Source organism: Crotalus tigris, unplaced genomic scaffold (genome assembly GCF_016545835.1).
Source record: "Crotalus tigris isolate CLP2741 ecotype Arizona unplaced genomic scaffold, ASM1654583v1 scf7180000024376.1991246, whole genome shotgun sequence".
NCBI lineage: Eukaryota > Metazoa > Chordata > Lepidosauria > Squamata > Viperidae > Crotalus > Crotalus tigris.
Window position 1 is genome coordinate 486,072 of NW_024100546.1, and position 125,395 is coordinate 611,466.

The 125,395-nt window shown below is 39.1% G+C and overlaps 1 protein-coding gene across 2 annotated transcripts; it reads left to right on the top strand.

The window, feature by feature from the left end:
- The first annotated feature begins 54,497 nt into the window (after positions 1-54,497).
- Positions 54,498-121,595, top strand: PKP4 (plakophilin 4). Of its 2 annotated transcripts, XM_039328376.1 has the most exons (18): positions 54,498-54,617; positions 54,726-54,916; positions 56,747-57,065; positions 74,746-74,937; positions 83,544-83,760; positions 84,027-84,159; positions 86,622-86,835; positions 94,256-94,439; positions 100,659-100,776; positions 101,688-101,879; positions 102,063-102,236; positions 105,712-105,862; positions 111,742-111,937; positions 116,087-116,171; positions 116,300-116,417; positions 118,304-118,435; positions 118,743-118,816; positions 120,496-121,595. In XM_039328376.1, exons 2-18 carry the CDS (start codon positions 54,758-54,760, stop codon positions 120,742-120,744), a joined length of 2,907 nt encoding a protein of 968 aa, XP_039184310.1. In that variant the 5' UTR covers positions 54,498-54,617; positions 54,726-54,757; the 3' UTR covers positions 120,745-121,595. The 2 variants fall into 2 exon arrangements, with proteins under 2 accessions (XP_039184310.1, XP_039184311.1); XM_039328377.1 differs by lacking the exons at positions 111,742-111,937; positions 116,087-116,171; positions 116,300-116,417; ... (1 more) ...; positions 118,743-118,816; positions 120,496-121,595 and adding an exon at positions 109,947-111,714 and having other exon boundaries at positions 56,510-57,065.
- The last annotated feature ends 3,800 nt before the right edge of the window (positions 121,596-125,395 follow it).

Here is a 125,395-nt window from a genome sequence, read left to right on the forward strand (position 1 = left end):
CATTTAACCAATCAAACATATAGTAGTTCTCTCTGATGGTAGAATGGGCAGATACCCTTGGGAAGAGACAGGCATAAGGAAGAAATGTGGTAGTAACAAGCAACCTTGACTTGTATCTAGAAAGAAACTGCAAGCCAGTGTAACTCATATAGCAATAGTGTAACATGAACAATCTACAATATGTGAAATCCAAAGTTGCTCATCCAGTCATTTTTTGGACAAAATAAAATTTCTGGATGGTCTTAAGAGTTGCCCCACATGGATCATACTGAAATAATCTAATAATCGCATTCCTCCAAAATAAGAAGCCACTTCACTAATACAGTTCACTTAACTGTCTGGTTCACATGTCTGGCTAGTGTTATATATGCAGGCATACTTGCTTCTAATCACTACTTGCCAGATACTTACTACAATATAGTCCTAAAGAAAAGGAAGATCACTCTGGAAAGTGGTATTAGGATGCTTGCTGCAATAGTTCAATACAACTCAAGTAAATTTCTGCAATACAGTTTAGTGATGCTTTATTATCTCTTATCTCTACTGTCTCTGTTTAATATTTCAAATATATTTTTCAGTGAGATCATTAATGCTCTCATTCTAATATCTGGCAAAATTAATATTCTTTAGAATAGCAATAGCACTTAGATTTATATACTGCCTCATAGTCTTTACAGCCCTCTCTAAGCGGTTTACATAGTCAGTATATTGCAACCAACAATCTGAGTCCTTATTTTAGTGACTTCAGGAGGATGAAGGCTGAGTCAGTTTTGAACTGGTAAAGATCAAAACCTTTGCAGTGAGCAGAGTTTAGCCTGTAATATTGCATTCTAACCAATGCAGCACCACTACTTAATTCCTACCACTGCTTTTTTTTCTAACATTTACTAACATTTTTACTAACATTTTCATGCTTTCCCATTATAGAATAAGAATAAACCAATTATATTTTTTTAAAAAAATAATAACTTGAATCATTTTTTTCTCAAAATTTCTCTTAATAGGTCACTTTTTACATTTTAATAAATGAAGGCTAACTTCGCTAGGCTTTATTTCTATGATGAATAGAATAAAATAATTTCTAATTAAAATTAAAATTGGGATTAGTAGGATGCTACATTTGTTGAATACAATGACAGTTCATTTCAGGCCATATTGGTGATGTCTTAGATATCATTCCTAGTACAACTGGTTAATGCTTCAAATATGTTTCTTAGTATTGAAGCTCTTGATGTGGAATCTGGCAGGGTTAATATTTGAAGTTATTACAGGTTATTCAGCTTTTTTTTAAAAAAAATCAAATCATTCCAAAAATGATGCAAAGCTAGGCATTTTCATATTTTCCCATTTTAGGGTATGGAAAATATGTGTAAAGTTTGTTGGTTTGTATATGTCTCTATGTGTGTGCTTTCACATTAAATCTTAATTATTTCAATAGCATGAATCAAATCCATTGGTCCTCAAATTCTAATCAGCAAACTTAAAGAGAATCATGGCCTCTTAATATCTCAGATTTTTAGTTAAAACTAAATGAGAAATAATTTGACTGGGCTTTTCTTCTACATTGAAAACTCACCCAAACATTTTCATCACTTCAAAATCAATGTTGAATTTCCTAGAGCAGTGGTTCTCAACCTTTCTAATGCCGTGACCCCATAATACAGTTCCCCATGTTGTGATGACCCCCAAGTGGGTGTGGCCACCAATAAGAGGGAGTAGGACAGCTAGGGAAAAGGGAAAAAAATGGCGGACAGCGTGGTTTGGCGACCCCCGTGAAATGGTCATTCAACCCCAAATGGGGTCCCGACCCACAGGTTGAGAACCACTGTCCTAGAGCTTTAAACAAATGCTCTTTAATATAGAGAAATAATTATAGGAGAGTTAGGTTCATATTTTATAACTTTTTCTCTTAATGAGTTGCTCCCTGTTGTTTAGCTCTGGTCTAAAAATAATTATGTAATATTTGGGGAAATATATGAACACCAACAATCCAGCACTGGAGGCCAAAATGGAGAAAACCTTGACAGCCACCATGTATTTGCCTTTGGTGCTCAGGTAGGATGGAACAAAGGAGAGCCATACACTGCAGAAGATCAGCATGCTGAATGTGAGACATTTAGCTTCGTTGAAACTACTGGGGAGTTTCCTAGAGAGAAACGCTACTGTAAAACTGGCAGATGCCAGGAAGCCCATGTAGCCCAGGACACAGTAGAACATTGTAGCTGAGCCTTCATTGCATTGCAGTATGATTTCCTCAATTTCTGAATATGTGTCAATGTCAGGGAAAGAGGGAAACGTGAATAGCCACACTGTACAGATGCCTACTTGAATCAGGGAACCAGAAAGAACAATGGAGGTGGCTAGTCCTCTTCCCATCCAATTCCTCATCCTGGATCCTGGCTTGGTGGCCATGAAAGCCAGAACCACAGTGATGGTTTTTGCCAGCACAGAAGACACAGCCACTGAGAAGATGATGCCAAAACTAATTTGTCGCAGGAGACATATTATATCGCATGGTGCAACAAGAAACTGCAGTGAGCAAAGGAAACACAGGAGGAGGGAGATGAGTAGAACATAGGTGAGGTTTCGGTTATTAGCCTTGACGATGGGAGTATGATGATATTTTAAAAATGTTGCCAGCACTACAGTTGTGCAGAGAGAAAAGAATAGTGCCAAAATGACTAAACTTATTCCCATTGGTTCCTCATAGGATAAGAATGATACTCTTTTGGGAAGACATGAATCATGGTCCTTATTTGGATATTGATTTTCTGGGCATTTGGAACAGTCATCCATAACTGAAATTTAAATATATATGTATTGAATATATACACATGCATATGTATCCAAATTTAAATTTTCATTTGAGTTTTATGATTATTCTATGAATATTATTATGTCACATTTCTTTGATTTGCTTTTCTTCAGATCAAGATTGGCACTGATGTTGTCAATCTGATTTTTTAGTGTTTGGATTTTAACATGGCAATAATTCTCCATTCAGGATTTCTATTTAGTATTTGTAATTTCTTACTGTTCAATTATGTGCATTTTACTATATTTCTCTGGTTTAAGAGTTGCACTGTGGGAAAGCAGTCATCAACACTTTCCCATCTATTCATTGGCACAGATATTATGGGATATAGAATTGTACATAGAAATGAGAAGTTTACGCCAATGTAAGAAAAATTGGGACTTTTAATATTTTAATCAATTGGGTATTATTATTATTGGGTATTATTATTATTGGGTGTTGTTATTATTATTATTATTACTATTATTATTATTATTATTATTTGGTCAAAGCAGAGCTGATTTTAAATTCTTAATTCTTTGTCTGAAGTCTTCCAATTTATTTATTTATTTATGAGACTTATATACCGCTTTAAGTGCAAGCACTCTCTAAGCAGTGTACACCAGTAAGCAATGTATATATATATATTACATTGCCCCCAACAATCTGGGTCCTCATTTTACCTACCTCGGAAGGATGGAAGGCTGAGTCAACCTTGAGCCGGTGAGATTTAAACCGCTGACCTGCTGAACACAGTCAGCTAAAGTGGCCTGCAGTACTGCACTCTAACTGCTGCGCCACCTCGGCTCATTGGAAAAGGAATCCTTCTTTTTGGGAGAGCACAATCTGCCAAGAATGAAACTGCAACAAATACAACTCAGCTTCCTGTAGAGCCATAATGTAACTTGATTCATGAAGCTTCTTACCTTTTTGGCTTGACATTTTGTCTTTCGGACAAGGATGACAATCATAACAGCAAAATGGATTTCTCTCCTGCTTTCTTTTGAAATATCCAGGGAAGCAGCTCTCAGTACATACTGAAATAGGTAGCATCTACCCAATAAATGAAATAAAAAGAAAAATGTTAGTATTCTCTCAGGAAAAAAGATTGAAAAATCATGGCATTTTAATATTTGGTAAATAATGAATGCTAATTGTACCTTCACTTATTTTTTCTTTATCATATCATCACAAAAATCAATCTTTAGTATTTTTTTATTTTATTGATTACATAAATTGTTTCTTCTAAACTGGGAAATATTTTAGGCTCGTAGTATGTTCCAGTGCTGAATTATTTACATGGTACTCAGCTTAATTGAAGTCTTCCTTCTGGACACATAATCATTCACAGTTAGACAATTCGATATTTTAAATACAAGTAATCCTCGACTTACTAAAGGTCACTTAGCATCCATACTATTTTTAAACAAATTAGTAGTGTACATGGACAGATTACTTATCTGGAGTCTATAATCTGTGTCTTCAAATAGAAATTAGATGTCCAACTTAGCCATTCTGCTCTATCAGCCCCTCTACCACAAAGATCCTGCAGGAGAAAGGCAGTATGGACAACCATACTGCAGGATGAGGGCTGTGAACCATAAACACAAAGCTTTTGCTGTGTCCCTGCATAAAAGGTACAGTGCCTTTGCTGACCTTAATAGGGATACTAAGGTGGCAGATCAAGGTAGTTGTAATGATGATAACTCAAATAAGCAGGGGACCATGGTCTGAGACAAAAACTTGTTTTAGGTAGGGGAAAGTGTGAATCAGGTATTACATACCAGTCATGCAAGAAGAACAAGGCATCCAAAAAAGAGAAGCCACCTTCTGGTTGGTGATTCAGTTACAGTAAGGGAAGTAAATTTAGGAAAAGATATGGAGGTTTTGAAAGAGGTCAGGTGCTACTGCCAGCAGAGACAAAAAGTGTATTTTTAAGATAGTCTAGAATGCTGGTAAGGACAGTGACATTGATGCTATTGTACATCTTGGCACAAAGGATGTGTCCCCAAAAGATGTACTCTCTGTGTAGAATAATTTCCACAGCTAGGGGCAAGAACTTAGCAGGATAGGCTATAGGCTTACTTTTTTAGAGGTATTACCAGTATATAAAGAACAAAAAGGAAAAGGCCAACATATAGCGGAGTTCAATATGTGACTAAAGGAGTGGTGTAAAGCTTTGTGTATATTAGTCACAATGTCTGCAACTGGTCCAATGAAAAACTTTACAAAAGAGATGGTCTGCATCCATCAAAGAAAGGGACTGAGTTACTTTGTATTAAATTCACAGACTTTCTGGAGAAAAATTTAAACTGAACAATGGGGGCAATGAGTTAATTATCCCCAGCAATCTAAAACTAATAGGGTTATCAGTGCATATAACATAGATATGTGTGAGTAAGAATATCAACCTTTCTGTCAAGCAAAATCAAGCTTACAATAGTGAGTGCCATATCAAAATTAATCAAACAAGTGATAAGGAAATAAGGGAACTCAGGCACCACAAAGGTTATGTATAAAGTAAATACAGGGTCAGTCAAAAAAGACTCAAATGTCTATACAACAATGCACAGAAAATGAGCAATAAACAGGGTGAATTAGAAATTCAAATAAATGAAGGTAGATATGATATTGTTGCCATTATGGAAACTTGGTGGGATGAAACCCACAAATGGAACATATAGCTAGAGAGGTTTAAATTATTTAAAAGAAACAGACAAATAAAAGAGGAAATGGAGTTGCACTATATATAAGAAATAACTACATCTCTACAGAAATAAAGCACAATTTTGTGCCCCCCCCCCAGTGGCCCGATCTGGGCTCCAGAGGCTTGGAAAAGGCCTCTGGAGCCTGGATCAGGCTGCTGGGGGGCCACAAAATCATTCCACGGCCATAGATCTGGGCTCTGGAGGTCTTTTCCAGGCCTCCGAGCCCAGATCAGGTGGCTGGGGGCGGGGGCACAAAATCATTCTGCGGCCATAGATGTGGGATCCGGTGGCTTTGAAAAGGCATCTGGAGCCTGGATCAGGCCACAGGGAGGCCGCAAAATTACTCCATGGCCATAGATATGGGCTCTGGAGGTCTTTTCCAGGTCTCTGGAGCCCTGATTGGGCTGCTGGAAGGCTGCAGAATTGCTCTGAGGCCATGGATCCGGGCTCCGGAGGCTTGGAAAAGGCCTCCAGAGCCCAGATCGGGCCACAGGGGGGCCACAAAATCACTCCACAGCCATCCATTCTGGGAAGCAGAAGTGTTTTCCAGGCCTCTGGAGCCTGGATTGGGACACAGGGGGCGGGCTGTGGACATGTCCCCTGGTCCTCAGATTGGAGAAGCAGCAGGAATGTGGCAGGTGAGTGATCTATGCCTTGGAAACTCCCTAAAGCGATTTCTTCTCTCCCTCCTCCCAACTCTGTAAAGGTCTTTTGACTGGAGCCGAAGCTGTGCATGAGTTCCTGCATCTTTTTTTTTTTTTTTTTTTTTTTTTTTACAAAAAAGTACTGCCTAGATGAGTTCAAATTATCAGGACCAGATGGATTACATCCCACGATTCTGAAAGAACTGGCAGATGTGATCTCAGAACCACTGAACTATATCTTTCAAAGATCACCAGAGAACCACCACAGGGCTGGAAAAGAGTTGATATGTAATAGTAATAGTAGTAAAGTTGGAAGGGACCTTGGAGGTCATCTAGCCCAACCCCCTGCTCGGGCAGGAAACCCTACACCATTTCGGACAAATGGCTGTCCAGTCTCTTCTTAAAAACTTCCAGTGTTGGAGCATTTACTGCTTCTGGAGCAGGCTGTTCCACTGATTAATTGTTCTCACTGTCAGGAAGTTTCTCCTTAGTTCTAGGTTGCTTCTCTCCTTGATTAGTTTCCACCCGTTGCTTCTTGTCCTGCCTTCAGGTGCTTTGGAAAATAGCTTAATTCCCTCTTCTTTATGGCAGCCCCTGAGATATCGGAATACTGCTATCATGTCCCCCCTTGTCCTTCTCTTCGTTAAACTAGACATACCCAATTCTAGCAACCGTTCCTTATATGTTTTAGCCTCCAGTCCCCTAATCATCTTTGTTGCTCTTCTATGTACTCTTTCTAGAGTCTCAACATCTTTTTTACATCGTGGTGACCAAAACTGGATGCAGTATTCCAAGTGTGGCCTTACCAAGGAATTGAAGAGTGGTATTAATACTTCACGTGATCTTGATTCTATCCCTCTGTTAATGCAGCCTAGCACTGTGTTGGCTTTTTTGGCAGCTGCAGCACACGTTGGCTCATATTTAAATGATTATCCACTAGGACTCTGAGATCCCTCTCACAGTTACTACTATTGAGCAAGGTACCCCCTATACTATACCTGTACATTTGGTTTTTCTTGCCTAAATGTAGAATCTTACTTTTTTCACCAATGAATTTCATTTTGTTAGATAGCGTCCAGTGTTCAAGTCTGTTCAGATCCTTCTGTATCTGAAGCCTGTCTTCTGGAGTGTTGGCTATTCCTGCCAGCTTGGTGTCGTCTGCAAATCTGATGAGTTCCCCATCTATCCCTTCATCCAAATATAGTTCCCATTTTCAAAGAATGGAAAAAAAGTAGATCCAGGAAAATACTGACCTATCAGAATGACCTCAATACCTGGGAAGCTTCTGGAAAACAAAGTCATAACCAAAAGCCAACATGAGTTTTTCAAAAACAGATCATGCCAGACAAATATTACTGCATTCTTTGTCAAGGTGACAAAATTAGCGGACCAGAGGAGTGCTGTGGATATAATTTACTTGGACTTCAGTAAGACATTTGATAAACTAGACTACAAGTAGACTACTACTTGATAAGATAGAAAAATGTGGGTTAGACAGCATCACTACCAGGTGGATTTGTAGCTGGCTGACCAACTGCACTCAACATTTAGTCCTCCCTGAAACTGCATCTACCTGAAGGGAACTAATGCATTGGGTTACCCAAGGCTCTGTTTTAGGCCCAGTGCTCTTCAACATCTTCATTAATGATTTGGATGAGGAGATAGATGGGGAACTCATCAAATTTGCAGATGGCACAGAGCAGACAGGAATAGCCAACACTCCAGGCAATAGGGTTAAGATACAGAAGGATCTTGACAGATTTGAACATTGGGTACTGTTTAACAAAATGAAATGTATATTCACCTTCATTCATAATAAAAAAAAATCTTGTCCTTAGTAGTTCTCCAAATTAGGTACAACCTCAGATAAATAACAAAACATGATATATTACACTATGTCATAATTTATTTTACAAAAAGAGGAAAGACATCAGCAATGGTCTTAGAGAAGCTATTATTGCTACCCATCAATCTGGGAAGAGATATAAGGCCATTTCCAAACAATTTAAAGTCCACCATTCCACAGTGAGGAAGATTATTCACAAGTAGAAAACACTGAATACAGTTGCCAACCTTCCCAGGAGTGGACATCCCAGCAAATTCACCCCAAAGTCAGATTATGCAATGCTCAGAAAAATTGCAAAAAATCCAACCTCCCTCAGGCTCATGAAAAAACTTTTACTTCAGGAAAATATTACTGGCTCTTTGGGGCACTTCTGGATCCAGAAAAGCAGATACTAGTTATTCAAAAAGACATTGTGATAGTAGATAAGGTCCAAAAGACAGCAATAGCAATAGATGTAACAGTGCCAAGCAAAAACAATATCACAAAGGAGTATGAGAAGCTAGAACGTTATCAGGCCTGAAGTAGGAACTGGATAAGATGTGGAAAGGCCAAAGTCATTCCAGTGGTGATAGGTGTGGGGTCTACCACCACCTGGGTATCACTCTCTGGGAAATTCAGAACTGAAATATTGAAGAAGAAGAAGAAGAAGAAGAAGAAGAAGAAGAAGAAGAAGAAGAAGAAGAAGAAGAAGAAGAAGAAGAAGAAGAAGAAGAAGAAGAAGCAGAAGAAGAAGAAGAAGAAGAAGAAGAAGAAGAAGAAGAAGAAGAAGAAGAAGAAGAAGAAGAAGAAGAAGAAGAAGAAGAAGAAGAAGAAGAAGAAGAAGAAGAAGAAGAAGAAGAAGTTGGAAGGGACCTCCAAGGTCTTCTAGTCCAACCTCATTCAAGCATGAGACCCTATATCATTTCAGACAAATGGTTGTCCAGTCTCTTCTTTAAAACTTCCAGTGTTGGAGCATTCACAACTTCTGGAGACAAGATGTTCCACTAATTAATTGTCAGGAAATTTTTCCTTAGTTCTAGGCTGCTTCTCTCCTTGATTAGTTCTCATGTGTTGCTTCTTGTCCTGCCTTCAGGTGCTTTGGGAATAGCTTGACTCCCTCTTCTTTGTGGTAGCCCCTGGGATATTGGAACACTGCTATCATGTCACCCCAGGTCTTTCTCTTCATTAAACTAGACATACCCAATTCCAGCAACCATCCTTTATATGTTTTAGCCTCCAGTCCCCTAATCATCTTTGTTGCTCTTTTCTGTACTCTTTCTAGAGTCTCAACATCTTTTTTACATAGTGGTGGCCAAAACTGAATGCAGTATTCCAAGTGTGGCCTTACCAAGGCATTGTAAAGTGGTATTAACTCTTCACATGATCTTGATTCTATCCCTCTGTTAATGCAGCCTGGCACTGTCTTGGCTTTTTTGGCAGCTGCAGCACACTGCTGGCTCATATTTAAGAGATTGCCACTAGGACTCCGAGATCCCTCTCACAGTTACTACTATTGAGCAAGTACCCCCTATACCAGTGGTGGCGAACTTATGGCATGGGTGCCAGAGGTGGTACTCGGAACCCTCTCTGTGGGCACATGTGCTGTTGCCCCAGGCTCACCTCCCCCATGGCTCCCTCCTCTCCAGCAGCCTCCCTGAAGGAGAGTGACCCCTGAGTGTGGCTCACGCAGAGCAGCACAGCCAAGGACATGGCAGCCAGGCGGTGTAGACAAGACTCTTCCCTCACACCCCATCATGCACAGTTGACTGCCATAGCGCTGCTGGGCTGCCTGGATGATCTGCGGAGGGCCCTGGAGGCATTGAGTGGCCCTGCGGGCAGGTGGGGTGGGGGATGAGGGCAGAGTGTGGGTGGGGCAGAGGGTAGATCGGGGGTGTGGCCAGTGGGCGTTCAGTCTGTAAAAAGTTTGCCATCACTGCTCTATATTATACCTGTACATATTTGCTTTTTCTTGCCTAAATATAGAAACCTTACTTTTTTCACCATTGAATTTCATTTTATTAGATAGCACCCAGTGTTCAGGTCTGTCCAGATCCTCCTGTATCTTAAGCCTGTCTTCTGGAGTGCTGGAGTATTCATGCCAGCTTTGTGTCGTCTGCAAATTTGATGGAGTTCCCCATCTATCCCCTTGTCCAAATTGTTGATGAAGTTGTTGAAGAGCACTGGGCCCAGAACAGAGCCCTGGGGCACCCACTGCACACTGCTTCCCTCCATGTAGATGCGGTTCCATTGAGGACTACACGCTGAGTACAGCAGTCAGCCAACTATGGATCCATCTGGTGATGATGCTGTCTAACCCACATTTTTCTATCTTATCGAGTAGTAGGTTGTGGTCTACTTTATCAAATGCCTGACTGAAGTCCAAGTAAATTATATTTGCAACATTCCTCTGGTCCACTAATTTTGTCACCTGGTCAAAGAATACAATAAGATTTGTCTGGCATGATTTGTTTTTGACAAACCCATGTTGGCTTTTAGTAATGACTTTGTTTGCCTCTAGGTGTTCTCTGATTCATTGCTTGATTATCTTTTTCAAGATATTCCCAGGTATTGAGGTCAGGCTGATAGGTCTGTAATTTCCTGGATCCATTTTTTCCCTTTTTTGAAGATGGGAACTACATCTGCTCTTTTCCAGTCCTCTGATAGTTCCCCAGTGCTCCAGGATCTTTCAAAAATATAGTTCAGTGGTTCTGAGATTATATCTGCCAGTACCTTGAGAACCTTGGGGTGTAATCCATCTGGTCCTGGTGATTTGAACTTGTCTAGGCTGGACAGGTGCTCATTTACCATTTTCTTGCCTATCTTAATTTGTGTTTCTAATCTGTTTCTTATGGTACTGTTTTTTGTTAGGATGGACTGTTTTTTCCCTTTGTGTAAAGATAGATGCAAAAAATGAGTTAAATAGTTCTGCTTTCTCCCTGTTGCTTGTCACCTTCTTGTCACTTTCCCCCACTAATGGACCAATCGTTTCTTTAACTTTTTTCTTGTTTATTACATGTTGAAAGAAGCTTTTTTTTTGTTTGTTATTTTTGACTTTGGTCGCAAGCCTTAATTTATTATGAGCCTTAGCTTTACTCTTCATCTTTGCAGGCTCGGTCTATTTGTTGATATTCTGATTTAGTTATGTGCCCCTCTTTCCACTTTCTATACTTGTCCTTTTTATCTTTCAATTTATCAGAGAGTTCTTTATGCAGCCAAGCTGGTTTCTTTTGAGAGCTGTTATTTTTCCTCTTTGTTGGTATTGTGCTAGACTGTGCTTTTATTATCTCATTTTTCAAAATTTCCCAAGCTTCTTGAGTTGTTTTCCCCTTGAAGATTCTCATCCACGGAATCCTTCCCAAGCCCTCTCTAAGTTTATTGAAATTAGCTCTCTTAATGTCCAACACTCTAGTTTGACTGTGTTCTATTGCTTGTGCTTCCATAATCTTGAGTTCTAATATTGCATGATCACTTCCTCCCAAGATTCCTGGCTTCAACACCTTCTATCATTTCATCTCTGTTAGTGAGGATTAGATCGAATATGGCTAATCCCCTAGTTCCTTTCTCTACTTTTTGGGAGACAAAGTTGTCTGCTAGGTTTGTCAGGAATCTGTTGATCTTCCACTTGGTGCAGAGTTTGTCTCCCAGTTGATGTCAGGGTAATTAAAGTCCCCCATTACTATTGTGATTTGCTTCCCACCTACCTTAGTTAGCTAACTAGCAAAAAGTTCATCTATTTCCTCTGTTTTGTTGGGTTGCCTATAGTATACACCTATGGCAATGTTAAAACAGTTTTCATCATTGTTGTGCTCTATTTCTGTAGAAATGTAGTTATTTCTTATATCGAGAGCAACTCCACCTCCTCTTTTATTTGGTCTGTTTCTTTTAAATAATTTAAATCCCTCAAGCTGTGTGTTCCTTTTGTGGGTTTCATCCCACTACGTTTCCATAATAGCAACAATATCATATCTGCCCTCATTTACCTGAATTTCTAGTGCACCCTGTTTACTGTTCATACTCTGTGCATTGGTGTATAGACATTTGAGTCTTTTATGACTTGTTATCTCATGTTCTGTCCTAACTTTAGCACCATAAATATTGAACATTATTACTGCTTGTAATAAATATCTGTCAGCTAAAGTGACTCTGAGGGGGTTCACAGAGATAAATTAGGCTCAGAAAGGACAATGAGTAAAAAAATTAAAAAATTGAATAATGAATGTACTAGAATAATGTATGAATAAATGCTTTCTCTATATCACCAATGACTTTTAAATTTTACTGCAACATATGCATGGAAACTCAATAATATTTTGTGTAATGGATTTGATACTACTGTTTTAAGAAACCTCTAATTCTTATACTGCTCATAATTCTTCCCAGTTCTAGACAGATCTATTTCAAGTGAAATAATAAGGGTTTTTTTTCTTCTTTCTATGTTAAAAGATATAGAGGTGTCATTTAGATACAGATCCTCACTTACTGATCACTTTTTCAGTGCCTGTTTAAAGTTACAGTGTTGCTGAAAAAAAGATTTATGACTGGTCTTCAAAGTTTGTGGATGTCACAGTGTCTGCACAGTCATATGGTCACCATTTGTGACTTCAAACTGACTTCTGACAAGCAAAGTCAGTAAGGAATCTAGCAGGAAGTCTCATATTGTGATTATGCAACATCCTACTTAATGACCAAAGGTGATTTGCTAATAATGGCAGCTGGATCTGATGCTGCAAAGCAATATATCAGATAATGTTTCACTTTATGACTGTATCTCTTTACTATAGTAAAGAGTTGCCAGTTTCAATTATGGTTTGCAAGTGAGGATTACACATATCATATAGTAGTCATTCAAACAAATTACCTACATTCAAAACCTACTTGATTGAAAGAGCTGGGCCAAGTGATGGCTTCCTCATAAATCGTGAACATTTGATCGTTAGCAACCCAAGGATCCAACTTCCCAACTTTCACTCGACGAATTGACTGGTTGGGAAATGTGACCCAGTTCTCAATATCCAGTCCTGTAACAAATTCTCCATTCTCATGAAAAGAAATTTCATTCCCAACACTGTTGTTAAACGCAATTCTTCTCAGAAAAAAGTGAAGCTGAATTGAGAAATAATTCAATATATTTGTGAAAAGAAAAAAACAGACTTATCATAGTTAAGATATAGAATTATGTGACAGCTCAAAACCGTTTACACATTAAGAAATGACTTGTCAAACCATAGCTTGTAATTATCACTGTTACTGTCTCAAGGATGCACATTATTATAGTTACATGCTGGTGGAGCTTTTGAGTAAGGAAATTATAATTCTCCAAGAGTACATCAGGAGACACAGCAGATGTCAGTACAGACTGATTTGTAATAGTTTTTGGTATGTCTATCTTGAATGAAGCATTTTAACTGGAGCTAGATTGAGAAGCGATTGCTACCCTCTAAGCATAAATTCTAGGGTCTTGGCATAAGATAATAGGTCTCTAGAGACTATTACGTACTCATAGCTTTCATTCTGGAGCCAGAAATATAGTTAAATTCAGCTGGATAGTCACTTTCAAGGACACGATTTAAAATGTGGAGGTTTAGCCAGATGACTATTTGAGGCAGCAAAACCCTGCAAAGTTTGAACAAGGTGAAGTAGTATCCTTCAGCCTCAGGATTGGGAAGGGGTCATTTGTGTTGTGTATAGAATGTGTGATCACTGTAGTGCCATGTAGCATTGAAGTCCCCTCACAGAACTACAAATATATTGGAATAGTATAAGGACAGCAGCATAATTTTCTAGTTCATCCCACAATTATCTGATCTGGGGTTTCTGCTTCATTGGGGACATAGAAACATTTATTACCAACAGCAAATGGTGACTGAATTGATTAATACAGTCATGGCATATTATCTGAATGGAGATATTGTTTTGGCATGTAGAATAATTAAGACTAAGACCCCAGGCCGCTTTTCAGTCTTCAGTGCCCCAATGGGAAATGAATGGAATTCATTAAATAGCATTTCATATTTCCTGGATCAATGTGATGTCATGGTGAATGAGGAGGTCAGTAAAATAGGGATCTCTTGCAAATGCAAACTAAATTTCCAGGTTAGAAGGGTGACTTTATCCTGGTCACCTGGATATCAAGCAATTTCCCTTCAAACCAGAGCCTGGGAATTTTTGCAGAGGTGGTAGCTTCCTATGATTGGGATGTTTGTAATTATGGGTCACTTTGTGAGGAAGAAGGTGGAGTATCAGGGTATTATTAGCAACCAAAGGAAAACAGTGAGTAGAATGGATAGGTATGTAGCAGCTATTTGTTCTAATTTGTAGTTTATAAGTGACTGAGCAGCACTGGACACTTCGACTCTATAATAAAATCAAATGAAGGTGTTGAGACGTTTCCTATGTAAGATTTCTAATAATCTATTTAATTCTGAGACTGTACTAAGGACACTGTAAATGTTTGTCCATATCCACTGGTAAGGCTTTCTTGGCTAACTTTGCCCATCGCAGGAAGGGAAGGAATAGGCAAAACTAAACCTCAGGTAGCTGCAGCCTATCTGAAAGTTAGATAACAGGTAACTTTGGAAGATTAAAGCAGGAAGAGAATACCTTCAAGATTAGAAATCCTACAAGAAAAAAGGATAAAGAAAAAACACATAAGAAATTCCTAACTTTCTATTTGCACCCCACTGACCCTTCTGATCTGCAATTCATGTCTCATTTCCAACAAGCTATTATAAAAATTCTTATTTTATGGTCACAGACCAAAATACAAGTGCAACAAAAGAAAACACAAGAAAAATATCATTTCCAACATATTTGACTACTAAGGAGATTACCTGCCATGGCTGTACATCCTGAAGATTAGGTTTCCTGTCACCCTTATTTGCTTGTTGAGCCACCTGTATGGCATGTAAAGCATGTGCCACAGCATACACTGCATTATATATAGTGTAACTGTGACTTGTCATCCTCATTTCAAAAACAGCCCCAGGAAGGCTTTCCAGATTCTCCTTCCCAGTGCAGATACCCTCAGTTTCCTCATTCACAGATTGGTCTGGAAATTCGCAGCCAAATGCTTGCTCCCACGTATCTTTTATAAAGCCATCTTGATGGGAGAATAAGAAATGCTTTCTTGTCTGAAGAAAATGCTGGAATCCTTCAACTTCATTTGAATAAGCTGCAAAGGACAGTCCACCATGTAGGACTTGGATATCCCAGCTTTTCTGATAAAAGAATGATGCAAGAGTCATTTGGGAAACCATGATCCACACCTTGCCTTTTGGCTTTATAGAAACCATTTCCATTTCAGGTAGATATAACAACCATCTCAAATGCAAAACATATTTATCATTGATTATTACAACATTAGCTTTGCTGTAAGTAAAAAGATGAAATGTTTCCACAAACCATTTCAGGCCATCATCCACATTGTTGATATAAATTGTTCTGAGCTGCTCTAAGAAGGCAATACAGATACCATGGAGAGTAAACCATGAAAAAATCAGTTGTTCAAATTTTGCTCCACCATATCCTTTCACAAGTATGCCAACCCAGGTCCACTTAAAGTGCAGAAGTAGCTGAAGAGTCCCCCTGAAATGGAATTCTTCATCTGGAACCATATGGTAATAGAAGGGGATTTCAGTTTTACCATGATTGCTTGGAGGAGTGCCGTATAGGAACTATAGAAAAAAACAACAACAGGAAAGTCATTGACAAAAACAATATGTATCTTCTGCAAATATAGAATTCTAAAATGTCTCAGAATATGCTCTCAAACTACAGTATTTATGTGCATGAAATATTTGTGGGACACGATAATACATGATTGTTGTTTTGTATTCCAAAACTGCAGAGTTGTATGACTCTTTGAATTTTCATCCTCTTTGTCTTTAACTTAATTAACTACATCCTCTTTCTACTTCATTTATATATTCTTGCTGTTTCTTCATCAATAAAAATAATTTTGTCTATGAAGGTGATTCATACTACACAGTATGATGAAAAAAGCATCCAACCTCTGTTCTGAAATATATCTCAATGTTATGCTTTCAGATTCTTCCTTTGGATAAGTTATTTATGAATCTGTGGTTCTGAATTTTGTGTTGGATACCAATATATAGCACACTTATAACCTCTCTTTTCTTGTTATAGACAGTATGGTTCTAATTTAAGAACCATATTTTCTCAGAATTTTAATTGCACCACTGAGTATTTCCTTACAAAATGTTATGTATCCTGATGACATATAATTTTTTTTGTATACTATCTCCATTAAAAATCTGCTTCCATAAAGTCCTTGACATTTAAGATGCAGCTTTGGCTACATCATTCTTTAACTAGTTAGCTAGATACATAGTCACAATATTTTAGTTTCCCAGTCACAGTGGATTCTGAGCAACATAAAATACAGAATAAAAATAATAGATTAGTACATATGGCAACAAGGAAAGGGAGGGAGGGAGGGAGGGAGGGAGGGAGAAAGGAAGGAAGGAAGGAAGGAAGGAAGGAAGGAAGGAAGGAAGGAAGGAAGGAAGAAAGAAAGAAAGAAAGAAAGAAAGAAAGAAAGAAAGAAAGAAAGAAAGAAGCGGTTATGAAGAAGATGAAATGTGGGAAGAACTTGTGGACATCCAAAGGAACTAACAACTAGTAGTTGAAGAGAAATATAGGAAGAGAAAGCACTTCAACACCTGAATGGAAGACAGCGTATAAATCTAACAAAGAAATACAAAATATATAAATAAAATCCAGAAACTGTATATTATTTATTGCTCATCATTATATCAACTTGCATGGGAGGACTACAGAAGGCCAAAGCTTTTGCCCAATAGGAAATTTATTATTGGTTATTTTTTGAATCTTACCTAACATATCAAATTTTGAAAATGAATTATTATTGCTTTATGCTTTAATAAATACATTTTCTTAAATATACTTTATAAATAAATATATATGAATTTAAAATATTTTAATGAATTACAATTTCCTCCGCCTGAAAATACAAAGCAAAGTGTGAAGATCTTATCATTAAGAAATCTTACCTGTGGAACCTTGTAAATGCTTAAAATATCTGCCATATCAAAAGAAATTGCAGGATCAAGAGTCCCAACAACTGATACGAGGTTGTTCAGGATGCCACATTTGTAGTTGGGAATGAATAGGTTCTGACTGGAGAAAAGTTCCATTGTGGCATGATAGGTGTACTCTCCACCATAAGTATCATATAGCCTAAAGCCTAAAGTGATATTAGGTAAGACTTGGAGGTCTTCATTGATCTTTTTCACAGCAAATATCAAGCTCAAAATATGTTGGTAATACTTGATCAGGATTCTGCAATGGGAATTAGATGTTACATCAAATGAAATTTTCTATCTAAAAAGGGCAGTGAAATTGAACTCCATAAAATTATGTTAATTGATTAATTGGTAACCATTCAGTTTTCAGTGAAATCATTGCTAGTATTTCTTAAAAGTGCTTGTTAAAACAAATTTCATTATATTAAAGTTATAGTTCTTTACATTAACTTGATAAGCAATTCAAAAATCCCAATGCCAAAACCAATTTAATCTTAAGCAGGATTTAAGGTTCTTCTATCCTAAGAACAATAGTAGCAAAAGTTTGCATTAATGCCTTCATTATTTTAGCTATAAAAACTTAATATATTAGTAAAGCAATCTTTTTAAATTAAATTAAATTAAAAGTAGAATAAGACTTTTACTAATTAAATCACCCTGAGGACATGTATTTCTTTTCTCCCTGCTCCAAAAAGTTTCAGCATCTCAACACAGAGACACATTTATTTATTGGTGTTTTATTTATTGAGGTAAAGTATACTGCATTTCTGACTTAATAGTATTATTTATATGGTTAAATACAACTGACCTTTCATTTGAGAAGCAGTTTTAGAAGCTGATGCTATAATCCCCAATGTTGTATAGAATCTTAGAATAACAAAAGACTAAATAGTTATTTTTATTTTTCCCCTTTCTGTAAGGAATATAGAATCTCACTATTGGTTTTCTTTAGAAAGCATAATGAAAACATATATAAATTGAAAAATATTACTTTAGTTTTATATTTAGATTTTAAAATTTGTATGTGCAATGTTGGAATAAACTATGACTCATCGAATAAATAGATTTGTCTAGATTGTCTAGATTGATGCAATGCTACCAATAAAGAAAATAATATCTTACTGAGATTCACCAACATCAGAATGCTTGGGAACTTCCTCAAAGTTTTCTACATTTCTACTTATGAAGACAAAGGATGTAATGCCACCAACAATGAAGTCACCTGCTTGAAAATATTTGTGAAAAATTTGGATGGGATCTTGAATCATGCAGGTCATTGGTTGAGCATTACTAGACATATATAGCAATAATAGAAAAAGAATCAATATCATCATGACCCAGCTGTCAAGGTTTCTATCATTCCATGTAATCCTTATGAGTCTCCAAGTATAGTCAAGATTGGAATAAATACTCTCTGTTCCTCCCATTTTGTTCTGAACTTTAAAATAAAAAATCATTCTGAGATGTCACTCCTCTAATGATCTTACCTGTTCATAAACTTTAAGAACAGGTTTGGCAAAACATATGAAGGATTTAAACTGACCATCAGCAATTATTGCTCATTCTTCCAAGTAAACATAAATTGTTCATAAGGGCTTTGAGAAACAGCAAAATTAATAACAATCTTTTTGATAATTATAAAGGAGGGGGAAAGAAAAGTGCAATCTTTAATTTTCCATTTCTCTGTGGAACTAAGGATATGCTTCTCAATTCTGAACAGTATTAGCAATAACATGAATGGAATGATAAGGCTGAAAAGAGATAATCATCATTAAATATTGAAGGATACATTTTTGAGATGAAAAGTGAGGCGTAGAAAATAGTAATGAGTCTGTGCTGGATCCTAAAATCAAAGCAAACTTGTAACTTTCACCTTCATTTTAAAAATACTTTTTTTTCTTGAGGGTGACTTCAAAAAGTAATAACAATTACTAGTATTAGTTCATTTCTATAGCAAACTACTGTAACTAAAGAGCCCTAGTCACACAGTAGTTACAAAGCAGTACTGCAGGCTACTTCTGCTGACTGCTGGCTGCCAACAGTTTGGCAGTTCGAGTCTCACTGGCTTAAGATTGACTCAGCCTTCCATCCTTCCAAGGTCAGTAAAATGAATTGGGGGCAATATGTTGACTCTGTAAACTGTTTAGAGAGGGCTGTGAAGCAGTATATAACTCTAAGTACTATTGCTAAAAGTTTCAGGGTAGTTTGCAGGATAATTTTGAAATCTTAAGAGCATGAAACAAGGCCCCTTGTTTCAAAAAAGAGTGCAACTATCACACCATATGGAGCAAAGTAAAACTCCCCCATTTTGGCCACAGGAGCCACCTATTCTTTGAGCAGGAGTTGTGAATCCAAAATGACCTCTTGTTTGCACATCCTCATCTGACAGTATGAATAGAAAGTCCTCAGACCCAGGATGAAGTGGAGTTCCAATATATATAAACATGAGTCACAGCCTCATTAGTCTTGAGTTTGAGTTGGTTCTTTCCCAGCCAAGCCCACTCAGCCTCCAGGCATTTAAACAGGACCTCAACAGCCTCACTTGGCCAATAGAAGTTCAAACTTGTACAATATTGATGATTTATGATACAAAACCCCAAACTGGTAAATTAACTCCAGTGATTCATGTGATTGTTAAACAGTGGAGGAGACTGAGTCAAACCCTGTAGCATCTCACATAACAGGGCTTAGGTGATGAATTAACTTCCCTTCACTAACTGGAAGAGAGCATAAAGAAAAGACAAGAACCACCATAAATGCTGACCTCAATTCCAAAGTCCTACTGCCAATTCAGAAGGATACTATGGTTGGCAGTATCAAAGGCCAATGAGAGATCAAGGACCAATATGACAGATACATCCTCTGCATTCCAGCTCTATCACAGATCATGAACAAGTGGAACCAAGATATTCCCAAAGAGGAGACTGTTGTTCACTCCCTTCTTAAGAAGCCATTGCTGAATTCTACCCTAATTGATAATTTGTTGCCTGGCTTCAACCTTCGCTTTTTGGAGAAGGTTCTTGAGAAAGTGGTCACATTGCAGTTTCAGGGGATCTTAGATAAAATGGAACATTTTGTGCAAATTGAGCAAAACAGCAACAAAACAAAGAAAGATGGTGATAATCAGCAAACTTGATTTGCACAAGGAAAGAAATGCAAATCTGTCCAGCTCACACAGTAACTATATAATATAAGCAAAACATGTGATACTCAAAGTTGTTCATGCTGCCATATTTTGGACCAGTTGAAATATTTGGATGGTCTCCAAGGGCTGCCCCATATAGTGCATGGTTGAGATAATCTAGAGTCACCCAAACAACAAGATTGGCAGTATATTAATTAATTAGATAGACAGACAGACAGACAGACAGACAGATAATCTAATATTGTCATTCTCCCAAAAATAAAAAGTCACAATAGAGTTCCACTTAATTTCCTAGATCACATGCCTGGAGGGACAGCTGGGTTTTAAGAGCCTTATAACTGGCGAATGGAGTTCATCCTAAATGGGTATCATGGAGTTTCTAATAGGCAAGAAAAAAAGAGTAAAACAAAGTGATCAAAAATTAGAGAATGTTTATTTAATTTGTTATATAACTATATTTTTTTCAATAATGAAGCAAGATGAGGAGGAGAAAAGAGAGGAGGAGAGTGAAATAAATAAACAGATAGCTAGATAAAGGCTAGTGTCACATGTGCAGCTATTTGTGCACCTAATAACTATTTTCCAGATCCTTACTATAGCACAGTCTTAAAAAAAAGGAGGATCACTCCAGAAAAGCAAGAACTATTAGAATGCTTGCTGCAATATTTCAATGCAAATCAAATTAATTTCTCCAATGCAGTCTAGTGATGTTGTATTATCCCGCTTGCCTGCTATCTGTAAGGACCCACCCCACTTTGCATCTTAAGAAGACAGAACTCTTGGAATAGCTCTTCCAACAGGAATCCTTTATTAAGAGAAAATGGTTGCAGGCATGCTAGACAGGACTTGGGGTTCAAGCTCTTCCATTCAAGGTTTTAAGGGGTTTCCCAGTAGTCCCACCCAATCAACCCCCCGTCCAGGGATAGTTTCAAGTATCACAATTCCATCCCCTTTCCTTCTTCGTCTGGTGATGAGACTTCATATAACTACATGAAAGGCAATACTCTTCTTGATATGTTAAAGCTTAGATGCCACAATAAACTCACTTCAGTCATTGAAGTGTCTGAAGGAATTGAGGCCATAAAAGGCCCCTTTGCTCTCCACCCTTGTTCTCCCTCTTATGGCAGAATCCATAGAAGGCAGAATTGGTATTTCTATGTTTGATAATTACAGATGAAAAAAAAATTAATAATTGGATTCTGACAGATCCCCCCTCTTAAACAATAAGAGAGATCCACCTGGAAAGAAACACAAGAAAAAATTTAGTTTGCCTTTTAGGAACTCTGTGTGAACTTCTTCGATAGGCTTGCGGGGCTCTGACGTGACGTTTATGGACCCACTCATTTTGTGAGGCAGGGAGGTGTTTCCAGGCAACTAGGTACTGATTTGTTCCACGATATCTCCTAGAGTCAAGGATCTCTTTTATTTCGAAGTGTTGTTCCCCCTCCACCATGATTGGAGGTGGTGGGGGGGGGATTTTTGGCCGTAGAGGTGACTGATGCTCTCTTTTCAGCAAGCTGCAATGAAAAAGTGGGTGTATTTGCCTGAGGTTTTTGGGTAATTCTAATTCTACTGTTACTGGATTTATGATCCTTTTAATTGGAAAAGGTCCTATATATTTTGGTCCAAGTTTTTTACAGGCTGTAGGGACTTTAGGTATTTTGTAGATAAGTACACCATTTCTCCTATAATGAATGGTGTAGGCTCAACCCTTTTTTTATCGGCTTGTGCTTTGTATGCCCGCCTAGCTTCATCTAGTGATTTTCTGACTATTGGCCAGGTGGTTTGTAGGCTTTCCATCCATTCTTTCAGTGAAGGGATCGTTGGTTCTTTTGGGGTTAACTCTGGCATAGGGTTGAAACTTTGACCGTTGGCTATTTGAAAAAGAGTGTAGCCTGTGCTGGAGTGGACTGCATTATTGTAGGCAACTTCTGCAAAAGGAAGTAAGTCCGTCCAATCACTCTGTTGGAAATTTAAAAAACATCTCAAATCTTGCTCAAGTACCGACTGGCAGCGTTCCGCTTGTCCATCTCCTTGAGGGTGGTGGCTAGATGTCAATCCCTGAGTGGTCCCTAAGAGGGATAAAAATTCCTTCCAAAATGCAGACGTAAATTGCACTCCCCTATCAGAGATGATGCGTTGGGGTGCCCCGTGCAATCTGTAAATGTGCTGGATAAAAAGTTTTGCTAAGGCCTTTGCAGTGGGAATTTTTTGGCAAGGGATAAAGTGCCCCTGTTTGGAAAATAGGTCCGTGACTGTCCAGATAACAGTATTCCCATTGCTTTCAGGCAATTCCACTATAAAATCCATGGCTATTTCCCTCCAGGGGGCTGAGGGACTTGCCACTGGTTGTAACAGCCCTGGCGATTTCCCTTTCAACCTCTTTGCTGATGCACAGGTTGGGCAGCTGGCAACATAACTTTCTATGTCCTTTTTTATTGATGGCCACCAAAATTGCCGTTTAATTAAGTGTAAAGTTTTTACAAATCCAAAATGCCCTGCTGATTTTGTGTCATGGCAAAGTTGCATGAAAGTTAGTCTTTGAGTTGTTGGTATATATAACTTTTCCCCTACCCAAGGCAATCCCGTCTCTCATTGTGCACACATGTTTGTTTTTCTGGAACCAATCATCTGTTTCCAAACTTTTTCTGAATTCAATCCCAGTTTGGCTGTCCAGTTGTGGTTTTATTTTGGCTTGGGTTCTTGTGGTTACTGGTGCTGCCAGTTGTGACTCTGCCATTATTGGTCTAGAGTCTGTGGTTAGTGCGCTGTTATATTGGGGCATGCGAGATAGAGCATCTGCCAGGAAGTTCTTTCTTCCTGGTAAATGTTTGAGCTTAAATTGGAATTGGTGAAAATGCTGGGACCAGCGGGCTTGTTTGGGATTGAGTTTCCTGGAAGTTTTCAGGGCTTCTAAATTTTTGTGATCAGTCCATACCTGGAAGTGGATTTTGTTGCCTTCCAGGAACTGTCGCCACGTGAGTAATGCCCAACGTATCCCATAAGCCTCCTTCTCCCATACGGGCCAGCGCTGTTCTGTTTCCGTGAGTTTCTTAGATGTATAGGCACAGGGTTGCAATACTGCATCATCATTTTCTTGTAATAGCACAGCCCCCACTGCCACATCACTTGCATCTGCCTTTATTATGAAGGGCTTGTCCATATCTGGGTGCCTTAGTACTGGTTCGGCAGAAAAAAGTCTCTTTAGTCTCTCAAACGCTGCTTGGCACTCCATTGTCCATGTTAGTGGCTGGCTAGGTTTTACTGAGGATGTTCCCTTCGTTTTTAGTAAGTTGGTGAGGGGCAAGGCTATCTGTGCCAATGAGGGGATGAATTGGCGGTAAAAATTTGCAAAGCCCAGGAAACTTTGTAGTTGCTTTCTGGTGCTGGTGGGTGCCCATTCTAATACGTGCTCTGACCTTCTCTGGGTCCTTTCAATGCCCCCGTGGGGATATGCATAGCCTAGGTAGTCTATCCTTTCCTGGTGGAATTCGCATTTTGAGAGTTTGGCATATAGGTGAGGCGGCTCGCAGCTTCTTTAAACCGCTCTGACAAGTTTGACGTGTTCTTCTTTTGTTTCAGTAAAGATAAGAATGTCGTCCAAGTAAACAAGGACCCCCTTAAACAGGTGCTCCCTTAGAACGTCATTGATTAATTGCATAAAGACTGCAGGGCCCCTTGTAATCCAAATGGCAAGACTTTGAATTGATAGCACCCCATGGGGCAGTTAAATGCAGTCTTCCATTCGTCCCCTTCCTTGATTCTCACGCGATAGTAAGCTTCCCTTAAGTCTAGTTTAGAAAAAATTTTCCCTTTCGATAGGTGTGACAGCATGTCTTTCATGAGGGGCAGCGGGTATAGGTTGCTTTCACTGATTGTGTTCAGGGCCCTATAATCCACGCATAAACGTAAAGAGCCATCCTTCTTCTCTCTAAAAAGGACCGGGGCAGCCACTTTAGGCTTAGCTGGTTCAATGAAACCTCTCTCCAGGTTTTTTTTTATAAATCTTTCCATTTCCTCCTTCTCCTTTGGGCTCATGGAGTATAATCTGGGTTTCGGGAGTTTTGCCCCAGGCTTGAATTCAATGGTACAGTCTGTGGGTCGGTGGGGGGGAAGCTCATTCGCCCTCTCCTCACTGAAGACTTCAGCAAGGTCCCTATATTCCTCTGGTATTTCTGTTAATCTTTTTTCCTCTCCTATGGATGCTTTTTCTATTCTTGATTCTGGTAGCCTCTCTTGGGGTTTTAAGTCCATAGGGTCCCCCTTCGGGAATTTGATTTCTGTCGTCCTCCAATTTACCCAGGGTTCCATTTTTTCAACCATTCCATCCCTAGAATCATTGGGCATTCCATACCTGGGGTCACCACAAACGTTAAGTCCTCTTCATGGTTGCCCAGGGAGAGGTGTATTGGCAGAGTGGCTAGGGTAGCTGGCACCCCCCCTGCTATGGATCCATCTAGCTGGCCAAATGAGATTGGTTGTTCCAGTCTCCTGGATGGGATGCCCAGATTCCCCACTAGTGTTGGGCTAATGAGGCAGCGGGTGCAGCCAGAGTCTATTAAGGCTTTCACCTTCACAGCTTCGGGCATGGGGGGGATTAATATAGTCACTGTTTTGAAGATGGGTGTGATGCGTCCACTTACCAGGGGTTCGCCTTCCGAGCTGTCATCTGAGGCATCCACCGTCCCTGTGGTGTAGGCTGGAGTTCTTTCCCCTTGGTGAGCAGAGGTGGGGTTTTCTGCAATTTCCATCATTTTCATGGCTGTTTCTTTTGGCTTAGCTGAATACCCTCTGGGTTTGTTGATTGGGGATCTGTCTGGGTTGTGCTGGGGGGCCTTTGAGCGGCATTCTACAGCTCGATGCCCTTCTCTTCCGCACTTGAAACACCCCATCTGCTTCTTGGCTGTATCCGATGATTTCACCGGTTGGTGTGTCAGCTCAGGCGGGGGGCGGCTCCATTGTTTTCCTCGGCGATGCCTCTTCAATATGTCGATCTCTGCTTCCTCTGCCAAGACGTACCATTCCTCAAGTCGATGTGGGTCTCCTCGGGGCAGGCAAGCATCATATAGATCATAGTTTAGTCCGTCTTTGAAACGGCCAAGGAGGATGTCTTCTGGCCAATTCAGTTTGCTGGCAATGGCTCGGAATTCTTGTGTATACTCAGCCACTGGGCGTTTGCCCTGCCTCATCGTTGTTATTCTTTCACGGGCTTTGCGATCAGCCAGGGGGTCTTCAAATCGTCTTCTCAACGAGGACATGAAACGGTTGAAGTTACTGAGTTCTGGGGCATTGGAGTCATGCAGGTTCACCACCCAATCTGCAGCTGGTCCATCCAGGGCAGATTGCACGATCCGGATGCGGGCTTTGTCGCTGGGGATGTCCTGCCCATATTCCTCCATGTAGCTGAGGACTTGGGTTAGGAAAAACCCCAAGCGTGTTGGCTCCCCTTTGAATTTCACCTCCAACGGTGGACGTCTTGGAATGGATCGGTGCCTCCATTGTGGGTGGTAGTGTCTTCCGTCCAGATTTCCATCTGTGGTCCGGTAGGGGGTGGGAGCTCCTGGATCAGTAAATGTCCCTGGGGTTGCAGGTTCCACGTCCCCCTCGGTGTCTCTCCCTTTGTGGCTCCAGGAACTGGGGCGGGCGTAGGGCTCAGGAATCTCCTCTCCTAGGGAGCTGAGAGTTCTCTTCATCAGGTCAATAGCTCTCTCTAGGATCCAGTCTGAGTACGGCATACAGCTTCCTCCCTCTTCACTTGCGTGCAGGGATTTCTCCATCTCCTGCTTCCATTCTGGTTGCTTGGTCCCCCGTCTCAGGGTCACTTTTCTTGATTCCTTTCCCCACTCGCTTTTCTTTCCAACGCCCATCGACCAGCGAGGCTTGTGGTCCTGTGTCTCCACCACTTCTTCTTCTGAGAAATCTGGCCTCTCGGATCCCAACATCTGGCAAGGTTCCAACTGGGTCAGCGGCTCTCTTTCCAGGGAGTTTTCTCCCTCTCTTGCTTCGTTGTCTGACATGGTAAATTTTTGCAAAATCCCCCGGCAAGGGTCTACCTTCCAGGTGGATTAATTTTGCAAGTCCTGTCTAATGTAAGGACCCACCCCACTTTGCATCTTAAGAAGACAGAACTCTTGGAATAGCTCTTCCAACAGGAATCCTTTATTAAGAGAAAATGGTTGCAGGCATGCTAGACAGGACTTGGGGTTCAAGCTCTCCCATTCAAGGTTTTAAGGGGTTCCCCAGTAGTCCCACCCAATCAACCCCCCTTCCAGTGATAGTTTCAAGTATCACAATTCCATCCCCTTTCTTCTTCCGTCTGGATGGAGACTTCAGATAACTACATGAAAGGCAATTACTCTTCTTTGATATGTTAACGCTTAGAGGCCACAATAAACACACATTCAGTCCTTTGAAGTGTGCTGAAGGAAGTGAGGGCCATAAAGCCCCTTTGCTCTCCCCCTTTTCTCCCTCTTATGGCAGAATCCAGAGAAGGCAGAATTGGGAGTTTCTATGTTTGATAATTAAAGATGAAATATAATTGGATTCTGACAGGAACAGTGATTCACTAAGGGAAAGACGACCTGATTTATAAATTTATAAATCAAATGTGTTCTTTTTATATATTTATGTAATATATTTATATGACTGTCCATCTCACAAAATGTGAATCTAGGTGGTGTACAACAGTGAACTAAAAAGAAAAAAATGTACTTGTATTCACCAATCAATTCATCAAATGACTTGTTATAGATATGAACTTCAGTACATTAGCAAATATATATATATAATGTGCAAATTTAATTCAGGATTCAATTTAAACCATTACTCATTCACTTAAAACTGACTAAGCCCATCAAAAATAGCAGAAGAATGATGAAATTGATATCTATAAGTGGCATTGATCTGTTGAAGTGACCATAGCTTTTTTGAACTAGGGATTCGATTCTTGAGAATTATTCTTTGGCATTCAAGTATTGAACACATGTAATACACTCTGCATAAGCTTTCGCTTATGTTTGCCAGAAATTTCTAGAAATTTAAAAAGTAGGTGCTCAATAGTAATTGCACTATTATCAGACAAGAAAAGCAGTCTTTCTAGAGCAGAATTCTGTTTTCTGTATTAGTAATTTGAAGATACTCTAGAATCTCAGTACCAAGAAATTAACATCTCTGTCAGCTTGTCTGCAACATCATATGTCTCAATGTACAGAACTTCTTTTAGGAAGAGTTAAAAAAAGCTAGAAACCTTGCTAATCTTTTCACACAGCTATTCTCTTTGAAGTTGTCTAGCTGCTTTTCAAAACCATGATTTTTTTTGGCTGTTATGATGCCTTGGTTACATAATTATTATTCATGTTAAAATAACTTTTTTCAGAGTTTGACAGGTTTTTTTTACCATTTTCTGGAAACAGTTGCTCACATTGTTGTATAGGTATCATCTCTGCTCTCAAATCTTTTATTTTCCTTAACTAACAACCCTCAGTATGTTTTTTAAAAGTCCACGTCAGGGCATTAAACACCACTTGGTTTGGTGGTTAAAATGCTGGACCAGGAGTGGAGAGTCCTAAGTCACAGACAGGACCTAGACCACAGGTTGGCAACCTGCAGCTCCGGAGCCGCAGGCGGCTCTTTGGGCCTTCCCCTGTGGCTCCCAGCCTCCTCTGCCTTTGCAGAGAGAGACAGAGACAGAGAGAGGCAATTGCGCTTCCCTGCTTCTCGCTCTCTCTCTCTCTCTCTCTCTCTCTCTCTCTCTCTCTCTCTCTCTCTCTCTCTCTCTCTCTCTCTGTGTGTGTGTGTGTGTGTGCGTTTGTGTTTTTGTGTGTGTATGTGTCTGTGTGTGTGTGTAAAAAAGAGAGTGCACTCACAGTGTTCTCTGAGGAGCTGAAAAGCTTACTGGGCGGAGCTCCTCCCTTTGCTGCGTCTCTGCAGGAAGCAGGAAGCAGGAAGGGCAGGAGAGAGCTAGCTAGCCCAGCTAGGCTGACTCAGGAATTCTGGGAGTTGAAGTCCATGAGTCATAAAAGAGACGAGGTTGCTTGTTGGACAACAGCTTGAAGCTTGCCAGGTGAGCAGCAGATAGGAGGGGGGGGGGGGGAGAGAGAGAGAGAGAGAGAGAGAGAGAGAGAGAGAGAGAGAGAGAGAGAGAGAGAGAGAGAGAGAGAGAGAGCGGGGTGGGGAAGAGGAGTGGCAGACCAAGGGCAGATAGAGAGGGAGGGAGAGAGAGAGACAGAGAGAGAGAGACCCTTTTGACATCTAAAATGAAGATAACACTGCATATATCCTTTTTTTACCTGTGTGTGTATACACATACATACATACATATACATATACATATATATACACACACACATACACACACACACAAACACACACACACCTATAATAAAGGTAAAAAAGGATATATGCGGTGTTATCTTCATTTTAGATATCAAAAGGGTTTTGCGGTTTTGTTTTTGGTGGGAAACGGGTCCAAGTGGCTCTTTAAGTGTTTTGGGTTGCCTACCCCTGACCTAGACCCAGAAGACAACTAGTAACTGGGCCAGACATTTTTACTCAGCCACAGGAAGAAGGAAATGGCAAGCAATTTCTAAAAATGTTGCCTAGAAAACTACATGAGAGTGTCCATGTAGTTTTTCAAGACTCTAGGCTAACTTAAAGGTAACAAACACGGGCAATATTTTTATTAGACCAGTTTATTACTTGGTTATTTTGAACCTAATAAAAACATTGCTCTAACAGAGATTTAATCAGTGTCACTGTGATGAATATGTGATTTTCTCCCTACTCCACTGTGAAGCTTTAAATACATCCCGTAGCTCAACAGTAAGGGTTCTTCTGTACTGCAAACTTAAGCTGCTTGATTTCCATACATAAACTACCTGGAAATAAAGCTGGCAGAAAAAATCCCTTTCTGAATTTCAATCCCTTCCTCTGCTTTGTTCACAGTGATGGCATTCTTGCATATAAATTATTTCAGCACAAAGCTATTGGCTCATACAGAGTGTAGACAGAAAAAGTAGGCCATCCAAGAACAGTCTGTGGGTCAAGAGCCAGAGGAATCCATAAAAGCCAACCCCCCAAAAATCAAACTGATGGTGTATTTACAGAGCAAAAGACAGGAAACTGCAAAAGTACTGTTCAGGAACCTGGAGAGTTGTTCCCATACACATGGAGGTATAGAGCAAAGTTTTAATATAATCAATGTTCCTGGCTTTGCCCAATTAGAGAAATTGACACGTCTTCTCCCAGAGGCATGGTGGAATGGATTTTGCCCACTTTGACTAAAGAGCCAAGACAAGAAGCAATGGATGGAAACTAATCAAAGAGAGAAGCAACCTAGAACTGAGGAGAAATTTCTTGACAGAACAATTAATCAGTGGAACAGCCTGCCTCCAGAAGCTGTGAATGCTCCAACACTGGAAGTATTTAAGAAGAGACTGGACAGCCATTTGTCTGAAATGGTATAGGGCACAGATCGGCAACCTTGGCTCTTTTATGACTCGTGGACTTCAACTCCCAGAATTCCTGAGCCAGCCATGCTGAGGGGAAAGGGAGAATCCAAGCTGAGCCATGCTGGCTCAGGAATTCTGGGAGTTGAATTCCACGAGTCATATAAAAGAACCAAGGTTGCCTACCCCTGGTATAGGGTTTTCTGCCTGAGCAGGGAGTTGAACTACATGGCCTCTAAGGTCCCTTCCAACTCTGTTGTTGTTGTTGTTGTTGTTGTTGTTGTTGTTGTATTTAGAGCTAGACATTCTCCCAAGGTCTGGCTGGAACTCTGCTATCCTAATTGACATCCACATTCAGTGAGTTTGCTCATAATCCACAAGTGGTGGATATCCTATAGTCCCCCCCCCCTCGTGTTTATCAATTTCATCTGGTTAAAAAAAAAATAAAGCCCCGGTTTTTAACCAATTCACATTTTAAGGAGAAACCAGGGTTAGCCTCCCACCAGCAACCCAGGCTTTTTTGTCTCTTATCCTTTTGATCCTTTTCTTTTTAACTCCTAATACATTGCCTGGAATCGCATGGGGACAGATGGCTGAACAGAAGTGATAGGAAGAGGTTTGTTAAGTGAATCTGGCTTCCCGATTGAAGGTCGCAAAAGGTGATTACATGACCTTGGGACACAGCAACGGTCATAAGTATGAACCAGTCCCTAAGCATTTGAATTTTAATCACATGACCATGGGGATATTGCAAAGGTCGTAACTAAAAAAACGGTCATGAATCACTTTTTTCAGTGTTGTTGTAACTTTGAATGGTCAATAAATGAACTGTTGTAAGTCGAGGACTCTGTATAATTTGATAAATAAACCAAAGCACCTTTAAAGGAAATGCTTTCCTTTTGTCTGTTTAAAATAGCCTTTTGTCACCGGGCTATTTAAGGCAATAAATAATACATTTAAGTACGGACATAACATATAAGAATATGAGCATAAAGGAAATATCTAAGGAAACAAATTAGTGCTGGTTTCTTTGCTCTTTTTGTTTGTGTGTGTATGTAGCTTTACAACTTGATCTTCTGGTTGCATAATTTTTTCTCTTTTAAAGCTACACCGGTTCTGTCTAAAATTGCTGATGCTTGCATATCTTTGATGATTTCAGTGCCATTTTTGCTGAAATGGCTGTTATTTTTTTGAAAGTATTACTCTGCGGATCTCACTATTTGCTATGTGATATAGCATTTGTACATTATTCTAATGGAATCACTAGTGTGGGACTGAATAAAAAGCCTGACTTCCTTCCAAAAGAATACAGGAGTTGATCTTCGTCATTCTCACTAATCTCTGAGAATTCTTTCTTCAGTATGCTATGTCAATGGATCACTGGAAGCTTTGCTTTCCACCAATTCTTCATGTTTGGTTTGATCTACAGCTTTTCAAAATTTTTCATTGAGTATCTTAGCTTTTCTGTCCACAATGATTGTTCATATTGACCTATTTTGCAGGTAGTACAGGATAGAAATGCAAATCTCTATTGATGGTCCATTACCAAGTTGACTGATATTCAAATTTATTTATTTTGGTTGTTTGCATTTTAAACTGCCTCAATCTTATAAGTCTAGCTGGTGTGAAAAGAGCAGCAACAATGTAAATAATAAATACATAGAAATGCAGTGATTCTAAAATAAGATTATTAAATTAGAATATATTTTGACAATGAGACCTCTGGCAGCTCCTAATAGTCCAATTCCCAGAAGCCTTCTGGAACAGGCAAGTTTTGAAGGATGTGAAACTGGAAGCCACTCTTAACTTCCAAGGGTAAGCTGGTCTGCAGTAGAGTAGCGCCACTAAAGAATTCCCAGTTCCTGAATCCTTCTCGATACTTTTCTCTCTTCCCTCAGATGAGGAGAGAAGATAAATTGCTCCTGGTGGAGGGAGGGGAGACCAAATACTAGCCTCTGGTACTCTTGGATGATTCTTGCTGATAAATATATCCCTCTCCTCTCCCATACTAGAAGCTAAATATTACTTTTCAAACAATAGCTAAAGAATACTGTAGAGATCTCTAGTAGATTTTGAATGGAACACCTCAATTTCCCAGAAGTTACTAGGTCTAGAACAGTGGTTCTCAACTTTTTTAATGCCGCGACCCCCAACCGGTCGTAAGTCGAGGACTACTCAACCGGTCGTAAGTCGAGGACTACCCAACCGGTTGTAAGTTGAGGACTTTCCCTGCCTGGGAGCACCGTGCATGCGTGGTGCCGCCCCCTGCGCCGGCCGAGGCGTAGCTGGCAAGGGGCAGTGACGGCTCAAGGCGACCACCGGCTGGGCCACCAGCTGGCCCAGCCCAAGGGAGGTAAGATACCCACCAGGCCCCACGCACGCCAGCAACCCTCCCTGCGTCCGCCAGCCTCCCACCCCTGGCCCTCTTTTACTTACATTTTTAGTAGTTGCTCAGCAGGGAGGGGTGGAAATTTCCAGACAGCTCACCTTCGCTGCAGACAACTTACAGCACCGTTTGCAGAATGGGACTTTTGGCGGGCTCAGCAGGGCAGAGACAGCCTGGACAATTCCTATTGGTTTTTGAAAGCCAATAGAATTAGATTCTATTCAAGAGAGTCTATTCTATTGGCTTTCAAAAGCCAATAGAATAAAAGGGAGTAGCACAGCTAAGGAAAAGGGGGGAAAATGGCGGACTGTGTTGTTTGGCGACCCCTGTGAAATGGTCGTTCGACCCCAAATGGGGTCCCGACCCACAGGTTGAGAACCGCTGGTCTAGAATGTTGTACAAGGAGAGGTGATCTCTTCCCTGAGAAGGCTTTCCTTGTGAACAGTTGTTGTTGTTGTTGTTGTTAATTGCGAAGTCGTGTCCAACCCATCGCAACCCTATGGACATCGTTCCTCCAGATCTTCCTGTCCTCTACCATCTTTTGGAGTCCATTTAAGTTCACATCTACTGCTTCAATGACTCCATCCAGCCATCTCATTCTGTCGTCCCCTTCTTCTATTGCCCTCAGTCTTTCCCAGCATTAGACCCTTCTCCAGTGAGTCCTTCCTTCTCATTAGGTGGCCAAAGTATTTGAGTTTCAGCTTCAGGATCTGGCCTTGTATCCTTCCACAAAGAAGGATCACAGAGACATACTAGATTAGTTGGGAGTATATGCATAAACCGCAGAAAATAAAAATATGTGAGGACTGAGGCATATTCTACCATTGCAGGCAAAATATACCTGCAACAGATTTTAATTGCAGTGCACTAATGACAATTTTGTCATTGTTTTTAAATAAATACATTTTTTGTATAAAATTATAATGTTTCCAGTAAAACAGCTCTTTCACATAATATGATTAATCTCAAAAGTTTATTTACATATTTAATCCATTTTTTGGCTGCCTGTCAAGTCCCCAGTGCTCCCAAGTTAGCTGTAATTGTATATTGGAGTAGAAAAGGGAAATGCAAATTCTATAATTTGGGAGCCATTTTTATATTTGCATCTAATTACTAATAAACTTAACTGAAATGAGCAGAAATTCTTCTTACTAATTTTCATTCTATTCTTAACATTTTATGGAAAGTTGATATTAGCATATTTAGCATATTTAGATAAGTAAGGCATCATAAAAGTGATTTGCCATTGCTGTTGTCTGGGATGTTTTTTTTTTGTTGTTGTTGTTGTTTTGCTACCAAATCTAATATACAGCCTTGGGATTTTCTTTTTTTTTTTTTTTTCCTTTGCCTTTTCTGTAATTATCAATTAGCTCAGACCCTGCTTAGTCTTTTCATGATTAGTCAAGATTGGTTAGGTGTTGCAATATAATTTGTCATATAATGATACTTGATTTGGGGGTAAGGTCGGTGTCAGCTTGTTCTGGGAATCTAAAAAATTTATCCATGGTTTTTAAATATTGCTTTTTTAATATCAGATTTTTATCAGTTTATTATTTTGGGGGGGGAGACTAATGTAACTTCTGTAGCATTTAATAAGGGATTCCTCATATCACATTGATAGAGTTAAAATCTAATGGAGGTGAAATAATGGCTCGGGGGCAAATTAGCAAACATAGAATCTCATTCTTAAACCTGTATTTGTGTAATTTAATTGATTTAGATTGAATGTCTGGCTATAAACAAATATAAACCATTACCCAAAATTGGTAAAAGGAAATGTCATTGTAAATTGCCTTGTGGTATAACAAGTTCAATCAATAAATATATAAAATGTGTTGTACAGGATGCATTATAGACAATAGTTTTGAACGATTGCACTGGAACATGTAGCATGTGGCATTCTGCTGTTTTGTGTTCTGGGTTTGTTCCATAGTAAATTATTCCTGGTTGCCAGATCTGTTTTGATTATCTGTGGCTTGCTTTTTTTATGACGTGGTAATTGTGGTCCAGTGAAAGATCAGATGTAGATCCTTAAGCAAGCGATGAGTCATGTCCCACCAGACTGCACAACAAGGCTGAGCTGTGAACTAAATCTGTTCATACTGCAAAAATTATTCAGAGCAATTATATGAGCACAGTGCAGTTCTGTTATTTGTTAAAACTGTCTTTTTTTCAGAATTCTGCTTCAACCTTTTAATAGGTGCACCTGCTTGAAGAGTCAAATTAACAATAGATTCCTCAAAATATTTAATCTCAGATTGATGAGATTATTCTGTGCAACGGGACTGAGAGCCAGTTTTGTCCTGAGAGCCAATTTGGTCTAATTGGTTAGATAACTTTTGGCCAGTTACCCTCCCTCAGCTCGTGATGTCATGCTTGGGTGACAAGCTAGTGGTCAATTCCTGTCCTAAACAACAGATCAACATTTGGTTGATCCGAAAAAGCAGACTCCATGTCTACAGGAAAAACACTGGAAGAAAAAAAAAAGCTGAAATTCCATGCAACATTGCTAGACTTTCCTTTTGATGACTTCAGATAGATTCAGGTCATTGTGTGTTTTATAATCCCATCTAATACTGGAGGATTTAACATGCTCTTTCTAATATTGTGTCATTAAATAGTTATTAAATTATCTCAAATTAGCCATTCAAAATTGGGGGGGGGAGGAATAGAATAAGAAATTAGAGCAGTTGATTAGAGTAGAAGAGTGGCCACTTGTGTTACCTTTCTATTTTAAAAAGTCTCCTTTAGATTTCTGGCGATTTAATGGAGTCTTATATGCAGTGTTTCTGGTGTGGAAATGGTTTGCCATTATCTTCTTCAAGATGTTTTTTGCAACTTTGGAAAGGTTGGTCTGCAGCTCTGGTGTACCAAGGTAGTCTGCTATCCAAACACTAATTCAGCCCAACCCTGTTTAGCTACTGAGTATGGTCAAGGTCAGCCAGGTGATATTATTGGCTGAATTCACATTTGTAACATAATTGAAGTTATTTGCGCTAGACTAGGCAAATTGCTAAAATATATATTGATGTCTTCCCATTGTTAGCATAGGAGAAAGTGTTAAATTAAGCTAGCATAAAAGCCATACAGTATTTTATTATTACTATATTGGAAAGTTAAGGTCTAGACACAAAGCCGCTATAAACCAATTTAGCATACACATGACTGGAAATCAAACATATATTACTTTGTGGTTCTGCATCCAGGTACTTTGCCAGATCACTTTCAAAACAATGGTGCAATACCAAATCTAGAAGAGAATCTACAAAATTTCAATTTGTTTATCAGACTCTCTTCCATATAGATGTATATTTGCGGATGAAAGGAACCTCCTGAATATAGGCACTTTTTAGCCAAAAATTAAAGAAGACCCAGATTCTTCCATCAAAACTAATCTTGTCTCCAAGCACATTCATGTGATTGTTTCTCTGTTTATATTGCCCAGCGCCCAGTACTGCAAAGCTACAAGAATAAAATGCAATTATTTTAGGCTGAACCATTTCCAACTGCCAGTTTTTTCTCTAGAATATCCGAATGATTCTGTACAACAGCCAAGATATTTTTTAACTTCATATACTCTTCCTCCCTTAAAGATTTAATAGTTCCCTTTAGAGCAGAAGACATATGTAATAGTAGCCCCATTTGCTTAGTATATTTTGAATGCGTTCCAACCTTCCTCTGCAGATGATTGGAAGTCCACACCAATTCTATTAAGTAGCTTACTTGTCTAATTGGATTCTTATCAAAGTTATCTCTGTGGAATTTTCTCTGGGTTTTTTTCATAAAAACATATGCTTGTTGTTTTTTATAGTTCATGCCCAGCTGTTCAAATTTGCAAAAGAATGCTTAGCCATGTAGTGTTATTCCCAAATGTTTGATTATTGTATTATATTGATAGAATAACATGGACAGTGATCCATTTTCAGGCTAGAGGGATGGTTAGCACAATCAGAAAAATTAGTTAATAAATTAGGATTTTAAAATATACATCTATGTTACCTATTTAATAGAGGGAATTGACTCTAACCTTTGGTTGAAAATTATATTACAGTTGGTCATTAACATACAACTGGTACTCCTTAACTTAGTGACCACTCAGATTTGTAATGGGCAACCTAAAAGATTCTTATGACCTGCTTCCAAAGTTATGACAACCACCCTACCATGGATATGTGACCACATTTCAGGTGCTCAGCAGCTAGACTTCATTTTTTTAAGTAAATATTTTATTAATTTTCTAATTTTACAGTCATGGGTACTTAATAAACAACGTATTGTCTGGGTCCATTGGTAATTCAGTGTACATATTAACTTTCTCAGTCTCATTTCAATAGTACACCATCCAGTACTTCCTTGGTCCTCTCTTCTTCTGGTGGTATGCATTTTTCCACACTGGGCAAATACAATTCTTGTTACTGTTAAGGCATATACAATTAAATATAGACATTTTCATCACATTTTTCTGGTATCATACATAATATCAATAGTGTCAGTTTATACTATCTTTTCTAGCCAGAACATATCTCAGTTGCATTTGCACTTAAAATCCATTTGTTTGATCAATATCCTCTTTTTCCCGCTTTTTTAAAATTTTAATTTCTCATCAATGTTCAAAATATCTCTGCCACTTACAATTTTCTCATAATAAATTATATTTGGGTAACCAAAAGCTTCCCTTATTCAAACCCTTTTAGAATTTTCATATTTCCCATCTCATAACAAAGTATAATATTCTAGTTACAAATCCTATCTTTCTAATTATAATAATACTTTTATTTCTAACAGTTACCTATTTTCTTAACCATATTCAAACATCTGTTTAATAGTATAATATCCCATCTAATAGGTCAAAACCTCTATTTTCTTCAGTCTTACTCTAGCTTTCTTCCTTTGCCAAATAACTTTCCAAGTCAATGCATTTGAATAATCAAATAATTCTTCCTCTGCTTTTGTATATATTGTTTGGAATGAGGAAGAGAATTTGATTGCAGTATTTTTGGAAGAATGCTCAACCCATTTATATTCATTAAACAGCCTCCGTCCTTCTCCTTCAGTTTTTCTTTTCATTTCTTGTTTGTCAATATTCAGCATTTCTCCTAATAGCTTTATCATCCGTTCGATCAGCTCTTCTTCCTTATCCTCAAATGTGTTCTGAGATCTTGACAAGTAAGATATCTTTTCCATTTCTGGTGTTATCACTGCATCTTCTAATTTTTCATTTGTCTGTATCTGTTAATTTCTTCCTTTAGGTCCTCCATCTTTGGATCCGTTTCTTCTAATTTTCCTTCTGTTTCTGGGTTACTAGTTCCTTCTTTGTAGTCATTGGCTGGATTTGTAAGTTTAGGTTAGAAAATGGTTATTTTATCTCATTTGTTATTTTGAGTCTCATCATAAAATAAAACAATTGCCTCTTGGAAAATTTTTTCTGATATTCATTAACATTTTCTTGTTGGTATATCAAGCTGGGGGCCTCGGAGACAAGTGTTAAAGATGGTTTTTTACCATTTGCGGCTAAGTATGGAACACCCATTTTGCTTTTGTATGTAGTCATTATAGTCTAATAGGGTCCCCAACACAGATAAGCAGCCCAAAGAGTTTTTTTTCCCTTTTCCCAGCTGCAGTCTACAAAAGTGAAAGTTTCTAGGAACAACAAAGAGTACTATCGTAAGTCCAGGCTTCAAGCCAAGTTTCCTTTAAGCATAATAAATTGTAGTGCCATGATTCACTGTTAGATGTTGTTGACACCGTCTTCCAACTTTCCAAATCCAAGCCTCTTTTACAGACTTTCAAATGTCTTTTCTAAAAAAAAGTCTCAAAGATACTTTTAGTCCCCAAATTTCAAAGCTATATATCTGTATTAATTCTAAATTGATCTTGTAATTTTCTCTATTTTCCCCCAAAGCAATTAATTTGCCCCTTTTCTTTTCCAGAGGGAGCAGGGTAAAAACTTCCCTTCCCTCTCTCATTGGGGAGGATTCTTTTCTTTGGGCATTCTTTTTTTCCAGGAAAGTAGTATTAAGGTCATAAAAAGAGGATAAAGTCTTACCCAGTTCCATCCACATTGCTCAAAAATTGCTTGTTAGTGCTTTTCGTTGTCAGCAGCTTCCGACTGGCCACAAGAAAGTATCTAGTCTTTCCCCTGCCAGTTTGAAGGGCTTCCTCGGATGCAGTGGGAAAGGCCACTGCCCCTCTGCGATTGACGAGAGTCCCCTCCTTTGTTGCCTCTCTGGGGCAACTTTCAACCCTTTTTAGGATCCCCAGCAGGGCGAAATCAAACGTGGAAGACGAAGCCCTATCTTCCTGCATCTGTGACGCCACAACACCTAACTGGAAGTCTCAACTAGCCTTCATTGACAGCCGTTTGCAATATCCCATATTCATGTGATCACAATTTACAATGTTTTTTGCTGAAAACCTATATTTACTTTTGAAAAAAAAAAAAGCCCATAGTGAACAAACCTTTCTTTCTTTCTTCCTTCCTTCCTTCCTTCCTTCCTTCCTTCCTTCCTTCCTTCCTTCCTTCCTTCCTTCCTTCCTTCCTTTCTTTCTTTCTCTTTCATTTCATTATTTCATTTCATTTTTATATATTTTTGTTATTTTTTAAATTTTGTATCTTATTGAAAATTATTTCCATTCCATTCTCTCTCTCTCCCTCTCTTTATTTTTCATTTCATTTCATTTTTCATTTCTATATATTTTTATTTTTTAAAATTTTGTGTCTTATTAAAAAATTCCAATAAAAATATTTTTAAAACAAAGAAAATTTCTCAACATAACTGCTACAGTTATGTTGGTAGTCTTCTCCTTACAGATAGTTATTTGCCTTAATCAAATCCTTTCTCCTTCTGTATATATGCATTTATTTATTGTGGCCAATTACTTTCTCTCTTATAATTGATTATGAAGGTAGTGTGTGCGCATGTGTGCATTTTTCATTGAACCCTAGTTTGGATTTATGAAGGCATCCTGAAGCCTATTAATCTAATCGCTGAATACCAAATCCCACAAAAAATCATTAAGTCTAGCATTCTAGATGTTAGAGGCAGATAATCACTATTTGGGTGAGATAGTACAAATGATCAATAAGATGAAAGAGATCATGAGATACAATCACATAATCATTATAGCTGGTACAGCTATTTACCCAACATACACTATGCAATTCCTTTGAACCTGATCTCTTATCATCCCATTAAAGTACTGTTCTCATACTTGGATTTTGCGGCTGGGGACCATATACACCCATCATTGTGAAATGTATAAAGGTTTAATTTATACATCTGGCTTCATTGTTGTATTTCAATCTCCTGTCCTGGCTCTGGAGGCCTTTTGGAGGAGTCTTGTTTGGTTAGCTATCAACCGTTAAATAGTCCAGAACCTTTTGATCTTGCTCCTATGGTATAAGGGAGATAAGTATACATTCATAATCAGAATACTATTTCTGCTGAAATTAATTTTAAAACAAAGGTTAAATGATTATAATTGATTAAGGCTTTAAACTTACAGAACACCAAGATGCCTAGATCTCTCTGCCTTTTCTTTTACTAGTACTCAAATGAGTAAGTTATAAAGCCATTTAATCTAGTTTAGTCTAGACCAGTGGTTCTCAACCTTCCTAATGCCGCGACCCTTTAATACAGTTCCTCATGTTGTGGTGACCCCCAACCATAAAATTATTTTCGTTGCTACTTCATAACTGTAATTTTGCTACTGTTATGAATCGTAATGTAAATATCTGATATGCAGGATGTACTTTCATTGTTACAAATTATACTGTTATAATTTCAGTATAATAGTTCTACTGAAGGCCTTTGTTTACAGTAGCTGAAGCAGATTGGATTAAAACAGAATGGCTGCATTTGTGCAACTTATGAAGCTTGATTACTTTAAACCTGATGTCAATGTTGCTTTTTTTGTGTGCAGTCTTAGTGAATTATGGAAATATAACCCCTTTATTCTTCTAGTATTATGTGATTCAGAAAATGGGTCATTTCAGCTGGTCTTCTTTTCTCCCCCCAGCTCCCCACCCCAGCTCAGTCAGCAGCTCAGTTCTGGGGCTGTGCCTGCCAGAATCTTAGGAGAGATTTTTGGAAGGAGGTCTTGTCCACTGAGGCAGAGGCAGCAGAAGGGAAATCCATTCCTTCCTCCCACCCCACTTCTGGTTCCACTGAGCAATAATCAACTGCTTTTGGTGCAGCAGCCAGGGCAGGAAGAATGGGGGGCATTACTGCAGCGACTGCAGGAAAAGCCCCCTTGGAGCTTCTTGATTCTACACTAGGAGCAGATTCATTTTACCCCCCCCCCCTTCCCAGCTTTCCAGAGACACACTAGGAAACAGAGAAAAGGCAGGCAGGAGGGGAAAGGGAAACACATGCTGCAGACCAAAACATCCACCCAAAGCAGCGTTCATCTCCAAAGCCCCCCCCCCGCCCCTGATCTCTTCCCTTTTCACTGCCTGGATCAGTTTTCCTTCTCCCACCTGTAATGAAATGGTGTTCCCTTCCCCTGCATCCCACAAGTAGGAAGCCATCAAAGGGGAGGGGAGGAGGGATTGAGCAGCAGAAATCAAAAAGTATGTGCTGTCTTACAGAGGGCTGCAGGGATCACAGAGGAGGAGAGGCCAAGGGGGGGAAATCAGCTGCCATGGGAAGAGAGGAAAAAGCTCTGAGCGAGCAAAGTTGTCTATAGCCATCGAGGAAAAGTGGAGGGCACCAACCGCACTGCAGGGCAAGAGATAAAGGATGGGAGAGAGGAGGGGGCTCAGAGTTGGGGGGATGCACGCACAGGGCAGTAGGGAGATAGGAGGAAGCTGGGCTTTGATAACTGGCTGCTTGCCGGAAATCATGATCCCCCTGAGGGAGTGATGCTTCCCTGAGCCAGAATGAAACCGAACGTCCTTCAGAGAACTCCGGGCCTGCCTGAATGAAGATCAACGGCTTTCCCTTCCGCTTGGCTCTGCTGGGCCTGCACGGAATCCGGGGCTCTCTGACAGGGCAGGACTCGGCAGGGGTAGGTGGGGGAACAGCAGGCAGGAGAATCGGTGGCAGGAGAGGAAGGGCTGTTCTGCGGGGCTGCCTCTCACCTCTTCAGGCGAAGACTACTGGAGCTACGGCTGCTTTGGTTGCCCAACAGGCGGGCGGTCTCGGAAGGGTCGCAAACTCCTCCCCCTGCAGGCAGTCCTCTGCTCCCCCCCTGGACTTGCCGTTCCCATCTAGCACACGTGATTCCCATTGAGCCTGCCAGAACTAGCAATCGGGGCAGCGGAGGAAGTTTCCGACTCCGGTTAGCACCACTCGGTGCCTTCCTGCACCTGGGAGGTGTTCGGACTAAGCCAACCTTCCGTGGTTTGTGGGCAAAGCTGAGCAATATCACGCTGACTCCTCTGTAGAATACGAGGAGAGACCAGCTCAGCTGCGACAAGGCTTCCCTGGAAAAAGCGCTCCTGTTTGATTCAGCCGAAGGACATCCGGGACCGCACGGAGAGCCTTTAAAGCCATTCCCCGATCCCGAGGTGGATGCAAAAGAACACTGCCGCGTATCTTAGACTAAGTTCCTAAGGCCATCGGAAATACGTGTTTTCCGATGGTCTTAGGCGACCCCTGTGAAAGGGTCGTTCGACCCCCAAAAGGGTCGCAACCCACAGGTTGAGAACCGTTGGTCTAGACGTCTCCTAACTTCCAAATCTCAAGTAGCCTTAGTTTAAATTTGAAGATATAATCAGTGGGGGAATTCAAATATGTGAACAACTGGTTCTCTTTGTGGATGCCACTTCCGGAAGTCCATTCTGGGCCTGGGGAACAAAAAATTAGCTACCGGTTCTGCCGAAGTGGTGCAAACTGGCCGAATCCCACCACTGGATTTGATCCAGAAATGGGATGTTAGGTCATTTTCTGATCTAACCAATAATGTTTAAGTATAATAAAGAGACATTTCCATGTGTTAGATGCCAGTAGTTTTTGCTTGACTTGTTAGAATGTCCCATTATAGATCACTGAGCATAGACAGATAATATATTTTTTATGCAAGCAGATTTTCATAATTTTTTTTATTTAAAAATAAAAAAATGTTTTTAAACCTCAAAAAGTTATAATTTATATGTAGAAAATAAACATTTTCTATACATAATAGAAATCATATATAGAATTCTAAATTAAATATTTATTTAAATAATATAGTTAACTTTATAGACATACATATATAAAATATACTGTTAAACTACTAAGAAATTAAAGGGAAAAGTTGAAAAAATCATATTAAATTAAAAAATCAAGATAACATAATAAAAATCTAAATATCTAATGCTCTTTCCCAATAGTGTATAAAAGTCCATTTAGATAAATAGATGATGGATAGATAGACAGAGAGATAGATAGACCCACAGACAGACAAAATCACACTACTAAAATTATATGGTTTCTTCATTTAAGATATGCAACCATTATAATTTCCTGCATGTTTAGCTGAGTCAGACCAAACAGGGATCAGAATTGCTTTGTCAAATTAAGCAAGATAGGAATGTTGTGCCAGATATTGGATTTGATCTTTAATCATCATATTAGTTGTTCCTCAATTTCAAATCCTATATTTACCTGATCTTTTGTGACTGAATTGATGGAGAACAACCTATTAATGACACTGACATCCTGCACATTTGTCTAGGCCAGGGTATAAGTTGAGTTCATTGTTGAAAAAATCTTCCAAGCATAACCAACATGGTGTGATTCAATGCTTAGTAATTCACTTTGGATAAAAGTTATTTCATTGTTTTGGAAGACTTGTTGGCCTTGTTATTCAATAACAATAATGGAGTTGGAAGGGATCTTTGAGGTCTTCTAGTCCAATCCCCTGCCCAGGCAGGAAAACTTATACCATTTCAAACAAATGGTTGTCCAGTCTCTTCTTAAACACTTCCAGTGTTGGAGCATTCACCGCTTCTGGAGGCAGGTGGTTCCACTGGTTAATTGTTCTAACTGTTAAGAAATTTCTCCTTAGTTCTAGGTTGCTTCTTTCTTTGATTAGTTTCCATCAGTTGCTTTTTGTCCTGCCTTCAGGGGCTTTGGAGAATAGCTTGACCCTCTTCTTTTTAGTTATATACCAATAGGATGAAAATTAAATAAATACTGCATGCATCTGTTTATAGTGGGAGGGAGGGAAGATGAATGTGTGCACAAAGTTGAAAAAGATGCTCATAGTCTGTAAAATTATAATGGTTTGAAGAGCTCACCTCTTATTTTGAACAAGTATTTTATCTCTAGAAAGTAATTCAGAAACTTCTTTAGAAATTTTCTGTTTAATTTCCCATTAGTTTTCATAAGTAAACTGTCTTAAATTAAATATATATGAATACCATATGGATAAATGGGTGGGTATGTCTGTCTTATGTGTATTATGTATATGTGTCTTGTATATACACATTTACCATATAATAAATATATGTTTGGGGGAAGAGGTTCTGCATTTTTCCTTTCCTCTCTTTTATACTATAGACCAGGGGTCCCTAACCCCCAGGCATTAGACCGGTACTGGGCCACAGCATGCCAGCAATTGGGCCACAAAAACAAGCAAAACCCATCCATAGGATGTAGGCAGCACACAAAGCCATGCACCTTCCAGTCCACAGAAAAGCCTCTTTCCACATAACCGGTCCCTGTTGCCCAAAAGGTTGAGGGCCTCTGCCCTAGACAGTTAGGGCAAAGCTTATCTGAAATTCTTTCTGATGCTTTCTTTGTTTCCCAGGCTTAAAGCGTGTTTTTGTACATGTTTTTGTAACCATCTCTGCATAGTTTCTCCAAAGTTCTCTTTTGGCTGTGGTGTAGCAGCCATGAGCAACCACATAGATGTTTTCCACTAAGTTGAAATAATTATGAATAGGACCAGTGGGGCAAAATTTGATGATTACATGATTATAGCATGTATCCAGTAATTAGTCTCTTTCTACTCCCAAAGTTATAGTTTCCAGAATAAGCAAACCTTTTAGAGACCCGAGTGCCCAAATTGCAACCCAAACCCCACTTATGCATCGTCAGGTGCCGGGTGGGTGTGGCCCATTGGGTGGGCGTGGTTGCGGTGGTAATGGCAGACTGGGTGGGACTAAAAAGTTCAATCAATCAATTCCAACTTTGCAAATCTTTTTTTCCCCCACGAGAAGTTGAAATTGACTGATTGAACCTTTTTTTTTTTTTTTTTTGCACATGGCAACAGAGGTCTAAAGTGAAAAGTTTTATAAAACCAGCTGAAGGCCTAGGACTGGGGCGACAGAATGCATGCCCACAGAGAGGGCTCTGAGTGCTGCCTCTGGCACCCGTTCTATAGATTCGCCACCACTGGCCAAGGTCTTTGACATAATTTTTTAGAAGGACCTCAATTTATAAAAATATTTTTAGTGTAACAGTGGTATCATCCATAAAATTCTTTATCATTGAGGTCAAATTAGGAGCTAATTTGTGGTTGAAATAGCAACCGGTTGTTAGAAGAGACCATTGTGGTTAACTGAGATGCATAACTAAATTATGTATTTAGTTATAATTTTTTCTAACTTTACCTATACAGGTTTGAGCATCTGTATGGCCATTAATCACAGAGTGCTCACAAGGGAATCTAGTTATTATAGCCCAGGAGTCGGCAACCTAAAATGGTGAAAGAGCCACTTGGACCCGTTTCCCTCACAAAAAAAAAAAAAAAACTGGGAGCCGCAAAATGTGCACACGCGCATACGCACACACATAACGGGACTTCATTCTGAATTGAGTGCACTGACCAAAAAGCGAGGTAAAAATATGGTAAATGAATGACACTTCCCTCCCCAACAATCACAGAATGGTACTTCATCCCCTCTTGACAATCTTGCCAGCGCAGAACATGGATAAAGGGCCGCCCAGGGAAGACTTACTGCAGGATGAGGCCAAGCGGGGTTTTGCTGCTTCACTTTGGCAACAGCACGAGATGAAAGCCCCACTGTGATTTGTGTTCCCCCAATTCTGCCTCAATAGAGGCTTGCAAACTCGGCTCCTGCCAGGAAAGCAGCACCTTTGGGGACGGGCTCTGAGCAATTGCATGCTTCAGGGAAGGAGCTTCCCTGGCAGGAGCTGAGTTTGCAAGCCTCGTTGGCAAGCTGGGAAAACCGAAGATCTGGAGGGTTCCCTCCAGATGCGGAGCTGCAGTGCCTGGTCCTGGGCTGACGGGGGAGGGGTGGGGTATCCGGGGACTAAAAAGTCCTCCAGACAGGCTTGGGGCCGGCCTTCTTTCCCCGGCCACAGGCAAGAAAAACCCCGAAAGCAGATGGGGGAAGTGGGGGTGATCCACGCTTTCAGCCCTTCCTGCCTCTCAGTCCTTCCTTCTGATCTGGGGGAGAGATGCGTAAACCTTTGGCTCGCTGAGGCTCCATCTGACCCTTCATTTTATTGCAGCGAGGGAGCGAAGCAGACTCCAGCTCGCCTGCCACTGCTATGCTGCCGCCTCCGCCACGCCACGATCTCCCTCTTGCCCTCCCGGCACTTCTCAGTGGCGGCAAAGCAGCAGACCTGGAGTCCCCTATGTCCCTCCTATCCCCCCCACCCAGCTGCTGTCTCGCCCTCCCCGCTGCTCTTCACCTTCTCCCGCCTCTTCCCCAACTCCGAGGCCAACCAGCCCAGCCACAACCTTTAGCCGGAGACGGACTTTGCATCCGATTCCGCACAAGACACCAGAAACCCTTCCAATTGCGACTCCTCACCCCAATAAAAAAAACCCCTTCAAACTAAAATGAGAAAGCTGCCCGTACATGCACACAAATGCACAATCAAAAGAAAGGGGAGGGGAAAGAGCTAGAAGAGCGAAGAAAGAGAGGAGGGGAAGACACACACACATACACACGCTCTCCCTCTCTCGAGCTCACACAGACCCACTCAGACACAGAGAAACAGAGAGAGGGAGAGAGGAGAAAAAAATTAAAAGGGCACCAACATGGCTGCCTTAGCTCAGACCTAAAAGAGGCATAACCCGGGTGCTGTCTTTCTCAGTTTCACCTCTGTAACCCTAATGCACAAAACAACTGAGGAGGCTGCAGAGGGGGAGGTCGTAGACAGGAACAAAAGGAAAAGGGAAGGTAGGGGGGACATGGGGGGGAAGGAGCACCTACGTGAAGAGAGGCGCTTGGGTTGCTCCTGCTTCCTCCTGGGCATTTCCCCCCCTTTTCACATTCTCCTCCTTGGTTTAATGGGAGACCAAAGGGGGAAAAAATCTCAAAGTGGGACAGAGGCAGGCAGAAAACAGGGCAAGGGAAGCTGCCCAACAGAGGTTGCTTTTCTTCTCGTGGGCAAGTGGAGGGGGGAGGCGGTTAGAAAGCCACTTTTCCTGGAGCCAAGGAAAAGGGATTCCCCGCTCCCCTTTTCCTTGCCCTCCCTCCCCCACCTTTTCTTTCTCTGCTCCCCAGTCGTGCACCTGGTTTGTCCCCGTTCTCAATATTCCTCAATGGAAATGGATCTAATAGATGACGGAGAGTGTGTGCTCATATGCGGTGTCAATAATGAGGGCTGGTGCGGCGGTGTCTATGGCTGCTCCCTGTGTGTCTCCAAGCCCCTAACTAACACTAATGCAGGGATCAAGCAGCAGCGGCAGTGCTCGCAGCTCACACACAGGCTGGGGAGGGAGAAAAGGAGAGAGAAAGAAGACGAGACACACACGCACACAAGGCAGAGCTAAGAAGGAAGGTGCCCCCAGGGCCCAGGCTCTTAGGCTGTACTTTACACACCGAACTGCGAGCACTCTTCCTCACGAGGTTCAAGGGGGGACAAAGGCTGTCGCCGCCAGGATGCGCCCCCATTTTTTCCTCTTAGAATCATTGGGTGAAGGAATGGGAGGGGGAGTCCCACATCAATTGCAAAATAAAATGGTCTGAGAAATATTATAAAGGTCAAGTTGGTGCGATAATATTTTGGGCATGGAGAAAGGAAGGTGGTCACATAACTAAACTGAATTATGCCAAGTAGGTATGCAAATAGAGTCCTCTTTAATAAATCAAAGCGTTGGAGGAGGCAAGCATAAGAACATTAACCTTTTAATTTCTTGATGTAAAGAATGGAAGTGGAGGGGGGGTGGAGCAAGATTAGGTCAGCCTTAATAATTGATTCTGGAGTACACTCACATTGACTTCTGAGTTTATAATTTATTTCTGCGTAAATGCGGGTTTCGAAAAAACCTTATTGAAACCTTCCCACTGAATAGCATGGGATTGCAGTTATTAACAGATACGGGGCTTTCATTGCCGTACAAAACAATACATTTTTCTATCAAGACAAACATGAAAAGAGGATGGGTGCGGGTGGAGGAATGGAGAAAGGGTTGAATCCCCTGCCAGGGAAACAGCACCTTTTGGGACAGGCTCTGAGCAATTGCATGCTTCGGGGAAGGAGCTTCCTTGGCAAGAGCTGAGTTTGCAAGCCGAGAAAACTGAAGGTCCGGAGGGTTCCCTCCTCCTTTTGGGGTTTTTCTCGCCTGCCCGCCCGAGTTGAGAGCCTGTGCCTCCCCTTCTCCTGCGGCTGGGGAAAGAGGGCCGGCCCCGAGCCTGTCCTGGAGGACTTTTTAGTCCCCGGATACCCCCATCCCCTCCCCCGTCAGCCCAGGACCAGGCACCGCAGCTCCACATCAGGAGGGAATCCTCCGGACCTTCGGTTTTCCCGACGTGCCAACGAGGCTTGCAAACTCAGCTCCTGCCAGGGAAGCAGCACCTTTTGGGACTGGCTCTGAGCAATTGCATGCTTCGGGAAAGGAGCATGGAGGCCTGCAAGCAGGCAGGCAGGCAGAAAGGCACTGGGCAGCACAAACTAAGCGGCGATCAAAACCCCAAAACCTTTTGCGTTCGTTTGCAAAGAAGCAGTGAAAGCTAGTCCAGTTAGCCATCGGGGTGTGGAACTGGGCTGCGGACGCCAGGCCTTACTCACCGGCAACGCTGGAGCCTCCCACACCAACCAGTAGGTCTTCCGTGCCGCTCCGCTCAGACTGCCGGCTTCTTGCTAAAGGGGTGTCTCTCTCCGGAGCTGTCTTTCTCCCCCCCCCTCCCGTCTATGTCGAGCCCATGACGAACAGCGTCCCACAAACCAAAGAAGTTGAACCAATCAATTCAAACTTCTTTCGTGAGAAGTTTGAATTGATTGGTTCAACTTTTTTAGTCCTATTTTTTTGGAGGGCACTGCACGTGGCTGGGAGCCGCAGGAGACGGCTGAAAGAGCCGCATGCGGCTCCGGAGCCACGGGTTGCCGACCCATGCTATAGCCTAAGGGGGAGAGAGGTGAATATAACCAAGTTTCCATTCAGTTTGTCCTTTCTCTCATTGGCTGCCAGGGAAATTGCATTATTACCATTCAGATCAAGGTTGGGAGGGAGAATCACATATCCTATAGGAACAGAATATCTGTTTTAATCACAAGTTCTGTTTATACAGTTAAAGATGAATATTTCAGTTATGCTTGTTAAAATATTATTTCAAAATTCGTTGGTAGTTAAGCAGGAATAATTTTCAAACATGAGAAGAGTAAGATCAGGAACAAATGTTAATGTTAAAATTAATCATACAAGGAAAGATTTTAGTATACAGTTTTGATTAGTCCTTATTAATTAGTCAAAAAGACTAATATGTTGCAGATTGGATACATTTATTTTAATTCCCCTGTTGATGTCAATAAGAGTTCAAGGGGGCTTGGAATACACCTTCGTATTTATTACGGCCATCTTTGCACTGTAATGATCTCCACCGTACTCTCAGTAATTACGATAAGCTAATGAATATAGCTCTAAATTGTGCGGTCCCAGAGATCTTTATAGGCAAGTTCACTGGATGGATATGCCAGAGACCCAAGATCTTTTTCAACAATTGGCAGATTAATGAATAATTAATTAGTCCACTTCTATGCTTTCCTGGTGAAGGATTGTTAAATTAATTGCTTGCTTTTCGTAATGAGATATAATGGGCATGTTAGCAAATAGCCTATGGGGTTCAATAGACCCATGTTTATCATCGCTTTTGTTGGCACAGCAGTGCAACGGTCAATTTGGGATAGGGCATTCCAAGCCAGTTCTCACTGGTTAAATAAGGATCTCTTATAACTTTAGATAGCTAAAAAAATAACCTGAATGCAGATGTGGGAAGAACACACTTTCTTTCCTTGAACTGTCCTCCTGTGCTTAAAATTGCCCATAAGGATAGTGGGTGAAGGGAGATGTGTAGAACTGTTCTACCCTCATGAGAAATTTTTTACATGTGTGGGTACTGATCACACTGTACTCTCTGTATGTATAACAATAAAGAATGTGAATGCCTGAAAAGAATTAAATTTGGTTTCTTTGTTTCCTTTTCTATAGTTCTACTGAGAAGTCTTTTCCCTGGAGATCTGCAGGTATAGTTTTGCTTTTATGACTACATAATTCATTGCTTCCTGGTTAACCCACTTGTTCTGAACCACAATAATATAAGTTGCACTAAAGGCAAGCTGTTATATAATCTTTTAAGGAGATGTATAAATGTTCCTGGCATGATCTGTTGTATTTACATAATAGCGTTTTTCATGCAATCCAGGCCCTAACTGAAACATTCGTACTTAGTCTGTACACAGAACAAAAGAGAGTTCTTTGAACTGTGCATGGGTGAAAACAGGGTTCAACTTTTCAAAAGTAGTTCAGGGATGGGAGGGGAAGAATAGAGAAAGTGCCGGGAATATGAGCAGTGGATGGAAGGGCCAGATTGGTGCATCATGTCCCCCCCCTCTTCCTTCCTCCATTCAGCATCAATTAATATAGCATATCCCATCAACCCATCTGAGCTGAACCTTCCTAGTCCCACCCCCACATCTGCCATCACTTGCCAAGTGTAGCTTACGCTATTAGTCCATCTGTTCTTCTTGAAGAGCAGAAAGGAAAAATGAAAATATGAAAGCTTCCACAGATTGTGATGCAAAAATGGAACTTTTTTCCTTTGTGATGCTTTCATTTTCTTTAGATGGTTTCCTAACCCCACCCCAACACAGAGGAGCTTTCTAAAATCTAATTGTGATATATGACGTAGCTTTCCTTTCTGGGTAAGCAACATTACACAAAGTGTAGAAAGGGGGTAAGAAATATTAGACCAAAAAAATTGAAGCCACTTATATACGTACGTACGTACGTACATACATACATACGTACGTACATACATACATACATACATACATACATATTGTGGCCAAACCATATTTACTTGTTTTATACTGCTCATCTTTCATACTCACTCTCCATTCATTCAGCACCATTCATTCCTGATCCAAACTCTTCTTGTATTCACATAAAAACTCCAGTATAGGCAGTCCTTGTTTACTGACCACTCATTCACTAGCCTTTCAAAGTTATAATGGTGCTGAAAAACAACTTATGACTGGTCCTCAAAGTTGTAGCTGTCGTAGTCTTCCTGCAGTCATGTGATAATGATGTCATAGCTTGGCACACATTTATGTTGGTCAGAGTATTCTGCAGTCAATGATCACCATTTATGATCTTCCCAGATAGCTTCTGGCAAACAAAATCAATGGGGAAAAGCAGGAAGTCTTAAATCAGGGGTCTTCAAACATGGCCCTTTTATGACTTGTGGACTTCAACTCCCAGAATTCCTCAGCCAGCATGCCTGGCTGAGGAATTCTGGGAGTTGAAATCCACAAGTCATAAAGCACATGAAGTCCACAAGCATGCCTGGCTGAGGAATTCTGGGAGTTGAAGTCCACAAGTCATAAAAGGACCAAGTTTCAAGACTCCTTTCGTAAATCATGATAACATGATGTCATACTTAATGACTGCAGGTGATTCACTTAACAACCATAGACGGAACTGATGTCACAAGTTGATGTGATCACTTGATGTTTTACTTAACAATTGCACCACTTAGCAACAGTGTTGCTGGTCCTAATTGCAATAAGTAAGCAAAGACTACACTTGTAGTTTTTTTCCCCTCACTGCATCCAGATTCACTTTATGTTTCCTTGGGTTCAGCCAAGCCCTACTTCCATGTAGCATCTCATCTGTGTGTCATACACTGCACGTAAGACATATTGAAAGTTGCCAGCTATTGCGTCAAAACTTTCTTCATTCAATATCATAGAATTGTTTGGAGAAATAAACTGATAACATAACTAAACTATCAGAATGGCATATATAGTCCATTTTTCCTTAAGCTCTTAGAGCAAAGAAGTATGGATGTTACAGCGTGTCATATTCCAAGGAGACTTTACATGACTTATACCACTTCCCTTCGTTTGGAAGGAGGTATTTTTATACAGTATATATCCTGTGTGATATTTTTTACTTTGGTTAGCCATCAACTGGCAGGATGTGACAAATGTAACAACTTGAAATCGAAAAGGAGCCATCAATGGACATGAACAAATCATGAATCAGAAAGCCCTCAAATTTCTTGTAGTACCAACACACAAGATATATAAAAAGAGATCATTGCAGTAACAGAGCTGGACTACAGGAAGTCCTAAGCTTATAGCCACAATTGGAACCAGAACTGCTGTAACTAAGTGAAGCAGTTGCTAAGAGAGTCATGCCTAATTGTATGACTTTTTTGCCATGGTCTCTAAGTGAATCATGCAATTGTTAAGCGAATCTGGCTTTTCTCGTTGACTTTGCTTATTGAAAGCCCCCTACAAAGGTTGTAATTGACACTCATATGACCTGGGACCCAGCAACTCTGGTGTCATGGTTCTGACAGATGAAACTCTTCAAAGAGAGGCATTGTTTACCTTAAAGAATCTTTATTCAAGTTGTATAGCATCTGCACTTACGAAGCCAAAATCTGGATTCCCCTCCCCTTAGCACAGTAGTTCTCAACCTTTTTAATGTTGCGACCCCCAACCAGTCGTAAGTCGAGGAGTAAACAACCGGTAGTAAGTCAAGGACTTTCCCTGTCCGGGAGCACCACGCATGCGTGGTGCTGCCCCCTGCGCCGGCCAAGGCGTAGCTGGCAAACGGCAGAGACGGCGCAGGCCAACCGCCGGCTGGGCCACCAGCTGACCCAGCCCAAGGGAGGTAAGGCACCCGCCGGGCCCCATGCGCACCAGCAACCCTCCCTGCGCCCACTGGCCTCCCACCTCCCACCCCTGGCCCTCTTTTACTTAAATTTTTAGTAGTTGCTCAGCAGGGAGGGGTGGAAACTTCCAGACAGCTCGCCTTCGCTGCAGACAACTTGCAGCACCGTTTGCAGAATGGGACTTTTGGCGGGCTCAGCAGGGCAGAGACAGCCTGGACAATTCCTATTGGCTTTTGAAAGCCAATAGAATTAGACTCTATTCAAGAGAGTCTATTCTATTGGCTTTCAAAAGCCAATAGAATAAAAGAGAGTAGCACAGCTAAAGAAAAGGGGAAAAAATGGCAGACTGCCGTTGTTTGGCGACCCCCGTGAAATGTTCGTTCACATAGCACATAGTATCAAACACAATTCCCTCTAATTTACAGTCAGAAATCACATTCTCCAATTAGTTTGAAATGCAGGCTTTCCCTCCTGTTCTCCAACTGCCAATTCTTATCATCTCTTAATTCACACACTAGTACAATATTGTTATGTCTAACTCCCATCACATTCTTCCTCCTCCCCCAACATAATCTAATTCTAAAAATAAAGCATAAGAAAAAAAAAGGCTGCATCTTCGTATGTTGTCAAAGCAAGAAGCATTTTGGACAGCCATTTGTCCAAAATGGTATAGGGTTACCTGCCTGAGTAGGGGGTTGGATTTGATGACCTCCAAGGTCCCTTCCAACTTTATTATTATTATTATTATTATTATTATTATTATTATTATTATTACTATTACTATTATTATTATTATTATTATTATTATTATTATTATTATTATTATTATGGATCATCGCAGTCAGCCAGATGTTCAGACTGGATTTGGCATTTTGTCTACCTATCGAGTCCTTACCCAGAACCTGGGATAGGCAGATGTGGATGTTTGATGGTATTACAGGTATCGTCGCAGGATGGAAGCAGTTCGTAGTAAGGCCGCCTTTTGCAATTGACTAATAGCGAATTTGCTAATACCAATGGTGTTCAAGTGGTGCTCCAGTTGTTTTGGGATTGCACGCAAGGAGCCTATTACTATTGGTACTACCCTTGCTTGCTTTTGCCAGTCTTTCTATTTCTATTTCTAGGTCTTTGTATTTTGTTATCTTCTCCAGTTCTTTCTCGTCTATTCTGTTGTTGTTGTTATTGTTGTTATTATTATGGATCATTGCACAGTCAGCCAGATGTTCAGACTGGATTTGGCATTTTGTCTACCTATCGAGTCCTTACCCAGGACCTGGATAGGCAGATGTGGATGTTTGATGGTATTACAGATATCGTCGCAGGATGGAAGCAGTTCCTAATAAGGCTGCCTTTTGCAATTGACTAATAGCGAATTTGTCAATGCCAATGGTGTTCAAGTGGTGCTCCAGTTGTTTTGGGATTGCACCCAAGGAGCCTATTATTATTGGTACTACCCTTGCTTGCTTTTGCCACAGTCTTTCTATTTCTATTTGTAGGTCTTTGTATTTTGTTATCTTCTCCATTTCTTTCTCGTCTATTCTGCTGTCTCCAGGCACTGCCACGTCCACTATCCAGACTTTTTTGTCTTTCTTATCGACAATTGTTAAATCTGGGGTGTTATGTTGCAGGTGCTTGTCTGTTTGAATTCTGAAGTCCCAGAGCAGTTTAATTTTATCATTTTCTATTATTATTATTATTATTATTATTATTATTATTATTATTATTATTATTATTAACATTCATTGTTAGCAGCGTTGACATATGGTAAATAAATGGCAGTTACCAAGCACCCAAATTTTGATCACATGACTGCAGGGTTGCTACAATGGTTGTAAATGGGAAGACCAGCCACAAGTCAGTTTTTAGCACTATCGTAACTTCAAATGGTCGCTAAACAAAGGATTGTAAGTTGCAAACTACCTGTATAAAAATTCAGATGACCAGTAGAATATATGAACACTCTGCTGCCATTTTGAGATAGACTGCCTTTTTGCCTTCCAAATCTGATAGCCCTAGTTTTTTTTAACATTTCTGTAGTAACAAAGAAAGGAAAGATGATCTGAGGTTTAATGACTTTCTGAATACAGACCTCATATTTCAACATCTGGTATCATTCTAGGTATTGAAGAATTTTAGGAATCTGTATTGATTTCATTTTAAGAGTACCAGATTAGCCGACAATTTCTTCAGTTATTGTTTTCAAATTTCCCTACATGGAAAATGTGTGATATCATCTTTTTGGAGCTGAGAAGAAAAGATCATTTGCTAAAGAGGCCACTTTTCAGATAGAAATGTTGCACACAAAATCATACACTTACTTATCTGTTTTCATATGGAGAATATACCATACTACCGATCTTTGTTGGTAATGTTATGTAGAATAAAGTCATGAATGTATAGAAAGGTATACGTAAGCTGTTTTTATTGACTAACAAAACTCTGCTTTCAGAATTTCCAAACACAGGTGTAAATAAGCTCAGAACATCTGAGAGTGTTCCTATCGCTTCTTATCATGTTGGAACAGAGCCTGAACAAGGAAATCTTTACTCTCCAGAGCAGACATCGCTTCATGAAAGTGAGGGTCTGTTATATACATTTTAAATAATCTGACATTTTTCGATTCAAGAGTTTTTTTTGTGGTAACTTGTAATAATGTCAGTCTTGTAATGATTTATTCCTGCAGGATCAGTTGGTAACTCTAGAAGTTCAACACAGATGAATTCATATTCTGATAGTGGGTACCAGGAAGTAGGCAGTTTCCATAACAGCCAGAACCCAGGAAAAGGAGAGAGCAGACAGCAGCATTCTTTTGCAGGAGCAAATAATAACCATTTAGTGCGAAGTTCACGTGCTGAAGGACAAACTTTGGTACAGGTACAGCTAAATTCCAGCACCTGTTTTCATTCAGTGTTCCATTTGCTGATCATTTGCAAATAGTTATGCTTTGTCATTGTGTAAGGAGATATGTCTGTATTTTATAAGAAAAGGCCCTATCATCAGCCCCCAACCTTTTGGGCACCAGGGATTGGTTCTGTGGAGAGAGGTTTTTCCATGGACCAGAGGGAGGCATGGTTTCCTGTGCTGCCTGCATCCCGTGAATGGGGCTTCACTTGTTTGTGGGGCCCAGTTTCTGGCATGCCACAGACCGGTGCCAGTCCACGGACTGGGGGTTGGGGACCCCTGCCCTAAGTTCTGTAGTAGAAGTCTGCTATTTATTATGATATTGATTTCTTTCTGCCTATGAGGCACTCATTTCTAGTCCCATGGGATTTTCTTTCTTCACAACCTCCCCCCTCCCTTCATCATTTTCCTCCAAAATCTGCTTGGGAAAGGCTTCCAACTATTTTGAGCGGATGTGGAGAATGGGCAGCGTATAGGAAGAATATATTCTCTTCCTGGGTACTGTTCTGCCATATAACGTGCCCAATGTTTTTAAGTTTGTAACATTTACTCAATTTATTGTTCATTAAAAAACAAAATATCACAGCACTTGAAAAACTGCCCACAAAAGTGAATTTTAAATTTTGAAAGTGTGTGTATGAATGTACATTTAAGAAAAGTCCACAAAATTATAACTTAGTGTATATGCAATATAAAAAATAATATTTACCAAATTAACATAATTGTCTTAAGACATAATTGTCCATAGATTATAAACAAATCTTATAAAATTTATAGAAATAAAAACAATGAAATAACACAATATTTATCACAGCTATTCCACAAAAATAAAGATAAATTCAACAAAAACATTGTTTACTATTACAAATTGCAATAACTATTGTTTGTATGAAACAGGTCAACTATATAAACCTGAGCCTATATTTGCAATGAAAAGATGACTGTTAAACTAAAGATACAGCTATGCAAAATTATAATGTTATAATTATATAATCATTTTACAGGGTTATTGTCTTTATAGCTTCTTTCAAGGAAACCTGAAAAATATTTTCTATTTACCGTAAATGCCGGCGTATAAGGCGACTTCCGCGAGCGCTGAAATCGGCACCAAAGACGGGGGTCATCTTTTACACCAAGTCATCTTTTACGCCGGAAATACTGGTAGTTTCCGGCGTATAAGACGACGTTCTAGGAATGCGGCTCGGCGATAAAAATGGGGGTCGTCTTATACGCCGGGTCGCCTTGTACGCTGGCATATACGGTAATTTTTTATTTTTCTATTTAGTAAAGAATGTTCAGTGTCTAACAATGCATTCTAGATGGATGCTGTAATTAATAAAATTGTTTAAAAATATTTTAGGCTTAATGTAACAAAAGGAAAGTATTTTACTTTTCATTGGGAGAAATTGAGAGTTCATTGGGAGAAATTGAGAGTTCAGTCCTGTTCACAAGTACTTTCCAGTGAATCCAATAGGGCCTAATCCCAAATCTGTATATGAGGTTTTCACTTAATCTTTACACTTAAATTTATTTTGTTGATATCGTTATTTTTCTCCTTTTTAATAGACAGCACCAAACATAGCTTCCACCAACAGAGCCATGAGACGTGTAAGTTCTGTTCCATCAAGGGCCCAATCTCCCTCATATGTAACCACTACAGGAGTTTCCCCTTCAAGGGGATCACTCAGAACTTCTTTAGGAGGTGGCTATGGTTCGCCATCTATTATTGAGTCACGGTCTGTCAGCTCTAATGTTTTCTCAACATTACCTGTTCAAAGAGCAGCATCTCCATTTACTACACAGAGGCCTGCCTCACCAGTAGCAGTGCGCCGAATTGGTTCAATAACATCTAGGCAATCAACCAACCCCAATGGAGGAACTCCTCAATACCAGCCTTCAGTCAGAGTTGGTTCACCTCTCACAATAAATGATACGCAGACAAGAGTAGCCTCTCCACCCTTAACTCAAGTTGGATCTTCATCACCAAAGCGCTCTGGGATGACTGCTGTTCCACAACATTTGGGAACATCATTACAACGGACACTTCATGACATTGAGCAATATGCACAGCAGTATGACATCTATGAAAGAATGGTTCCACCTCGTCCAGACAGCCTTACAGGTTAGTAAAAAGGTAAAGACACAACTTAAAATTTTGTGCAATTATATGTTACGTTAATGACAAATGGAATTATCGGAAGCAATTATTGCAATTATTTTTCTGAAAATGAATGTTTTAAAGAAAGGAATTAATTCTTTCAAAAATAATAATTGGTTAGTGTGGTTGCATATTTTCACTTTTTTTTCTAAGTCAGAACTGAATTTCAAGCTGAGGAGGAAAGAATAAGCAGATCTAAAAAAATACAAACTTACTAATATTTCTGTGCTGCAAATGTATGTCAGATCTCACATATATAGGTTTGCTTTCATTGCACAAATGATTATGCTCTAACTCACGGGTGTCAAACTCGCAATGTCACGTGACGTGTCGCAACGTATCGGGACTTTTTTCCCATTGCCGGCAATGGGATGGGCGCAGTTTTGGCGTGACGCATCCAGCCTGGCAATTTGATACCCCTGCTCGAACTAAATAACAAATGGTAAAAATAAAATCTATTATCTTAGTTGGCCTAAAAATTGATAATCACATTATAGAGTGTCCTCTTAATCTCTCAGAGCATTTTTTTTTTAGAAATACGGGGGGGGGAAGTGGAGAATAATATTCTTCTATAGTTTACATTTATCTTGCCTAATAATTTAATTATTAATACTATGTTCCAAAATACCTTTCTGCTATTTTTTCAAGACTGAATCAATTTGATGGGGAGAAATGTTTTTATATTTTTTCTAAGAACATTTTAATGGATTTTTTCATTATTTGGCCATAGGGTTGTGCATTTATTTTATTTTATTATTTTTACAAATAACTCAAGGCAGTGAACTTATCCAACACACCTTTCTCCTACTATTTCCCCCACAACAACCAGCCTATGAAGTGAGTTGGGCTAAAGAGAGGGACAGACCCAAGATCACCTGCTGGCTTTCATGGCTACGGCAGAACTAGTATTCACAATCTCCTACTTTTTAGCCTAATGACTTAACTGACCAAACTGGCTTTCAATTTATTTAACTTACACATTGGTGGTGTCTAATTATGCAGTAATAATAATAAAGATCTAAAGATCTGCAGCTTCCCTGGCTTTCCACTCCTCAATTAAATTTCAACAAAATATCTCACAAGTTTTCCCCTATAGAATTTTTTCAGATCACAAAATATTGGAGGCTATAAAATGGTGAAGAAATATGAAACATGAACACAATTTCTGCTCTGCAGGGGTGAAGTTAGTTAAAAATGCCATTAACTTTTGTTCTAAAGAATTTCTAAAGTATCTTGAGAATTAGAAAAACACAAGCTACTTTTTCAGGAAAAAAAAACTTCAGGCAAATAAGCTATTGAAACATTTCTTTTGCAGTTGATAATTATATCTTTAGTAGCCAACATGATATTTAATTATTTGTTTGGAATATTTATAGCCCACCCACAATCTATTGACTCACATGGCGAATTGCAATCCTTTTTTAAAAAGAGAAAAGAGTAGCACCGGGTAAAAAAAATCAATAATAAATTACTTAAAAATACAATATAAAACTATAATGAACAAGTATCGGGGAGGCATTTAAAAGACAAAGGCCTGGTGAAACATAACATGAAATGTCAAATCCGAGAGCTAAAAAATCAGGTCTTCAACTGGCATAAAAATCCAATAACATTGGCACCAGCATTATCTTACAGGTAATTATATTTTTTGTTAGATGTCTATGGAAATTCTCAGTCATCCAGGTCACGGTTGTCCCAAAACTGATACATAAATTCTGAAATTAACCCATTTTATGCAGTGATACTTTTCAAAACAGATTAAACCAGCATGAATAAATTTTACAAGTTTTGTTAAGGAATAAAATATGGCAGCCGAGAAAATGTGTTTAAATTTATCTTATAAGAGATACTGAAAAGTTGATACTTTGTGCTTGATTCAGCAAATTTCAGTGAATCCTGAAATTTGAAAATGAGCATGATGCAGTCCTTTATTATGACTGCATCATGCTCATTTTGCCCCCCAAAAGAAAACTCAGAATGTTTTTAAGGAAAAACCTCTACTGGTTTAATGAGTCTCTTTCGAAGTATGATATCGAAGTATGATATCCACATAATTGTGATCTGTTTATTATTTGCTTCATTTTCCATATATTTTTCCTTATATCACAGAATATGTAAGCTTCCCAGAATCAGTTATAATTGGGGCAGCGTTTAAGCTCACTAAAATAAGTAATTAAAAAATAAAATAAATATCCATCTGCATAAATTTGTTTATAGTTATTTCATATAAGCCAGCTGAAATTCTGAAATAAGAGTTCTGATACAAATGTTTCATAGGAACATGATTTAACAGACCAGTTGTGGGGAGATAGCATCTGTTACTCCCAAATGTCTGTGAAATCGCATTATTATATAATTTACAATAATTTGTATCATTTACATAATGATATTGTTAAGTAAATGATGTAATTCACCTCAATTCATGTCATTTACATAATGACATCATTACACAAATGACTTAAATCTCAAATGAGCTAAAAGTATCATAAAATTAACATATTTAATTGCCTTATCTAGACTACTTTGGGTGCCCTGGGCTTGTCCATTATATTTGGGGGCAGGGGGGCGGATATCCAGATTAAAAATTTATCTGCTACACCTGAAGACTGCTAAATAAGGATCTGTTAAATGGAATTATCCCTCTATTTCCCTAAGATTTTTAAATCTTTATGCAGTTAAGAACCCCTTCTCACTTTAAAAAATTATGGAGAATCCCAAGAGAGCTTTTGTTCATATGGGTTATATTTATCAACATTTAATGTATTAAAAATTAAAATTGATGTATCTGCTGCACTTTTGCTTCTCACAATTGTTTTATGTAATTTTAATAATATATTATTTGTAATATAGGCTGGCTAATAATTTTGATTTTGTGGATTTCTGACAGCCTCTTGGGGAATTTCTAGGAGTCCCAGTCTTGTGGAAAAATAAAGCCTTAAAAAAATAAAGGACTTTTACGAAATTCCAAGGGTGAAAGAGAGATTTTTATTTTTGCGCAAAAGGTTCAAAAGTGATTTAACAATCAACAAATTTCTGAACAAGGGGGAGGGTCTAAACTAAAGCTTTATAGGTTTCTTTTTCTCAGGAACAAAGGAGGCATAGATGGAATCTTACATTGTATATGGAATCTACTTTGTGTAACATTCAGATAGTTTCTCACATGTTAGCTCCATTTCTCATGGGAATACAATGAAGGCAGTTTTTACTTTTATACAATGTTTCTAAATATGTATTAGGTCATTCACGTACTGTTAATACAGCTTTTGGCTAACACAGCTTTCTTTCGGAGATTATGCAGACACATGATTTTTGCTTTTAGTGATTTTTCATCATTATTATTATTATTATTATTATTATTATTATTATTATTATTATTATTATTATTATTATTATTATTATCATCATTTTACTTTATTCTTCTTTATTCTATGTTATTCTATTTCTTTCCCACATTACCAGGACCACATTTTAAAAAATACTGGTCTAGTACATGGGGAACATACTGTATGTTGGGATGAGGGAGTCCTTGGTGGTCTCTGAGCTTGCTTGTTTTCTTGCAGATATTTCATTACTAACCTAGGTAACATCAGTGCTACCATGTTTCTTATTTTATTTTTTTTTGCCCCCAAAAGAGACACCAGGTTTCATTTTCGGGGGGTGTCTTTTCCATTCAACTCCGGCACTGACAGCCCCACCCAGCCGGCCCACTTCTGCGGCCGAAGGAGCAGCTTCATTCTGCAGTTGAGAATGGAGCTCGACCCTGCATTTCGCCATCAGAGGCCTTTCTGGGAGGCCTGTGCAGTCAAGAACTGAGCTATAGCCTCTGACTGCGAAATGTAGGCCTGAGCTCCATTCTCAGCTGCAGAATGAAGCTGCTCCTTCGGCCGCAGGAGAAGTGGGCCAGTGAGGCAAGTGTCGATCCATGGGAGGTCTGGTTGCAATGGTAAGCTCCACACCCCCACCCTACCTTGATTTTTAGGCGTGCGCCTTGGCCAAAAACTAGGGCTTATTTTGGGGGGGGTAGGTCTTTCAGGGAAACACGGTAGTAAGGAGTGCAGTTTGCTGTCAAATTATATTCTGGTGGTTTGCCCTGTCACTCTTGGTGGGGGTGGTCTTAGAGACTCTGTTTACTGTTGGCTCTTTGGCAGTTTCTTGACTGGGGTATTGTTTATTTGACAGTTGGTCTGATATTAACCTTGGACTTAATCCGTGCTCATCTGGATGCTGATTGCTGGTGGAGAGGTGCTCTGGTCTTTTTGCTCCTTTTTTTGGGCTGGGTGATCGTGTGTTTTGCATAGTCTACAGATGTTGTTAATACTTGTGTGTCTATTGATAGATGATTTGTCAGAGTGCCTGGCTTCTAGAAATTCTCTGGCATTTTTGGACTTGGCCTAGTCTGGGATGGTCACATTTTCCCAATTGAAACTATGGTTAAATCTGTCTATATGTTGTGAAATTAAAGAATTTTCATCATGTCTTCTGACTGCTAGTTTATGTTCCTGGATGCATTCTGCCAGTTTTCTGCCTGTTTGTCCTACATAGTGGTTGTTTCAATCGTTACATTGCATGTTGTAGATGACTTTTTTCTTCTGGGGTTATTGGGTCTTTTGGTCTGCTTAGAATGTTTTGAAGGACTTTAGTTTGCTTGTGTGCTATGCTGATTCCATGTGGTTGTAGGAGTCTGTTGGTGGTTTCTGAGATATTCTTGATGTATGGCAATGTAATAATAATACTAATAATAATAATAATCAGGGCTTTTTTGTCGTTCTGGCACCTTTTTTGGATGTAACCTTGTAGGGTAGGCAAGGTGGGTTGTATGACATGTGTGAGTTCTGGCACCATTTTTTTTTAAAAAAAGCACTGATAATAGTAATAGTAATAATAATAATAATATAATATAATATAATAAAGTTGGAAGGGACCTTGGAGGTCATCAAGTCCAACCCCCTGCTCAGGCAGGTAACCCTATACCATTTCGGACAAATGGCTGTCCAGTCTCTTCTTAAAAACTTCCAGTTTTGGAGCATTCACTGCTTCTGGAGGCAGGTTGTTCCACTGGTTAATTGTTCTAACTGTCAGGAAGTTTCTCCTTAGTTCTTCCTGACAGTTAGAACAATTCTTTTTAGGGTTTGTGTTGGTTGTGCTGTATTGGGTTGAGTGGTCAGGGACTTTCTGATAAAGTTGTGTGGATATCCATTTTGTTGGAATATGTTGTATAGATGCTCTGTTTCCTTTTTTTGCTGTTCCAGGTTGCTGCAGTGTGTTTGGGCTCATTTAAATAAAAGTCCTTATGCAGCTTCTCTTGTGGGAGGTTGGGTTGTTGCTTTAATAGTGGAGCACCTGGTTAGTATGGGTGCTTTTTTTGTAGACTTGCATTTCTAGTTTGCCATTGTGGTCTTTGCTCATCAGGATGTCCAGGAAGGATAGCAAGTTGCTCTTTTCCTCTTCTCTAATAAACTGGATTCCTTTAAAAATGTTGTTGATGGTTCTGTGGTGTTCTCTCATTGGTCCTTTATTATTATGGTGAAGGTGTCTTCTACAGACAGCACACAAATGGGGAAAAATTGCCTGCAGGGACACTTCCACCAAAGCACAACTTTTCTTCCTGAATGAATGCCCTACCTTATTTCATATTTCTTGCACATTGCTTGTGTTCTTCACGGAAGAAAAATTTAATGCCCTACCATAACAGTTGTTTGTGGACAACATTTTATATACTTGAAGTTCCCCTGCCCTCAAAATCCTTATTCATTCTTTGATTCATTACAGTTTGTATTTTCTGATTCCCTGTATGTAATACATGAAGCCTTTATTTATTTTTAAATGTGAAACATAAAGAATAAATCTTCAGATAATGAAGAGGACTTTATATGGCCATCCATTTTTATGTTCTAAACTAGTGGATTATAACTTAAGAAAAGAAGTGAGAAAGAAGCAAAAGGAAAAAAGTGACCATCCAGTTTGTTTTTAAACATAGCCAGCAGCTGGGGAGCTTCCGGTGGGAGGCGACGGCGATGGCGGCTAGCTTTTAGCCGTCCAGCTGGGGAAGTGTCAGAGCCGCGGAGCGCAGCGCGCATCAGCTGGCCCTCGGCTCGGAAATCCCTTCCCGGGCAAAGGGAAGGGATAGAGAACGCAAGAGTAGAGGTAGAACCCCTGAACCCCCTCTGGATTTATTTCTAGAGGGGGTGAAAGGAGTGTTCCCTCGGAGCTCTTGCTTATCTCCGCCTCCCAGCTGTTTTTGCTTCCTAGGAAGCAAAAGAAACCGCCGCTTCTATCTCCGTGTTTACAGCATTTTGGTGAGTAATTTTTAAACGGACGGAGCAGTTTAAAGGATTTTTTGTTATATTTTAGGTGTTTATTTTTTTATCTTTTGATTTTTAATATTTTTCCTCCTTTTTTTTGTTATACTAGTGAAAGGATTTAAGATGGCGTTTTGAAACTGTCGGAGTTTTTTTTCCTTTCTCTTTTGTTTTACTTTCCCTTTCTAAGGACTGTTTTTTGCTTCTGCTTTTGCTTGTGGTTTAGAATTTTTTCTTTTGAACTGTTTGCTCTTTTACTACTTATTCTTTGGATTTACTCTGGACTTTTAATGACTATAGTTTGTCTCTTTTTAAAAAATTTTTTTTTTCTTTCCTCCTCCCTTTTTGGCTGGAGAGGAAAGGGAAGTGACAATTGTGCTTTCTAAAATGGCTTCAAAGAGGCAGCAGCCTTCCTCAGCACCTAAGGTTATTTCTTCTCCTATAACTTCCACTGCACAGCTACAACAACAATCTAAACATGTACCACCGGCTCAGCCACCACCCTCCCCTCCTCTACCTGGACTTTCAGTACAAGAGGTTAGAGGCATAATGGGAGAGATTGTAGTTAAAATGAGAGAGGAAATGAATCAATTTGTTTCACAGATTAAATCAGAAATTAAATCTGATCTCAAAGAAGAGATAACGGGGATAAAGTCTAAATTGCAAGAAAATAATAATGAACTACGACACGATATATTGGCAGCTGTTTCAGGTTTGGCTACTGTGGTGGTTAAGCTCGATGCAAGGCTTGAGGAAGTGGAAGACAAAGTTGACTCTTTGGATGACAAAATTCAAGACGTGGAAAGGAAGGTGGACTCCTCACCAGAAGATATTTTGATGTTTCAGTATAGACAGATGGAGTATGCCCTGAGGATTAGAGGCCTCAAGGAAGATATCAATCAAGATTTGGTGGAGGTGGTCCTTACTGATCTGGCGCTGGCCTTGGATATGGATAAAGGAGAATTACAGAGAGAAGTGGAAAAAATTTATAGACTCAACTCCTGGATTGCTAAGCAGAAGAATTTGCCTAGAGATGTGGTGATTTACTTTACAAAGAAGTCCCTGCGGAATGAGATTATACAAGCCTTTTACAACAAAAGATTTCAGATTGCCGCCCAAGATGTCATCATTCTAAAGGAAATCCCATCCAAAATTTTAAGAAGTAGAAAAGACTTTGCTTTTTTAACCAATGAGCTTAAAGTTAGATCGATGCCATTTAGATGGGAAATTCCGATGGGTATTGTTTTGAGCCATGCTGGGACACGCTACAGATTGAATACAGTTGATAAAGCTAGAGATTTTTATACTTCGGTCCTGGGTGCAGGCTCAACTTCATCCGGTCGGAAATCTTTGAGTGGTAAGGAAGCTGAGCAGCAATCTGAGGCATTAGATTTGGTTTCCGCAGGGATGATAGAAGCGGCAAAGCAACGCCAGACGGAGGCTAAAGAGCAGAGGATGACTCGTGCAGCCTATAAGCGTAAAGAGAAGGAGCAACGTAACAAAGAGCCCAAAGAGAGTTCTCCTGGAAGTGCTTCACCGCCGGTGGGAGGAGCAAGACCCAAGAGTTATGCAACACACGCAGCTCTGTCAGATTTTGATGGTGTCTTCTCCAGGCTGCGTGCCAAGGGAGATGGCAAAGTTTTTGACCTGGAATGTTAATGGATTGAATTCTCCTCAGAAACGGAAAAAAATCTTTTATTATTTGAAGCAACATACCCATGATGTTATTTGTCTACAGGAAACTCATATTTTACTTAAAGACCAGAAATATTTAGTTAATGCTCGTTTGGGATCTCATTTTATATCTCCTGCTCCTGGGAAGAAAGGGGGAGTTGTTATATATGTTACACAAAACCTACCAGCTTGTCTGGTAGAATCAGATCCCCAGGGGAGATATGTGATGATTGAACTTGGTATATATGGTAAGAAAGTACTTATAGTTGGACTTTACGCTCCAAATCAACAACAGGAACAATTTTATAAACAGTTACATCAAAAAATAACTTTGCTTGATTATAGATCAGTGGTATTAATGGGTGATTGGAATGGTGTCTTAGATACATTAAGGGATAAGAAAGGTTCCTCTCCTTTTCTTAAACAAGCAAGGCTACCTAAAGCCTTTTTTGACATGAAAGAAGACTGGGAATTAAGGGATTATTGGCGGGAACGTAATCAAGAGGAGAGAGACTTTACTTTTTTTTCTGATAGACACCAATCTTTTTCAAGAATTGACTTTTTCTTGATTACCACGGACTTGTATAATAAAGTCAAGAATGTAAAGATTTTTCCTAGATCACTGACGGATCATAGTCCAGTTTGGATGGAGCTGATTCAAGAGAAAGAGGAAAGAAGATCCTTGAGAGTTAATGAAAATTTGTTTAGACAAGAAAAGAATGTTCAAAAACTAAAGGAGTGTTTAAAGGACTATTTTGCTTTGAATATGTATAAGGGGACTTCAATGTCAATGGTATGGGATGCAGGTAAAGCATTTATGCACGGTGTTTTGATAAAAATGAATAATTTTTATAAGCGAAATCAGATTCAGAAACGTAGAGAACTTGAAGATGAAATTAAATTAAAAGAAAGGGCTTTGATTTTAAATCCTTCTGATGAGAGTATTAAAGAATCTGTAAAGTTATTAAGGTCACAATTTAATATGTTGATAGCAGATCAAGCTGCAACCAACTTATTATTTATGAAACAAAATACATTTTGTAATGCCAATAAGCCTGGGAGATGGTTGGCTTATCAATTAAGAAAGACACAGAGACAAAGAATAATAGAGAAAATAAACTATAAGGGTAAATTAGTTTCTCAGAAGGAATTGATTAAAAAATCTTTTTTGGATTATTATCAAAACCTATATAACTCTACTAATATACAAATGCTAGATATAAATAAATATTTAGCTGAGGCAAGTTTTCCTAAACTGACTGAGGATCAGAAATATGAAATTAATGGTTTAATTACTATGGAGGAAATTACCTCAGCAATTCAACAATTGAAATTAGGGAAAGCACCGGGTACGGATGGGTTAACAGCTGTTTATTACAAAGTTCTAATAGAGGAGATGATCCAACCATTAAATGATCTTTTTAATGGTATTTTACAGGGTTTAGAGATTCCTCCTTCATGGCGTAGTGCTTTTATATCATTGATTCCAAAGGAGGATCAAGATCTTACCCTACCAAAAAATTACAGGCCTATATATCTTTTAAATGTGGATTATAAGATATTTGTAAAAATTTTGGTAAATAGGCTTATGAGGGTGGTGCATCATCTTGTGCATAAAGATCAATCAGGATTTATTACAGGAAGGTATATGAAAAATAATGTCAGACAAATTATTAATTTACTAGAATATTTAGACAAGAACAACCAAGTTCCTGCAGGGCTCATATTTTTAGATGCTGAAAAATCATTTGATCAATTGAATTGGCATTTTATGTTAAGAGTAATGGAAGAAATGAATTTTGGTGAAAAGATATTACAAGCCCTTACGGTAATATATCAAAAACAAACGGCACAACTTATTGTTCATGGAGGTTTGTCGGAGGTTTTTACAATAGAGAAAGGTACTAGACAGGGGTGTCCTTTATCGCCATTGTTGTTTGTTTTAACATTGGAAATATTATTGATCAAAATTCGAGAGTCTCAGGAAATTAAAGGAATATATGTTAATAAAAAAGAATATAAGTTGAGAGCTTTTGAGGATGACTTGGTTGTTACTTTGTCGCAACCTGATTATTCTGTAGTAAACTTATTACAGTTGATTCATCATTATGGTTTGGTTTCGGTTTTTAAGATTAACGTAAATAAGACTAAAATTTTACCTAAAAATATGTCGAGTCAGGAGAAGCAGATTTTGGTCAACTTGACGGGTTTTGAGATTGTTAATAAGGTAAAATATTTGGGGGTGATGCTGTCTGTTTCTAATGCAAAATTATTTAAAAATAATTATGAAGGGTTGTGGGTCAGGGTACAGAAGGACTTGAAGAATTGGGAAAAGTTGCAATTATCCCTCATGGGAAGAATTGCAGTGATAAAAATGAATATTCTACCCAAGTTTCTTTTTTTGTTTCAAATGTTACCAATTTTGAAAAAGGAGATTAATTTAAATGAGTGGCAGAAGGGTCTCAACAAATTTATTTGGGCAGGGAAAAAACCAAGGGTTAAGTTTAAAATTATGCAAGACTTCCGTGAGAGGGGTGGACTTAAGGTACCAAATTTTAAATTATATTATGATGCGGTGGTTTTAACATTAATTAGTGATTGGGTAAATTTGACAAATTCTGAGATACTTTACTTAGAGGGATGGGATTTACTTTATGGGTTGCATGCCTATTTAATATTTAATAAAAAAATAGATTGGGCTTTTAAATCTCATATTTTAAGAATTTCTTTACTTAGGATCTGGAGAAAATATTATAAAAGTGATTTTAAAGTACCATTATGGGCTATACCTTTGCATGCGATAGAAGGAATAAAAAGAGGGGTTAAAATGGATATGGTGTCTTATAGACAGTTACTTAAATGGGATGGACAAAACTGGCAATTAAAATCACGGGAAGAGTTAGCACAAGAAAATTTTACTTATTCTTGGGTCCAATATAGGCAATTATTAGATAGATGGAAGATGGATTGTAAGGTGGGTTTTCTTAGAGAAGATGAAAACCTTATTAAGCAACTGAAGGATCAAAGACAAACCCACATTAAGAGAATTTATGGGGTTTTAGTCGAATTGGACTCAGAAACGGAACTAATTAAAGATTGTATGATTAGATGGGCACAGAATTTTGGTGAGCCAGTTTCATTGGACACCTGGGAAACTATTTGGGTGAGAAATGTCAAATTTACTCAAGCACAGAACTTAAGGGAGAATTTTTATAAAATGTTTTATAGATGGCACCTTTATCCACAAAAAATGTCTTATATGTATCCTGACGTGCAACCCAAATGTTGGAGATGTGGTTATAAGGAGGCTTCTTATTATCATATTTGGTGGTCATGCCGAGAGATAAAAGCATTTTGGATTAAAATATGGTGGAATATCCAGAGAATTTTTAGAAGGAGGGTAAAATTTACTCCGCAATTATTTTTGTTAGGTATTGTTACAGATTGTGATACAAAGGAGGTTGTATTGATGTTAAACTTGATCACAGCCGTTAGGCTGTTAGTAGGACAATACTGGAAGAAGGAATCTTTGCCTACATTGCAGGAATGGTTTCTTAAAGTAGCTTATCTGGCAGAAATGGCAAAGATTTCGGCTTTCTTAAAGCAACAAACGCAAGAGAAGTTTTTTGCTGTTGGGGATAAATGGATAAAATTTATACAATTTAGATTGGGTATACAAAAATATTATATAGTTTTTTCATAAGTTTTATTTTCATATATATTATAGATAATTTTTTTATATATATAAATATAAAGTTTTTAATTTAATTTTTATTTTTATTTTTTAAGCCTATATTCTGCTCTGGGAAGCTCGGGGGGGGGGAAGGGAGGGTTTTTTGTTTTTTTTTTGGGAGGGCTGGGGGATGGGGTTTTTTTTTTTTATTTAATATATGTATTGTTTAGTTTTATTTTTCTGTATATGTTGCCTCTTGTTTTGTATTATTTTTCCTTTTTTGTAAAATTTATAAAACTTTCAATAAAAAAAAAAAAAAACATAGCCAGCAAATACATATTTCAAAATATAAAAATGCTTACCTTATATTGTAATAGGATTTCCTTTTATGTAGAATTAACACTATTGTCTATACAGTATTGGTTAAGGATGTTTCCTCTCTGGAAGTGGCTGTTGTTTTTTAGATGCTAATTTAACTGAAAAGATGCTCAAAGGGTAGTATGTAATAAATAGTGGTATTCCATAAACAAATATGTTGGTATCGTAATCAATTACATTTTCTAATGGAGCAATCCCATAGTAGCCCATAGTAGCCTAATTGCACAAATCTGTTATAAGAACAGAAGAATGACCTTAATAGATCAGACCAAAGCCCATCTTAGTCCAGCATTTTATTTCTTCCAAAGGTCAACCACATGCTTCCAGTGTGCTCACAAGCAGATGGAGTCATGATGCTCTCTTGCTGGTAATTGGAGGCATGCTGCTCCAGCATAAAAGTAGTATTAAATGTTCGAATTAATAATAAACCTCAAAGGGCCTGCCTTCCATGATTTTCTCCTTTGAGAGCTTTCCAAGATAGTAGTCAACAACCCTGATTATCAGAATAGAAATAATTTAAATTATTTCTACAGAGCAAAGCTAGCCCAGTTTACTATATATTGCAGTCATTAACCTCTCTAATTTGTTGTTGTTAATTGCGAAGTCGTGTCCGACCCATCGCGACCCCATGGACAACGTTCCTCCAGGTCTTCTTGTCCTCTACCATCTTCTGGAGTCCATTTAAGTTCACACCTACTGCTTCAGTGACTCCATCCAGCCATCTCATTCTCTGTCGTCCCCTTCTTCTATTGCCCTCAATCTTTCCCAGCATTAGGCCTTCTCCAGTGAGTCCTTCCTTCTCATTAGGTGGCCAAAGTATTTGAGTTTCAACTTCAGGATCTGGCCTTCTAAAGAGCAGTCGGGGTTGATCTCTTCTAGGACTGACCGGTTTGAACGCCTTGCAGTCCAAGGGACTCGCAGGAGTCTTCTCCAGCACCATAATTCAAAGGCCTCAATTCTTTTGCGCTCAGCCTTTCTTATGGTCCAACTTTCACAGCCATACATTGCAACTGGGAAAACCATGGCCTGGACTATACGCACTTTTGTTGGCAGGGTGATGTCTCTGCTTTTTAGAATGCTGTCTAGATTTGCCATAGCTTTCCTCCCCAGGAGCAAGCGTCTTTTAATTTCTTGGCTGCAGTCCCCATCTGAGGTGATCTTGGAGCCCAGAAAAATAAAATCTGTCACTACCTCCATTTCTTCCCCATCTATTTGCCAGGAATTGAGAGGGCCGGATGCCATGATTTTGGTTTTCTTAATGTTGAGTTTCAAGCCAACTTTTGCACTCTCCTTCTTCACCCGCATCAAGAGGCTCTTTAGTTCCTCTTCACTTTCTGCCATTAGAGTGGTATCATCTGCATATCTTAGGTTGTTGATATTTCTCCCGGCAATCTTAATTCCAACTTTTGATTCATCTAGCCCTGCCTTTCTCATGATGTGCTCTGCATATAAGTTAAATAGGCAGGGCGACAGTATACAGCCTTGCCGGACTCCTTTTCCAATTTTGAACCAATCAGTGGTTCCGTGTCCGGTTCTCACTGTTGCTTCTTGACCCGCATATAGGTTTCTCAAGAGACAAATGAGATGGTCTGGTACTCCCATCTCTTTAAGAACTTGCCACAATTTGTTGTGATCCACACAATCAAAGGCTTTTGCATAGTCAATGAAGCAGAAGTAGATGTTTTTCTGGAACTCCCTAGCTTTCTCCATGATCCAGCGTATGTTGGCAATTTGATCTCTAGTTCCTCTGCCTCTTCGAAATCCTGCCTGTACTTCTGGTAGTTCTCGATCCACATACTGCTGGAGTCTAGCTTGTAGGATTTTAAGCATAACTTTACTAGCATGTGAAATGAGTGCAATGGTGCGATAGTTTGAACATTCTTTGGCATTGCCTTTCTTTGGAATTGGAATGTAAACTGACCTTTTCCAATCCTGTGGCCACTGTTGAGTTTTCCAAATTTGCTGGCAAATTGAGTGTAGCACTTTTACTGCATCGTCTTTTAAGATTTTGAATAGCTCAGCTGGAATACTGTCACCTCCACTAGCTTTGTTGTTGCTCAGATTTTCTAAGGCCCATTTCACTTCACATTCTAGGATGTCTGGTTCGAGGTCAGTGACCATCTCATTGTGGTTATCTGGGATGTTAAGCTCATTCTTGTATAGTTCTTCTGTGTAGTTTTGCCATCTCTTCTTAATCTCTTCTGCCTCTGTTAGGTCTCTGCCATTTTGGTCCTTTATCATGCCCATCTTTGCATGAAACGTTCCCTTCATATCTCCAATTTTCTTGAAGAGATCTCTGGTCCTCCCTATTCTGTTGTTTTCTTCTATTTCTTTGCACTGTTCATTTAAGAAGGCATTCTTATCTCTTCTAGCTACTCTCTGGAATTCTGCATTCAATTGGGTGTATCTTTCTCTTTCTCCTTGCCTTTCGCTTCCCTTCTTTCCTCAGCTATTTGCAAAGCTTCCTCAGACAGCCATTTTGCTTTCTTGCATTTCTTTTTCTTTGGGATGGTTTTAGTTGCTACCTCTTGTACAATGTTGCGAACTTCCATCCATAGTTCTTCAGGCACTCTGTCTATCAGATCTAATTCCTTAAATCTATTTGTCACCTCTACTGTATATTCATCAGGAATATGATTTAGTTCATACCTGAGTGGCCTAGTGCTTTTCCCTACTTTTTTCAATTTAAGCCTAAATTTTGCAACGAGAAGCTCATGATCTGAGCCACAGTCAGCTCCTGGTCTTGTTTTTACTGACTGTATAGAGCTTCTCCATCTTTGGCTGCAGAGCACATAGTCAATCTGATTTCTATGTTGACCGTCTGGTGATGTCCATGTGTAGAGCCGTCTCTTGGGTTGTTGGAAAAGAGTGTTTGTTATGACCATCGTATTCTCTTGACAAAATTCTATTAGCCTGTGCCCTGCTTCATTTTGTACTCCAAGGCCAAACTTGCCTGTTATTCCGGTTATCTTTTGGCTTCCTACCTTAGCATTCCAATCCCCCATGATGATAAGGACATCATTTTTTGGTGTTAATTCTATAAGGTGCTGTAGGGCTTCATAGAAACTGGTCAATTTCATCCTCTTCAGCACCAGTGGTTGGGGCATAGATTTGGACTATTGTGATATTGAATGGTTTGCCTTGGATTCGAATTGAGATCATTCTGTCATTTTGGGGATTGTATCCCAGTATTGCTTTTCCTATTCTTTTATTGACTATGAAGGCTACACCATTTCTTCTGAGGGATTCTTGCCCACAGTAGTATACCTGATGGTCATCTGAGTTAAATTCACCCATTCCTGTCCATTTTAGTTCGCTGATTCCTAAGATGTCGATGTTCAGTCTTGTCATCTCTTTTTTGACTACATCTAGCTTGCCTTGATTCATGGATCTTACATTCCAGGTTCCTATGGAGAAAAAATCTTTACAGCATCGGACTTTCCTTTCACCACCAGATATATCCACAGCTGAGCGTCCTTTCGGCTTTGGCCCAGTCGCTTCATTCTTTCTGGCGCTACTAGTACTAGCCCTCTGCTCTTCCCCAGTAGCATATTGGACACCTTCCGACCTGAGGGGCTCATCTTCCAGCGTCATATCTTTTTGCCTTTTAGTACTGTCCATGGGGTTTTCATGGCAAAGATACTGGAGTGGTTTGCCATTTCCTTCTCCAGTGGATCACATTTTGTCAGAACTCTCTGCTATAACCTGTCCATCTTGGGTGGCCCTGCACGGCATAGCTTATAGCTTCATTGAGTTACGCAAGCCCCTTCGCCACGACAAGGCAGTAATCCATAAAGGGGAACCTCTCTAATAGAAAGCACTTATTAACTGACTTTGGAAAATCTCTGATTTTCCCAGAAGCTACTCAACATCCAACAGACAGTACCTCTTATTGGTTGGTTGGTTACTTGTACCTCAAGAAACCAATCTGATTTTTAAGAGTAAGCACAATAACCTCTGTGATCATTCTCCCTTTTTCAGTACCTCTGCTTTATCTATTTCATTTTAAATTTATCAGTCTCATTTAGACTTCCAAAAATATCCTTACAGCATTTGCTATTTCATTTGGATAGTAGGAAAAAATCTTGCCTGTCATCTTAATATTGATGACATTTTATTTCAGAACTCTTTAACAGCCACTCACAATGGCTTTAGTGACATAAATTATCTTCAGGTATCTTCTAAAGCATCTAAGAACTATATGTTCTTGGAGCTAAATAACATATTTATAAACCTTCTAGTGTAACTTAGCTGAGATGGGAAAGAATGTGTGTAGAAATAGGATTGATAAATAAATAAATAAATATTTACATTGCAAGACTGATTTTTCACCTGTTTGAAGAATGGAATTGTGTTGTCAGATGTAAAATAAACACAGCCTCTCATATGCACTATAAATTTAACTGTTTAACAGTCTCAATTGTACAATTTCACATGGATTTAGGAAAAAATAATAAATGATAGCTTACAATTTGTTGGGAATGATTGATTATGTGCCAAGTGTACATCTATATGTTTCCAAATTCTCACTGACTTTATTCTTATTTCAGTCAATCTATTCAGTCAATCTACCACCCACTACATTGGGTAGTATTATATGTCAACAAGCTGGCCAGGCAGCCAGACCAAAACTAGAAGGGTGAGAAAGGTCAGGAGACTTCTGAGGTGTGAAGAAAGCCTTATTTTTCTATAACAGAAGCACTAGCTATGTCCTCCAAAATCCAAGGTGTTCTGGCTCTTATACTGCCTAAATGTTAAATATTGCTGGCAAACATTTCAGAAGAAAAGTTGCAGCTGTAAGGACACATTTTTCATGGAACAGTGAAGATGACATAGTCAGAATGTGAAGAAAGTGTCACTGGTTTAAAGGATCAAAAAGCATATGTCTATCAATCACACAATTGGAAATGAAGTTAATGTGATGCACTTCTTAGTTTGGGCAGTTTATTTGTACTGCATCATATATGGCTGCGGAACAACTTTTGATTTATGCTGGAATGATCATTTAAGAAAAGGATTGCTTTCCAAACCTAAGGCAATATTCCAGATAAATGGAATATTATTAACTATAATACCACTACAGTACATCAATTTTCACATATTTTATTTCCCTGTCATCTTGAACAATGAACACAGATCTGGATAACAGTAGAATTGAGGAGTGGATGAAGATTAAGCAAGCACAAAAATGATAAGGGTTATAAATAAGAGAAAGTACCAGGAGAGAATCTGAACTTTTCACTTTAAATCAAAATTAAAACAAGAAAACCAAAAGAGAAAAATAAGTTCCTAAATCATGTGGAAGAACTGATTAAGAAAATTGGGTCGTCCATTCAAAAAGAAGTGGGTTAGTAAGTAGTAAAATTTTTAGAAACAATAAAGGGCAATAAATAACAGGATGCCAATTCATTCAAAAAGTATAAGTCTGGATATGAATTTATTTAGCTTAAATTACTTCCTGGTTACTTCAATGTCTCCTCTTTTGGGGCAGTGAATTTTTCTTGTGGTTTTTTTTTTTTTTTTTTTCAGTACTACTGACAAAAACCTGGAGGAAATAAAATAGATTACTCATGGTAATCATCATACCCCATTTATTGCTTTTTTCTGTTTCTTTTCCTAGGTTTAAGGAGTTCATATGCTAGTCAACATAGTCAACTTGGACAGGAGTTACGTTCTACTGTATCTCCTGATTTACATATCAGTCCCATTTATGAAGGTAGACCTTATTATAGTCCAGTGTACCACAGTCCAAGCCATGGAACAGGTGATGTACCCCAAGGATCTCAAACGGCATTGTATCGAACTGGCTCAGGTAAGTTTGAAACAGATATTTCTCTGTTATCCTAGAACAGTGGTTCTCAACCTGTGGGTCGAGTACAGTACAGGAGATGGATAATCCACGGATGGGTTTTCTCTGTCTGCCTGCTCTTGAGACCAAGTAGCCAAAGCTTGACACGCCCCCACTTCCTGTGGAGTCCATTCTTAACTTGGTCTCTGCTCGAAGAAGACTCGTTTTGGCGTGGCTCTCAGCTTATCAGGTTAGACAAGAAATCCATTGATTGATTATCCCTTGATAATTGGCTTCCCCTTCCAAAAAAATTGCCACCTATAGGAATTTAACCACAAAATTTTCTGGGGATCAGTCCTGATCTCAAACCTAAAATTAAAAAGGGGATTGGTGGGGAGGGAAATTTCCCCACAGATATCAGCCAGCCCCAGGGTTCTGGGGGGTGAAAAGGGGGGGAAGAAGGCATCAGCAGAGACTACTTGCTGAACCTTTTCCCCAACCACTAAGTTTTCCTTGGGATCATCCCTGATCCTATATTAAAATTGAAAAAGGGGGTGTGGGGGGGGGAACTCCCCACGGATCCCAGTCAGCCCCAGGGCTCTGGAGGTGGAAAAGGGGGGGGGAAGGCATCAGCAGAGACCACTTGCTGAGCTTTTCTCCCCAACCTTCCAAGGGATTTTTTCCTCAAATTGGGGGAAAAAATAACAATCTCCAGGTCCGGATTCAAACTTGAATTCGGATCATCGGAGATTCCCTAGCAGCCCAGGGCAACCGCGGGCGCCATTTTAGTTGCCGTTTTCAGACAACAAAGGCAATCCCTGACTGGGATTCCCTTAAAACGTCACCAGCGCGCCAAATTTAAATCCCCGGGCACAAGCAGCTTCTGGGAGGCTGCGGAGCTTATTTTCAGAGGGAAACGAGCCGCGGCCACCCTCCTTTTTAAAAAGCCGAAGCACAGGAAGGGAGTAAACCCCAACCAAGAAACGGAGGCTAGAGAACCCTCTGGGATCCGCAAAGCCCGTTTTCAGGGAGAAACGAGCTGCGGCTGCCATCTCTTGCCAGAGAAAGGCAAACCGAGCTTAAGGAAGCTCTACATCATATCTGGAATCACTGATAGAGGCGGAATAGGAGCACACAACCAGCGCTCCACCCCCGATGACAAAATATAATAATAATAAAAATAGATACATAAATTTTAAAAATAATAATAATAATAATTAAAAAAAATTTTTTTTTAAAGCTAAAAATTAAGCGACTGCAGGGCCAACAGGCCTAAAGGCAGAACACACAATATTATCATCATCACCATTATGGTTGTTGTTGTTATTATTATTATTATTTTATTATTGTTGTTGTTCCTATTATTAGTATAATAGTAATAGTATTAATAAGAATAAATTCTGCTCTAGGTGACCGCCATTTGATACCTGTTGTGTATTAAGTCAGGCCTACAGACCCTTTTGAGGTCGCCACTGATATTTTTTGCCTCCCTTTTCCTTTTTCTACTGGTGCACGTTGCCTGGTCACCTAAGGCCTCCGGGCGGAACCCAAAGAGTGGTTCCAAACGTGCCTTTGGTACCTCCCTCAGCTACCGTGACCTTAGCCCAGAGAGAATATTTTTGTTGTGGTCGGGTGATCAGGGGACTTGTTCTTTCCAATACTTGCCTGCCTGAGCGTCTTCTCAGTTTTTCTGGGACTGCTCAAGCGGAATGGAGGGACCCTCGTTGCCTCAATCCATGAGCACGACCCCTCCATCTCCCAATTACGGCTGCAACACACCTTCTGACCAGAAGGCGGCAGGCAAGTGCAAAGCGAAGACAAAACACTCGCTCAAGAGGCCCTCCAAGTTGGCGGAAAAGCAAGCCAGCCGTAGGCACCAGGCCCTGGAGAAGGAGTTCTCCAGAGCGCAGAGGCAGGCCCAATTGGAATTGGTTCAAATAGCGGCCACCGAGATGGAATTACCATTGGGTCCATCCACATCAACCCAGAGCGCGTGGTCCATTCCAGGAACACCGCAACCACTGGATCCGCCATCTACATCAGCCCAACAAACAACCACGGCGGCAGGCACAACCACTGAGTCCAACTCTCCACCTGCGGTCACCACACCCAAAGATAATGACATAGGGGACATCTGGGCAGATGGACGGCTAGAGGCCCTATTAACCAAAGTGGTGGACCGAGCCCTAGCACAACGCTCCGCCCACCACGACCAGGGGCCCTCCATCTCAGCCATGCCACACTCGGAACTCCCCTCAGAGTCCTCAGGCATTCAGGAACCCGTCTCCCCGGCCCAGTCCTCCATGAGTGGTTATTCTTCACCACAAGAGGAGGATCAACCTGGGATCTCTATGTCAGAGGATGAGGAACTTCCCCCTGAGCCCCCCTCAGGGGGATTATTTAATCCCAACCGCTTCCTCACGATACTACGCAAGGCCACAGCCATTGCGGACATGGGGACGGATCAGTTTTCTCAGCCGCAAGCGACACCGGCCACCACATCCAGACCCGTATTCGTAGAAAAGGTGACAACGCAACACCATATACCTTGCCCTGCCATTTTCCTGAAAGGGATCAAGAAGCCATGGGACTCTCCCGCTTCCTTCCCATCAGTGAGTGGTACGGACAAAAAATTATACAGCACTGCCACAGACCTCAATGAGGCCTTAGAAATTCCTAAAGTAGATGAAGCCTGGACCCCCTTGGTCTCCCAGACAGCCATGGCTGGGGACCTAGTGGAGGCCCTTAAGGCAGATGACAAAAAGTGGGAACAAGCCTTTCGCAAAACCCACCAGACAGCGGCATGGGCCATCAAAGCAGCCACCTCGGCCTCCTTTTTTGTCCGGGCCACCCTCATCTGGTTGCAACAACTACAAACCATAGTTCCTATGGAGGACATACGAACACACCAGGACCTGGCTAAGATGGTAGCAGCCACGGAATACGCTGCAGACGCAACGTTCCAATCGGCCATTTTTTCATCCAGATCCATAGCATCCAACATAATTGCCAGGAGAATGCTATGGCTAAAACACTGGCAAGCTGACACCAAGGCTAAGTGGCGGCTAGCGACCGCCCCTTACTCAAGCAACGGTCTGTTTGGGGAGGCCTTGGACCCCTATCTTGTAGAGAACAAAGACAAGCGGAAGGTCATGGCACACTTGAACAAAAGGTCAGACAAACGTACCACACCTTACTTTCGTAGGCAGTCCTTTCGCCAACCGACAACCACGCCTATCAGTCAGGCACCCAAGCCATTCACTCCCAGGCAGAACAAACCGTACGGCCGCCCCTACGACAGACCGGGGTTCCAGCCCAGACAACAAAACCAGTCGAGACGACCCTTTCGTGGAACGGGTCGTCCGTACCGGAAGACAAAATGACTCCTACATAGACCTACCCATTGGAGGAAGACTAGCTCACTTCTTCCACCAGTGGGAGCAGACCTCCACGGACAACTGGGTACTACAAACCATCCAGTCCGGGCTGTCCCTGGAGTTCCTGGTCACACCCCCAGACCGACTCATCAACTGCTCGGTCTCCAGGAACCCCACCAAATGCAAACTCATGCAGGAGGCCATCCAACACCTGTTGGACATTCAAGCCATAGAACCGGTCCCAGCGGAATACAGAGGCAGAGGATTTTACTCCATCCTCTTCGTGGTTCCAAAGACTTCAGGAGGATGGAGGGCAATCCTGGACCTAAAAAACCTCAACCGCTACATCACATACAAAAAATTCAAGATGCAATCCCTTCAGTCCATCCTGGGAAGCATCAGAGAAGGAGACCTCCTGGCATCGATAGACCTCACGGAAGCCTACCTTCACATCCCCATCCACCCAAACCACCGCCGGTTCCTACATTTCTGTTACGGGGGAAAACACTTCCAATACAGAACTCTCCCCTTCGGTCTATCTTTGGCACCCAGGGTATTTACCAAGATACTAGCAGCGGTAGCCGCCAAACTGAGAAAAATCCCAATACGCGTCCAATGTTACCTAGACGACATACTAATCCAAGCAACATCCCTACAGACAGCTCAGGCGGACGTAAGGACCGTCATTCGCGTCCTCCAATTACACGGATTCTCAGTAAACTTTCAGAAGAGCCAGACAGTTCCCTCGTCCAGGCTGCTGCATCTGGGGGCCATGATAGACACAACCAACTGTATGGTCTATCTCTCCCAAGACCGGGTGGCCGGCATCAGGGAACTGGCTCGCTGGGTTCACAGGCAACGTTCAGTTCCGATACTAACACTTTCCCAATTATTGGGCAAGATGGTATCGGCCATAGCCATTGTACCCTGGGCCAGGCTCCACCTATGGGAACTACAGTGGTTTCTGCTCCCTTACCAACGGCAGAACACCAGCGCATCCAACCACCTAGTCAGGGTCACGGCACAAATCCGCAGGGCGCTACGCTGGTGGTGCTCTCGGGCCGTGACCAAGGGGTCACCCTTCAAGGAACCAGTCAGAGTTACCATCACTACAGACGCCAGTCTGTATGGTTGGGGAGCCCATCTGGACTCCCAGTTTGTACAGGGACGTTGGTCCGCCACGGATCTGAGAAACAACATCAACTGGCTAGAACTCAGGGCTATCCACCTAGCCTTGCAACAATTCAAAGACAGAATCAGAGGCCACCACGTTCTAGTCCTAACAGACAACGTAGCAGCCAAGGCGCACATCAATCGGCAGGGGGGGACCAGATCAAAAACCCTGATGACAGAGTCACGACTCCTATTCAGCTGGGTAGAGCCCAATCTGAAGTCACTAAAAGCGGAACACATATCGGGGGTCAACAACCAGCAAGCGGACTTCCTAAGCCGCACCACAGTGGACCCTTCGGAGTGGGGGGCTACACCCGAACTTGTTCCTAGACATCTCCCGCAAGTTCGGGTACCCGATCCTCGATCTGTTCGCATCATCAGACAATGCCCAGCTCCCCAGATTTTACTCTCGTTACCTCAACCCACGAGCAGAGGGGACGGACGCTCTGAGAACTCAGTGGCCTCAGGGTCTGCTTTATGCCTTTCCCCCACTACCACTCATACCGGCGGTCATCCGCAAGCTGATTCAGGAGCGGGCAGAAGTGATCCTAGTAGCACCATATTGGCCACAGAGACCGTGGTTCGCCAACCTGATGAACCTGTCTCAGTCGCCCCCATGGAACATTCCCCCTCATCAAGTGTCCCTACACCAGGGAACCATCAGTCACCCGGAACCCCAATGGTTACAACTGACCGCCTGGCACTTGAGCGCCAGATAATGGCACAGGAACTATTCTCTCCCGGGGCCATTACCATAATTCAAGCTTCACGCCGTCCGGCAACAAACCGCATTTATGACTCCACTTGGAAAAATTTTTGCCTTTGGTGCAGGGAACGGCAGTTTGACTTACACAAACTCTACATCCCTCAGATAGTAGATTACCTCTTGGAGGGACTAGACAGAGGCCTCGCCCCCGCGACCATCCGCAGGCAAGTGGCGGCCTTGTCCACCCTCCTCACCTGCACGGATTCGGTTCCCTTAGCTCACCACCCCAGGATCCGCGCCTTTATCAAGGGCGCCTATAACACCAGACCTCCAGTAATTCACAGGTACCCGTCCTGGGAACTACCGCGAGTCCTTCACGCACTCACTCGGTCACCATTTGAACCATTGGTGACCGTTTCCTTGCGACACCTGTCGCTAAAGGTGGCGTTCCTGATTGCCATCACATCGGCCAGACGAATTTCGGAACTGGCCGCACTGTCAGTCAGAAACGACCTATGCATTTTCCACAAGGACAGGGTGGTCCTTAGGTTAGATCCTGCCTTCATACCGAAGGTGAATTCACTCTTTCACAGGACACAGGAAGTAATTCTCCCAAACTTCTGTCCAAATCCAACACATGACCGGGAGCGGCAGTGGCATACATTGGACGTCCGCAGAGCCTTGCGGTGTTATATAAAGCGTACAGAACCCTTCCGCAAATCGGAGGCCCTGTTTGTGTCCTTCCAAGCGGGCACCTTGGGGCGGAAAGTTTCCGCGGGCACCATTGGAAGGTGGATCCGAAGCTGTATCGCAGAAGCTTACAATGTATCATCCCTGCCGCCCCCAAGTCATCTCACAGCCCATTCCATCCGAAGCGCTGCAACTTCGGCGGCATGGGCTACCCAGGCGTCAATCGAGGAAGTTTGCAGGGCCGCGACATGGTCCTCGCCTTCCCCGTTTATACGACACTACAAGATAGACCGCTTTGCATCGGCGGACGCCTCCTTTGGCAGGAGGGTCCTCCAGCAAGTTGTCTCAGAGATCAATCTACCGGCCTTATCTGTATCCCACCCCTTGGGACAGTGAGGCTTTGGTACGTCCCATCTGTGGATTATCCATCTCCTGTACTGGAGAAGGGGCGTTGGTCTTACCTGAACGCCTTTTCTCAGTACGGAGATGGATAATCCACACCCACCCCAAGGCCAGCAGGCCGCTAGTAGGGAGCTGAGAGCCAATACCTCGTCAATCATCAGCCAATTCGCCCTCGTTAAGAATGGACTCCACAGGAAGTGGGGGCGTGTCAAGCTTTGGCTACTTGGTCTCAAGAGCAGGCAGACAGAGAAAACCCATCCGTGGATTATCCATCTCCGTACTGAGAAAAGGCGTTCAGGTAAGACCAACGCCCCTTCTCTGTTATCCTAGAACAGTGGTTCTCAACCTGTGGGTCGGGACCCCATTTGGGGTCGAACGACCATTTCACGGGGTCGCCAAACAAGGCTGTCTGCCATTTTTCCCCCTTTTCTTTGGCCACGCCCCTGGCACCCGGTGATGTATAAGTGATTGGGGGTCACCACAACATGGGAAACTATATTATGGGGTCACGACATTAGAAAGGTTGAGAACCACTGTCCTAGAACCTCTGCACCAGCGTTATATTCTTATGTTGTGGTTAGATTCATATTCAACCTTTCCTTCAGAAACGTAGTATAAAGTAAGCTGATTTAGAGATAATTTGCTGTGAGGTTCAAACCAATGAGTTGAAATTGATCCTCTTCTAGTTCAACATTCTACTCATTTCACAGTGTTGACTGTGTAATTATGTATATATAACTGCAGCTGCTACTTGTTTTTTAACTATAAAGATGGAGAGCTCATACCCACACACTCACCAGGCCCTTTGGGTTCTTTAAGCACTCTTTCATTACACTGCTAGAATTGACAGCAAAATGGCTGAATTTCAGCCTGTTTTTCACAGGGTTACACTTCCTAATCTTTTTTAAAACTCCCCAAAGGACAAAAAAAAAAAAAATCCCAGACAAAAGTTTTGGCCATACCTTTTCCAGCTGCATCGCAATACTGTAGATTGCCTTTTGCAGCCTTTCGTAGCACCAGGAAACAAAATTGTCACCTTCTGAAAATTACTTAACAGCCTTATGGCTCTATTAAGGCACATTGAATTTATATTAGACTTTTTTGCTTTATGGCTTTTTTACTTTACTCTCATTTAATATAGAATTTCAACAATGTTCATACATTTTGATAAAAAGTATAAAACAGTGTAAAGATTAAATCCTGTTTAATGTGAATGCTTAGTGAAAAAAATAGTATTTTGCTTTTAAAAAAATCCAAAGCAAATTCGGAGGAGATGTTGAGATTTTCAGGGAGGAAAGTGTAGGAAAGTATTATCGTAGGCCAAATTTATTTTACTTCTAAACAAGTCATTAACCAAATGCATTATTTATTACAGACCAAATCCGGTTTTTGTCATGGCTAATTTATATTCCATTAATTTTAGTTGATTAACTTCAAAGAAGGGCTAAATTTGGATCTAGCTCTCTCTGTTTATCACTTTTATGACTAATCCATTTTGAAGATACAGAATAAGAAATTAAAAGGTCAATCAGTACTGAAATTAAACTTCAAAATATTTTTTTAAGTAAGACTGTACCCTCCATCCTAAAATAAGTTACCTTAAGGAAGTTCATAGAAGGAAATACATTAACTATTCCTCTCCTTTGAATCCCATAAAAACCTTCTGAAGATTGTAGAGATCTATGACAAGCAATATCAGGAAAGGCATTGTGGAATTTGTCTCTCACATAAGCCCTCCTCCACTGTGTAAACAATACCATTCATATTTATTTAGCAATAAACCTTAAATGTTGACTAATGCTTGGTTGCAAATATATTTTATGTGAGCAGTAATAGGACAGGTTTATTACCCTTAATTGTCTACTCTTGGACTGCCCATAAGCATTTGATTGTTTCAGCAGAAAAAATAATGATGAATCTAGGAGCTGTTAGTCCAGTGTTTCTCAATCTCAGCAGCTTTAAAATGTGTGGACTTATCCCTCCTCTCCTCCCAACATGTTGGCTAGGGGAATTCTGAAGGTTTTGAAGCCCACAAGTCTTGATATTGCCGATGTTGAGAATCACTGCATTAGTCTGATGCAGGGAGTTTTTTTATAATGCTATAGTCTGCTTAGCTACATTTTTCACAAACCAATAGAGAGAGAAACATTCAATATATTTTTAATATTCTTGAAAAGGAATTAAGAGAAAGACAACAACGAAGAATACATGCCGGTATCTGTGTATACTATATGTGTTTTAACCGTACAGAGGAGTATTCTCATAATTATTTGGTATATCAGGTGTTGGAAATCTTCAAAGATCATCTAGTCAGCGTAGCACTCTTACATACCAAAGAAATAATTACGCGCTGAACACATCAGTTACCTACGCAGAACCCTATAGGTCACTTCATTATCGGATGTCTGAATCGAATTATAACAGGATGCAACATGCAGTCCCTGCTGATGATGGAACAACACGATCTCCCTCTATAGACAGCATCCAGAAAGATCCCAGGCAAGTATAAATGATATTTTAATCAGTTACGGACAATTAGCACAAGAGTAATAAAGATAAATCCTTAAGTGATTCCTTGAATTTCATTTTTAGTTTTTCACCTCTGATTTAATTTAGCTAAATTTAGTTACCGATATCCAAAAATTCAAACTATTGTTGGATTTAAATACACATTCTCAAAGTCACCTCTCTTAGGGGCTAACTAATAAATGTCATAAAATAACAGTGCATTCATTCTTTCCTTTGAATTTTCTTATCTACTGAAGAGAATTTGCATGGCGGGATCCAGAGTTGCCAGAAGTCATTCATATGCTTCAACACCAGTTCCCATCAGTTCAGGCCAACGCAGCAGCCTATCTACAGCACCTATGCTTTGGAGATAATAAAGTAAAAACTGAGGTATGGAACAGGTCTTACTGATCAACTGTCAGTGAAGAATATTCTATAACTATTAGAACATGTGGCTTAATATTGAAATACTCATCAGGTTAGACACTGTAAACTCTATGAACTGAGAAACCTTGTAATGGAAATATAGTCATGCTTTTAAGCTTTATTATGGTCAGTAGAAAAACATTGTGCAATTAGCTATTTCCCTCATTAACATTATAATTTGCTCATACACTTAGACGCAAACCCTGGTGATTTTTGTGGAACATTTCTAAATATTTGCATATAAGGCTAATGGAGATTTTTAAAATCTCAATTTTCTCGGTGTGGCTCTTTAAAACAAGTATATGAATATTTATGAAGTTTTTAGTGAAATTTATGCATATATGAAATGGAAGGAAAAATAATACTACAAAGAATAGTGTTTAACTTCGAATTACTTGAAAGTATGCTTTCCAGTATTAGCTGCCACCTCTTAAATATTAAAGAAATCCATCTCTCTGGACACTTCTCTCCTGTGTTCACAATACAGTATTTATATAAGGAAGTATATATACAAAGATAATCTTGTTAAGCCAGTTTCAAAATAAACAAATTGACAGGTGTTTCTAGTTTTGTTTTTCATGCTTTCTCTATTTATAAGGGAATTTTAAAACCCCAGTGCAGACTTTTGCAGATTTTCAAATCTAAGACAAAAGCATGAATATTTTCTTAGATTTTATCCTTAGCGATTCAAATAGCAAGTTTATTTATACAGAGATGGGATTTACTCATTAATCTTGAGCTCAGTTGAGACTGAAGCATCGCTATGAATAACAGACATAATTTGAACTATATTATTTCCAATGTTTGCTTTCCAGTAGGAGATAAGCAAGCCATCTTGGCAACACAAAATATACTACATTATTTTTGTTCCTATGTTTTTTCTTTCTTTCTTTTTTTAAGTTAAAAATCCCCTTGGCCAATTTCTCTGTAGATAAGTAGCACAGATTACCTTGTCTTCTCATAACATTTTGATCAAAGTTCCTTCAAATTAGTTACATCTGTAACACTGACAAGATGAGAGCTATCTTTAGGTTTTGATAATTAATATATTATTATTAATAATAATAATAATCCCAAATGAATGGAGCACCACTTGAAAACCATTGGCATTAACAAATTCACCATCAGCCAATTGCAAAAGTTGGCTTTACTCAGAACAGCTTACAACCTGCAATGATATCTGTAACACCATCGAACATCCACATCTGCCTATCCCAGGTCCTTGGAAAAGACTCGATAGGTAAACAGAAATTCCAAATCCAGTCTGAACATCTGGCTGACTGTGTGACAATCCATAATAACAACAGAAGCACTTGTGAATAATTATTAAATAATTTTTCTGAGTTAAAGGCCATGCAGGATTTCAGAGGCTATGAAAGCAAAATACAATGTACACAAGTATTAACTCTAACTTGCTGATAGTAACACTTAAAAAAAAAAAGCCCAGTAACCAGAAAGGCTGGCAGAAATGTAGCTGCAAGCAATCTTTATCAGCATCCTTATTTGCTGCTTTCTTTTCAGCACTCCATTCTTACATCTCTCCATTACAATAACTCCAAACCAATAGTACTGAGTACATGATTGGTGTATCCTACTCTACTGACTGAACTAGAAAAACTTCGAGGGGAGGGGAATCCTAATCACAAAACTCAGACAGCCCTTGAAACACCTACAATGGAAACATTTGAAGCAGCTAATTTTGTGAATAAAACTCTACATTTTATTCCAATCTTAAAACAAAACTCATGTCCTTTGCTTTGAGCACTTGAAAAGGTCATGTTTATTATCATATATCTATAAACCGCTAGCAGGATATTTCATATAAAAATGATGCACTATATAATGCATATGCTATATATATTATATAGGGATTTGGATTAATGGCAATTTTCTGGATATTTCAAACTATAAACTTCAAGTTACCTTCATTAATATAAAGATGTTTGAAAAAATAATTTTCCCTAACAACTTTCTTTAACCTATTGTCTTTCAGAGGTGTTACACGATAACGTCCATCATCTGCAACCAGAGCAGCTAAATATTTGTGTGGCCAGGGATTGGGAATATTATTTTTACAGTCATATGAAAGATTTTAAGATTGAGAAAAGTGCATCTCTAAACTGTTGAGATAACAGCCAAGCATGTTTATAAAAATTACTATTAATGGGTTTTATTAAAATATCTGCAAATTATGTTTTAATTCCAGAACATTTATTTTAGCTGAAAATGGGGGGGGATGGCTAATACACACACTATACACAGCACTGTATTTCAATAAATTAGACATACTGTATATCCCCTAGAAATGCCAAATATTAAATAGGCAGACAGTAAGCTTGGTATGTGCAGCCTGTGTGAGAAAAATATATTTTTCCAGAATTTCACTTCACGTATTCACTGACTCCTCTATTCAATGTGTTTTATAGGTATGCAGATTAGGTGGAATTAAGCACTTGGTTGACCTGTTGGACCACAGAGTTCTTGAAGTTCAGAAGAATGCTTGTGGCGCCCTGCGGAACCTGGTATTTGGGAAATCTACAGATGAAAATAAGATAGCAATGAAAAATGTTGGTGGAATAGCTGCACTTTTACGGTTGCTAAGAAAATCAATTGATGCAGAAGTAAGAGAACTTGTCACAGGTAATTGCTAATAGATAGGAAATAAATGATTTATAGTCAGGTGCAATGAATATGTGTGCAAGAAAAAGCATTCCTTTGAAATAGCTCTTATTTATTTGAAAAAAAATATTTACTACAGCTCTAAGTTATGTCTGTTCGGTTCACTGAGACTTATACCAAAGTTAAACAACCTGGTTTCCTCCAGATGTTTTGTATATCGGCTCCTATCATTTCCTTATCAGTTCTGGTCATCATGTTCTTTTGTAAAGATCTGATGGTATAAGTGCTATTCAAAACAATTTATGATATCTTATATGTGAGTAAGTCTTACCTCTGGTTGGATAGGCATAAGATTGTATTTTGGGATCCTTGGTGCTCTCTGAGCTTGGTGGGTTTCTTGCAGATACTTCATTACCAAATTAAATAACTTCATCAGCGCTCATCAGCACTGATGATGTTACCTACTTTGGTAATAAAATGTCTGCAAGAAAACCACCAAGCTCAGAGAGCACCAAGGACCCCACAGTTCAATCCTGAACTACAAATAGTCTTCTCTATAAGATTGTATTGATAACTCAGGTAAAAATTTAAAATATTGCCTAAAAGCCTACAATCTCCAGAAATTATTTAAACAGTGTAAAATGTTTAGTATATATCTACCGTACTTTCTGGCGTATAAAACGACTTTCTCAAGCGTTAAAATCGGCACCAAAGTCTGGGGTCGTCTTATACGCCGGAAATAACGGTAGTTTCCGGCGTATAAGATGACTTTCTAGGCATGCAACTTGGCGCCGAAGACAGGGGTCATCTTATATGCCGGGTAACCTTATACGCCGGAATATATGGTATACGATTTCACTGTGTGTTCAGAGTGAGAAATGTGCTGTGTATTTTCTGCACGATAAAAATTCTGTTCTATTCTATTAATCTAAGCTTGTTTAAATATTTTTTTAATCCTTGGGTAGCTGGAATCTGGTGATATTTACAAATGCCAATAGGAAAGACTGATCCCCTAATTTGGGAAATATATTCTGTGAGAATCCAATGATGTAACCTTTTTTTGACACCAGCTAAATCTAAAATCTGTGTGCAGATTCACTTCCTCAACATCTTATTTTAAATTCAAGCACTGGCTTGAGAAACTAGAGGGTTTCTATCTTATGTGTAGCTTGTGCTCACAAACACTATAACTATTCACTTCAAAATAATCCCTTTCAAATTCAGAAATCTTAACTTCTGACCCACACAAATGAGTGTGGTTGGTTGATTGCAGTTTTAGAAAATTATTCATAGTGTTAGAAAACATTCACACATTTCGCACTACTTTACAGAGTGTGACACATGCATTAAGAATTAGCCAAACTGAATTTCTAGAATGCTGTTAGTTTTTGCAAGTTGTAAAGAACATGGAAATTTGCAATACATGGAGTAAATTAAAAAAGAGAGAGAACATATTTTTTTCTTTTTGCTTTCCTGCATCCTTGAAACATCTCTTTATTCAACTTTCAGTTCAGTAAATCTGCTACTTCTAACCTATTTACCTAAATCTGCTGCTTCTATTTAACCTGAAACTTTCAACTTCCTAGAAAGTTGTTCCATCACTGCTTAGTCATTCACTCTGAGTACTCACATACAGTGAGTTGACAACTATTTCCAGAATTTCTCCATTCCCAAAATAAGACAGAAACAAAGATCGTGATATAATTGCTTATGATAGAGAATAATCTTATATAGCTATTTTTGGTAGTTCCAATAATTGGAAAAAATAGGAGCTTGGAATTCTAGAAACATTATTTTCCAATCCTGGTATACCTCAGTAGTCAGAAAAAAAGATGGGAAAACACTGTTGTCCCTCTGAACAACAATATTGCAACTGCAGGTTATAGTGCTGCACAAGTCCTTAACTTACAAAGTTACAATGGACCTCCCCAGAGTTACTTATGACCCAGTTTCAAAATTAAGACAGTCAATCTCCCCCCCCACACACACACACACACATGTAGTGATGTAATTGTATTTTGGGCATTTGACAATTGGCCCACTTTTACAGCCATTTACAGTGTCTTGAGGTTACATAACCACAATTTACATTTTTTTTTTGCCAGAAACTAGTTTTACTTTCATTTCAGGCAAAAAAACATCCATTGGCTTAAACGGGTTTGCTTAAACACTGTGGTGTTCATTTAACAACCATGGATCATTTAACAACTGCCACAAGAAATCAGGCATGTTCACACGGTGACCTGCTTAATGACCAACACAATTCATGATCATAATTCTGGGTTCAATTACAGACATAAGTCAAGGTCTGCCTGTACTTATTTTTTCCCAGGATATTATACAAATATTCTTTCTTTACCATTTCATTCAGGACATTATTGAACTGTTGCTTATACTAACTACTTAGATGACAATTTGTTTTGGAAATTAAAGAAATTTAAAATTAAATTAAAAGAATACATAGATAGCATGATGTAGTTAAACTAGTCCTACTGGCAATTTAGTATATAACAAGGGCCAATTTTGGTCAGGGCCCATTTTCCATCCATGTCATGGATTATGCATATTGCCAAAGATTCTGAATATTCCATTACATAGCTAGAAGGTATGCATAATATTTTACCTAATATTCAGTGTAATATTTGTAATATTAACTCTAACGCTGCCATGATTCTCTCTGACTCTGGTATTCATGTTTTTCATGAATGATGATACTTAGTTGGATAATATATTGGCATGTAGGAATGATCTTGATGGATAAGAGAAAAAGATGTTGCCTAGAGCAGAGTTCTCCAACCTTTCCAGCTTTGCGAACTGGCTGGGGGGGGGGGGCGGCGCAGGATAGAGAGAATGGTTTTGCGTGAGTGGCAAGCAAATATGCAAACAATTCTATTTGTACAAGTGGGCGTACACGCCCACCTCTCATGCAAATGGAACGCCCGTGCTTTCCCACTGCTCAGCAAGTGGGGATCCATATGCATACACACGCGTTCGCCCTCCACTTCCGTGGCCTGGTTCCAAAGGGCTCAAGGCCCAGTAGTGGGCTATGGCCCATGAGTTAGGGACCCCTGGATTAGAGAATAATCAGCCAAGAGTGGGGGAACTCCCTAGTGGCTTAAGAGACAGAGAAAGAAACTTAGGATCAGGTTATTAAAAATTGATGGCAGAAGAATCTTACTTTCAGGCTTTCAAGATTCTGTCAATGTAGCCTTACAGTAAAGTAGATTTAGCTTATCCTGTTTCCTGCCTGGTTTACCTGGGAGGATTGGCAAGTAATCTTACTGAATAAATAAATAAAATAAATATTTTTACTTAATGAAGTTATCTAGTCAGGTAATGAAACATCTGCAAACAACTAAGCTCAGAGAACACTAAGCACTCCATAGTTCAGTCCTGAGCTATGTATATTCTCTTTTGATGGAGCCACATATGGATGTCGTACGCTTCAATAGGCACGCAAATGACAGAAATTTGCATGTAGGCAAACCTCCACCAAGGAATAACTATTCTTTCTGCACCAATGCCTACAACGGTTTGCCCTGCACACCAGCATCAGATGCAAATCTGCAATAAATTGCACTGCTGGATGGAAGACAGTTCAGCACAGCAGCCGGAAAATGACACAGCTAATAATCATAGATGCAGACTTCAGAATATTCTGATTTAAGTTTAATGTTAGGCTTATGTTAAAAATAAAACAGTGCTATAGGATGGGGGAATTGTATGCAGTTGGCATTTTACTTACATCAAGTGTTTGACTCTGCACATGCAAATTAACAGAAGAGCATAATTTCAAAGTAAACCAGAGTTTCCTGGTGTGTTACACCTGCAAGCGCAAGCAAGAATACATAATATTGCTGTAATTATGAATGCATGACTATTTATTTAAATATGTTCTTTACACATGGCTCTTTGGATTTCAGCTTGGTACATTTTGAGATGACATTGAAACTGATCTTAAGACATTTCCCCATTTTTTTATTAGAATTCTCATTGAAATTTCATTTATCCTCCTTTCTGAAGTATCTGCGAGAGTTATTAAGTTTGTAATAACTTAAGAACAGAATAATCCTACTTTTCAAACAATAAGGGAATATAAATCATACAGTCTAAAGCTGAATCAAAACTGGCAAGAAATGATACAGAATATTTTAGAGCCAACTGTCATTAAAGATTTTCATCATTTTAGAAGTGATTCAGGCAGTATGTGTCTTTTCCTATATCTTCTTTTTAGAATATGCAGTGCAAAGTGATTAGTTGCCTCAAGAAAAGAATATGAAGGCACCTGGACCAACATTTATTGTAGTGCCATTACTCATCAGTCGTATTTAGCATTGAGTACGAAAAATAGCACTTTCCATTTCTTCTGAGATATTAATGTAAGCATGTCAGTAATTAGTTGCAACTAAACCATGCCAAATTTAATTAAGTGTATTCTTGTTTGCAGCCCACCGTTTGCTGAATAATTGCCCCAAATCTTTGTAAATAAAGACTTTCTCCTCCAAATGTCTGCTACAGGTAGTCCTTGCTTAAGTACCACAATTGGGTCCGGCAATTCTGTCATAAGCAATATGGTCATTAAGTAAGATATCACATGACCACAACAGACTTACTTCCTCCGTGGTTGTTAAGCAAATCATCCACAATCATTAAACAAGACATGACTGCCTTGCGATTTTATTGCTGGCTTCTCTGTTGACTCTGCTTGTTGGAAGCTGTCCTTAAGAAAGGACTACATCTATTATGCAAATGTAATTTTATTGGGACTGTAAATCTTTTGCCTTTTCCATATCTATAATATGTACAAGGGAAGGAAGAGAGAAGGGAAACAGACTTTTTAACATGTTCACACAATATGTTGCCTAACATTAGGTTTGAATTGGTAAAAGAATGGAAATCATATTTTATAAAAATTAACTCTTCACTTTCTTTACAGGTGATTCCTACTGGTTAATTGGATATTATGAAATGAAATTATAATGAAAGAGATCAATTATAACAAAATCAATTCTCAAAATTCTTCCAATTTTTCATATTCTGGAAAGACTAGTACCCATTTCAAATACTGGAGAGGTTATTTTAAATAGCACTGTCAAGGCAACATTTAGGGATTTTTTTTTTACTTCAGATTTTATTTGTGGCATTCCTATTTATACCAAGAAAAAAAAATGGTTGAATAATTATATCCATAAAATTAATAAATATTATAAAAACAATTCAATAGAGTGATGAATTATAACAAAGGAAGTATTTGGATGGGAGTATTAGTGATTCATATACAGAAAATCTCCCCAAAGTTTAGTCACAGATAAAACAGAAAGGATTCTGGGAAGGAAAGCTGACAGCTAATTTGATAGAAAGCATCCTATTTTTGCTGCCCTAATACTGACTTGAGATATGTTGACAGTGGAGAAAGAACCATAAAATGGGAAATGTTGGAATTATACATTCCTTCTTCGGTACCCAGATACTAACAGAATATTTGTTAAGAAGCGGCTGCTCAGAAGTTCCGATATTGGAAATATTTTATCTTTGTAGAACTATCTAAGGAAAAAAGTACATTGTTAAAAATGTTTGGACCAAAAAATATATTGCAATTTGGCGAAACAGATTATTGTTATTTCAGATTCTCTTCTTGTAAGTATTTGTCAAGTGTTAGGTTTGAACAGTGAAGTAAATATTAGCTCAGGAAGATTGTAAAAGAAAAAGCTATGCTGAAACCACTTCAACTCTCTCTTACAAACTATAGTGACTCAATTGGTGGTACACATTAGGTCAGGCTTATGATTGTAGCCATTAATGGGCTTTTATCTTCCATGAATTTGCTTCTTTTAAAGCCATTCAAGCAAGCAGTCATCAGGATATGCCAGCATGATTACCTAGTTTAACTGTGCTACTGTTTAAAAAAAAGTTATTTCTTGTCTGTTCTGAATCCCACACAGTTTGCTTCCTTGGATGACCCCACTGTTCAGAATTTTGAAAGACGAAGAAAGACTCATTTATTTTCTCCACACCACACTACACTGAGTACACTTATAATGATCGCCCTTATATGACTGTTTCTAGAGAAAAAAATCCTTAAATGTTTTTGTTTCAGGCTATGAATTAAGAGTATTATTTATAGAGCTACAGAAAGAAGGATAGGCTTTATTTGCAAATTGATACTGCAATTTTTCTTTTTCTTTTTGTCAATCTTTATGAAGATAAGGAATATAATTCCATTATATTCATTATTTATAAAAATAGCGTTGTAATTTCATCTACAATAAATCCATTATAGTGATTGCTTATGTTCTGATTCTTTGAAAAAAATAACTAAACTATTATTACACTGAATCAATCTTTAACAATATCTTGAGTCAAAAATTTTTACATATTTCCTAAATTACTCCTGCTCTGTACTTCCATTATAAATGGCGGGTCGCTGTTCCTTTCATTCCTTAGAACAGTGGTTCTCAACCTGTGGGTCGGGACCCCATTTGGGGTCAAATGACCATTTCACCGGGGTCGCCAAACCATGCTGTCCACCATTTTTTTCCCTTTTCCCTAGCTGTCCTACTCCCTCTTATTGGTGGCCATACCCACTTGGGGGGTCACCACAACATGGGGAACTGTATTATGGGGTCACGGCATTAGAAAGGTTGAGAATCACTGCCTTAGAACAATGATGGCGAACCTTTTAGAGACTGAGTGCCCAAAAACCATCCCAGCCCACCCGCCCCCACCCTGCAGCACCATGGTGGCCACAAGCTCCGCCTGTGCCCCGCAGCATCATCTGCGCAGCTGCCATGTGCTTGGCTGCGCTGCTCCGCGTGGGCCGCACCCGGGGTGACTCCTCTGGGGGGGCTACTGGTGAGGGGGCTGCGGGGGGAGGCGGGGCTGGGGCGACAGCATGCGTGCCCACAGAGAGCGCTCCGAGTGCCACCTCTGGCACTCGTGCCATAGGTTCGCCACCACTGCCTTAGAATATACAGAAATATATTGGAAAACCTTTATAAAGCAGTGCACAATGCTATATTTGTTTATTGGATTAAGTGGAGCTTACTGCAAAGAAAATGGATGTGGGATTGGTGTTTAGGTTGCATCAATCCACCATTTGCACTACAATCTTGTGCCATTCTAAGTTCTTTCCGATTTATAAAATCGTCAGTAGCTATGACACTTCATGTTTTATAGACCTAGTAAGAGCTCTTTCTTTGTAATATGTTTGGTGGCAGAACAAAAAACACATAGAAAAAAAGGATATTTTTTATGCTGTTCGATGTTGGCAATGGTTGCATTCCTATTAGAATAGCTGAGATTACAATCATTGGGTTTTGTTTTGTTTTTTAATGTATTGGGCTTACTGCTATGAGTTCTTTGATCTTTTGAAATGATAGCTGAAATTGATATGCCTCTTGATCTTTTCTGTTACAACCTGTGATATATCCTTATTCCAAAGGTGTCCTCTGGAACCTGTCTTCGTGTGATGCAGTAAAAATGACAATCATCCGAGATGCTCTAGCAACATTAACGAACAGTGTGATAGTTCCTCATTCTGGATGGAATAATTCTTCCTTTGATGATGATCATAAAATTAAATTCCAGACTTCTTTAGTTCTGCGCAACACAACAGGTTGTCTAAGGTAAAATCATAGTTTCATAATAATCATCTTAACTAATAAATGCTTATGCATCCTTTTCAACAGTTCGTTTTTGTCATTCCAGGTAATCTTTCTTTTCAGTAATGAAAGAAGTGCTGCAAATGTAGACACAAAGATTTAATATGAATCAAATAATCCTGTGTGCTTGATTAAATGCTCATTCAGATTTAGCCTTCACCGAGTTGATTTGGTCCAGATCAAAGTAGTAATTTATTTTGCAGCATATTATCAATGTTTGTATGGTTTTTATTAATGCAAGCATTGCAAGATTAAAACAAAGTACTTCCATCAAAATCAGCGGTTCTCAACCTATGGGTCGCGACCCCATTTGGGGTCGATCGACCATTTTTCAGGGGTCGCCAAAGGCGGTGATCTGCCATTTTCTCCCCCCAGGGGGCGCCGCCGCGCATGGGTGCCGCGCATGGGGGTGCCGCCGTGCATGGGCACCGCGCATGTGCATAACGTTTGTGTGACGGGGGTCGCCGTCACACAAACATTGAGAACCACTGATCAAAATCAATATAAGAAAAGTTGGTATGTATGTACTTCTCATATTTTACCAAAAATGTTTCAATAGGCCCATGAGCGCCAAATATGTCCATTTTGCATGGAAGTCTGTTGTTCAAGCTACACAATTTCAGCTCAGAGAAGACTTTTCGATCTTGGCTGCATTCTGTAAATCCAGATTCTAAAATAAATCTATAGACTTTCACCCCAAAATCTAAAAACGCACTCAATTTATTCTATAATTTTTCTTAGTTATCGAGCACCATAACATCAGAACTCCTTTCCTGGTTACTGGTTTTTATCAGTTGCCTTTGGTGAGATGAGTGACTATATACATTTGACAAATAAATAAAATCTTGGGGTAAAAGGTACTTACTACTTACTTCCAGTGGACTGCCTTTATGTTTTCAAAGTGGGCTTTTCTTACCTTACAATAGTACAGTAATTTCTCAAGGAAATCTTATTGCTTAAGCTCTCAGCACTACTGATCTTCATATTGGCTTACTTTGAAATGTCAAATTCAAAAGTAAGTAGTACTTTTGACATGGGAGCTAGGTAACATATCTTTGCCTGTTACAGAATTAGTTCTACCTATGATTTTTGCCCCTTCAGCATTAGCAGCTCTGGTTCAAGCAATCTTAGCTTCAGTGGAGATTTCAGTTCAGTTGCCATCCAAACCAGGTGCTGCTTCACTGCCACTTAGAATCTTTTCTGGAAGCTCATGGACTAATACATTTATTAAGGTGATTACTGGATTTAAAAGCTTTTGTTTTGAACTGGTTGCCCATTCTTTCTCCAGACTAGCTGATAAATGACCAAGAGATCTCTCTCCATATGAGGAAGCCCACTCTTAAACTCCTGTTCATTGACCCAATAAACCTTATTTCATTTCACCCGCAAGCTTATCCAAATGGCTATTGAATATTGTATTGGATGTCATCCAGGCTCCATCAGTTATGAGTGAGTAGGTATGTGTACCAGGTGCCCATTCCTTTACTTCCAGTGGTTCTTAGATTGGCAAGAATGCATAGCAGAAGCTGCTTATTATGCTCCATGCTTCTAGGTAAGTAGGGAACCTATTAAAGATGAAGGATGACAGTTACCACTTTCTTGCCTCGTCATTTATCTTAACCTCCGTAACTGTTGAGTATGGCCCAGCACCAAAATTGGAACCTGTTGACAGACAGGGAAAGCAGGAAATTCAACTTCAAAGAATGTAATTCTTACAGTATTCAGTCAATGCTTTGTCCTAGCATACCACTAATCCCCAAGCTCCTACAGGCTATTACCAACAATTTATGTAGGGAAAGACAAGTGATTGTTCAGGGGGGAAAGAACAAACAAGGAGTTACTATCTTCTTTTTTTTTTTTTTTTTTTTTATTAAAAGTTTTATAAATTTTACAAAAAAAACAAGAACAATACAGAACAAAAAACAACATATACAAAAGAGAAAAAAAATTAAACAATACATATAAAAAAAAAAACCCCACCCCACACCCCTCCCAAAAACCCTCCCTTCCCCCCCCCTGAGCTTCCCAGAGCAGAATATAGGCTTAAGAAATAATAAAAAAAAAAAAATAAAAATTAAATTAAAAACTTTATATTTATATATATAAAAAAGATATCTATAATATATATAAAAATAAAACTTATGAAAAGGCTATATAATATTTTTGTATACCCAATCTAAATTGTATAAATTTTATCCATTTGTCCCAGATAACAAAAAACTTCTCTTGCGTTTGTTGCTTTAAGAAAGCCGAAATCTTTGCCATTTCCGCCAAATAAGCTACTTTAAAAAACCATTCCTGCAATGTAGGCAAAGAGTCCTTCTTCCAATATTGTCCAACCAACAGCCTCGCGGCTGTGATCAAGTTTAACATCAATACAACCTCCTTTGTATCACAATCTGTAACAATACCTAACAAAAATAAGTGCGGAGTGAATTTTACCCTCCTTCTAAAAATTCTCTGGATATTCCACCATATTTTGATCCAAAATGCTTTTATCTCTCTGCATGACCACCAAATATGATAATAGGAAGCCTCCTTGTAACCACATCTCCAGCAGAGTTACTATCTTCTTTATCATCATGCCAAGCAACAAATCATAGCAGCTTAAGATGTGGTCATGTTTTAGCAAGTGCTGCCTGCTTCGTGTAGTGTCAGGGATGAAAGAAATAACATCTCAGTCCCTCCACTCTTGTGTCATATCATTTTCTTTCATCATTTGTCATCTAAAATTCAATGAGCTCCAGTAACAGCACCTCTGACTCATCTCCACAGAAAGGCCCTTCATAGCTCTTTTTTCTTTGCAAATGCTCTTTTTTCCAAAGTTGTGGCTTTTCTTATATGCCTCTTTCTTCAGTTCAGGTCTTCTGAGCCAGACTGCAGGAATTTTTCACAGAAGAATATTCTATGCACATCTAAAGAGCAAATAACATTCTTCACCATTTTTCTAAATAGTAAAGTTAATTGCAGATTCCAAAATCTTTTGGGTGACAGTTCTCAGTTATGCTCTGTTTCTGGATCAGACAGTGCCTTACAGTGCCAAGTGAAATGGCAGGCAGCAACAGCACATGGCAAGGAATACACCATATGGGTCATTTATTAGTGATTGTGTATCTGGGTAAGAACTTGCTGATCCCCAAGAACAAAATGGAAACATTTAAGGAAAAAAAATGGTCGTTTTTTCTCTTTTGTAAATCTTATACTTTCTGTGCTCAGTCATACAACTGACCACTTTATTTATTTGTTGATGGTGTTTATGTGCTGTTTCTCATCATGCAAAATCCCACAACTTGATTTCCTAACATCACAATTGGCTGAATACAGTTTCACAACCAGTGTATTTTTGTACCTGCCATTGGGAAAACTGCTTTGTCCATTAGTGTGATTTTTGCCAGTCTACAGCAGACTGGCTCAGTTTTAATTTATCCTATTTAGGTTTTACTTGGTGCCCTGCACTGAACTTTCCAGCCACAAGGTCATGTTCTCCAGCGTACTTTTTAATAGAATGAATTATGCCCGATATTGGGTCAGTCTCTCTCACACACACACGCACACTCAGCCCAACCCCCCCTCAAAAGGTTATTGTGGGGAAAATAGGAAAAGGAAGGTGTATTAGATACGTTCACCACCTTGAGTTATTTGTTATAATAACAAAGGAATACAGATAAATAAAAAGTTATGCAAATATCCTACATCCATAACTGTTTTGGGAATTCATTAGCTATTATTGGCTAGTGGTTCTTTTACTGATGGATGGCTTCATTTTTTTACGCAGTCCATCAGTGTGATGCCAAGGATCTTACAAATACATTTGCATTTGGAAGGTATCCTGTTTTTAGATCTCTAATTGTAGAAGTATCTGTGATTCAGCCCCATAGAATAGCACTGGTAGTACCGTTGACTGAAAAATTGGTGTATACGGTAATGTTAGGCAGTAAAAGTAAAAGACAGTAACAGTAGACAACAAATAAGTTAACCAAAAGCTGTGGTGGTAGCACCAATTTAGTTTTTATCACTTCAGTTACACTGAGATGTTGAGAGAACTCTCTTTTTCTGTACTATGGAGCTGCAATATTTGAATTCTTTTAATTGTAGCTCATTAGCTACATGACTCTTGATGAGCCATCACCACTCAATATTTTCATATTTTCCATACTGATTACCAATCCAAATGACCATGTTCCCATGGCAAAAATTGCAGCGTCATTTGCATACATTAAGTCGTCAATGAGCTGTCCCTGACCATATTCAAGTCCATGCTTAATGGTGGAGATTTTCTTTCAGGAAGGCATCTATTGTAGTATTGAACAGCAGTTACATTCTTGGCATACCCAGTGCACTCCGGGAAACCCTCTTATAATTCACTTTTGAGGCAAATGCAACTGATTAAGATATTATATCTGTGCTGTAGGAACCATGGGATCTTGCTTGATATTTCTTCAGTGGCCAGCGCTAGCTGAACTTCATTCATTCTTCCATGCCATGATGTAGCATAAATATTTGGTGAAAGCAGTTTGGAGAGAAACCAGCAAGCCTCTTGTTCTGTTTGTTTTTGTATTTGGAATTGTATTGTCCATTGAATATTTTATCAGCTATAGAAAGTAAAACTGTTCCCATGATAAGATCTGCACTTGTGGCGGTCCCCCCTTTTTTTACATATGGAGATTCTGATGGCTTGCTTTGATGTCCAGATCAGAAAGTGGAGAATTAGTGAGCATAATTAATGAGCACAGGTCTTAGCAAAGCTTACCTCCTGACTTCAGTGCTTCTGCTTTGACCTCATCATACACAACCTGCTGTGTGCCTTGCTTTAGTTATTTTATAGCCTCTTCAGTCTCGCTGATTTTTGATCTTGCCTCTGGTGTTGGTTCTGGAGGAAAACCTAAACTCTTTCTGCAAGTGGTACATTATTTCGTAATGATTATATTGTAGATGTTATATTGAAGTGGTATATCATTTCGTAATGATTATATTGTAGATGTTCAACTTTTCACTAAAGGTACCATGGGGTTTGCAAATGTTATCACTGAAGTTATGCATCTGACCTCCAAGATGGTGCAATATAGTATATAATATACAGTATTCTTGTTGCCAAGCTACTTTTTGTGACTCTGCAGCAATATTATCCCAGTACTGTCAACCCAGCCATATAGATAGTAACACATCTATATGCCGGTCCCAAGCCCGGATAAATGGGGAGGGTTAATTCCCTATTGAGGGAATCAAAAAAATCAGGCACCTATCTACATAAATAATGGAAAAGAGATTTTTTTTTACTGAAAATCCAAAAGCAAACTATAATAGTCATAAAATAAATTAAAAATCACACAAAAAACTTAATAATTAAATAAATTAAATTAAATTAACTAAAATAGAACCATGGCTAGAGAGAAGGCCAAAAAAAAGATGGGTTTTAAAGAGTTTCAAGTATCTCTTTAAATAGTTTTGGGGCTCAGAAGGGAGATGCTGAAAATCTCATTTACAGATTTGTCAAATTTACACATGTAGCTTGATCAGTGTGAACTGATATGTTTAAAGAAAGCCGTACCTTGTTAAATATTGTAGAAGTTTCTGCATTTTCTCTCCAAATACGAATGGTCTTAGAAAAAAAATAGAATAGGTTGTATTCAGAGATGCTAATCTACTATTGCTATTATATTCTCCAGTGAAATGGCCTTTTCTCCTTTTGTTCATATTCTCCAAATGAAGTCGAGTGTTGGAGGTAAACACCAGAGCAAATCAGAGAAATGGAAGAGAAGGCAGAAATCTGTCTGTACCATATTAGTTGTTGCCCATTGTGAAAATACTGTAGATTTTCTGTTAAATTATTGTTTTGGTTACCTGTTCATTTAGCAAACCATAATGACAATATCCTTGTACAACAACAACAACAGATAATGTGTTTAACTATCTTAGATTCTTGAAAAGGATCCAATAGTGAAAAGTAGGAAAATTAGTCAGAACTGTCTGATAAACTATGGGTACATAATAATAATAATATCATCATCATACATCAAACTGAATGCTTCCAGATTTTTTATACTTCCCCACAAGTCAATAGTATCATCTTGGATAAATGTTCTCCTATAATCAATTTATTGTATAGGTATATTATAGCTGATATAATAAAATATGGTGGATATATCACAGGTTCTGTATTTTTTGCTTTATTTTGTGCCTTAGGAATTTAAGTTCTGCAGGAGAAGAGGCAAGGAAACAAATGAGATCTTGTGAAGGATTGGTTGATTCTTTGTTATATGTGATCCATACTTGTGTGAACACTTCTGATTATGATAGCAAGGTACGCAAATGTTTTAATTATCAATTTTCTTTTCAAATAAGAGTTATATAGAATTGATAGATGTCTATATTATTTTAAGTCAGAATTTGTCTTTTTGTTACTGAATAATTTGTATGTGAAATGTCACCATTAGTACGTTTTTTGTGCGGACAGACAACTTAAATAGACAAGAGGTTTGTTGTTGTTGCTGTTGCTGCTGTTTACTTTTCAGCCCTTTCTAGTTCCTATTCAGCCTTTATTCCAATTTAGCATTTTTAAGAAAAAAAAACTATACTTGTTGTTTAAGGAAGATTTCACTGTAATAAAGTTTGTGAACACCTACAGGAGGGTGCTAGTTATATTAGCACTATCTGATACTGACAATAATTCATTGTTAGTACTTCAAAATAAGGAAAACAGTTGGGATATACCACAACATCTTAAAATATCTATATCATTTCAGCAAAGATGAAAAAAAAAAGTCACAATACAGCCAAAAAGACAGAGTCAGCTTTGAGGTGCCATGTTTGTTAAATTTCAGATAGGATTGATGTTTCTTATTACTTCAATATCACAAATTCAGGATTTGAAAAACGCAGTACTTTAGGAATTTAACATGATTTTTTTATATTAATCATTCTATATGAGTTGGATAGCATTATGATATTAAAAGATTAGAAAATTTAATCGTCATTGCTTTACTTGGAGAAGTGAAAAACCTAAGGAGAAATAGCTTGATCCTTCCTTCCTTCCTTCCTTCCTTCCTTCCTTTCCTTCCTTCCTTCCTTCCTTCCTTCCTTCCTTCCTTCCTTCCTTCCTTCCTTCCTTCCTTCCTTCCTTCCTTCTCAACACAATATTCCCTAAATAGTCTCTAAACTTTATCTGCCAAATCATTATTGGATTTCTTTGAATCTCTTCCATTTCACTTTTAGACCGTCGAAAACTGTGTCTGCACACTTCGGAACCTTTCTTATCGTCTAGAGCTTGAGGTTCCTCAAGCCCGCCTTCTTGGCATCAGTGAGCTGGATGACTTTTTGGGGAAGGAATCGCCCAGCAAAGATTCTGACTCAAGCTGCTGGGGAAAAAAGAAGAAGAAAAAGAAAAAAACTTCGCAAGAGGATCAGGTTCTTTCTTTTCTTTTTTTTTTCCTTTTTTGCGTAGTAACTCTCTTAGGAATACCCAAAAGAAGTTTTCCATTATCTATTTATATTGCAGTGGAAGCTTTTTATGAGAACATTGAGTCACTATACGTTAAAAAGAAACAACTGTTTGAACGTAATTATTTTTATTGTGCTTATTTTGTACAGTGGGATGGAGTTGGTCCAATACCAGGGTTGTCCAAGTCTCCTAAAGGTGTGGAAATGTTGTGGCACCCATCTGTTGTAAAACCATATCTAACTCTTCTAGCTGAAAGTTCCAATCCGGCCACTTTGGAGGGTTCTGCAGGATCTCTTCAGAATCTTTCTGCAGGCAACTGGAAGGTAGTACAGGAAATTTGGGAGTAGTGATAGTTCATTCCTCCTGCCTTTACAACATTGATATTTGTGATGTAGACTATGAAATTTGGAGTATGAGTTGCAATATTACAGCTAACTGCAAAGAGTTTTTTTTTTTTTTTAATCCAACTGCTTGAAATCACAAGGTCTCTCCTGAAATGTTTCTAAAGTTACTTCAATCTAACACAGTGGTTCTCATCCTTTCTAATGCCGTGACCCCATAATACAGTTCCCTGTGTCGTGGTGACCCCCAGGGGTGAGGCCAAGTAGGTGTGGCCACCAATAAGAGGGAGTAGGACAGCTAGGGAAAAGGGAAAAAAATGGCGAACAGCGTAGTTTGGTGACCCCCATGAAATGGTTGTTCGACCCCAAATGGGGTCCCGACCCACAGGTTGAGAACCACTGATCTAACAAAACTTGAATCTACAAGTAGGATCATATGACTGTTATTCAGCTAGTAAAAGTAATTGACCTGATTCCCGATAATGCATTTGCAACTTATCTACAGATTTAACAGTAGGTTGCAATTCTGTGAAGTCTGGAAGGGCATCCTCAGAGACACACGATATATTTTTAGGGCTAGAAAAAGAAGATAGGATTTTGAAGGACAAATGTGTATAGGTATTTAGGCATTCTTTCTTAGCCATCTGAAAAAGCTTTGGTACTGGAACCAGCAAGAAAAGGGAGAAGGTTCATAGACATTCCCTGAGCATGCTAGGAATCTTTTCTTCCTTTTCTCGGGCTTCTAATATGGTCATAGAATAGAGGAAGAATTATGCTGACCTTGAAGCTGATGTAGTTCATGACCTTACCATTGCTGTCAACAACAATTGCAAGACCTGGAAAGTGATATGTGGGCCTCTAAACAACATTCTGTCCTTCTGAAGAACAAACAGCATGGTTTGGGGATCCTGGCAGGTAAATCGCAGCTCTACATCAAAATGTAGAACTGCTTTTCCAGTCATTGTCATGCATAGTTAGGCCTTTATATCTAGGCCAATTGAACAAAGCCAATTGCTCCTCAACATTCATTGTTTAATAGAAGTGGAAAATCAGAGAGTTGTTTGAATATTCATTGCATTCTTTTCAGATCCAGTGACTAAATTCAAACAAATGCTAAATGTTAAGATACATCTGAAGGTATTCTTATATTTTGAACATTTTGTATCAATCAATTTTATTTTGGTCATAGACCAGCATAGAACTAATAATATAACAATTAATAATAATAATAATAAAGTTGGAAGGAACCTTGGAGGTCATCTAGTCCAACCCCCTGCTTAGGCAGGAAACCCTACACCATTTCGGATAGATGGCTCAAAAACAAACATAAAAATAAAAAATTCAAATTGATAGAAGAAAATAAGGTGTGGATAAAATGATCCCTTTGCAGGGCTTCAGCAAGTATTAGACTTAATATAATAATGATGATGATGATGATGATGATGATATTGGAAGGGACCTTGGAGGTCATCGAGTCCAACCCCTGCTCAGGCAGGAAACCCTACACCATTTCGGACAGATGGCTGTCCAGTCTCTTCTTTAAAACTTCCAGTGTTGGAGCATTCACCACTTCTGGAGGCAGGTTTTTCCATTGGTTAATTGTTCTAACTGTCAGGAAGTTTCTCCTTAGTTCTAGGTTGCTTCTCTCCTTGGTTAGTTTCCATCCATTGCTTCTTGTCCTGCCCTCAGGCACTTTGGAAAATAGCTTGACTCCCTCTTCTTTGTGGCAGCCCCTGAGATATTGGAATACTGCTATCATGTCCCCCTCGTCCTTCTCTTCATTAAACTAGACATACCCAATTCCAGCAACCGTTCCTCATATGTTTTAGCCTCCAGTTCCCTAATCATCTTTGTTGCTCTTCTCTGTACTCTTTCTAGAGTCTCAGCATCCTTTTTACATCGTGGTGACCAAATCTGGATGCAGTATTCCAAGTGTGGCCTTACCAAGGCATTGTAAAGTGGTATTAATACTTCCTGTGATCTTGATTCTATCCCTCTGTTAATGCAGCCCAGCACTGAGTTGGCTTTCTTGGCAGCTTTACATTCTTGTAATATCTTAAAATTTCTAATATCATTATGGTCTTTTTAGTTATCTGTCCTACTTATTTGTAGCAAGTATGGCCCAACCAATTATAACCAAGAAATAGCAGAGTAAAACATAGAATTTTATGTGCATATTTAAAAGGAAAAGAGAAAAGGCAGGGAGAAAATGGGGAGAGAAAATACATTGAGTTATGGAAGCCTAGTTAAGGTTCAGCATCACCTCACTTGAAGGAGTTGTTTACATTTAATCATAGTTCTGATACAGAAGTAGCCTACATTCTTTGAAATCCCTGCTTCCAGTCAATTAGCAAGAGATTAAGGCGGGGTCTTCAAACTTGGCCCTTTTATGACTTGTGGACTTCAACTCCCAAAATTCCTCAGCCAGCATGCCTGCCTGAGGAATTCTGGGAGTTGAAGTCCACAAGTCATAAAAGGGCCAAGTTTGAAGACCCCTGGACTAAGGCAATCGGCCTCTGCTGCCTAGGTATTTATGTTATACACATAGGGAAATACAAGTATCTCATAGATTTTTTTTTTTTAAAGGCAATGCAGCAAAACATGTCCCATGGTTTCAAATTCCCCCTCCTCTCAAGGACAAAGCTACAACTCTTCTCTCCTAATTTTTCTTTAAAAAATAAGCTATTAGAGATGGATGGTGGTTCTTGATCACTGCCTTCTGCAATTTATAAATCTGATCTTTTACAGCATATAACAGGAACAAAAAAAATCGTTTTTTTCAGGAGAAAAATAGCACTCTGTTAAGAGCATCTTGTCTGAACATAGTTTTATAACTGTGTAGTATCATTTATCATACTTTTTAGATTATATTCTTGTAAAATTCAAAAATCTAGCATTTGTTTAGTAAAAGAAAAAGAATTTAATTCAGCTAATTGACTTTGCTGAAATACAGCTAGGTTTCCAGCAAAAAGTAAGAAAAAAAGTGAAAGACAAAGATACTGGACTACAGAGTTCGTCAACATTCCTTTTCAAAGTATTTTGTCATTCCAAGGATTTTTTTTTAATACCTACTTTGGAAGATACTTATAAATAAATAACATACTGCTATGTTAAATTGCTTCAGCAGCTTAACTTTCCAAACATTTTGTCTTTATTCTATAAGTGTCACTGCATCTTTAATGGCTATTGAAACAATGATCACATAATTTAGTATTTTAATTCATTTTATTTCTCTATGACTCATAAGAAAAAACCTTTCGAGCTCAATCAGTGCCAAACCCGCACTTAATTTAATGGGTGCTGGATGCAGGATTCCCATTTATAGTTAGAATAAACTCATTTGAAAAGCTATAAAATAAATTTTGAAAAGATATAAAAATTTATGTTTTGAAAGGTAATTTCAATGGATTCATAAATAAGAAAAGACTTGTAAGTAACTTTTATTTTTATGCAACAGTTTGCAGCATATATTCGAGCGGCTGTCAGGAAAGAGAAAGGACTTCCAATTCTTGTGGAATTGCTAAGAATGGACAATGATAGAGTTGTTTCTTCCGTGGCAACAGCCCTGAGAAATATGGCACTAGATGTGCGTAACAAGGAGCTTATTGGTGAGTATTGAGGGGTACTTCCAAACTATAAATACAAGAAACTTTGAAGACGTGTTTTAAAGAAATCATTTTAGAATTCTATTATCCATTCCATCATGCCTCTCCACTGTGAAAAACTGCCACCAAAGATAAATTAATTTGGGTGGAATTTATATTTGCTGAACTTGATTGGATTTTTTTTTCAGTTTCAGTATAACCATAGATCTTTTACATCTAATGGTGGGTTCTGACAGCTCCCGAAGATGCTTTTCCTTTGGAGATTTACAGGTTTTTTGATAAAAAAAAATAATTTTAAAACCTTATTTTTAACTTTTGTATTTCTCTCAAAATGGCAATGTGGATAAGTAAGACCCATTTCTTACCAATAAGCCACTCTTCCCTTCTTCCTCTGGATTTCTTTTTATAAATGAAGGAAGAATGTTTATTAATATGTTTATTAGTACAGTCTAGATTATTGGTTTGAGTTCCTGAAAAGCCTATGAGTAGGAATTGATTTGGTATTTCATCAAACCAGATGAATTTGCTTGAAATGTAGCTTGCCAGCTAAGAAATGTTCTTTCTTGTAGAGCAGAAAGTATATGAGGTTACACTTTTAGATCTGAACCCAAGTTTTTTATGAAGTTTAAATCAAGTAGAAGAAATCAGAATAACGTTCTGGCTGCAATGCTTGGAATACTATGTGCCTTTTGGTATGGCAGTAGACAAAACATTCCTTCAAATACTCCCAATGTGTGGAGAGATTACAAAATTAATTATTAAAAACAGTGGAAACTTATGAAATTCATTAAAAAGTTGTGCAAGGAAGCATTTAAAATATATAAAAGTGATTTTGTGATCACTTAATATAAAAAGCTAGTTAAAACATAGCTAGGAAAATAGGAAAGTTTAAACACACTTTACCTGGGAAACAACACACCTGGGAAAGGGATTCATAGGCAGGGCAAAAGCTTATAACGGGTGTCAAACTCAATTTCGTTGAGGGCCGCATCAGCATTACGGTTGCCCTCGGGGGGCCGGGTGGGTGCAGCCTACTGGGTGGGCATGGATGGAGTGGGTGTGGCCTACTGGATGGGCATGGCCAGCTCTACATTGTTCGTGTCAAGGATGCCTGTGGGGGCCTGGGCAAGAGTGGGACAGATCTGAGGGTCTCTGGCAGAAGGGTGGGACCGAAGCAAGCGCCAAGGCATGGTCCATTTCTTCATTCCTCACAAAGGGTGACATCTCCTCAGTATGCACCCAGGGGGCGGGGCCGACACAGCAGGGGCTGGTTCCTCACTATTTTTAGACGGCCTTGTGGAGCTAAGATTCAGCATAGATGGCCACTACAAAATTGTATATTGGCTCCTGGCTGGCCAGGGCCATGGCAGCGGGGGCCGTTCCCTCACTGTTTCCAGGATGGCTTCACGGGCCACTGAAACCACTTCGCGGGCCACATCTGGCCCTCGGGCCTTGTGTTTGACATGTCTGGCTTATAATATGCCTCTGTACATAATAATACGATTTGGGATTTTGTTTAGCTGAAAGAATAAGAAATGGATTTGGGATAAGGAACCAATGGATTTGATCAATTGGTGAAATGATACCAGGGTGATGCATCTGGTATTTCATGATGAGAATGTGCTAACATTTTGTTAGCCATGTTCTAGCTTCTTCAGACGTGCTTAATATCATGATAAAATGTATAAATTCAAACAGGCTTCAACATTTTCTGTAAAATGTAGGGCTCATGCAGCAGATAAATCATGGACATCATAACTTGAAGAATCATTTATGCTGCATCTGTTTTATCATCTGACAGCTCATAAAAATTGAGAGAAGTACTGAAAAAAGGATGAGATACATACTCAGTTCACATTTCAATGAGGCACAAGCTGAGAAATTGGCATCAACTGGAGGGGATGACCCATCCCCTCCTCTTTGGAGACTATAAATGTTTAAATGTATGATCGATCGTAGTTTTTACTTAAATACTGAAAGTTGTCTGCGGTTACTATAGCACAGAATTAATGCTTTTCTCATCTATATATTATTGAAAAATTTGTCATGTCTTTTATCTGGGTAAAACAGTGCGCCATAGGACAACAGTGTTTGAACCAAGGGACCTCAAATGGACTAACTTACCAAATGTGTCCAAAATACAGAATCAGTGACTCCTTAGAGCATGAAATTTGGGGAGGTTGTGGCTGCTTCAGGCTGCTGCAGTCACATGATAGTCATTTTTTAAAAAACAAGTTTTATTAATTTTTTTAATTTTTACATCCCAAGTAATTAGGAAGCAGCATGGTGATAGGGTAATCAAAAATCCAATAACAGAATCATTCTTATATATCTCAGGTTACCTCATTAAAAGTTCCCTTTCTGTTTCCCTTAATTTTTATATCATATTCAAGTTAATACGTTTCTAGATAGGGCTGAATCAGTCAATACATTTATCAGTAAAATTTTAGTTATACATATCCAAATCCTGTTTTTTAAGTTTTACTTAATTCCAATTACCATGTTCCAATTTAGCCATTAATAACCAATAATTAAACTTCGAGTAACCCTAATTTCCCTCATTTCATTACTAAATAATTGTCGTGTCTAGAATACATATATTATTCCGAAAATTAAATTCTTACTTTATTTCACAAATATATTCTATTTCTCGTCCTGATAGCTCCTCATTTGCTAATAAAATATCTTTCTGTCACAAACCCATTTCCATATTATAACTCAAAACTATAATCTAACAATTAATTTTCATTTACATTATAAATCTAGGTCCTAAATATTAAATCAATCAATATCTCTAAAAATCTCCTTAACCCGTTAAATAGAATTTTAAGCTATTCCATCATCAATCAAGAAGAGAAGAAGAAAAAAGACAAAAAGAAAAAGTTTTTAAAATTTTTAAAACTAACTCTGGCTTTCTTTTTTTGCCAGGCAGGTTTCCATACCAGTGCCTTTAAGTCCTCAAATAGGTCTCCCTTCATTCCTACACATATTGTTTGAATCAAGGGAGAACAGCCAATTATCAATTTTTCAAAGGAACTGGCCCCTTTGTAGTTATTAGGTTGTTGGCCTAATAATTCCAATCTCCCTGTTTGGTTTAAAGTGTTTATCATCACTTCAGTCTGGTCTTCTTCTTTTTCTTCCAATTTCGTCTGACTAGAGTAGAAGGTCATGTCCAGTGTTGTAGTTATTAATTGATTTTCTAGATTGTTTAGGTTCTCAATGTGTTGTATTTGTTGTTCAGTTCCTGTTGCTTTTGGAGTTAAGGTACTTTAGTTGAAATCAGTATTTGGTTATCAAAGTTCTCAATGTTGTACGTCTTGTTGTGTAGAATCCTCTTTAGTATTAATTTGTTCCTCTTCTGTTGTTTTTTGGCTTGTAAGTTGATTAGTTGGCATCTGGGGTTCAATTTGTACTTTTGGGGTAACATCTTTGGCTTTTACTCTGGAATTCATTAACTCCGTGGCTTTAAGAATTTTTTCAAGTATAAGTTTATAGTTAAGTTGTGGTTAGAGATAGTCTTTTAGTGGAGGCTATGCTTAGTAAGAGTCCAGTGTCCACCTCCACAATTTCTAGAAGTTGTTTTCGCCACCCAGCTATTTCCAACTCTTATCTTTTTTTAGATAATGTGAATGGCAAATCAAGGGAGTCAACAGGCAGAAAAATGCAGTTGCTGTACCAGGCTTTGCCACAAGATGTCCCCTACAGGCTATGAATTCTTTTTCCAGACGCCCATTAGGTTTTTATTCCAGTTAGAAAAAGGAAAAGAAGATATTTTTAAAAAGTTAATAAATAGATAAAATGATAGGTCTCTATAATAGGAATTTTTTGGGACCCCAAAGTATCCAAAAATAAAAATCCAGTTATTTAGTTGTTGAGATTAGTTATTCTTTTCTTTTATTTTCAAGAGTTAAATTCCCAAAGTAGGCAAATGCCGCTGTATTAAGAGCAGGGGAGAAGTTTCAGGAGGCTTTCACAGGAAAGTAGTTAGGATAAAAGAGAGGTAAGGAAGGGTCTCACCCAACTTTCGGCTGGTGAGACTTGGTGATCGACCATGTTAATGGACAATCTTTTCTTCTTCGGTCCTGAGGAACTGCCTTGGCTGCCGCCCCTCCACAATCTAGTGAGGATCCTCCTCAATGGTGGTCGCCCCTCCAGGGTCTTCCGAAGAAGGAAAACCGGACAGCGGAGAGAGGGCTCTTGCTGAACATCTGCTGGCGCTGCGATCCAGAACCGGAAGCCACATGATAGTCATTTTGAACATTCCATGACAATTTCCCAGCCAATCTTGCTCCTTCCCCACCCAGCACTGAGAAATTGACTCATCATGTGGCTCTTAAAGAAGCAACAACTATATCTGACATAAACATAGGCCTGGATATTCAGTCAAATAAATACATTAGCCAATTTGTCTTAGTCCTTGCCTGTTTCATTTTTCAACTGCTCTTACTTTGAAAATGAATATTGACCAACCCCTCCTTCAGCCACTGGAGATCAGGTAGTGGTTCTCCACCTTTTCTTCACCGTGGACCCCCAAGACTCAAGATTTAAATCATAACATTTCTTCAAGCCTTCGCAGACGACAAGTTGAGAACCACTGAGGTAGACTAATCCTGCCCTAGCCCTCAGGAAGTCATGCGATCATATTTTTAAATGGGCTCTGACAACTTCCTACATCTCAATGAAGATTCCTGCAGAACTATTCTCAAAGAACTCTATCTTGGGTTCCCTCCAATGAAGCAATGAGAAAAATCAATTCCACATGCATTACACGTGTCCCCGAAATGATGAAAAAATATTATTCCTTCAGTACTGTCAGTGAAGGAAACAATACTACTCATTTTCCAATAGAATTCCTTGATTCAATAGCAGTCTGTTCATAGTCGTTCTGTTTCTCTATTTCAGGAATGAAATATCTGGGAAAGGATGACCCAAACAGGGCACGACTTGTCTAATTAAATCCAAAAATTATGATTTATATCCATATACATTTCATGTTTGTAAAAAAGAGACTAATTAAAAGTCCCTAAATTGTATCAAGCCAAAGCTTGAGGTCATTGTTTTTTTTTATCATGCAATGTCCATCTTTTCCTTTCTAAGAGATTCACAGAGATTATTTGTAACAGGTGAAAAATGAAGCAAGCAGAATATCTGTGCCCTATTCATACCTTTCAAAGAACAGACCCATAATGTGAAGAACTGGTTTTTCTCTTCTATACACATTTATTGCCTCCATACTCACTAGAGCCAAGATTAGGTCGTAACATTGATCTTGTTTTGTTGTCTGCGTATTCCATGTTATGCTTGAAAGAAAAAGGGAGAGCAGCCTGCTGAAATATCTGCCATGTTTCAAGAAACCACATATTGAAAGCTATGCAATTAATTCAACTGTGCCTTTTTATCTTTAAAAATAGCTCAGCTAAAACAAGGTTATCTAAAATAAGTAAACAGATTTGTATATGTCTGTGTACTTTGGCTTCTTGCCAGAATCATTTTAATCACATTTTCCCTTAATCCAATAAATGAATCTAGTACATATTTTTTTAATTTGAAAATTGATGTTGCAGTACCTAACTTTTTCCCTCTAAACCAGTGTTTTTCAACCTCAGCAACTTTAAGATGGATAGACTTCAATTCCCCAAATTCCCTAAGCAGCATGGAGAATGATGGAAGCTGAAGTCCACCCATCTTAAAATTGCTGAGGTTGGGAAACACTGCTCTATATAAAGAGTTGCATAGGACTATTTATTTTTTTATGAAATTAATTTTCCCATATTAAATAGAACCTCCTTCCATTGTTTTTGAATGTGTATATTTCTCCGTATCATCATTCTTTATGATGATGAAAGTATATACTGTGGCATAATTCATTGCCTGCTTTTCAGGTAAATACGCTATGCGGGACTTGGTAAATCGCCTTCCAGGAGGCAGTGGGCCCAACATTCTCTCTGACGAAACAGTAGCAGCCATCTGCTGTGCTTTGCACGAGGTCACCAGTAAAAACATGGAAAATGCCAAAGCTTTGGCTGATACGGGAGGAATAGAAAAACTGGTGAACATAACCAAAGGAAGAGGGGACAGGTCAGTACCGGATGTTTGAATTTCTCCAATAGAAGCCTTCGGTAGCTTCTGAGAACAGGAATGTATCAAATTAAGGAAATAGCTGTTGATTTGGGGAACTTTGTTTCCGCACTGTCCGCTTATTAAATTCACTGACTAGCCTTATATGTGTTAGTTTGGGAGGAAATAGAGGAAACTTAGCGTCTTTCCTGTTTTCATTTTCATAAGGTCCACACAGTGCCTGCCACTCTCCTTGTTACGGAGCATTTATTTGTAAGCACTTTTCTTGCAAACTGCTTCAGGATTAAAAATTTCTGTAAATGCCAGTGATATTTATCGCTTTTCCAAGTTGATGCTGTACACCGGATCAAAGAAAATGTGGGTATATATGTGCTCACATATATATGTCTTTCTGTGTGTATTTGTTGGAACCTCCAGCCAAAGGCTGGTTGGAGTCATAAAAAGACAATGTCTGCCTGATCATTAAAAGGTGGCTATGTTGCAAAGCATGAAAAAGCTGCTGGGAATGTCTGCTGTGAAAGTGGAAAAAAAGAGAGAGCGAAATGAAGGATGCGATAATGAAGCATTAAATTGTGTTTGAAGTCTAGTCTCTTTTCTCTATCGCTATCTTTCTTGGTTTACTCTCAGTGCCACTTAGGGATGATTTTTTAAATTAGATTAAATATGTAATTCTTATGCATATGTAAGGACACTGGGTCACCTGTACCAAAGGAATTCTTGCTCTCTACTTCTATACACACGAACAATTGTTACTGAGGTTGTGGGATTCTCCTAAATGAAATGAGGTGTGTGAAAAGACCTTGAATGTTTACAGAAGCACTTGCCAATCCAAGCCAGTGGCCCTAATATGACACATTTTTGTATTCAGTTTTGTTGCCGCATGCTAGTCAATACTGCCAGCCGACGCAATCTTGATTATTTAAAAATGTCAGTATATTTTTTTAGCCATTATATTTGTCAAAGTGCATAAAAGTACATTTCAGTTGAATTATCAAATTCCTAAAAGCTGCTTTGATGATATAGCAGTGATCCTTCAGATGCTGCATTAGTTATTTGCTTGTTTCCTGTTATTACTTGTAAAGCTTTATATGCATAGGTCTAGATTACCTTCAGGGCTTCCTACTTCAGACAGAATTACCAACTTTATTTGATTAACCTTTAAGAAGATGTCTAGGTGTCTCCTCCTCATCAGATTACAGGGAGTGGTGTGAAAGTAGGTTGTTTTTTTTTTTACAGTCGCTGTGTCTCTTTTGGCTCCAACACTCAAAAGAACTAAATCTTGGCCTGGCTCTTTAAGAATTATTTGGAGATCGTAAGATTGGTGCCTGGGATTGTTTCTTAAGTTGTATTATAGAATTTTTTTTAAATATTTTATTCTTATTACTAGGGCTTTGAATTCTGTTATTCTCATGTTCAGTGTCTTAGTGGTTCAGATTCTTTGGGGCAGAGCAGAATACAGTGTGAATGAATTAATGAATGAATGGCAATTAATAAAATAAAGGATATGAGGAAAATATAAATAAATAAATGGCACTGTGTGCATGTTCCAATCTCATAAGGTAAAATCAAACCCAGCAGGTTCAACAAAATAAAGGAGGAGAATGAAAGTGAAATTCTAGCTTCAGGAAAAGAAAAGTCATGTTTAGAGGTCATCATTGATAGAAAGCCTGATTTTCATAAACAATTAGACCAGTGTTTGTTAAATCTTTTGTAAGTAATCCCAAAGAAAAGTTTGAAAAATGCATGGATCTCCAGGTTAAAAGAACCTGGCCTACATGTTCATACAAAATACCATTTTTCACTGAATGATAATTATAGTTGCATTTGTGTGTGCCTTCCCGTCCACCCCATTTTAAAAGTCCCTTTTAATCAAATTTATTATGTACCAAAAAATTAAGTCAGTCAGTCATTTTATTTTGATCATGGACCTGCAAAAAATTTTTTTTGAAACAAAGGTATATATTTAACTTGTTAAATATCAATACAGCTCCAAAATTTTCAACATAACGATTTAAATTATTTTGTGCGGCGTATATCATATATATCAACTCTTAGCACAAACCTGCCCATTTTTCAACAGAACCCATCAAATTTCCCATTCCCATTCTACTTCTTGAGTTGCTATAGTCACAATCACAGTTCCATGTAGCACAGTACACCATGGATGCAGAGTGGGTAACTAAATGGATGCCTCTTCGGGGGGGGGGGATTACTATTTTAATAACAGTATCCATGTGCCACTTCTGAACTTCAGTGAATTCAGTTTTTATGTATTCCTATGAAGCAGCTGACTGGCAGGGAACGACACTGAGAGGTGGGGATTGAAGTGGTGTATTCTGCCCAGCCAGCTGGCTGATGGTGAATGCAGGGAGACTACAGTTGTCCTTGTGTGGCTCAATTCTGAGTCACAGACCCTAGTTTGAGAATCACTGCTTTCAGCTTATATGGAAGGAGCTGTTCAGAACTCACATCATGTAAGCCAAAACCTGCATCTTTAACTGAGTTTGTAAATGGATTGGTAACTAAGGCATTTTTAAATGAAGTATGATACATTCAAGCTTGTTTCTGCTAATGAATGTCGAGCCCTGTTGTTTTCATTTGGAATGGCTACATAGTCAAAGCTATGCATGGCAATCTCCACATTTTTTTTTTTTTTAAAAAAAGAAGCTTGCTGTGATCACATCCGGAAATACCCCAAATTTAAATAACACTGGATTTTGCATTTTGTGGACTCTAAAGCAATAAACACACAAATAAAAACACAAATGTTTATTAAGCAAAGCATAGCAAAAGGGTAACTTTAACTAAAAAACATAATATAGATAGAAAATATTCATAGGCAAGGGAACAAGACACTGCATCATCCAACAGAAAAGCGTAAATATAGAAAAGAATCTCATATCCCTTTAGTATCCCTCATCCTCATCGGGCATTTCCCAGATTATGCTCTCTAGCATTTAGCACCTTTCCTCATTAGATCGGTGGTGCTACAAGTCTATAAAGAGGTTCATTTCTTAGTGGTAATTTAATGAATATTTGTCTTCCCCTCTTTCTGAACCACTTAAATTAATTCTTCCTAGGTGCTCTTAACTATACCACAGCCATTCCATAAATAAAGAACACATCTGGATAGATCAAAAAACCCCACCTGTCCATGCCAGTCTAACTCCCTACACCAGGTGGTTTTGAAATATACATCACAGTATGCTGGCATAACTGCTACAAGGTGAAATACATGTATCATGCTACCCAAAAAGGATAGGCATATGAATTAAGTTCTCTGTTAACCTATCAACTCTTGGTTTACAGCCTTTATGCACTTCAGTCTCCTAAAAAGGAAGAGCCGTGCACATAGTAAAAGGGTGCATTTGGTTTTCTCCTCATCTTTTTTCCATGGGTACAGTCAAGGTCCTTTGCTATCTGGGCCATAACCTGTTTGTTTTATAGCAGTGGTTTTCAACCCTTTTAATGCCGTGACACCCCCCCCCAACCGGTCATAAGTCGAGGACTCCTCAACCGGTCGTAAGTCGAGGATTACTCAACTGGTGCAGCACCGTTTGCAGAATGGGGCTTTTGTCGGGCTCAGCAGGGCAGAGACAGCCTGGACAATTCCTATTGGCTTTTGAAAGCCAATAGAATTAGACCCTATTCAAGAGAGTCTATTCTATTGGCTTTCAAAAGCCAATAGAATAAAAGGGAGTAGCACAGCTAAGGAAAAGGGGAAAAAATGGCTGACTGCATTGTTTGGCGACCCCCGTGAAATGTTCGTTCGACCCCAAATGGGGTCCCGACCCACAGGTTGAGAACCACTGTTTTATAGGGATATGAGACTTCATTTCCAACTTATCCATTTATCTGTTCGTTGCTGATAGTTCATTTTGATCATAAAATACTGATGTTCTTTCAAGTGAATTATGGTTCACGTAAAGCAGAAGTTAATTTTCAGTCAAGGAATGTTGCTAGCAGATCCATGTTAATCTAATAGAACTTCTCACTTTCAGAGCTGCAGACTCTGCTTTCAGAGTTAGATTTTGGGGTTGCAAGAGGAAAATTCTGTTAAAGGAAACTATTTTAACGGTAACTTAGCACTGCATGCCAGCCATTGTGTAGTGTGTGTGCGTGCATGTCTGACACATCTTTTCTTCTTAGATCATCATTGAAGGTTGTCAAGGCAGCAGCCCAGGTGCTCAACACATTATGGCAATATCGTGACCTACGTAGCATTTATAAAAAGGTAATATATCAACTGTTTTTCTCACAAACATAATATTCTTTAAGATTCAATGCCGTAGTGAAGTCTGAACAATTTCTCTTAATTAAATGGAATTTATTTATTGTGACCTTCTTTTCCTTCTTCCACAGGATGGCTGGAATCAAAATCATTTTATTACTCCTGTGTCAACACTTGAGCGTGATAGATTCAAGTCACATCCCTCCTTGTCTACAGCAAATCAGCAGATGTCACCTATTATTCAATCTGGTCAGTCAATCACCTTTTTTGTATGTGCCAAACTTGATATTCATTAACCAAACAGGTTTTGCACACATCTTTTGAAACCTTAGAAAATTGTTCTCTGTCAGCCTCTCTTCTCCTATGCAGTTGAAGCTATCTTTCCTGACTTGATTTTGATATGACAAAATCAAGCAAGGCTAGCTTATAAACTTTTAATCAAAAGCTCTCCAAGGTGACTTCTAAAGCACACAATCAAAGAGAGAATACTTGAAGTTAAACCTTAACAGTATTCATACTGGAACGCTCAGATCAGAGAAAGAGTAAAAAATTAGTATTTGAATGGCCCTTGGTTCAATTTCTTGTCTCTATAGATGAGAAAGGGAAAAACTCTTGAATGAAACCCTCTCAGTTAACCCCCCATGAGTATTGACAATATTAAGCTCAACAGCCTAGAGGTCTAACTACAATTAATCAACTTTTCATTTTATTGGAAGCAGGAGAGGAACGAGTGCTTCCTTTCTCTGTATGCATAGTCCTGCCCCCAAGGACAGCAACATTTTCCTTCAAGCAGAGAGGCAACAGATAGTTTTAGCCCCCATACCCATCCACTTGCATTCCTGAATATTGTGCACCTGCATTCTACAGCTCTGCCATTCATTGCAGCCTCCCAGGTAGGACTTCTTTGACCAATCCTCACAGATACGTTATCGCACAGGATAAGGGAGGGCCAAGAAGAAGACGAAAAGAGACACACAGGAAGTTTTCTGCTGATCAGAAATCATGAATATATCAGGCAGGGGGCTGGTTCTTTGAAGTTCTGCAAATGTTAGAAATTCCAGTGTCCAAGCATATTGGTCTGTTCAGTTTCTTGCCAGCTGCCAAGATGTATGTGACTTCCAAAAGATGCTGCAAAACATATGTGGTATCAGATACACTGAATTGGAGATGAAAGAGTGGCAGAAATCAATGTTCCTTGATGTCCTTATCGTTGTCCAGCATTCAGATATGAATTTTATTCCTTCCTTTTTTTTTTTTTCCTGTCCACTGAAGTGGGAACTTCTTTTCAGGAGATATATGCCATTTTCCCCCTTGGAGCAGCAAGAGACCAAAAGAAGGCTGTGTTGCTTAAAGAAAACAATTACTTTGCACAAGTAGATATATTTTTGTGATAATGAAAAAGTATCAGCAAACATCCTCTAAAGATCCATAAAGTCAAAAGGTTCTTTGCTAGAAAATTGCTAATGCCTTTGTATACATTAGGAAATAGCCTTGCTTTTAAAGATGTTTGTTTGTTGTTATTTTGGTTTAATCATTTCTGTTCCACTACTTAGGAACTTAACTAATGTTTTAAAAGCCATGTATTTAATGTCTAATAAATGTCTATTTTACCTAGTTGCTGATTATATATTTTCAAATTTGTGTCCCATCATTATGTCCACGGTATTGCTACCACCTAATTTAATCTTTACAATAGCCTTGTGCAATTGGATAAGTGGAGAGCTAGAGATGGGCACATTGTCCAATAAACGACTGGAGTTGGAGTTTGAAGTTAACATTTTAACTGGATCATCATATTTCTAATCTTAACAGATTACTTGCTGCACTGAGTGCAAAGTCTCTCTTCCAGATCACAATTAATACTGGCAGATATACACTTGTCCTTTTTTGTCATTAGTCAAGCAGTTGATTATTATCAATCACTTGTATAGTTTCTGAATGGATCTGATACTCATCCCTTCTCGCTCTCTCTCTCTCTCTCTCTCTCTCTCTCCCTCTCCCTCTCTCCCTCCTTCCCTCTCTCTCTCTCCCCCTCTCCCTCTCTCTCCCCCTCCCTCCCTCTCTCTCTCTCTCTCTCTCTCTCTCTCTCTCTTTCTTGGTTTGGTCTGCTCTCTCTCCCGCCTTCTTTTCCTCAGTTGGCAGCACATCTTCCTCACCAGCACTCTTGGGAATTAGAGACCCTCATTCTGAATATGATAGGACCCAGTCTTCTATGCAATATTATAATAGCCAAGGCGATGGGATTGCACATAAAGACATCTATACTGGTAAGGGCCCAGTGAGATGAAACTGAAAGCAAGAATGTAAACTACTCTCTCTATTTAACCTCTTTGTTTATAAAAGTTCAGGGGTTGGGATGGGGGAAGCATACTGGAAGCAAGTTGAGGTTATATTTGCAAATCACCTATAAAATAGCTTCCAAAATAATGTATTGAGAGCCAGTGGAGCTTTTCTGATACCAGACCAGTTTATTTTTGACATTGATTGAAAAAGTTTGTTCTTCTTTCAATGAAGCATAAAATAATCAATTGGCATGAAATTTGGTTTTAATACAATACTGCTATTTACCTACAGGCTCTAGTAAACCTTCGCCAATTTATATCAGTTCCTATTCCTCACCAGCAAGGGACCAAAATCGGCGCCTACAGGTAAGGTGTGGAAGCTTATTCTAAAGATAATCAGTTTGTGTCCCAGTGTGGGTGCATTTTATGTTAATGGCATTGCAGTAATCTGAGGACATTAAACAGGGCATTATCCTGAGAAATCATGTAAAATTTTATGAAAAAAATATCTCTTCACCAAAAATGTCCGATAGCACAGGAATATAAATGTATTCCCTCTTCCCTCCAAGAAAAACTCTGGCCAATACTCATAGACACAACAAGGTCCTAAAAAGTCGTAACTATATTCCTTAAGAAATTTGTCTGACATTAGGTAACAGGAATACAAATAACACATAGACAAATTAAACAAAGGAGCCATGGGTATACCAAAATGGATTATGGAGCATCTTCACTGAAAGCACATATGCAATATTTGCACATCAGGTGGCCTATACATGAAAGATAATTTTTCCTACAGAGGCATAATTAATCATATCCTTAAAATGTGCCACCAGAAAAAGGGAAATTATAAAATCAATTGCACAACAAGATTTGCAATTAGTAAAGAATGAAAAATGACATAGAACCAAATCCTCAATACAGAAAAATGCCTTTAGCAGGAGGTTGATGAGATGCTAGTGTGTGAGCTTACTAATGAAACAGCTGAAGAAACAATAGGACACTTTGGTTTTCCATCATTATTCATAGTAATGAACTTTGTTCAAATGCAGGGCATAATTCTTACAATTTTGAATTTTCGTGAATTGTGGAAAAAGTACAAACTAATAATAGAAAAAAAGCAACTCTTCTCAGGGCGTAGTCAAAGATGGAAGTTTATAAAGAGGTGAATAATTTCTCTAAGGAGGACACTAGTTTGTGTATAGTGCCCAAACACAAATGCGCTAGAGAGAAAATAATGCATTTGCAGCATTCTAGCATTCTAGCAAACGAATAGGCAATGGAACAAGTATTGAATGGAAGACTGGAACTTTATTTTGAAGAAGAGATCAAGGCACTTCTGGGTTGAAAGGATTAACTCATGACATCACCATTGCCCCGGGGACTCCCAATTGGGGTTCCTTTCATGTCCCCGGCAGGAGATGGAGCAAAGGACGGGGGCTCAACCCTGCTCCGCAGCAGCACTCATGTCTCAAACATGAGCTTCTAACCTCCGGCCATGCCCTAACCACGTGAGCCACCATATTCCTCAGGAAAGTAATTTAGGTATGTTTTATTAAATAACAATGAAAGTGTCGATTGAAATGGACTACAGTTTCCTAAGAATAAATATCTCCTGATAGTTATTTGTATATTTACTAGGGAGGACAAAAAAATGAAAATACTGTTAATTAAAGACTAAAGCATGCATAATCACCATCATCTTCATACTTGATTAAGAAACTGTCTCTTGACTCCACAGATGCTTGGGCTCAAATACCAGATCAAAAGTATTATTTTATATACACACTGTACTTGTGAGCTAACTCATTATGCTGCAAATTATACAGGCTCATTGTTGGCCTTCTTGAAAGTGGATCTGAAAAAGGCTAATAAAAATAAACTGCACAAGATTTGATAAATATTATTTCTCACTGTAGAAATGTCATCACAGAACTCATTTCTCATACGACTAATTTACTGCTACTTCTATGCATGGAAATCTGTTATACAGTTCTAAGAAAGTGAATAATATTGCTTGTGCTTTTGTTTTATTTTCCAAATAGCATCAGCACTTATACTACAGTCAAGATGATTCCAACAGAAAGCATTATGATGCATATAGATTGTATTTGCAATCCCCACATAGTTACGAAGACCCATATTTTGATGATCGGGTTCACTTCCCAGCTTCTACAGATTACACAACACAGTATGGACTGAAATCAACCACAAACTATGTCGATTTCTATTCTACCAGACGACCTTCTTACAGAACAGAACAATATCCTGGGTCCCCTGATTCTTGGGTGTAGCATTCATAAATCATACAGTTTCAAACTTTGCTTGGGAAGAAATTGAGTAATGGATTCATTGTTTTGAGGGAGAAGTGTGAAAGTGAATTACAAAGAAGGAAAGAAGGAAGAGTTTTAATAATCAGGATGACGGGAGAAATTTGAAAGAGAGGAGGTTTGCTCTGTTTAGATTTTAGATCTCATTATTTGTAGTTCCTATAGTTCGGTGAAGGTGTGGGCAACGTGATGAAAGGTTTGAGAACTGAGGGAAATGGATTTGGGAAATGTGTAGATCAGATGAAATTACAAATGATTTTTTTTAAAAAAAATGTGAATAGAAGTCTTATTCTCATAGTTGTACAGAAAAAGATGCCCAGATGCCATTTTGTTTTACCGCTATTACTAAATGTCAAGATTGTATGCTATCATGTCTTGTAAATTTCTTTTTAGTTGTTGTAAATATGGAAATGCCACATTGGTTAGAAGTGCCATCATTTTAATGCCATGTGTCATTTTAAAACTGATTTCAAATATTGACAACTCTGGCCAGAGAAAGAGAAAACACATATGGAGTTGATTGTTATAAATAAATATCATTTGGTTTTTAAAACAAATAGTGTACTTTTGAAGCACAAACTTCAGTCAAAATATATCTGCACCTTTCTCATTCTTTGCCTCTTTCTCAGAAGACTTCACTGCCATTTTAATGCCTATGGGGGGGAAAATAAATATGGACATTTCAACCACGGAAAGTACTTCCCTTCTCATTCTTCTTTATTTTTCACATTTATTGTTAAAGATCAAGAGTTGTAAATGCTCACTGTTAGCTGTAAAAATGGATTTAAATATATGCATATGCAAAGTTTTTGGCATTTTTTTTCTGTTGTCCAGAATTATTTCTTATTTGTCGAAACACGAAACTATGTACTTTTTGGTCTTTTTTTTTATTTCCCAGCATCCATTATTTTTTGCTGTTCACAGTTCATTTTCTGTTCAAAAATACATGATACAGAATAAAAAAAAATCCTCTTTTTTTCTCTTTTATTCCCATAGTGTTTCCAATTGGCTCATATACCTCTTCCTACATTTTTTCCTTTCATTTAAGAGCATTATTTCCATTCACTTTTTTTAGGCTCATTAGGGCTCAGTGTTTAGACCCAATTCTAATTAGTTAGGATTTATTTGTTGCTTAGCTGCATCTGGTTGTGATTGTGTTATTGCTGCTGCTCCATAAGTAGAATCTATTACAGTCTTCATAAACAAAATGAAGCCATAGATGGAAGAACAAGCAGAAACAAAAATGTTTGTAATTCTGAGCAGAAGATTGATACATACCTGGAGACTGAGCTTATATAATTCCTTTAGTTCACAATGCTTAAGATGCCAATTGTATAAGTCAAGGTAAGGTGCCATGTGAATCATTGACCATATCCCCATCTGCAGTGCTTTATCAAGTACCTTGAATTCACTCACTGGTTATTTCTCTTTGAGTTCTGGCAAAAAAATGTTTGCTGTAGAATCATTCGCTTTGAAGTTTAGTAATATCAGAGAATGTTTACATGATGCTGTTTGTATTAAGGTTTAAAGGAATTGTTCTGGCTTTCTACAGACCAAAAATAACCTAAGCTATGACAAAGTAGTTGTTCCATTTTATATCTGATCACAAGTAACATTTGAGATCTTTTCATCAATTTGTCTCGGGGAGCTGAAGACATCTCATGCCCACTTCTGAGAACAATGGAAATCACTGAGGGGCACAAAGGTGTAAGGAACATATGGTTATAATAACATTTAGAAAATAGTGATGGAAAAGGCAACTTCATCCAGCAACTTAAGCTCAAAATATGACCTAGATAACTGAGAATCTCCACCGACAAATCTTGATTTTAGTCCCTTCAAACATTGTCCCAGAACTTGGTCTTATTTCATTATTTCTTTGTTCCTCCTCACAATATCCTTCAAAATTTTTAACAAGTCTCTTTTGTAAAACTCATATAGGAAACTTTTCCAGGTCAATCTTTTGGTTTATTATTTGCATATCCCTTTTGTTATTATTAATAATTATTATTAAGACATCGGGTTTCATTTGTATATTCAATGCAGTATTGTTTTCCATATCATTCTTGTAACCTGTCATTCTGAAATCTACTTCTTATCCATTTCAGTTCTGTCCAATAAAACTTGTTCCTCTCCTGTTTTTTTGGACACAGACTATCTATAGATAGAGGCAGACACTCTTAAAATAACTTCTGGGTCCATTGTTCAAAAATACCCTTCAATATATCCAATGCAAAGATATTTTGTTCCATTCTGTTTTGCTGTTTATTCCAAAAGAAAAAAGTAAATCCTTAAACTTGTATGTAAAGCTTCTTTTACTAAGGATTGAAAGAAAATCACCCAATGCTGTAAAATTGTAGATTAAAAGATTCCTAATAGCTGGAAAACAGTTAATCAGCAGTTTTTGGAAAGGGTGTGGATCCTTTTGAAAGGCACCAACTTAGGTTTGAGAGAAGATGTCTTTGCCTCGTCTCCCAGAACTCTAAGCCCACTGGAGACTGCTGTCTTGTTGTCCCCTTATGAGGAGCAATTGTCTGGAGTACTTGTGAGCAATCTGAGTATCTCCTTGTCCAGAGAGGAATTATGAAGAGCCAATCCATTTGCCAGCTCTTCATTGCTAGGGTCATCGGTTCTGCTTTTACTGGAGCCATCTTCAATTCAGCATTCTTCCCTGGAAGTCCACACACGTCACACTTTCTATTATGCAAATGAAAGGCCATGGTGAGTTTCAATTTATTTCTGTTCAGCCTGTTCCATTTTACCTTAATATAGAATTAATGGTAGGTTAGCAAGCTCAACTCACAAGTTTTGTTGACCTCTCCTATGAGAAAGATGACACTGATGAAAAGTAATTGTTAAGGCTGACAGCTTTGGAGGGAGGAAATGCTCTTATGAAAATTAATGTCAGTGTGGACACAGTTCTTTGCACTGATGAAAATATGCAAAGAAAATGCAATGAAACTTAACTGCGGCTGATGCAAAGCCTACTATTAAACTTCAGTAATCGCAGAGAAAGACACTAGAATTTTTCTGGGCTTCCAAAATGCTGGGGGATATTCCCATAAAAGGGTGATTCCCAAATTTTTGACTCAATTTGACAAAACACAATGCATATAACTTTTTTAAAAATGTATTTAGATGCTGCTCTGTTTTAATGATGTTCCTTGAGAGCTCTAGTTTCATATTTTCATCCAGCACTGGCATAATGATAGTAATGAGGGCTACAGAATTGTTCTGTTAAATCGCCTTTTGTGCTGCAGAAGATACTGATTGATGGGTAAAAGATATTAATAACTTAAATCATGAAAATACACTTCATTGTAACAAGGCATTAAAGGCTTTAAATAATGGTATGAGATTCCTGGACTGGGTAGGGGGCTTGACTAGAAAACATCCACGATACTTTCCAACCCTATTAATTTGACAATATCATAATACTATTTCCTATCCACCATTAGTACTCTTCCTAATTGTTCCAAAAGCTTCCTGTGCATTTTGTTAATATAGATCAGCGGTTCTCAACCTGTGGGTCGCGACCCCTTTGGGGGTCGAATGACCCTTTCACAGGGGTCACCTAAGACCATCGAAAAACACATTTCCGATGGTCTTAGGAACCGAGACCACAGCTCCTCTATCCATTTCCACACGCCTTCGAGCTGGGGGCTGTTGCAGCGCCGTATTTGTTTCCGTCGAGGAACTCTTAAGGGAGGCTGCGCTGCTTTGCGGCCCTTTCCGCAGAGAAGGCTGAACTAAGCTCTGCCGGCACTGTCGCCCTCTTGGCTCTCCCTCTCCCCGCCTGGGCGCTTCTCCAAACAGGCTGGGTGGAGCCGGCGGAGTGGCCTTCCTGCCCCCCCCCCCCAGCCAGCTGGAGCCAGGCAGGCTGGCGACCTTCAGAAGTGAGGCAAGGACAGGCGAGGCGCGCTGAGCCCTGGGCACGGCGGGTGAGTGGGTGGCGTCGTTGCACGCTTGGAGAGCCCTTAGGGTTGGCGGTCACCACAACATGAGGAACTGTATTAAAGGGTTGCGGCATTAGGAAGGTTGAAAACCACTGATATAGATGGCTGAGGCTTTCAGCTGTGTTTTTAATAGGATTTCACAGATCACAGCCCAGTTTTTGGATCATTAAAATATACAACTCTTCATCCACAGTAAAACAACTTCCTCTATGAGTTGAATAAATTACACCCTTTGGGTTGTTCAATCTCAATTGAAATTTGTGTAGGTATTGCTCCTACCCTGCCAACGGTGATTCATTAGTTTTTGCAGTAGTTCACGAAATGCTACCAAAATTAATGGATTAAACACTTTTGTGGTCCAGACCACATTTCTTTAGATCCGGTGACTTTCAATTGTAATAGAAGGATTTTTGGAACTACAGTATATTTTTCTCAGTCTTCCAAGGAGTTTCCATCAATATTCCTGGTCTTTCCTACTACCCCCCTCTTCGTTTTATGCCTAAAGAAGTGTTATTTCCCACCACCATCAAAGAATGGCTAAGATACAAATAGGATTCTTTAAACTAACAACCAAATATTCTTCTGGTACACAGTACTCTGAAAATTGCTACTACTTTTCAAAACATCATACATTTGAGAATCAGAAATAGCAACGTGGC

Bases quoted from the DNA above. Each gene is read 5' to 3' on its own strand.
- PKP4 (XM_039328376.1), top strand. From the start codon at position 54,758: ATGAATTCATATTCTGATAGTGGGTACCAGGAAGTAGGCAGTTTCCAT. The intron at 105,863-111,741 runs GTGAGTATTGAG...CCTGCTTTTCAG, and splicing joins GCGTAACAAGGAGCTTATTG to GTAAATACGCTATGCGGGAC. The intron at 116,172-116,299 runs GTAATATATCAA...CTTCTTCCACAG, and splicing joins TACGTAGCATTTATAAAAAG to GATGGCTGGAATCAAAATCA.